The sequence below is a fragment of the Oncorhynchus mykiss genome, chromosome 26 (assembly GCF_013265735.2).
Source record: "Oncorhynchus mykiss isolate Arlee chromosome 26, USDA_OmykA_1.1, whole genome shotgun sequence".
Lineage (NCBI taxonomy): Eukaryota > Metazoa > Chordata > Actinopteri > Salmoniformes > Salmonidae > Oncorhynchus > Oncorhynchus mykiss.
The window spans coordinates 19,437,541-19,581,719 of record NC_048590.1 but is presented as its reverse complement, the minus strand read 5'-3'; the positions used below and the strand labels follow the sequence as shown (position 1 = coordinate 19,581,719).

Below are 144,179 nucleotides of genomic sequence, written 5' to 3'. Positions count from 1 at the left end.
AGTCGTTAAGAAAGAATGAAGAATAGCCCCTGCTGGTTCATATCTAAAACCTTTAGGGTGTTGCTGCTCCACTCTATGGCATGCTAGCATGAGAGAAGCAGCCAAGCTGACTGTGAACTCACTGCTCCACCTTGAGATTAACACCAAATGCTTTATGTGCTGCAGTTCCTCCGGTAAATCGAACATGGCTGTTTTGGATGAACTGAAAAATATGAGACATTTGCGAGGAACATTTCACAATCCATCCTACAGTACTACTGACTGCCACAAGATGGAGATGGTCAGCATTGATTCGAGTGAGCTATCTGAAAGAAATAGCAGCCTACTGTCATCACACAGGTTCAGGAATATGGTACCTCACCTTTTTAGGGAAAGGAAAGGGGGATACCTAGTCAGTTGTACAACTGAATGCCTTCAACTGAAGTGTGTCTTCCGCATTTAGCCCAACCCCTCTGAATCAGAGAGGTGCGGGGGGCTGCCTTAATTGACATCCACGTCTCCGGGGCCCGGGGAACAGTGGGTTAACTGCCTTGCTCTGCTCGTGTATGCATTAGTCTTTACGATAATAACTTGCCACAAACTTACAATTGGAATTATTATTAAGGACAAAAATAAGAGTCAATTACAGGAGAGTAGTCACATTTAATGTGTTTTAAAGGATTTTACCCATGACGTTTCATGTTCAAAAACCCCACCGGGTTAATCAGCACAGCGATATCAAGGAGCCCCTGCATCCAAAACAAATCTGTTGAGCAGGCTATGGTATATATCATAACCGTGTTTTGACAGATACATATGGATTGTGATGTACATATCATGTAACATTTCCCCTTTCCTTTTTCCTGGTCAGTGCAGCTCAACTGTCTACCACTGTACCAAACCACCATGTTTGTATGTCCCATTGGTCTGTCTGTCCATCCATATATGTACTTTCAGGGTTGAGTAAAAGCTTGTACTGAAACCCCATCCTTCTAGACTGTTTTCCCCGTGATGAGTAATTACCTTTCATGCAGTCTGTAAAGATAACGGCTAGAAGAAATTTGGACGATGGGGTTGGGCCGGGGGGGGAAGAGAACAAAAATACACATGTTATATGAATACCTACAGTCGTACATTTGTGGTCCCAATGTATGAGGAGCTAGAGAATGTACAGTTGAAGTCGGACATTTACATACACTTAGGTTGGAGTCATTAAAACTTGGTTTTCAACCAAACTATAGTTGTTAACTTGTTAACAAACTATAGTTTTGGCAAGTCGTTTAGGGCATCTACTTCATGCATGACACAAGTAATTTTTCCAACAATTGTTTACAGACAGATTATTTCACTTGTAATTCACTGTATCACAATTCCAGTGGATCAGACGTTTACATACACTAAGTTGACTGTGCCTTTAAACATCTTGGAAAATTCCAGAAAATGATGTCATAGCTTTAGAAGCTTCTGAGAGACTAATTGACATCATATGAGTCAATTGGAGGTGTATCTGTGGCTTTATTTCAAGGCCTACCTTCAAACTCAGTGCCTCTTTGCTTGACATCATGGGAAAATCGAAAGAAATCAGCCAAGACCTCAGAAAAACTATCACAGACCTCCACAAGTCTGGTTCATCCTTGGGAGCAATTTCCAAACGCCTGAACGTACCACATCCATCTGTACAAACAATTGTACGCAAGTATTAACACCATGGGACCACACAGCCGTTATACCGCTCAGGAAGGAGACATGTTCTGTCTCCTAGAGATGAACGTACTTTGGTGGGAAAAGTGCAAATCAATCCCAAAACAACAGCAAAGGACCTTGTGAAGTTGCTGGAGGAAACGGGTACAAAAGTATCTATATCCACAGTAAAATGATTCCTTTATCGACATAACCTGAATGGACGCTCAGCAAGGAAGAAGCCACTGCTCCAAAACCGCCATAAAAAAAGCCAGACTACAGTTTGCAACTGCACATGGGGACAAAGATCGTACTTTTTGGAGAAATATCCTCTGGTCTGATGAAACAAAAATAGAACTGTTTGGCCGCAATGACCATCGTTATGTTTGGAGGAAAAAGGGGAAGGCTTTCAAGCCGAAGAACACCATCCCAACCGTGAAGCACAGGGGTGGCAGTATCATGTTGTGGGGGTGCTTGTTGCAGGAGGGACTGTTGCACATCACAAAATAGATGGCATCCTGAGGTAGGAAAATTATGTGGATATATTGAAGCAACATCTCAAGACATCAAGTTAAAGCTTTGTCACAAATAGGTCTTCCAAATGGACAATGACCCCAAGCATACTTCCAAAGTTGTGGCAAAATGGCTTAAGGACAACAAAGTCAATGTATTGGAGTGGCCATCACAAATCCCTGACCTCAATCCTATAGAAAATTTGTGGGCAGAACTGATAAGTGTGTGCAAGCAAGGAGGCTTACAAACCTGACTCAGTTACACCAGCTCTGTCAGGAGGAATGGGCCAAAATTCACCCAACTTACTGTGGGGAAGCTTGTGGAAGGCTACCCGAAACGTTTGACCCAAGTGAAACAATTTAAAGGCAATGCTACCAAATACTAATTGAGTGTATGTAACCTTCTGACCCACTGGGAATGTGATGAAAGGAATAAAAGCTGAAATAAATAATTATCTTTACTATTATTCGGACAGTTCACATTCTTAAAATTAAGTGCTGATCTTACCTGACCTAAGACAATTTTGTTACTAGGATTACATGTCAGGAATTGTGAACAACTGAGTTTAAATGTATTTGGCTAAGGTGTATGTAAACTTCCGACTTCAACTGTAGGTCTCTAGCATCCCTCTCTCAACAGTAACAGTCTCTCCATGAATGTTGTCTGACCAAGCTGGTATTTATGGGCTTGGACAAGGTCATATCCTCAGACACATCATCTCTAGGAGGAAGAACCAATCCCCAAATCTGTCCATGTTTAATTTGCTCAGTGACCAGCCCGAGGCTTAGAGGATCACTCCTTTTTAACACGTCTATAGATACTGATGCACCTCTTGATTTAATCTTGAATTTTTTTTCTTCCAGAAAACCCCTCTCTGTTGTCATTCCATACATGTGTGTGCGAGAGTGTATGTGTGGAGGGTGGTCTGTAAAAGACCTTCATTTTTCATTGGGGACAGGCTGCTGATTGGCAGCACTGTGGTTGAGAATTATGGGTAATGATTTTGTGTGATTCATTTAAATGTTTCCTGAAGGTTGTCTAACATTTACCATTTCAGATAAACCTGCTCACTTCCCACTTCTGTCTACATGGGTTTGTATACAATGAGTGTACAAATATTAGGAACACCCTCCTAATATTGAGTTGCACCCCCTCCCCAACTTTTGCCCTCGGGACAGCCTCAATTAGTCGGAGCATGGACTCTACAAGGTGTTGAAAGTGTTCCTAAGGGATGCTGGCCAATGTTGACTCCATATGCTTCCCACAGTTGTGTTGGCTGGATGTCCTTCAGGTGGTGGACCATTCGTGATAGACACGGGAAACTGTTGAGCGTGAAAAACCCAGCAGCGTTGCAGTTCAAAGACAATCAAATATTTTGTCTTGCCCACTCACCCTTTGAATAGCACAAATACACGATCCAATTGTCTCAAGCCTGTCTCCTCCCCTTCATCTACACTGATTGAAGTCGATTTACCAGGTGACCCTGGCTCCCCGATATCGTCTAAGGCAGAAGGTATGGCTATCCATCCGGGCTCTGCCCCTCCGGGTGGAATCGGCCCATTTCCAAAATCTCCAAAAATATGAACCCCTCTGTTGCCCTGTACCCTTAATATACATCCCACCTTTCATGTGTCCAGAGTTAAACCCATGTCTCACAGCCCTTTGTCTCACCGATGACCAACCGGCATACATGTTGAGGTGTCTCCTGAAGGTTCGACCTCGGGGCAGGGGGTTCCAGTACCTGGTTGACTGGGGGGAGGGGGTAAGGCTCGGAGGAGAGGTGCTGGGTCCCCACCATGGACATCCTGGACCAAGGCCTCATCGCGGATTTCCAACGCTGACACCCCTGTCATCCAGGTAGGCGCCCAAGTAGGACGTCAGGTGGTGCCCCTAGAGGGGGGTGGGGTACTGTCACACCCTGATCTGTTTCACCTGTCTTTGTGATTGTCTCCACCCCCTCCAGGTGTCACCCATCTTCCCCATTATCCCCTGTCTATTTATACCTGTGTTCTCTGTTTGTCTGTTGCCAGTTCGCTTTGTTCATAAAACATACCAGCGTTTGCTTCCTTGCTCCTGCCTGTTTTCCTGCTCCTGTTTTCCAGTCCTTCCCGGTATTGACTGTTCTGTCTGCCCTGACTTTGAGACTGCCTGCCGTTTTGTACCTTACCCAACCGCTCTGGATTATTGACCCCTGCCTGCCTTGACCCTGAGACTGCCTGACGTTCTGGACCCTTTACACCCTTTCTGGATTTACTGACCCGTGCCTGCCTTGACCTGTCGCTTGCCTGCTCCTGTGGTTGTAATAAACTCGTGTTACTTCTGCACCGTCTGCATCTGGGTCTTACCTAAACGTAATAGAAACATAACCTTGATGCTTTGCTGCCAGCTTTGAGGTAAACATACACTATCGTTCAAAAGTTTTGAACGATAGTGCAGGTATTTCAGAGAAGTTCTTGTTACCCTTCCTCACTGTGAAGTGAGTATACAGCAGTATATTACTCTCAGTAGTACTAATAGTATACAATACTAATAATATTCAGTAGTGTGTGAGTGATCCAGGTATTTGACTACTATCTTATTTATGCATTATCTCTTTCAAACATTGATTTGAACTTTAAGCATAGCAGTATCGCTGTCCTGTGGAAAATGCCTCTGCAACCCTGCAAGTCTACTTGGATTGAAAGATGTTCTGATGTTGGCTGAAAGTGGATAATGTGATCTATTTCAGTAAGCTATTATCATGTATAGTCTGGTAATACATCAGAAGCTCATTCTTCCATTTTTTGAGACTGTAATTTGCTGCGGTGCTACAACAGCATACAGTAGCATTGATTTGGACTCACCACCATTAGAGAGGCATTCATTCATTCTGTGTGTGGGTGAGGATAAACATAGACCACGTTTCCAAACCAAAGTATTAAAGATGTTTGATCTGCGTAAATGTAACTATTTCTTAACAGGAATACAATGCCATATAACTACGTATTCACGACAAATCGAGCAACACATTTTTTTTTTATCATTTGTCCTTATAACATCATCACATCTGCATACCTTCATGTGTACCTATCCCACAGTCAAATATTATGACGATGGTCCTGTTTGTGTTTTTGGTGTTTTGGCTCTGAATAGAATTATGTACCCGAACTTTAACCCAGAGAGAAGACTTCACTCACAGAGTTGAAATCCTGCCAAACATAGGAAGTCTTGGATGGGGATTGTGAGATTTTCCGGAACAGTATTTATACAAAACACTATAGAACTGTAGAGAGGCTATAGAAGACATGTGAGGGGATTTCTCTTATCAAAGGGAATCTGACAGGCATAGAAATTCGCACACGTAATGGATGGTTTTTGGAGTTCAAGTTTCTCATTCATGAAACGATGCAGACTCGTCACCAAACAATAGGGACGTTTTTAAAAACTGGATGATGTCTGAGAGGAAATGGACTTCTTATCCCTCATGATGTGTGTGTGCATGCACGCGTGTGTGTGCGTGGTAGGTTGGTCCTTATAGGCTGGCATGGTGTGTATGTGTGTTGGTGTGTTTGTGTGAGGATACCCATTATGAGTGGGGGTATGTTTGATGTTTGTGCAGGGGTGGAAGGGAAGGTGTGTTGAGCCTGAGGAACAGAACAGCCTTTAATCGATGAAATCTGTTGCCATTTTCCATGCACACTTTAGAAAAACTCTAGCGTGCATCAAACATACTGTATTGTGCTGTGAAAAATGACTTAGTTGGTAACCGAGGGGCAGTGCGGAAAACATTTTTACTCATTAGTTCATTTGGTTTTTAAATCCGTAATTATATTCTGGAATTTCAATTGAAAAACATAATTTCCTTTTATTATGATGATAACCAAGTGTCTCCCCATTAAATGATAAGTAAGATTCACAGTCATTTTGTATTGTGATGATGTTACCTGCCTCATGTTTGACAACATTTTTACATTCTGTTCAAGGTAACACCTTTTTTTCCCTTTTGTTAATTGCCGTCAAATTTGACAGATGAAATGTAATTAATGACAGTTTGTAAAAAATGCAATGAATTATACTTGTGTCACGGATCCCTCCGGTACTGTTGCTCATTCCATGCACCAGTTTCGGAGGTCTACGTCACCAGCTTCTATGCACTGAACTGTGTCATTACGCACACCTGGTTCCAATTACTCACTGATTGTGTTTATATAAATGTGCCCTTTGTTTCACCATTGGGCTGTCTATTATTGTTCCAATGTCCGTTGTGCCTGTGCTGTGTTGTTTTGGATTTCGTGCCGTTTGGATGGCGCATATATGATTACGTGTCTCGTCCCGTGGTGTATCATTGTGCGCTTGTGTTTTCCGGGCTTGTCCCGTGTATGTATTACGGGTCTCGCCCCTTGTATTTATTCATGGTACTCCTCACTCTTTTGTTTGGGTTTCAACCCTGTGTTTTGTCTACGTATTTGTTTGGTCTTTGTCCCGTCAATAAAAAACCCTATTACGCATTCCTGTACCTGTCTCCCGATCCTTCACACAACGTGACAACTCGTGAGCAAACATTCTATAACTGGTGGGAGTAAAGTTTCATCCTTGGCTTTATACATGTTCAGACAAGACACTCTAGATGGCAGTATACGCTCTTTCAGTTTGTTTGCCAACTTATAGACATTGTAGAAGAAAATTGACTATTTCAAAATGAAAATGGCCTCAAACGGCGCTGCTCATGTGCTCACATACGCCATAATGGGACATATATAAAGATGATATCGCTATCATTCTCTATATTTACCACATACGACAGGGAAATATCTATTTGAATGGCCATCCAACTGTTACTAGTGGGAAACTCATCGATTATAAGCTGTGTCAACCATAAACTAAAAGTACAGCTATCAGACTTGTAAACAAATTATAGTGTTCAAAATCATATCTTTAGTTGCATTTAACTGCCGAAATTGCTATTATCGAGGTAATTTCCTTACTAGGTGACGTCAGACGTCACCATGTGGGAGAAGTTTCCAACTAGTTGGAGGGCCGTTCAAATAAAAATGTTCAACTCTTATGTCGAAAACATAGAGAATGATAGAGATATCATCTTCATTCATGTCCAATTATGGCATCTGTGAGCGCACAGGCACCACCCTTGAGGTAATCTCAATTTTTAAGTCGTCAATTTTCTTCTACTTACTTCTATGAATTAGCAGATACATTGAAAGGGTGCATACTGCCATCTAGAGTGTGTTGTTTGAACAGGTGTAAAGCCAAGGATGGCAATTTAAAGCCTCCTACAGTTATGGAATGTTTGTTCACGTTTATAATTCATTCGCTGATCCCTCCTCATGACCCAGATGGAATCATGTGATCCTTCCTTCACCCACAGGAAGGACTACTACTTTAAAATGGTGGAAGCCCTCAATGGCAATGACCATGCCAGTACAGGTTTTATCCATCTAGACTCCTATATCTAACTCTATGGTGATAAATTCACAATTCGCAAATCACCACGTATGGTTCAAAATTGTAATAAAACAAAAATAATACACTGCATTAATTTACTTACGCTTTTAGTAATATGTCAGAATTATAACCAATTTAAATTCAGTTATATTTGTGTTTGCCATTATGGACAAAAAAAAAAGGGTGTCATGTGCCGCGGATGTTATTGTCGGTGGAGCTTCCACTTACAGGACTCCCAGAGATCCCAGAAATCATTCACTCCACCTCCATCTATTCTCAAATCCATTTCCTATAGGGCCAGTCCCTCTGGGCCATTCTTCATCCCATGTAAATCAGCTTTACCGCTCAGGCTCCCCTGCCCGCAGTGTGCCAAACCCACATAGATCTAAACAGCAGCTATACCATGATTTACCCTCATCTGTCTTCCCCCTACATTATGTGTTCCATTTTTCATTGTAGGATACAGTCGTTTTTTTGTTGTAATAAATGTGTATTACATCACAATGGTATGGGAAACCAAATGGCCCTTCATGCGTCAAATGTTTGCTCAGCCAAAGAGACTTTGGGAAGACTCTTGAACATGTAATGTTATGCAGTGTAGCTGTATGGCTTATGGTGGCCCCACCAGCTGAGGCAGGCAGAGCAAAGCTGTGCATAGAAGCCCATCACAGAGGTTTTGGTATTTCCTTCTCTGTTGGTAACATCCCATTATGTATCTCACACACGTTGGAATTGAGAACAGGTCAACTACCTCAGGTAAACTGGGATCTCCCATGGCCTTAGGCTGATGGAATTGAAGACACAAGCTCCAACTGCAGTTTGCATAGTTACAAGTGATTTTTCATTTTTTACTCCTAAAAGTATTTACCTTGCCTGTTCACAGGGGACTTCCTTGTCATTTATTTTACATTTTTATATGGAGTAATTTCATTACTCAATATTCAAAAAGCCCTCTATTGACATATTACAGTAATAATAATATTAGCATACTGTTCAAATCCCTCAAAGCATAATCCCACTGCTTCATGTCTGACAGAATTCCTAGATATTGCAAACACAACGTAATGCGTGCCCTGAGCATGTAAATAATTACCATGAGCGAAATGATGTCACGTCTACAATTTGCTGTGCATAATATGAATTGTCTCCACTGCAAACTTCAGTGACGCCCAGAGAGAGGGGAGTGCTTAGTTCAGCTGACACATCCAAACAGAGTAGCTGCCCATTCTCACCAATCAGGGCGGAAAATCGGAGACAAGAGCCTTTCCCTGGACTTCCAGTGCTCGACCAGTGCACCACTGACAATGGCAAAATGCCTCCTCTCTGCCTTGGAAGCCTTTCAAAGTGCCCTCGCAGATCAGCAAAACAATCCCTATTGTTACAGATCATTGGGAAACAAATGTCACTTCTTTGAAATGTGTAATTACTCATGCTAGAGGGAGGGCGTGATGAGGTAATTACCATTTTTTATCGTGCCGACATGTAGGTCCTCAGGCAGGCCGGGGACAGTACTCCTAATGGAGAGAGCTCTGTGGGTTCACAGCCCCCAGCCCCACACGCTCAGAGTAGAGTAGGCAACTGAAAGAGGGAAAGAGAGAGAGAGGGAAGGAAGGAAGGAGAGAGAGAGTGTGTGTGTGCGTGCGTGCATGCGCGTGTGTGTGGAGAGTGACACAGACAGACAGACAGACAGACAGACAGACAGACAGACAGACAGACAGACAGACAGACAGACAGACAGACAGACAGACAGACAAAGGAGCAATGTGTGGGAATGAGTTTGCGTAATACACTGTCTCTTCAAGTCCAACTTAATAAGACGTAAAGGCTTTTCCTAGAATATAACGTTCCTGGCGGTTAACCATTTATCATGTTGTGACTCAGGGCGGATAATGTATGAATATTTATGGCATTCTGGGTGGAATTGTCACATTAGTGATTTTGATACTACAAATATCTGAATCATTTGTTTTTCTTAACCAGTTTTTTAATAATGGATAATAACAGAATATCAGAAACCAGTATTGTGTTTACTGCCTGAGGTTAAATCTACCTTCTATAGGATTTGTGGAACTAAATTTGACAGAGAAAATGTTCTACTGGGTCAGCATTTGATGGAGCAGTTGTGTTGTGTTCATACAGAATATTCATTTGATTCATGACACCAACACATGAAACGCACCAGTTGCTGTTTTCCTTGGTTGTGAATTGGCTGCTGTACATCTCAATGAAACAAGGGCTTGACACTCTAACATCAGGGTCAAATGTCTTTGGCACGAAGAAACTCATGAAAAAGTCTTCCCAAAACACATAAATCCATACTTTTCAACTGTTTTCTCAAAAAATAATTTAGAGTGCGCCTTCCAGAAAATGAATTCTTGATTAGTACTAATGTGGTTTTGTTCAACAACATCACTGAGATGATGGAGATCTAATTACCGTAGGCGAATGTCAACAAAACGAGATAGACGACTCAACTTTATGATGCTTTTGGTCATGCAGTGGGCCTGTTGTAACAGGGAACAAATTGTCTGCGGAATTTAATTGATGACTCGTCTGTTTACTTAAATATAGTTTTGCTGCTATTTTAGCCTAGAGTAATCTGATTTATAAGTGAAAATGTCTGTGGAGAAATGAGACGTGACTTGGTTGGACTTTTGAGGGGAGACTTTTCTTTTCCTTTTTCTTTGTATAAATGGACAGCCTACTCAGATGGTTGAGAAACCCATAGCATTACTAATGAAGGTGGTATGAATTATGAATATGAATATGGTATGACCTGGATATGGTTTGACCCTCTTATGAATATGGTTTGACCTGGTTATTGATAACCTCTTTCTACTAGGCCGGATCACTACCCTCTGTAATAATGCAATAGTAGGAGTGATTAATTGTTTGATACCTACACGTTTTTATAACAAGTCAAATTACGCCATCCCTCTGGCACAAAACTTAAACAAACTCTCTCATTCATGACACAAATAATTATACAACACAGGAGAAAGCCAAAGCTATCTCAATGGGTATCCCTTTCAATGTTCAATCTGTTTGATTCATTATCCCTTCAGCCCTGAAGCAATCACACCCAAAAGATGAAAAGGGTGCAGAATAAACTCAACCATTGTGTAGAAAGTATTATGAGTGTGCGCGTGCGCGTGCGCGTGGACGTGGGTGTATTAGGTGGACGTGTCCTGACAGAGAAGGCTAGATGCAACCAGGGGTGTCGTTATTGGCCCATGTGACCTCAGTGTCAGCAGTACTCTCATGGAGTTGAAAGGAACGTATCGGCTTTACAAGACAGTCGAGTGTGTCCCACTGTTGCCTGCCCTGAATACGCCTTTAGGAAGTCTGTAGCATGGATGACGTGCACAAGACTCTCCTTGTCACTGCCAGAGTTGAACTTAACAAGCTCACTGCCCTGAAATGCCTTGATTATACCCAGTGTTTGTTACTTCTGCAATTATCAGTCCATCAAACCCCCTGCAATTACAACTAATCCACCTATTCATTCTGTAATTATAGGATAACTACAAAATAGATGGATAAACCAGACCTATACTTTGGAAATTGAGTTTCTGCTCTTATTTCTAGGAACAATAAAGACAATAACGTATATTACCACTGCTATAGTTTTTTTTTTTTAAGTTTTTTTTTTAAAAGTTTTTTTGTATCTAATGAGCAGTACAGACCTGGCCCTGGGTTGTCCAGTAAAGAACATAGAATGCATCTACAGTATGTTTTGCGCTAAGGGGGACATCATGCAGTCTTCTGGCATGCTCTTGGGGGTGGTTAATGAAGAGCCGCTGTTTCCAATCAGAAATAAATGACTTTTTATTGTTTAGAAAGTCCCAGTGCATGTGTGCAGGTGCCCAGTCTGGGTTGTTATATTATGAAACTGGATCTCAGCAGAAGGCCACACCTAAAACCCGCCAGGTCCTAACCAATCAACACACAGCGCAGCACTCTGCCTCCTGTGGGCTTTGGGGTCAAAGCACTTCATTCTGAAAACCTGTTGAACTTGGAAGGGATTCCTAGTCATTCCACAGTGGAGGAGCTGGAGCTGGCCGGCATGCAGACAGAACCCGTCTTATTTTCACAGACCTACATTTCAAGCTCGGGAGACGGGAGCCACAAATCCCCTTGAATTCAGTAACACACTTTTTATTGTCATTTTAATTTTACAAAGTACGAAGACACTATTTTTAGACAACGGGACATAATATCACTCTCAGCTCATGTAAAAACCTGTTGTTGTGAGTTAAATGGTTGTGCATTTAAATAAACTGCTTCATTCCAAGGTTACAGCCCATAAGTCCAAACGTGCAACAAAAAGCACAGAGTGAAATGGCTCCAGTTGAGCACTGCCATCTAACTCCCATCTAAACTAACCTCCCATCTAAACTATCACCCTACAAGGAGATAAACTTTCATCTTCCTCGCACTAGATCTTTCAGGGAATCCAAAGACACTTATAATTCCCCCCCCCCCCCCCCCCCCCCCCAGTGCTGATCAAATTTGAAATGCCATCCATGATCATACTCTGAAGGGCTGCGTGTTGCTGTAATTTTCTGTCTCGATTGTATAGATTGAGTGTGCGACAGGGCATTTTGCCACTCCTCAGGTCACTTCATCAATGAGGCCCTGTTCCTTTTCTCTGCCTCATTCCTTCATTTCTTGTCTTCAGGATAGTCACTGTGCTTCTTTTAAAGGGATGCTGCAAGATTCTGGCAATTAAGTCTATGCTAGGATACCTGAAGGGTTGGCTCACAAAACGACCTCTAACTTCCTTCATACTGCACGCAGAGACATAAAATGGTTCATCTGACTCTGGGTAAGTAGACAAAAAGTTTCACACGGCATGAAAGTTGTTTTCCAGGAAGTAGCCTTGTAGTTCTATAACTTTTGTAGGCTTTTTGAATGGTATTCAATGGACAAAAACGTAATAAAAGTATACATTTATCCACAAACACAAATGTAATTGTATAAATATCTGAAATGAACGCGTTTTCATGAATTTGATGATCGTCAAACCCATTCAAAAGATTAGAGGAGAGGACCCAGAACTATGACGTAGCAAGACGTCACTTCCACATCGTATTTCCATAATCTCTCAGTATCCCTTTAAGAACACATTTTTGATGCAGGGACATACACACAGGGCCCTGGACATAAGCAACATAGGCGATCGTCTAGGGCCCCCGGCCGCTTTGGGCCCCTGACCCCCCAATTTACTGTTGAGGGTTATAATAGTAGAATATACCAGTTGCTAAAAAATTACTATTGGTAAATTAGTCAACCCAGCTATCTAATGGCCAAATTACCGACCAGGCACGTGCCCAGGCGTCCTGACCTCCAGTGGGCCCCCATCGATTTTGCTTGTCACTCTCACTGAGATATCATATTAACATAGCATAAGTCATGGCAAAATTTGTAGACTTTTGGCAAATTTGCTTTAAAACTGCACATTGGCAAAACGAGTAGAATTGCACGAAATTTGTTATAAAACGGCAATATTTTCTCCCCAAAATGAGAAAGCCAGAAAATCAACAATACAATAATCCAGTGTGTTGCCTTCTTTGAGATGGGGTCAGGAGTTTGTCTCCCTCCATTGTATGACCCTGGAGCCCAAAGACAAGGCCGACTTTCCAGGCACTGGCCTCAGACAATAGGCCCAATAGTGGCGAGCGCTGACAAACAGAACGAGGGCCCCCAATTTTGTATTGGCGATCAAGAGAAGTGAGGGAAGAGAGAGGGATGGGGCAGGAATGGAGATGAGGTCAATGAACTTCACACCTCATAGCTGGACTTTGATACAGACCATCAAAAGCTCTTCAGAAGCCACTAGAAAATGAAATTGCCTGACCATGTCCTCATGTACCTCTCCCTTGCCCAAATGTCTTGACTTAAATCTACTATCTTATAAAAGACTATATGTTTCAATGTTCAGTCTTCAATGTCTTCAGCAACACGCAATTTAACATAAAATGTTACATTCCTGTTACCAAATATCACTTGTGCTTTCTACCCCCTTCTATTTTGTGGTGAGTTTTACAAACAAGCAATACATATTTATATATACATCAAATGCAACCATTCTACCCTCCGTCAGGGAAAGCCACAAATTGGGAATTAACCGTCTCCAAAATCAGGGATGAGATGATCTCTTGGAAAGACTAAAAATACAATATGCCAACATGTCTTCCACTTTGCTGCTTGCTTGCTCTGAAAGGTTGTGTTTATCCTCTCCTGATTTATTTTTACAGGAGATGTTTACCCAGGAACTTTGAGTGAGCTGTAATTTGCGCTGTCCAGAGTAACTTTTGGGAGAGAGGGGAGGCTGTGGCCACTGACCACTAGGCTCCTGCAGTCCTGCTGATAGTACGTGCTGTGCGGTGGGTACCTCAGTGTCCAGGACTCCAGCACCAGAGGGGCCTGAGCTCAGTCACGTCCCCAGGGCCCTGGGCACTGCCCTAGGCAGCAAGTGTTGTGGGCTGTGCCTGTGGGCCCAACAGGCCATGCCATGTGGCACAGATGGCTCCCTCATGGGTGAGAGCTGCATGTTGGCACGTCGTTGCGGAGCATGGCCTAGCCTGGATCTCACAGCCCTCATTATTCAATTTGCTCTGAAGTGACTCACTCAGGGAAACTTCCTCTACCCATTCTCTCTCTCGCTCTGTCTGTCTGTCTGTCTGTCTGTCTGTCTGTGTCCCCTCTCTCTCACTCTGTCTCTCTCGCGGTCCCTTCTTTCTCTGTCCCTTCTTTCTCTGTCCCTTCTTTCTCTCTGTCTCTTTCTCTCTGTCTCTCTGTCTCTCTCTCGCTGTGTATGTGTGCAAGTGTGTGTTTTGAGTTATGTTTCTGTCTCCAGATTTTCTTCAAGGTTAAAACATGATCATGATCCAGACATGCATTAACCAACACTAACGTTCGATTTGGGTAAAATATACACTTTAACAATCTGGGAATGACATCACAATATATGCAACTTCTATTTAATTGAATCTAAGTACCACATGTTTAAACTGTCAATTAGGCTGGGATGAATGTAGTGTGAGCTGATGGTGGTCAAAAGTTTACTGATGTACTGACACGGTTTTCCAGCACACACTGCTTGATACCTGTTGTCTGTCTACTTTGGATACATATTTCATTTTATCTGCTAGCATAGTTTGGAAGGATTAAAAAATGTTGCCTTCCTTTTCTCAATCCTTCTGCTAGATGTAACTGCAAATGTATAACAACATGCAGTTTTAATTTGAAGTTGTATAATATATGGATATTTCTGTTATGCTATTCTGAAACCAGCCAAAACATGCCTGAATGTCTCAAAGTACAGAAGAGTGTGCAAAGCTGTCACGAAGGGAAAGCATGGCTACTTTGAAGAATCTCAAATATAAAATATTTTATTTGTTTAACACTTTTTTGGCTACTACACGATTCCATATATGTTATTTCATAGTTTTTGATGTCTTCACTATTATTCTACAATGTAGAAAATAATAAAAAATAAAGAAAAATCCTTGAATGAGTAGGCGTATCCAAACTTTTGAGTGGTACTGTATGTAGCAATCTTTCATTCATAGGCTAGGTTGTAGCAACCTCATTATGGATATAGGGAAAATTCAAGTATCGTGTAGTAGCCTAAACCTATCCATGTTAAATTGAACTGCATGAATGGAATGTGAATGACAGTCATCCAATATGCTGCAATAGAAATAAAGCCATGCTCATGATATCATCACATGAGATTAAAAACGATCATGCAATTCATATTTTATCCTGATATAGATAAATGATGGCAGGGAGTGAAGCGGATGAGAGTTTGAGTAAATAAGCATTTTCTTTGTTTCAGCCTTTTCGAAGATCTGAGTGACTGCTGGTCCCCAAAACAATGCTTCTCTTATCCTCCTACAAGGCATAAATCCAAACTCATTTTGGTAATCCCTGACAAATATTCTCTTTGGATTTGGATAATATTCATCAAACCTTCCCTGCTGATTTCAACTTCTGATGAATTCCCACGCCCATGTGGCTTTATGTGCAATGGTACATAAAAAAATATATATAAAGACTGACACGAAGGTGTTTAGAAAGTAAAGTATTTTTTTATAGTGCTTATTGTACTGACTCAGAGCTAGACTTAAAGACTTTCACAGGACAGGTCAAAAAGCCTTTTGTTTTGTGTGGATTACTGCACTGTAATGTTTTATGATCTGCATTTCCACAGTGTCCACTTAGGTTGATGGTCTCAGAAAGGGCTGTAAAATGTAGTGACCTAGTGCAGGGAGGAGCAGCATTATCCTCAGTAAAACACGGATTTGCTCTGGGGAATATTTCTCAAATGGCTGACTAGATGGGTTGAGAGGAGAGGAGTATACTACTAATCAGCCTCCATGCCCTCCTCCCTTCACCCCCAAACCAACGTCTCCATTTACATGCCACAAAGGTCTCGCCACACTAATTGTCTTCACAGATCAACAGGGAGCAAGTAAAAAAAAGAACACAACAGAACAAAGTACACCAATTTAGATGGCTAAAGCATCATTTATGGTATTACAAATATAGCAGTGGATCGTGATCTGGCACTCGAGGGTGCTTGTGTGCAGTGCTCTTGACAGTGACGGATAGCAAGCTCTCCCTTTGCTTTTCTTCATCATTCCAACATGCAATCTCTTCTCATCTCTGAGTACATCTACGGAGGCCGAGGACCATACGTCTGGTGTGATGCAACAAAGGCATGAAGTGTTTAAGCAAAGTCTCGCTAAAGCTGTACTCGTGAAGGATAAATGAACAGCCATTTGTTGTTTCGTGCATTTGAACAGAACATGATCATTTTAACAGAGAACCATTCAGATGATTGAGATTTAAAATGAACAGCAAGGACTACATTAGGTCATTGAACTGCCTGGAGAACAAGGAGCCATGCAGTGACAGGTTGAGTTATACTCGGAGAGAGCTACTTGTCCCAAATGCTTCTGTTGTGTAATTGAGGAAAGTACCTGACTGTTTAAAGGGCAGGTCAAAGTATTTAAAAAAAATAAAGTATAGAGTCTACTAAAGATAGTAAGAATGGAATAATGCTGACCATGGGTTTTTGTTTTTCCAGACCTTAGCATCCTTATGCCCTGCTGCCACCTGTCACCTGACGCCTCCATGTCTTTGTCTCATCTAACCTATTGAGCTGGTATCTCAGGCCGCCAGGGCGCCATGTGACAGCAACAAACACACTCTGTCATTCTGCGGGGCCCCCGGCACCCAATGAGGTAATGCTTCTCCATTCACAAATAAAAAAAGGTGCTCAACAAAAAAAACTGGGTCATAAACGTCCATTGTGGGATGGGTAATTGGAGCTGCTCGCATAACCATGTGCCTGCCAACTTCCTTTTCAAAAAAAAAACTCTTCTTGAATGGCTAACTGTAGTTAACACTGGTGGCCCTGGTAATGACAGTGCCTGGCTTAATGTCTTCTCTTATCTGTGGTGACCTCAATGGGACGAGTCCTCTCGTTTTCACATTGCATTGCGCATGAAGGAAAGTTAAACATTTACTTTTGATATCCCATCATGGACTATGGGGTATTTCTTTTGAAGGGGTTCTTATACACTCTTACAACAGTAGTGATAGGGTCTTCATCACATTGTTCAGTTATTATTGTTCATGTGTGGGTTTATGTCATTATTAAAACCCTATTCATACAGGTTGGTCTAATGGTGGAGACTAAGGTGTCCCTTCAAGACTGCTCTTGTCACCTCACCTCACCACGCTCTCCTCTGTAGTCCTTCCACTGCTATAGCTTTTAGCTCGGCAAAGATAGATGAAATCTCCTCACCCGTGCCCATTCTCTGTCAAAACAGTGTGATAGAGAGAGAGCACAGTGCAACAGCCAACTCATTTCCACTCAGACATAGAAATGATTTCCTCCTGCAACATAGTGGCCTATTCAGATTTGGTCTGAACAGGCCACACAATCTGAGGGCCAACTAGAGCTAATATGAGTGACATTTTCCTACCTTCTCTCCTGGAAGAAGAAAGCCATATTGTCAGTATTGTCCTAGTTGGTGCTCACACTGAGCTAGGATTCTGCCTCTTTTGAAGAACGAGGAGTGTGAAATAAGCAGAGTTCTGCCAAGCAGCTTTCAGTGTGTGTGTGTGTGTGTGTGTGTGTGTGTGTGTGTGTGTGTGTGTTAGAGGCCAGAGGAGAGGGAACAGAGAGGCAGGGGTGTATTCAGAGCAGTGAAAGGCCCACCAGCAGGAGGCCACAGCGGGCACCCCCACGGCCCGCTGGGACTCAGACCCAAGCCTGTCAATAGGGTGCTCAGCCTCATGACAATCCTCCCTCAGACTGGCTCCTCATCCCGCTATACCCCATTCAAACCCACACAGCCAACACTCTTCATTTCTCCCTCTACCCATTCTCTCTCTCTCCTCCATTCTCCTGACGCATCTCTTTGTCTACATGAAATCCTTTATGGTGAAACTGCCATGTCCGTTTGCAATATTACAACACCAAAGAAGTTACCGCAAACAACCAAAACACTTTTTTTCCTTCTGACATTATTGAACCAGTGATGGAACAGAAGAACACTGTATCTACTGCTCTTTTTTACCATGTTGCACAGCACGTCCTGACGCTCCTCAGCGCTGCTTTGTCACTGGGGTAGACAGTGGCCGTGTTTCCCCCTACTGTGGATTCCATCTTTAAACTCTCTCACCCTTGTTTCCTTGTGTGTCTTTTGCCATTCAACATTATGATACTAATTGAGTTGTGCACATGCTGGCTTACCCAAAGACCATTGAGGTTTAATTACTGTACAAAATCATTTTTTGTCTTAGATAAGCAAAAAGAGAGACTGTTTGTCACACAAGAAAACTGGTACTCACATTTAATCGGCACAATTTTTCACGATTGCAATGTGTGAGGTGATAGGCACATTCATACATATAGTGCCTTCGGAAAGCATTCAGACCCCTTGACTTATTATTATTCTAAATTGGATAATATATATTTTTTTAAATCCTCAGCTATCTACACACAATTTCACATAATGACAAAGCGAAAACAGGTTTTTCTATTTTTTTTTAGCAAATGTATTAAAATAAAAAAAACAGAAATACCTTATTTACATAAGTATTCAGGCCCTTTGCTATGAGACTTGAAATTGAACTCAGGTGCACCCTATTTCCATTGATCATCCTTTTTTTCTACAACTTGATTGGAGTCCACCTGTGGTAAATTCAATTGATTGGACATGATTTTCAAAGGCACTCACGGTCCCATAGTTGACAGTGAATGTCAGAGCAAAAACCAAGCCATGTGGTCAAATGAATTGTCCATAGAGCTCCGATACAGGAGTTTGTCGAGGCACCAATATGGATAAGGGTACCAAAAAATGTCTGCAGCATTGAAGGTGCCAAAGAACACAGTGGTCTCCATCATTCTTAAATGGAATAAGACTCTTCCTAAAGTTGGCCGCCAACCTAACCTGAGCAATCGGGGGAGAAGGGCCCTGGTCAGGGAGGTGACCAAAAACCCGATGGTCACTCTGACAGAGCTCTAAAAGTTTCTCTGTGGAGATGGCAGAACCTTCCAGAAGGACAACCATTTCTGCAGCACTCCACCAATCAGGCCTTTATGGTAGAGTGGTCAGACAGAAGCCACTCCTCAGTAAAAGGCACATGACAGCCCACTTGGAGTTTGCCAAAAGGCACCTAAAGACTCTCAGACCATGAGAAACAAGATTCTCTGTTCTGATGAAACCAAGATTAAACAATTTGGCCTGAATGCCAAGCGTCAAGTCTGGAGGAAACCTGGCACCATCCTACGGTGAAGCATGGTGGTGGCAGCATGCTGTGGGGATGTTTTTCAGTGGCAGGAACTGGGAGACTAGACAGGATCGAGACAAAGATGAACGGAGCAGAGCGATGGGGCGGCAGGGTAGCCTAGTGGTTAGAGCATTGGACTAGTAACCGGAAGGTTGCAAGTTCAAACCCCCGAGCTGACAAGGTCGTTCTGCCCCTGAACAGGCAGTTAACCCACTGTTCCTAGGCCGTCATTGTAAATAAGAATTTGTTCTTAACTGACTTGCCTAGTTAAATAAAGGTAAAATAAAATAAAATCCTTGATGAATTACAGAGAGATCCTTGATGAAAACCTGCTTCAGAGAGCTCAGGACCTCAGACTGCGGCAAAGGTTCACCTTCCAACAGGACAACAACCCTAAGCACACAGCCAAGACAACGCAGGAGTGGCTTCGGGACAAGTCGGCAGGGTAGCCTAGTGGTTAGAGCGTTAGACTAGTAACCGAAAGGTTGCAAGATTGAATCCCGAGCTGACAAAGTACAAATTCTGCCCCTGAACAAGGCAGTTAACCCACTGTTCCTAGGCTGTCATTGAAAATAATAGTTTGTTCTTAACTGACTTGCCTTGTTAAAAAATTAAAAGCCTCTGAATATCTTTAACTGGCCCAGCGAGAGCCTGCACTTGAACTCGATCAAACATCTCTGGAGAGATCTGAAAATACCTGTGCAGCAACGCTCCCCATCCAACCGGACAGAGATTGAGAGGATCTGCAGAGAAGAATGGGAGAAACTCCCCAAATACAGGTGTGCCAAGCTTGTAGTGTCATACCCAAGAAGACTCAAGGCTGTATTTGCTGTCAAAGGTGCTTCAACAAAATACTGAGTAAAGGGTCTGAATACCTATGTAAATGTGATATTTCGGTTTTCATTTTTTTATTAAAAAACCTGTTTTTAGAAATGGGGTACTGTGTGTATGGGGGTAAAAAACGATTTAATACTGTGGCGTACAGCAGGTCAGCCACCAGGGGGAGACTCGTCGAGGCCTGATGGCAGACGGAGTCTACATTACGAGGCGATGGCTCCCTCTGCTGGACGTGCCAGGTCTCGACGATTGGTGAGTTTGTGGTTGGTGAGTAATCAAGGGCTGATTGCTCACCAGCTGTACGAGTCCCATAAAGCTGCCAGAAGGGCAGCACACAAGGAGAGGGACTGGGGGAAGAAAGGTGACTTCTGTAGAGTTGGAGACGGTGCCTGAGCGAAAAGGAGGAAGTTCAGTTTTTGTGCCCGACAGGATACAGCAAGACCTGGAGTCCAGAAGTCGGTATCCCAGAGAGGGTCTCATGGAGGGAGATCTATCATTTTCTTTTGATTTATAATTAAAATATACACCCTTGAAACCGAGCTAATCCTACTCTGTCTGTGTCTGATCTCTGTAAACGTTTTGAACAAACCCCCTGGTTTCACAAGTGGTGGAGAATACAGGCATTCTGATAACATGGTCAGATCAGGGTTGATGTTTACGCAGCATCAGCATGGACGAGTTGATAGCCCAACAAGCACAACAGTCGGTTCAGCAATGAACGCTGGAGGAACAGCGACTACAACATGTCCGCCTCGTTAAGGAAATCAGGAAGCTACAAGGAGGAGAGTCTCCTGAACCACATCCCAACCAAGACGATGACATCGAAACATACCTCTGTACATTTGAATGGACAGCACTACGGGAAGGATGGCCAAAGCCGAAGTGGGCAAGTCTGCAGGCCCTGTTCCTCTCTGGGAATGCCCCAAAGGCGTATTGGGACCTGAATGACGAACAGACGGCTAACTACGACGGACTCAAACGGAAAATACCATGCTATGGGTACAGCCTGCTATGGGTACAGCCTGGCTCCTCGGGCTCAACTGTTCCACGACTGGAGGTTCGTAGCTGACGCATCCCCCCAAGCCCAGATGAGCGACCTACTGTGCGACATCAGGGCAAAGCACCTAAATGACGTATCCACCCTCTCCAACCTCGACAAAGTGGTCCTTGATTGCTTCTTACGGGCGCTACCCCATGACATGAAGAGGGTAGTGAGTCTATGTACGCCCCAGACCTTGGAGGGCTCCTGGGCACATTGCCTTGAATTTCCCGGCTTGAGAGGCGTCAATGCCATCAGCAAGCCACGGAGGCGAGGTGGGTAAAGCCGTGAACTATGTCACCTCCTGTTGGGCGCACCACAAATCAACTGCACCCATGGTCCCGCTGAAGGTTGACGGACATCACACGGAAGCTCTCTTAGACTCCGGAAGTATGGTTACACTCGTAACCACGAGCCTACTGAACCAGGAGACCGAACGTGGTAGGGAGATGTCCATTTCCTGTGTTCACGGTGACACAAAGCGGTATCCAACCGTATGGCCCAACATCATGATGCCACAAGGGAGCTGCCAGATGAGGGTGGGTGCAGTACCACAGTTGCCGGTACCTCTCCTAGTGGGATGGGATTGTCCGCTGTTCACTGCCCTATGGGGGCACGAGCTAAAGAAAAAGTAACGAGCCGGCCGAAGAAGAGAGCAAGGAAGACCCATCGCCTGTGTGTTCCTCCTCTTTAGCCAGGTGGGCATCCCAAACGAGATCCTGACAGACCAAGGTACTGAGTTTATGTCCCGCCTAATAAAAGATTTGTGTGCTCTCCTGCAGATCAAGCAGATCCGGACCTCTGTCTTTCAGATGGATGGGCTCGTCGAGTGGTTCAATAAAACGCTCAAACAAATGCTGCGGAAGGTCATCGAGCAGGACTGGAAGAACTGGGACCAGATACTGGTCCTGCCTGAGCGAAAAGGAGTGAGTTCAGTTTTTGTGCCTGACAGGATACAGCAAGACCCGGAGCCCAGAAGACGGTATCCCGGAGAGGGTCTCATGGGGGAGACCTATCATTTTCTTTTGATTTATTATTAAAATATACACCCTTGAAACAGAGCTAATCCTACTCTGTCCATGTCTGATCTGTGTAAACGTGTAAACTGCCACAATACGTTTTAGAATAAGGCTGTAACCTAACAAAATATGGAAAAAGGCAAGGGGTCTGAATACTTTCGAAAGGTGCTGTTGGTTTAAATGATAAAATCCTTGCAAGGTTAAACATTTACTTGCAAGGTTAAACTTAATTTTAAAATATGTCTGCCATTGCCATTTCGGTAGCTCCTTTTTGGATATAGATTTATTTTTTAATTTTGCATATCTTTGCATTGAGATTTACTTTTGGATCTAGGACTCTTCTTGGATTTTGGACATGCTTATTTATGTTGGCCATTGGGACTTTAGTTAGGATTATACAGTACCGGTCAAAAGTTTGGACACACCTACTCATTCATGTTATTTTTTATTTGAACTATTTTCTACATTGTTGATTAATAGTGAATACATCAAAACTATGAAATAACACATATGGAATCATGTAGTAACCAAAAAGTGTTAAACAATTCAAAATATATTTTAGATTCTTCAAATTAGCCACACTTTGCCTTGATGACAGCTTTGCACACTTTTGGCATTCGCTCAACAAGCTTCACCTGGAATGCTTTTCCAACAGTCTTGAAGGAGTTCCCACATATGCTGAGCACTTGTTGGCTGCTGTTCCTTCACTCTGCGGTCTAACTCATCCCAGACCATCTGAATTGGGTTGAAGTTGGGTGATTGTGGAAGTCAGGTCATCTGATGCAGCACTCCATCACTCTCCTTCTTGGTCAAATAGCCCTTACACAGCCTGGAGGTGTCTTGGGTCATTGTCCTGTTGAAAAACAAACGAGAGTCTCACTAAGTGCAAAGCAGATGGGACGGCGTATCGCTGTAGAATGATGTGGTAGCCATGCTGTCACATTCGTTATAAGGATCGGACCAAGGCGCAGCGTGGTGTACGTACATTCTAATTTATTTAAAGAATGAACACTGAACAAATAAACAAAATTACAAAACGAAACGTGAAGCTATACAAACGAGTATAGCTCGCCAGAAGCGCTGGACTGTGGAGGCGCACTGGAGACCTGATGCGTGGTGCCGGCCTGAAGACACGCACCTCAGGGCGAGTGCGGGGAGCAGACACAGGACGTACTGGACTCTGGAGGCGCACTGGAGACCTGGTGTGTGGGACCAGTACAGGTGATACAGGGCTGAAAACACGCACCTCAGGGCGAGTGCGGGGAGGAGGCACAGGACTTACTGGACTGTGGAGGCGCACTGGAGTTCTGGTGCGTGGGACCGGTACAGGTGGCACTGGGCTGAAGACACGCACCTCAGGGTTAGTGCGGAGAGGAGACACAGGACGTACTGGATTGTGGAGGTGCACTGGAGATCTGGAGCGTAGAGCTGCCACATTGCCTCCTGGCTGGATGCTCACTTGAGCCCGGCAAGTGCGGGGCGCTGGCACAGGATGCACTGGGCTGTGCAGATGCACCGGAGACACAGTACGCAGAGCTGGCGGCAAATGCGAGGAGCTGGAATAGAGCACACCGGGCTATGAATGCGAACTAGAGACACCGTGAGGATCACTGCGTAACACGGTGTCTGACCAGTCACACGCTCCCCACGGTAAGCACGAGGAGTTGGCTCAGGTCTCCAACCTGACTCAGCCAATCTCCCCGTGTGCCTCTCCCCAAAAATGTATGGGGCTGCCTCTCGTGCTTGTCTCGTTGGTACAACTCCTCGTAATATCGCCATTCCGCTTTCGCTGCCTCTATCTCCTCTTAGGACGGCAATGCTCCACCCAGAATCTCCTCCCAGGTCCATTCCTCCTGAATACGCTGCTTGGTCCATTTTTGGTGGGATCTTCTGTCATGTTCGTTATAAGGATCGGACCAAGGCGTAGCGTGGTATGCGTCCATTCTTATTTATTTAAAGAATGAACACTGAACAAACTAACAAAATAACTAAACGAAGCGTGAAGCTATACAAACGAGTGCTGACAGGCAACTACACGTAGACAAGATCCCACAAACACCAAAGGGAAAATGGCTACAAAAACCCTAGACATACAAAAACCCTAGACAATACAACAAAAATAGAGTACCCACCCTAGTCACACCCTGACCTAACCAAAATATAAAGAAAATAGAGATATCTCATGTCAGGGCGCGAGACATGCTGATTAAGTGTGCCTTGAATTCTAAATAAATCACTGACAGTGTCACCAGCAAAACACCCCCACACCTCCTCTTCCATGCTTCACGGGGGGAACCACACATGCAGTGATCATCCATTCACCTACTCTGTGTCTCACAAAGACACAACGGTTTAAACCAAAAATCTCAAATTTGGACTCATCAGACCAAAGGACAGATTTCCACCGATCTAATGTCCATTGCTCGTGTTTCTTGGCCCAAGCAAGTCTCTTCTTCTCATTGATGTCCTTTAGCAGTGGTTTCTTTGCAGCAATTTGACCATGAAGGCCTGATTCATGCAGTCCCCTCTGAACAGTTGATGTTGAGATGTGTCTATTACTTGAACTCTGTGAAGCATTTATTTGGGTTGCCATCTGAGGTGAAGTTAACTCTAACTTTTCCTCTGCAGCAGAGGTAACTCTGGGTCTTCCTTTCCTGTGGCGGTCCTCATGAGAGCCCAATTCATCATAGCACTTGATGGTTTTTGCGACTACACTTGAAGAAACTTTCAAAGTTCTTGCAATTGACTGACCTTCATGCCTTAAAGTAATGATAGACTGTTGTTTCTCTTTGCTTATTTGAGCTGTTCTTCCCATAATAATGACTTGGTATTTTACCAAATAGGGCTATCTTCTGTATACCAGCGCTACCTTGTCACAACACAACTGATTGGCTCAAACGCATTACATGCATTACAGGTGACTATCTCATGAAGCTGGTTGAGAGAATGTTTTATTTGTTTAACACTTTTTGGGTTACTACACGATTCCATATGTGTTATTTCATAGTTTTCATGTCTTCACAATGTTTCTTCAACGTAGAAAATAGTACAAATAAAGAAAAACCCTGGAATGAGTAGGTGTGTCCAAACTTTCAACTGGTACTTGTAAATTAACTTTATTTTGGGACTATAATAAAAAGATTGAAATCTATTTTGTTACAACATATTCATCTTTGCTAATCAGTGCATGCATGTTTTTCACGGGGGGAACCACACATGCAGTGATCATCCATTCACCTACTCTGTGTGTCACAAAGACACAACGGTTTAAAACAAAAATCTCAAATTTGGACTCATCAGACCAAAGGACAGATTTCCTAATGAGTGCATGCATGTGTTGCGTCTTCATATTACTTTGTCTATTTTGTTTTGGTTGCTCTCATATTGACAAAGTATTTCTTTGAACTATACAACTTTGTAACTTAGTTGGTGATCCATGCTGATTGTTATTAAAGCAGCACTTGTTTATGCTTCAGTAAAACTTCCTGAGCTAAGTGTGTTGAGCTAAGTGTGTGCGTGCGTGTGCCTGCGCACTTGTGTGTGTGGCATTTGAATGAAGGGGATCTCAGCTGAACTGGGCCCAAGGGTATTGGAAGTAGTATTGTGTTTCAGAGCCATGTAAATGCCTCCTTGGTATGTATATTCTGAGTGTGACAGGATTAACAATAAGACTCAGGACATACCTCCCATGCGGATGTCTTGGTCACCTCCATCTGAATGTCTGTCAAACTGGGGAATCAACTGAGGACATTTATCCCCAAACCACCTCACCCTATCCTATGTATTCACTGAGACGTGTAAAGAGAAAATACACTAAACTTCTAATGCACCTCGTTCCATTTTGCCAGGTATGAAAAGTGGACTACTTTAAGAGTGACCTAAAACTGTTAGGCTTACACAGCCTTTGATAAATCGAAATGAAATTAAAGGATGTTAACCATTCCTCGCAATGCATAAAACAGAATTCATATGTACCACAGCGCCTTTGGCAGGATTGCTTGTCATATGAATTACGTTTAAAGATCGACATTATTTCGCAATCTCCTCTTAATAAAACAAGAACAAATAATCCTATGAATTCATAGGGACTGAAGTTAGAGAAGTGGCGGTGGCGTAAAAGAAAGGCCTTGCTCAAACTCATCGTGCCAGTCCAGCCACACACACACTTAAACATGCATTAACAGTTTTTAGCCAAACTGGCTTCTATAAACTAATCGACATAGGTTCTATAATGCATCTCTCATCAGTCACTGAAGTGGTTCATTCAATCTTTTAGAATCCAACCTCAAATCCACAAAACACAGCCTTTCAAAGGCCAAAACCTATACTTTATCTTCATTTTTAGAAAAAAAAATAAACACCCACATTGGCTGCAATTTCTCACTCTAGCTGGAAAGATGGAACCCAAATCCCATTCCTGAAAGCACATGGAGATTGACAAAATAAAGAAAAGGAGAAAAAAAAACAAAGTCCTCAAAGCTCAGTTTATCCAATTTTAACACAGAGTGTTGCCCTATTCAGAAAGCTAATTTGTCAGAAATCATCCGGGGAAGATTGTGAGAGGAGAGGTCTCTCTCCGTTGTCCATGTCGTTATTGATTATACTATTTAACTGTCACCATCACTATCTATCAATGAGGAAAAGATCCAGGTTTGTAAACCAGCAGGGTTTCACTGTAACGTCAATGTATCTGCATGGGTGGAGCCTGGATCGAACAGGTCGGGCTGATTAGATGTGAGTAATGTTTTCAGGACAAGACAGGACACTTCTGCAGGCAGCCCTGCCAGTTGGTCATTCGGTGGTGCTGTAGGTGGGAAGTGAGCCATACAAACAGTCAAAATCAGGGCACGACTCCACCACCAGACCGTGGCTAATGCAAATTAAACAATGTATTAACATTTTGTGCAGTCATGTTTCTGTCCCCCACAGCAGTTGGAAAAATGTTAAGCTGAGCTATGAGGACTTTAAGCCATAGTCCAGTGAGAGGGAGAGTGGTCAGTTCTCTAACAGTGTACGGAGAGATTCATTCTTACTATAGATATTGGGAGTCTGTAGAAGACCCACACCGGATGCACTTGTACTTTAAGTGGCATGCCTTCTTTATTAACCTATTTTACTACATCCCCCCAAAAGAATAACAGTATAGATACAGTATAGATCTCCTCAACACTCCTAAATCTGATCCCCTCCCATCCACTCTCCGCCAGCTTGTGATCAAAGATGGCCTTATCCAACCAGAGGGGAATAGATTACAGATCTAAAAGGTTTATAGGTACGTAGAAGGTCAAATGTACATCTGGACATAAATCCAGAGGAAGACCAGTCGATACATACACTGAAGTGGGACAATGTTGGGTCAGTCAGACTCCACCATATGCTGTGATATGATCTACTGTACAGCTTTACTGTTATGCTGTAGCCTGTAATCAGAGAGGGACCGTTCAATGATCTCTATGCTTGACTGTAGTGAGTAATTGAACAATATGGCATGACTTTTGCTTTATTACAGCCATTATTCATTCCAATTTTTTTAGTGGCTTTTTTTTTTTTAGTAATATGGGTTATTTGAGCGTCATGCATCATTATGGTTCCTATAAAGTTTCTCTATAAATGCATGCACAGGCATTTAGAAAAACACAGGGACTTGTCCTTCAGACAACTGTTGTGATTCATGTTGGATCAATACAGCTGGAGACAGTACATGACTCACTCACAATAAAAATCTTGAACAATCATTAAGTCATGCTGGTGCGTTTTACATTGAGATGGATAAACAAGAACACATGAAAGTAAATTTCTCATTGCTTTGATCATTGGTTTCTATGTGTGCTTGCTGTGTAGTGTATGTTTCTATATGTGTTTTCTATGACAACGTGAAAAATGAGTGAATCAGTGTGTGCGTGCGTGTATGTGAATCTGTTTGCATTAAAGTGTGAGATGAGCGGCAATGCACTTGAGAGGGGTCTGTCTTTGAGCCAGGTGGAGGCCAGGTGGCTTAGCTGGTGTGGCCCACCCCCCTAGGCCTTAGGCCCACCTACAGCGCCAGGTACAGTCTGGGACCTGGTACTGTTCTACTCTTTGTCTGGGTTCTACTTCTAGTGCCTCTTACCAAAGATTCCCAGATGGTTTGGACCAGGGCCAAATGGTACGCTTTCTGATCACATCATTTATAGTACGTTTAAGAGCCCTCGAGGCCAAATGTGTTGGAAAAAAGTGGTTGGCACTTTTCTCACTAAATCATTCAGCTGGATATTATTTGTGACAGTAACTTGTTTTATTGTTTTCATTTGTGTTGATGTTTAAAGGGAAGATTGTAGAAGTCTGTTGCTGTTAAACATTCAAACTTGTTTCATCCTTCCAACTAAAAGTCCCATTTTATTTTGATCCGAATTTGACCGGTCATGTCGGAAAAACATTCGTAAAAGTGACATAAAGAGGAACACTACATGAGCTGGAGTGAAGCCACTGTCCATAGACAGTGGCGTGAAAAAGTATTTGCCCCCTTTAATGATTTTCTCTACTTTTGCATATTTTTGATACTGAATGTTATCAGATCTTCAACCAAAACCGAATATTAGATAAAGGGAACCTGAGTTTACAAATGACAAAAAATAAATATACTTTTTGTTTTATTTATTTAATTAACAAAGTTATGCATTACCCAATTCCCCTATGTGAAAAATGAATTTTTCCCTTACACTCAATAACTGGTTGTGCCACTTTTAGCTGAAATGACTGCAACCAAACGCTTCGTGTAGTTGTTGATCAGTCTCTAAAGTTGCAGTGGAGGAATTCTGGCCCACTCTTCCAAGCAGAACTGCTTTAACTCAGTGACATTTGTGGGTTTTAAAGGAGAATCCTGCCACAACATCTGAATTGGGATTAGGTCTGGACTTTGACTAGGCCATTCCAAAACTTCAAATTTGTTGCTTTTTAGCCATTTTCATGTAGACTTGATTGAGTATTTTGGATCATTGTCTTGCCGCATGACCAAGCTGCGCTTTAGCTTCAGCTCACAGATGGATGGCCTGACATTCTCCTGTAGAATTCTCTGATACAAAGCAGAATCCTGAGGCAGCAAAGCATCCCCAAACCATCACACTAACATTACCATGCTTGACCGTTGGCATGAGGTTCTTACTGTGGAATGCAGTGTTTGGTTTTCTCCAGACATAATGGGACATAATGGGTTCCCATGACCCAGTCTGCCCGAAGCGGTACGACTTTCTTCCCATCTTGACCAAATATGTATGCCAATAAACAATGCACTGCCGCCACCAGGCCGTTCCTCTCGATGTCAAAAATAGAAGTATGATTATATAATTATTTATGTTTGTATAAACTTCTGCATCAAGACCGTTTAGTTGGAATATCATCAACCTATTATGCACCCTGTCTTCTAACCCTCTTTCAGGAAGTAGGCATGTGAAAATGACATGTCTGTATTGTACCTATCTGTAGCGATGCTGGCTGTGGGACTTACTCCCTCATCTTGTAGCTTAAATGTTTCGGTTCAGTCAGCTATGACGTATTTTGCAATGTGACAAACTGCTCAGTGAAACATGTCAGACACACAAAACAGTTAGCACTTCAATTTGTTTGAGGACATAAAAGATGGAGAGAAGAAAAGTGCTGAATCAAAGGAAATGGGCAATTTCTTTCTCCTGACATCTGGCTTAAAAGTGATGAAATATTTTTAAACCTGTAATCGCCTCAAGATCAAAGTAAAACTGGGGAAATCCCACCACACACTCGGTATGTACAAATGTTCTCTCTACTGCTAAGCACAACTCCTTTAATTTGCAGTAATAAACCCTCGGAGACGTTACTATTTTATTTTACTAGGCAAGTCAGTTAAGAACAAATTCTTATTTTCAATGACGGCCTAGGAACTGTTCAGGGACAGAACAACAGATTTGTACCTTGTCAGCTCGGGGGGTTTGAACTTGCAACCTTACTAGTCCAACGCTCTAACCACTAGGCTACCCTGCCGCCCCCATAACCCTGCTGCGTGTTTGGTTGTGATTTCCTGACACAATTTAGGTCAAATAGTTTATTCAGGAAACAACACCTGCCATGTATCACCTTAAAATCATCCTAGCCACACTCAACTCTCCAGATAATCACGTTGATCAGTGGTCTATGAGAGTCTGTGCAATTAAATGAATCATGTTACGCATAACATTGACCATTTTACAGAAAAGGTGAGTCTTGTCTCACCTGAAACATTTGATCTTGAGTTTTGGATTGAGATAACAATCAGGCTGTGGTCTTCAGCAGCCATTTAGACTGGGATAACTGGGATGATCGTAAGGATAAAATGTTAAGCCTGGAGGTCAGTCTTGAAAGGCAATTACCCAGTCCTGTAGACTGTTTGGGCTCTCAATGACTGAGAAAAATAAACAGTGTGAGAGACCCCCCACCGTACCCCTCCTCCCAATGTGTGCTCATGTCACATCTTCTGATTGATGATCCCATAACCCAAGTGTGGTTGCTGGGAGTGTTAAGTACATAGGATCCAATTAGGATATATGCTGAGGTTAACCTATACAGTATATCATTTGACTTCGGCTAATGTCTGTTCTTCAGTGTATCTCCCAAAAAATGAAGACCATGACTGAATCCTAACTTAGAGAGACACTAAAAATGACATACGAACAGTGATTAATCTAAGTCGAACATCACTCCTCAAAAGTACATAAAAAGTAATTGAAAGTATTCCATGCATGCTCGATGGCAAAAAGCATATGGCATCGGTGGTATGTCGTGCAGACAAAACAGGGTTATTTCTGCTCAGTTACGGAAAATCACAAGGGCAAAGGACGAGCACTGACTGAGTGACAGGCAAACATATGGCTGCCACAGGGGCAACCACTAACAGCACCCAAAATAAAATCTAGGAGAAATAGCAGAACTCCCCCCCCCCCCAAAACGCTTGCAGATATGAGCAGCAATGAAATTACAAGGGGATGGGGACTGTAAATGAGGAGCAGATACAGGGAGCAGCATACGGATGCTGGCACAAGAATCTGAACTCAAGCCACGGCTGGAAAAGGGACTACCACACAATAAGCAAACAAACAAATTAAAAACAAACAAAACTAATGGAGGAAAAGAGAATGGCAAAAACTGGTAAAAAAATCTCTAAGGTTACCCTTTGGTTATGACCTCACTGAGTATTTGTGTCATTGGGTAAATAATTTGATTCAAAACAGAATTCACTAATTATCTTTGCCAGCTCGCAGAGCAAATGCTGAGGAAACTGCTGTGGGTTGTTTATGATAGCATACGCTTTGCATATTGAAATGACAGCAAGTGAGAGTTCTCGGTTCACAGTATGTAAGCTAATCATGTCTTTTGTTATCAGATGTCATGTCCTGTTGCGGTTTCTGGGATTTTATATCCATCCCCACGAGAACCACACTGGTTACATGTATTCGTAATGTGATATCTTGTATTCCTCTCCTGAAACAAACAACTTAGCTGTCTGACAGGCTCCAATGAACAGAGAGGCTTGGGTGAACTTCTTAACATTTGGGACATTTTGGACAGTTGGTCAAGCGTACCGTATATAAACTCATCTGTGAACACAGTGGTGTGGTGTGGCCTTGTTCAGTTTGGGGCCATCTGTGGCCACTCTATCCTGCATTGTCAGGACTGAAAAGAGAGAAGAAAGAGAAACATTGGAAAACAAGAACCATCTGGTAAACAACCACATTGTAGTCAAAGCAAAATGTGCTTTCCTGTCCTCCTTGCAAGTTAACAGTTCCATAGGCTGGGCACATCAGGAGGGCTGTGGGTGACTGGCCTGACACCGCCGATGTCAACCGCATTATCTCAGAATGAGGACTTTTGAAATCCTGACAGCACAGACAACCACACTCTTAGAAAAAAGGTGCCATGTAGAGTCCTTTACACAGAGGGTTCTACATGGAACCCAAAATAGTCCTACCTTGAACCAAAAAGTGTTGTACCTGGAACCAAAAAGTGTTGTACCTGGAACCAAAAAGTGTTGTACCTGGAACCAAAACGGGTTTTCCTATGGGGAAAGCCGAAGAACCCTTGTGGACCCTTCACAATCCCGTCAATCCCGTCAATTACTGATTGAAACGTGGATAAGGTGAAGAAAATCATATGTAATTTAGACTTCAGCCCTAACTCCAATATCTGCAACAATATATATTTTTTTCTTATATCATAAACGGGCATATTTTGTTTTGGCTAAGTATACAGTTTTGCTTAATATAAATCATAAAAGATAATAATGCCAATCATCGGTACACAACCTTATGGTAAATACGGTCTATGATACCAAATAACAGGCAGGGAGCTTATGACACTGAAAAGCTATTGACAGAGAGCCGTAGAAGTAAGCTACACCTAAAGATGTCCTCTGTCAGCTCCCAGACATGGCAGGAGCTCAGGGTCACAGATGTGAAAGTTGGTGGAGGGAGAGGTAATGGGTAGCTACAGCTGAGGTGTCAGTGTGCTACAGGTGGGCTGAAAACATCCTACCCATATAGCCCACAGTAATATTATAACACTTGAATAGCCAAATACTCTGATTCTGAATCATTTCACATGGTCTAGTGAGTGAAGCTGGTTGGCCTAGGTGCAGCTGTCTTTTCCCTAATTGAATAGTGGCAAGGCCCACAAAAATGTTTGATACCCCTACCCGAGGTTTAACAAACCAGAACCATGTTTTTCCATATCTCTAAGGTCTTCCATATATGAACTGGATAGATGTGTCAAAATATTTTACTGCAAAAGGGGTTCAATTGATAGATTGTGACACACCCCTTTAACTCAGTGCAGAATAATGCCTGGCTAGAGAGAGGTGGGACACATGCGCTCATGTAACCCAATATTGCAAGCTTTGATAATGCTGAAATGTAGAATACACGTAGTCAATTGTCTGCCTTGCATACAGAAACAAACAACATTAGCATATCTTAAAACATTTTGGAAATATAGACCTGTAAACACACAGATACAATATGTGGAAAAACCAACTATGAATATTTATGATCGTTTTTGGTAGTTGTTCAATAGACAACTTTCCAGGACAAATGTGCTCTCAGTCAGTGCAGTATGGTCCTACCTTACAAAAATACATACAGTTACACTTTTGTTGATGTTGTGGCTATTGTAATCAGCTCGAAGGAAAACAAATGGGCTCAGACATCGAAATACAATTTTTTGGGGTTCAAGGTTCCTAAAAGGATTTTGTATCTTTATCCCCTAGTTTTGCAATTAGGCCAGGGGGCTATCACAGATTAGCTTTATACTTAGCCTCAAATTCAATATGGCTGCCATAATAACATTTGATGGAGGTAAAATCACATGTAAATATGACATTTGTAAATGAGAGGCATTTTTCAGAATTGTGTAAATTTGATTCTGAATCCAATATGGCCAACATGTTTACACTCAAACACCTTTGCCTGCATATAAGTAGCCCTTGTTCTTTTTGTATTGTGTTATTCTGTCTTTAAAATGGTTTCGTAAGGCTCTTGGTATATCTAGGACTATAAGTGGCACTGCCATACCTCTGTTCTGTTTGAATAGCCAAAGCCAACTAGTTTTTCAATGTGTGTTCATGCTTAATCTCAGCATATCAACAACGGGCAATTCCACAAAATACAAGCACACAGTAACGTAACCAAGTTACAGGGAAGAAAACATGGTTGTGAAGTAAAGTCTGTGAAAGGGCTGTCACAAACAGACTTGCCTTTAGATATTTCCAATGCCTAATATGCCTGCGGGTGGAGTTTTTTTAAATGTTGAATGAGGCAAAAAGACATAGCACAGCTCCACACACATATGCATTTGAAGATGATCCCGGGGCTTTGATGGACAGTAAAAGAGTTGCAGAGGATAAAGCATGGCGCACAAAGGCCACTATGTCACAGTCAATCCCCAGCCACGATAAATAATCACATACAGAAAGTTGTACCTCTTGTTTGCCATAAATGGCATACTGTACAGAACCAGTCAAAAGATTGGACGCACCTACTCATTCAAGGGTTTTTCTTTATTTTTTAATATTTTCTACATTGTAGAATAGTAGGGAAGACGTCAAAACCTAAGAAATAACTAACGGAACCATGTAGTAACCAGAAAAGGTTTAAACAAATCAAAATATATGTTACACTTGAGATTCTTCAAAGTAGCCACCCTTTGCCTTGATGACAGCTTGGCAGACTTGAATCTCCGCAATGCCGTCTCCTCCCAAGGAGCCACCATTAGAAGTTACGAGGAGTTGCTTTGTGGTCTTATGGAACGGTTCCAGACCTTGGCCGCCACACATTCCTGGAGTAATTCCGTGGGTTGTCTGTCAGGCAGCCTACGATGATGGTAACCTCCCAGTCCCTCAGTCACTGTTACCCGGCTGTTAGTAGCACAACTTCCCCGGCTACCCCAGTTTCCCGGCAACCCTGCTTACCTCCCCGGGAACGCTTCACTGGAGAGTCAGGAACCTGTCAGGCATTTCTCACGCAGTGTTCTCTCATCATCGAGCTGCAGCCCTCCTCCTTCCCCTCGGATATAGCGTAACTCATCACACTGATGTCTGGAAGGGCTCTCGCCTGGGCTACGAAGTGTGGGAACAACAGTCGGCTGTATGCCTCAGTCTGGAGGAGTTCGTGGCAGAGGTGAAGAAGATTTTGGATTCTCCATTGTCCAGAAAGAGGCTGTCCGGAAGTTACTCCAGCTTCGGCAAGACTCCCGCAGTGTGGCAAACTATGCGGTGGATTTACGCACAATGGCAGGTGAGATTACCTAGAACCCGGAATCGCTGTTCAACACATTCCTAGCAAGGATTATCGGAGGAAGTTAAGGATGAACTGGCAGCCCGTGAACTACCGACGGATCTCGACTCGCTCGTTGCCTTGACCATCCGGATTGATGGGCGGTTACGAGAACGTAGGAAGGAGAGAATATCCAAATCCATTCGCACACCCAAGAATTCCACCTCTTGCCGAGCGGATGCAACTAGGCAGAGCTAGGCTGTCCCCAGCCAAATGTCTACACTGGCTTCACACAAAGAGTTGCCTGTATTGCGGAACTACTGGTAATTTTGTGTCCCCCTGTCCACTAAAAGACCCATGCTCACCGGTAGAGGCGAGTACTCTGGTGGGCCATACAGTTAACTTTTCCTCTCCACTTACTCGCACCCCTTTCCATGCCATCCTGTTGAAGGGGAACCAGTCAAAATATCTCCGGGTGCTCATCGACTCTGGGGCTGATGACAGTTTTATGGATGCTACCCTGGCATCCGAGCTGGGCATCCCCACTCAGTCCCTCTCCATTCCCATGGATGTTAAGAGTGCTGGACTGGCGCGCTATAGGCCGGGTCACCCACAATTCCACACCCATCATCATTGGCACCTGCCTATGTCCAGAGCGCAGCTGCAACATTTCCTGGGATTTGCCAACTTTTATCAACTCTTTATCCGGGGTTACAACACCCTGGCTTCCCCCTGTCTGCACTCACCTCTTCCAAGGTTTTGTTCACGTGATCCCCAGCTGCGGACCGGACGTTCCGGGACCTCAAGCAACGCTTCACCACAGCTCCCATATGGGTTCATCCTGACCCGTCCCGTAAGTTCGTGGTGGACTCCGATGCTTTGGATGTCGGAGTGAGGCATGTCCTATCCCAGCGTTCTGCCCTGGACCTCAAGTTACATTCCTGCGCCTTCTTCTCGCATCGCCTCAACACCATGGAGAGGAATTACGATGTGGGGAACCATGAGTTTCTCGTGGTGAAGATGGCATTGGAGGAGTGGAGACACTGGTTGGAGGGGGCGGATCATCCGTTTATTGTGTGGATTCGTTCATCCGTTCATTGTGACAGATCACAAGAACCTGGAATATCTCTGCAACGCCAAGCTCCTCAATTCCAGGTAAGCTAGGTGGAACCTGCTTTTCACCCAGTTTAACTCCTCCCTCTCCTAACAACCGGGATCAAGAATATCATGTCAGATGTGGTGTCAAGCTGCTATAGCCCCGCGTCTACAACCTTGTACACCGAGACCATCCTTCCCACCTCATGCCTGGCGATGGCACACAGATGGGAAATAAGGAAGCAGGTCTGTGAGGCACAGCGTTCCCAGCCGAACCTGGGGGGGGGGGGGGGGGGGGGGCAGATAGCCAGATGTTTGTTCCTGCTGCTGTCTGCCCCTTGGGAGTGGGCTCACTCCTCCAGGCTTGCCTGCCACCCAAGCTCCTATCGGTCCCTGGTCTTTGTGTGGCAACGCTTTTGGTGGCCTACCATGGTCCCGGACGTCTGCGCATTCGTCGCCGCCTGCACGATCTGTGCGCAGAACAAGACTCCTCGGCAAGCTCCGGCTGTTCTCCTTCAACCACTGCCTTTCCCTCACCGTCCCTGGTCTCACATATCCCTGGACTTCGTCACGTGTCTCCTCCCGTCTGATGAAAACACCGCCATTCTGACAGTAGTGGACCGGTTTTCCAAAGCCGCCAACTTCATTCCTCTCCCCAAGCTACCCTCTGCCAAAGTCACGGCTCAGCTCATGGTCCGTATCCATGGACTCCCAGTGACATGGTCTCCAACTGGGGTCCTCAGTTCTCCTCCCGGTTCTGGAAGGCGTTCTGCACACTCATTGGGTCATCGGCCAGCCTGTCCTCTGCACACCTCAGTCTAACGGCCAGTCGGAGTGAGCCAAACAAGACCTGGAGACGACTCTTCGCTGCCTCTCCGCCAACCCCACCACCTGGAGCCAGCAACACGTGTGGGTTTGAATACACCTGCAATACCCTCCCCTGCTCCGCCACTGGGCTCTCGCCTGTCAAGTGTTCCCTGGGTTATCAGCCCCCACTCTTCCTGGAACAAGAGGAAGAGATCGGCATACCCTCGGCCCAGATATATGTCTAGGATTAAACCTATGTCTCACAGGCCTTTGTCTCCTGTTTTTAGGCCCACCCCTCTTCCCCGTCTTATCGACAGCCAAACGGCGTACACGGTGATGTGCCTCGTGAAGGTTTGACCGCGGGACAGGGGATTCCAGTACCTGGTTGACTGAGAGGGTTATGGCCTGGAGGAGAGGTGCTGGGTCCCCGCTAGGGACATCCCGCTGAGTTTCAACGCCGGCACCAGGGTCAACCAGCTGTGCGCCCAGGTAGGATGCCAGGTGGCGACCCTAGAGGGGGGGGTACTGTCACACCCTGATTTGTTTAACCTGTCTTTGTGCTTGTCTCCACCCCCCTCCGGGTGTCACCCATCTTCCCCATTATCCCCAGTGTACTTATTCCTGTGTTCTGTTTGTCTGTTTCCAGTTAGTTTTGTTTCGTCAAGCCTACCAGCGTTTTCCCCATGCTCCTGTCTTTCTCTAGTTCCAATTTTTTAGCTGTCCCGGTTTTTGACCATTCTGCCCTGAGCCTTACTGCCGTTCTGTACCTTGTCACACCATCCTGGATTACTGACCTCTGTCTGCCCTGACGCTGAGCCTGCCCGCCATTCTGTACCTTTCAGACTCTGGATTACTGACCTCTGCCTGCCCTGACGCTGAGCCTGCCTGCCATTCTGTACCTTTCAGACTCTGCTCTGGACTACTGACCTCTGCCTGCCCTGACACTGAGCCTGCCTGCCATTCTGTACCTTTCAGACTCTGCTCTGGACTACTGACTACCTCGCCCTTGACCTGTCGTTTGCCTGCCCCCCTGTTTCTGTAATGAACTGTTTTTTACTTGGCTACTGTCTGTATCTGGGTTTTCTCCTGAGGCTTGATAAAAAAAAAACAATGGAGAAAATGCCTCCCACAACATTTTAACATGGAAATAGCTGTCATATCATTCAGCCTACAGTAGCACCCAATGTGTAGTGTTCAATGAAGGCTTACATTCCATGAGGCTTTTGAATAAAACATGCTGGGCTTGACCTTTATCCACTTGTCCTTCAGACAAGGAGGTGACTGAAAATGTTGTTGTGATGTTTGATGCAAGAAACCACTTTACAAAATAAAACACATCATTATTCCCATACCATTATTACAGAGAATCAGACAAATTATGCTACCCTGCCTATTGGCTACTTAGCTTATTCAAGCCTGTCTCGCTTTACACCACAGCCCTTTTAAGACAAAAAAATGCTCTTTACCTGACTTGTTTTTCAAAGATGTACATGTTTTGTGCTCTTGTAGGAAGCAATCACTCTGCATGCAGATCTCGCTTTGATCTCAAAACAAGCACATCTACTCATGACCGCTCATGCTGTAAACAGTCCAGTTCAAAGTAAATTTCACAGATCCATAAATAGCAATGGTGTATTTAAGTGATAATGCCCAAGAATCCGGTGTTTGGAGGATATACTGGTATCCTCCAAACACCAGCTTCTCTGGGATTATCACTTTTACACAACGGGTTACCAACATATTCAAATAATGATTTACATATTTTCTTTAAAAAATCATTTTGATGAATTTATTCATACTATTTCATCCTTCCACAAGATATAGTCCCGAAACAAATGTAGGGTTGCTACCCAAGCCGGCTGGCCGTTAGTTCTATTGGTTCGGTTGCCAGAGACGTGACCCAGTCGTTCAGTATTTCTGTTCTGCATCTATGGACGCGACCCGGTCGTTTGTTCTAAATGTTCCATTGTCATACTGGCTGGCAGCGTTCTTATCCCTTGCTTGCTAGCTAGCCAACTACGGCTAACTTACAGTCACGTCAAACAGTGCAGATAGAATAACAAAAGTAACTGCATTCGTTTAAGCTGTTTTCTAGAGACATTTATTTGGCTGCATCCATAACAATGAGCTAATGAGGCACGATTTCACCTGGCATAGAATATTCATTAGGGCACTGTTGTTCAGAGGAGCTAGCCAACAACACAGCTAACACAATAACTTCAAACTGAAGCTGGAAAGACTGCAAACTAGCTGCACTTTGTTTTGTTTGACCTTTTTTCAATTGAGATTTCTTTGTATATCCATAAAAATGATGTCAGCTGATTCATGATTTCGACTGGTTGAGAAACGCTGCCTGCCTCTCTTGTCCCGACTCCCGAACCCTACACGTTCATTACTATGTGACAGTTGGAGATCGAATGGCCAATATACCACAGCTAAAGGCTGTTCTTAAGCACGATGCATCGTGTAGTGCCTGGACACAGCCCTTGGCCGTGGTATAGTGATCATATACCACAAACCCCCAAGGTGCCTTATTGCTATTATAAACTGGTTACCAACATAATTAGAGCAGTAGAAAATAAATGTTTTGTCATACCTGTGGTATACGGTCTGATATACCATGGCTGTCAGCCAATCCGCATTCAGGGCTTGAACCAATCAGTTTAAAATTGCATATAGGCCTACTTCAGCTCTGATTGTTTATACCGCACCGGTCTGTGTAGATTACGGGCTGAGTCGTGGGTGTCAATGCAATAGAATCCTACAACAAAATATCCTGCATAGTTAGTTTTGCATACTTGTATAGTTAGTTTTGCAAGTCTTGCATAGTTCGTTTTGTTTCAGTATGATGCATTGAAAGTGGCTAATAATTGCATTGATTCGATCACAATTGCCACAGTAAACGGAAACGTTGGTAGAGTTAACTAAATTAAAATTCAATCTCGTGATTCTCTCCATTGTCATGTACTTCTAGAAGTAGTGGGTGGAGGAGTCAGGCGCAGAGAGCAGGGTAGTTGATATGTGGAATGTTTATTCCCAAAACAACAGTGTCGGTCAACACCACACACACGGGCGCAATAAGACCCAGTCCAAAACAACAAGACGAAACAGTTCAAGAACAAAATACTTCCACAGAACTCACACACATCATATAACAGAAAACAAGCCCTCACAAAAGCCGGCAGGCCTACCGGGTTTAAATAGCCCAAAACCAAAACCCAAACAAGAAACAGGTGCAACTAATCAGACAAAACTAAATGAAACAGAAAAGGGGATCGGTGGCAGCTAGTAGGCCGGCGACGACGACCGCCGAGCGCCACCCGAACAGGAAGAGGCACCATCTTAGGGGCGGCAGGGTAGCCTAGTGGTTAGAGCATTGGACTAGTAACTGGAAGGTACAAATCTGTCGTTCTGCCGTTCTGCCCCTGAACAGGCAGTTAACCCACTGTTCCTAGGCTGTCAATGACAATAAGAGTTTGTTCTTAACTGACTTGCCTAGTTAAATTAGTGACATCCATGGGTTGATACTCTATTTATTCTGCGCGGCAGTCCCGGGGGAGCTGCGCGGCAGTCTCGGGGCTATATGGAAGGCCAAGAGTTTCAAATCGTCTTAATACTTGTAATTATCATTTTCACTTGCTTTTTTCAAGAGTCAAATGTTATTTTTTGTAAACAGGATTTTTTCACCTGTCCAGTGGGTGTGTTTACAAGTGATTTGAACGCTTGTTCTGGTAATTTTTACATGCGTTCATTACACCTGTTCAGTGTACATTTACAGGTGATTCGAACGTTTGAATATTGTACTTTCAGACAGATTAAATTGTGCCACTGCACACGTTCTGAACGCCTGTGTAGTAACGGGTACATTTCATGCGTCTGAAAGTACCACATTGTAGCCCCTCTCACATACATTTCTGTGAGTTTGACTTTGTTTGACTTCCAGCCTGTTGCGATGAATCGCTTACTCAGGGAGAGAAGAGATGTTTCCAAATATGAATCAAATTGTTAAAATTAGTAAATTACATTTACAGAATGTAAACGCTACGGCAAGGCGTTGGTGATAAAAATGGAGTAAGAATTTAAAACAACTATTTCCACATAGCATTACAACTACAAAGCTGACACTGGCTAGATAGCTTATTTCCATTGAAATAGCATGGCTAGTTAGCTAGCTAGCAATATATTTCTGTTTCGCCTGTAACTAATGGTTGTTACGTTGTGGATCAGAGCAATAGTTATTTGTACTTGAAATTTGGTTGAGACTATCTTTATATTGGAAAATAATTGTTTACTTTGTGTATATTTCTTGTGTAATTCGTTGGCTTGGCTAGTTAGCAAGCTGAGATTTATTTGCTCAACTTGGCTAACCTAGCTGTAACTTACGACACTACGCGGAATGCCTGGATACAGCCCTTAGCCGTGGTGTATTGGCCATCTTTTATTTTATTTTATTTAAACTTCATTTAACTAGGCAAGTCAGTTAAGAACAAATTCTTATTTACAATGACGGCCTACCAAAAGGCCTCCTGTGGGGACGGGGGCCTGGGATTAAAATAAATAAATAAATAAATACAATATGAATATAGGACAAAAACACACTTCACAACAAGAGAAACAACACTACATAAAGAGAGACCTAAGACAACAACATAGCAAGGCAGCAACACATGATAACACAGCATTGTAGAAACACAACATAACAACAACATGGTAGCAACACAACATGGTAGGAGCACAAAACATGCTACAAACATTATTGGGCACAGTCAACAGCACAAAGGTCAAGAAGGTAGCGACAACAATACATCACACAAAGCAGCCACAACTGTCAGTAAGAGTGTCCGTGATTGAGTCTTTGAATGAAGTGATTGAGATAAAACTGTCCAGTTTGAGTGTTTGTTGCAGCTCGTTCCAGTCAATAGCTGCAGGGAACTGAAAAGAGGAGCTGCAGTAGATAGGGCTGCAGTAGATATCTCAGAGAGGGGGTAGTGAGGCCTAAGAGGGTTTTATAAATAAGCATCAACCAGTGGGTCTTGTGACGGGTATACAGAGATGACCAGTTTACAGAGGAGTATAGAGTGCAGTGATGTGTCCTATACTGAGCATTGGTGGCAAATGTGATGGCCGAATGGTAAAGAACATCTAGCTGCTCGACAGCACCCTTACCTGCCGATCTATAAATTATGTCTCCATAATCTAGCATGGGTAGGATGGTCATCTGGATCAGGGTTAGTTTGGCTGCTGGGGTGAAAGAGGGGCGATTACAATAGAGGAAACAAAGTCTAGATTTAACTTTAGCCTGCAGCTTTGATATGTGCTGAGAGAAGGACAGTGCACTGTCTAGCCATACTCCCAAGTACTTGTATGATGTGACTACCTAAAGCTCTAAACCCTCAGAGGTCGTTATAACACCTGTGGGAAGAGGGGCATTCTTCTTACCAAACCACATGATCTTTGTTTTGGAGGTGTTCAGAACAAGGTTAAGGGTAGAGAAAATTTGTTGGACACTAAGAAAGCTATGTTTTAGAACATTTAATACAAACTCTGGGGAGGGACCAGCTGAGTAAAATACTGTATCATCTGTATATAAATGGATGAGAGACCTTTCTACTGCCTGAGCTATGTTGTTGATGTAAATTGAGAAGAGCGTGGGACCTAGGATTGAGCCTTGGGGTACTCCCTTGGTGACAGACAGTGGCAGAGAAAGCAGATTTTCTGACTTTATACACTGCACTCTTTGAGAGAGGTAGACCAAAGACCCAGGCCAAACCAGGCCAAAGACCCCTAAGAGACACCAATACTCCTTATCCGGCCCACAAGAGTGGAATGGTCTACCGTATCAAAAGCTTTGGCCAAGTCAATAAAAATAGCAGCATAATATTGCTTAGAATCAAGGGCAATGGTGACATCATTGAGGACCTTTAAGGTTGCAGTGACACATCCATAACCTGAGCGGAAACCAGATTGCATACCCGAGAGACTACTATAGACATCAATAAAGCCAGTCAGTTGATTATAGACAAGTCTTTCCAACACTTTTGATAAACGGGGCAAAATACTGTATACCACAAATCCCCAAGGTGCCTTATTGCTATTAAAAACTGGTTACCAACAGTAAACAAGTAATATTGACTCATACCCGTGGTATACGGTCTGATATACCCTGCCTTGCTTACTTGCTATCTGTCTCATGTTGTACCGATCATCAACAAGAACAAGAGTGAATTCTGTTGAATTGTCTGGTCTAAATTCTTGTTAGGAAGATGTTGCTGTTCACAGGAATCTCCAAATGCTATGTTGAACGAGCACCACAGATGAAGGAGGGGGAGGAAAACGGACAGCTCCTTTCCACCACACCTTCACCAAGTCATACAATGTTTACTTCAGGAACAACTGTTACATCAGAAATAAATACAGAATTATTTTAGTTTATTCTGTTTCTAATGTTTTTTATGCCTGATGTGAGTAATTTTGTATTGTTTTGAAACATTTATTAAATATATATTCAGTCAAAACTCACTTATTATTTTATGTTTGCTAAAATAATGTATGTTTTGTACGGTTACTTTTTGCATACTGAAAAAGTCTCATTATTTTTGAGCTAGACTATGGTCGGGTAAATGTATACTGTAAAGGTCTACTACCATTTTTAAAATGTTGTAGATGAATGAAATTGGCACATTTTTTAAAATAGTTTGTTGCAACTGTCTGGCGTGGAAGTGGGCAAAATGGAATACATTGGAGGAGGAATGGAGAATTCATGAGAAACTAGAACTTGCACCCTGGTCCTTTCCTCCGCTGGCCCCTTAACAGTTTATAAATTCCTTTTTAGAAAACATTTTAATCCAGCCTTTGTGGTTTGGAAGGTACAGTGACTATTATTGCTTTAATTTATTTATCAAACAAATGGGGTTTTGGAGAAGTAGGTACTTTTCTCAAAACAATCCCATCAAAAGTGTCATCATTTATTTTTTTTTTACATATGGACTTAGAGTTTGATACTTCAGACAAGGAAAAATGATGGATAGCTAATTAAAATTAAGAAAAAGAAATCTGTGCTTTTTTCAATACATAAATGCTTAAATTCTACCAAATAAGTTGTCTTCGGCAATTATCCAAAAACAACTACAAAAACGCCATTACTTACCCAATAGGCTGAACAGCTATAATAAACGTGTGTAAAAATAACAAGTGTTCTAGTCCCCTGTAAATGCACCCTGGACAGGTGTAAAGAACATGTGAACAAAAAATGCCATTTTATACTTGGAAAAAGCAAGTGCAAAATGATCAGAACAAGTGTTCAAATCACGTGTAAACACACACTGGACAAGTGAAAAAATCACGTTTGCAAAAATGACATTTGATAATTACATTTCATACAAAGGTCTGTCAGGTGTGCAATTTCTTATAAGACTTTTAAAGTGGAATGAAAATCTGACCTTGAATTATAGGCTACACAATTCGTATCCAATCAAATGCTTTCTGTATCTTCCTTGGTGTGGAAAGTTGCTTGGACCTGAAATATTCATTTAACATCTCTATATCATTTCCACTGGTCATAGACGTCAGTTCAACGTCTTGTTTTGATTTACATTTGGTTAGTTGTCAACTAAGGTCAAATTCAACGTGTAATCAACAACAAAAAATCATAATGCCATTGGATTTAGCTCTCAAAACTGGGTGAAAAAAAATATGAAATGCACTTATGTTGATGATTTTTTGCAAATCCAATTTGTTTTCCACGATGATTCAACATTATCACATATATTTGTTTGGGTTCAAATTACGTGGAAACAACGTTGATTTAACCAGTTTTTGCCCTGTGGGTTGTGTGGGGAGCACGAATTTGTTCAGCTCAACACTGAGCCAAAGAGAGTTAAGAGCTTTCCTACACAACAGTAGGCTACTTATCTCAGAGAAGATGATGCTCTTTGCTGATTGGCCCCGCTTCGTTTCCACCCGCGGGTGCTACTGCTGCTTTACAGTCTGCAGGAGCTGACTGTCACTGTTCACTATAGAGAGCACAGTCAGCACTCCGGCGATTTGTTACCTGTTTCAGAAAGACGCACGAGTGCGCTTTACCTCTCCAGGCACAGCCAAATGGACCTGGCGGACTTGACGTGATTATATGTAAAAGGCACCTAAAGAAATTAGCAATGTCTTACAGTTGCATTATGCGCTGCCGCAGGTTATTACTTCTGTGTTTGTTGAGGAGGTAACAGAGGAGGTATTGCATGCCAACATGGATTGTCTTTTTCTTTTGATATGGACTTTGCCTATCCCACTTGTCAGCTGCACATCAGTGAAGATTTTATCCACTCTGTGGTTCTGGAACACATTGAAGGCAGGTGACAACTGTATAATCAGATATACGTTTAAATTGCAGTAGGCTGCCTGTTACAGTAAACTGTTGCGCATGTTGTGCCATTAACTTGTTCCTACCTGTCGTTTTGCAGACGCTGCATATCTACTGCTCACATTCCATTTACTCTGTTTCGTCCACTTTTGCCAGTGACACCAGTGGACTGAATCACGGTTCGTATTTTTGCATGGGCCGGTTGTTTACTTCTCTCCATAACAGATAAGAAAATGTTTACTAACAGCATTGTAGTCTGCAACAGTCTGTTATTTTTTACAATCCTTTAGAATGAAACAATAACATAGCTACTGTTCAGAAATAATAAAACGCATTACTTGTATTTGGTGTGTCAGGTTTATCGATGAGTCGCCAGTTAAAGCGCTCATGGTGTCTTGCGCGCATACTGCCTCTCATCTTCTTGGCTGGTAAACTTTAGCCACGCGCGTTATGCCGGTGAAGGAATTCCCTGCAGAAGCGGCAGTTTCCTCATTGAGCAGCCGGATACGGGGCGGGTCAAGTTTAGATGATTTACATTCTTTGTTTTACCAGTGAGAATGGATGTAACTGTAAAAAACTATCTGGATTTGTTTCTGGGCGTTCCTATTAGGCCTACGTGGCGTCTGATACGGTTTCTAAATAATGGGTGTCTCCGTGTTCTTATTGAATAAATGTTTATTATATTGATATAGGCTATGATAATGGAATAACGTTTATGACTTTTGGATCTGAAACATGATTTGATGATGTCTAATACTCCCCTCATAAATCAGTTAAATATTATGACACTGTTTGACCAATTATACTGTGATCAGTATAATTAGACTAGAGGGAATTGAGATTTGTGCAAATGCTTTGTGCAAATAAGATGAACCCATTGGATGTGGGTTTGGTAAGTGACCTTCACTATGGTTCTCCTTCAGATTACGTGTTTGTGACGCCAATTGAGGTGGATGCTCAGGGTGGGTATGTGACCCACGATATGCTGCGGCGAGGCCGGAATAAGAGGTCCCTGCCATCCATGAGGGGCCCTGTACACTACAGACTATCTGCCTTCGGGTGGGACATGCACCTGGACTTACAGCATTCCATGGTAGTGGCAGAGGGCTTCACAGTACAGGTACTGGGGACAGAGGGCATCACCACATTGGCACAGGAGCCAGCCCATCAGGACTGCTTGTATCAGGGATTTATACACAACTTCACAGCTTCCTCTGCAGCCATATCTACATGTTCTGGCTTGGTAAGTGTCCCCTTGAGTCCTTACACTTTATCCTGTGTCAGGAAACCACCTTTATAATATGCAATGTAAGAGACAGTTCTGTTTTTTTTTTAAATTGCTGGCCTTAGTGCCTCTTTCACTATTTCCTCCCTCAGGTTGGACACGCAGATCACATGTCCCACCCTGGACACTAGGCCTCCATAAAACATACCTTTATTTTTGCCAATAGCATCTACCTCCTCTGCTGCCTGCTATTTTGTCCCTTGTTTGCGCTGCTTCCCCATCTCCCTTGTTCAGTGCAATTAAACCCAGGGTGAAGTTTCAGCCGCTTGGCTGGCAGTGCTACTCTTTGTATTGTCCCTTTCATTAGTAGTAGCTTCTCCACAATTAAACAGCAGTGACCCATTCTTTTAAAACTGTGCAAGGGACACAATGTAATTTGGGAGCAGTTGCATTTGAATAGACTGGAAGGACTCTTTGACCTGTTTTCTCCTCCCCATTTTCTTTTTTTCTCTCCAAAGGATGACCCGAGGGCCATCAGAAATTCACTTAGTCCACCGTTACTTAAAATGTGCTTCTACTTTTAGATTTCAGACGGAAAGGAGGGAGAGCCACATTAAAATACCTACTTTTGCAGTAGTACATTAAAACTGGAAAAAAAAGGGGGAAGATCGAAAAAAAATAATGCGCCGGAAAGAAGGTCTGTCTGTTACACTGAAAGAGTGCATAGCCTGGAGGACTTTAACCCCACATGTCATCTCCCCTTCATGAGGAGCTTTGGATTAAGTACAAATGAGGACCCATTCATCCCCGTTGATCCTCAGCAGCTTCTTTTGCCCGGAAACGGAGGATAACTGGCAGCCTGTTTGGGTGAGAGCTTGATTTTGTTTTTGTGCAAGAAGAAGAGTGTTCATTCCGAGTTTGGAGTGGCGCTCCTAGGGAGGATGGTTGCTCTCTCTATGGGCCTATGGAGGCCCTTTCTATGGTAGTGTACAGTAGGTCCCCACTGCTGGCACACAGACAGACAGGCTCAGGGTCGGTCAGTCTGCCCACGCTGGTTCTCTTAACTACTGTTTGACAGCATCATGCCCCTAGCAGATGGAGGGGGATTCTGTTTTTAAATCAAGAACAGGCAGACTCTGTATTAAGACCGGGGATAGGGGATTTGCTTAGTAAATCCTGAATCATTTAACATGGTGTTTTTAATTACATTCCTCATGAGAAGGACATGTACTTCCTTTGTGAGTCGAAAGTATTTTCTCTTTTTCTCTTTTCTGCTGACCTCAAATGACTTAAAGACACCAGATAAAAAATAAAATAAAACTAGTACAGCTATTGCTGGTTGAAACACAGGAGTTTTCTGCCTGCATTCTCTGGTACCAGAGGTCACGGTGGTTGACCTCAGTCACTCTCTCTTTCAGGGTCGTGCTGGTCTCAGTTCCTCTGTAGTGCAAGTTCAAAGCTGCTGTCCCATTCCTCTGTGAATGCAGGGAGAGATAAATTAGAGCTCTGCTGTCCTCCTCAGGCCACCACTCCGTACACTGGGTGACAGAGCCAGCCCTTCTTCACAAGGACCAGTCCCCAAGAGCTGAACTGAACTCAACAAGAACTGTTCCAGCCCACGGCCAGTAGGCTTGGATGCACTCTCTGAGACCTTCCTTAATATGTCATTTATTATCTTATTGGACGGCAGGAGCATTGGTGTGTGGACCAGCTATATTGTTTGGCTGTTGAGCCGTTAGATTGCCCCTTCAGCGGATTCCGTCTCTCTGGCTAAGCGTGTCCGACCATGACAAACTCGACCATGACCTTTCCCAAGCCCCCTCTTCCACGTTAGGATGCGTGTCTCTCTAATCTATACAGTTACAGCCACACCTTTTAAAGTTGAAGTGTTAGCTGAGAAAACGATGAAACACATTTCTGATAAGACTTCAAGTTCGTCTTGGGCGCATATTTTATGTGGTTGAAATAGTCTGCTTGCATAACAGCATCAAAGATAACACATTACACGCGCTGTCACTTTTTCTCAAGAGATACTGAAAGAAAGAAATCCGATTTCTCCACTCCTGTAGCCGAGACAAAACTAACATTTGTTGTATAATTTTACAGCAAGAAATGCATAATTCTGCAAGAGTTCATATTATATTACTCTACGTGTGAGAGGTTATAGGCCTACAGTTGGTGTCCATATTTCAGTTAATATTCCATTTAACCCAAATGATCTTAAATTAGGAATATTCTGTTTATTTACAGATACAGGGATACTCTTGAGCGGGTGCAGCTTATCCCGAGTAAGACTAAAACCGGGCTATGAGCTACCATCCGGAATACTGTGTGCATGTAAATGTGGTCACTGCGAGGCATCTCTCCTTTCAGTGTTTCCTATTGAAGCAGGTCACTTTCGCTTAGGTAACCACATATATTCCGAGAACACGTTTTTGTTGTTGTTCTTTGCTTTAGAAATTAGCCTGAGAGGTCTAGGTGTATTATTTTCCCACAACCCCTGTGGAGTTGTAGACCTGTTCTAATTAGGGGGGTAATTGAGTCTGTTTGGATGTGTACTAGGGGTCTTTTTAATGACCCCCAGGTACTATGGGATGAGTGTGAAAACTCCCCCTTTTCTCTTTCTTTCTCTCATTCCCCAGCGTTTTGCTCTCAGACACCTCAAAGCAAGTTGTTTATTTTGCTTAGTGCCTTAGTGTTGTCGTTGACACCCTAGAGTGTGGAATACCACTCAGGGACAGTTGTGATATCCATTAACAATGAACTGAGGAAAGGAAACGTATCAGCAGACATGCACATTTGTCTGTCTCGACGAGGTGTAAGTCGCAGGACGTTCCGCTGTGTGAAAAAAAAAAGATGGTCATTCCCTTCCCGTGGTGTGGTATTAGTCATATAACTGGTTTATTGGGATTATTATTGGGATTAGTGTAGTCCTACATATATTACAAAACATGATTTATAGGTGATGTGGTGGCCATAAATTATTGTCCTGGAGTGAACTTTTCTTTGGAGAGTATCATATTTAAATGCTGTGCACAGGCCTGAAATAAACAAGATGGCTGCAGATCAGTTCTTTCTCAGCACCACATATGACCTACTGTAAGCCACAACTCTCTCTGCTCAGTGTCCCATGGGCTCCATCTCCCCACAATGGGCTCCATATGGATGCAGGGCATACAGGGAGTAGGGCTGAGCCTGATACATGATGAGGGATTCTCAGGTAGGGCTTTGGGCATTTGTACTTGTCCATTTTCATAAGAGGACTGGACAAATTGGAACGTCTGTTGGGCCTCTGTAGTTACAATCTCTCCCTCGTCCCTCTCATAACTCATAGGCTGTTATGCCACATACGACGTGAGCCGGTCGTGTTGTGAGCGCTGCAGAGGGCGATTCCCTGGTGGTCTCCGTGGTGACAGTGATGTAGTGCCCACCGCTAGATGCCAGTAGGAGAGGGAGCCAGGCCCTCGCCATTCTGCTCTTGTCACAGGCATTGTGCTCGGGTTTTCTCACGCAAGACGAATGAGGAGCGCTGAAGTGGTCGTCACTTCACAAAGCAGAATCCATACATATTCCTCGACGCGTCTGTGTCAGCACAGTAGATGCAGTACAGCTTTTGTTAGACAATATGTTATTTTCCAACAGCGGTTCTGGCTTGTTGTGAGATGAGGATAGTGTTTTGACCGGTATGGCTGCTTTAGTGAACATTTGTCTCTGTGTATAAGACGTGCACAAACATGGTTGCAGAACAAATCAAATCAACGTTTATTGGTTGCGTACACCGATTTTGCAGATGTTATCACAGGTGCAGCTAAATGCTGGTGTTTCTAGCTCCAACAGTGCCGCAATACGATGCAATACAAGACACTACACACATAATCCAAAAAGTAAAAAATAAAGAAATTAAGAAATGTCATAACGAATCCTATTAACAACCCAAATAGCACTGTAACAGTAATTCAAATGTAATAGTAATCCAAATGTAACAGTAATCTAAATGTAACAGTAATCCAAATGTAACAGTAATCCAAATGTAACAGTAATCCAAATGTAACAGTAATCCAAATGCAATCTCTACGTATCTACACTGGATGAATTTACACAAGATATTCTAGGAATTATATGTACAGTTGTAGATATACCAGAGTGAGCTATGTCAAGAATCCAGTATATACAAAAAATATGCGGTGTGTATAAACAGTGTCAATAAAATGAAATGTACGGTATTAAAAATATTAGAATGAGAGAATAAATTATTGAAATACACAGTACAAAACCCAATAGCAAAATGGACAGAATTGCAGGAAATTAGCTTCCGGACCTGAGTCCAGAATCAAAATAATATATATGTATGTGAATGGGGTGTATTGACAGTATATGAATAGAAATGGTGAGTATAGGTGTGTTTAACCTTTATTTTATCAGGGAGTTATACTGAGACCACGGCCTCTTTTACAGAAATGACAGAAAACACACACATCAAATATAAATACAAAATGCAAGCAGAAAGAAAGAGCACATTCGTCCGTAATAAGGTCCCCAATCAGCTGTATAGGATGAGCCATGACTAGAATACAGTATATACATATAAAGTGGGTAAAACAGTATGTACACATGATTAAAGTGACCCGTGTTCAATGACTGTACAAGGGCAACGGTCTCAAAGGTGCAGGGTAGAGTACTGTATGTTAGCCGGCTAGTGACCGTGTCTGTGGTTTAGGGCAGGGTACTGGAAACAATGGTAATAGTAAAGGTGTTAGCTAAATTGAACACAGAACCATATACAGTATATCCCATATTTACTTTAAGATTCTATCAATTTCTCTTTTCCCCCCAATGGGAGTGACTGAGTGCCAGAAATAGTGGACTTCCCAATTTGGCCACATGCAGAGTCATCATCCACTGTCAGAGGAAGTTGCTTGGTCCCAACTGGTCTGACAGGAAAATGAGTTGAACCTTGCCCATTCGATTCAGCTGATAAGGGGGCTGTATAACATCATTAGCCATGGTGTTTCCAGGCCCACCTCTGCTTTATTTGGAGAACAAGGGCTGCTCAGTGGGTGTCTATGCTCTTTAAAGGCAATTAGTGACGCCACACACTCTGTGGAATGCTCTAGGCTAACGCTGAGGCAAACTCAAATCATTATGGGCCAGGTCGAATGATAGACATGGAGACATAGACCGCTCACACAGACGTGGGCTGTATTTTGGACTGATAATGGCCTGTGTCCTTTTACCATAGCTGACAGAAGCTGAGTGATGTGGATGCTCTGGTCTGCATCCACCGACACTGTGGTCACATGTAACGCTGAGCTGGAGTGCAGATGTGTTTTAAGGCTTTATAATCACTGGCTTTGAGTTTCTCACACATCTCTCCCAGTCTTTAACGGCATGTAAGCGCTTACTAACTTAAAAATATAATGTCATGGCTGGGAGCCTTAAAAGCAGCTACAGTTTACACAAAGACAAGCTAATTACATTTTCCCCCGCGACAGACCCTAAGGAACGAGCTATAAATTGTGTCCCGTACTAACACTGAAAACATGCATGGCCGAAATGTGTAAGGTTACAGTTTGTAGTCACAGGCCTCGGAAAACCACATGAAAGCAAAAGCAAAGTCATGTCGTAATAGCTTCCATAGGGAAGTCCTCTGAGACCATCGGTGTGTTAGCTAACTCCCGACATGTAGACTGTTGGGTTCGGAAAACTGTCTACTCAGAGTAACCATGTGTGTGTGGGGGGGTCGTCTGATGTCTGCAGGTCTGAGGAGAAATAGACTGGCGTTGAACAGAGGACATCTCCCTCTAATCTGTGTAACTCTTACAAGTGTACATTTAAGGAGATCACTAGAGGTCTGCCACATCAATATGCCAGCTTTCCCTGAAGTCTGAGGACCTGGTGTCTCTCTACTCCCTGTGAAATTCAATACATCTCAAGTACTTTTCAGATGATATATGTTATCGTGAATAACATCCATTTCATAGCACTATACATAACAAAACATGTATTAAATGTTTTGCCCGAAAAAATACAGTACATTGAGGTATTAGTATCTGATATGACTGATATTTTATGGCTACAAGTATGTTTATGTTTTCTTTGCATGTTGTCCCTTCAGTGTTGTACTTTTACATTTCATCTTACAGTTCTGCTAGTCTTCGCAGGACTCTCACATACATTTCAGGCAGAACAAGAAGAGAGACACACCACATCTCGACAGATGGAATCAATTTCCTCCCATTATCAAGCATACTGCTAACTGCTGGAAGATGTTATTAGATATTTTATAGAAAAGTGTGGTATGTTTCTGAGACAAATGGAATACATGTGTGATAATTGAGTGTGAGGTGGTGGGTGGGGTTGGCAGACAATGGGAAGCGCTAGCTAGCTAACAGTGGATTTGCTCCAGGGTGTTGGTTAACTTTGTTGTGGGTTAAAGGGGGGGGGGGGGGGGGGCGGGGGGGCACATTACAACAGGAAGTGGCTAGCGAGATTCCAGGCTAATATGCTAACAGACTGTACACAGATATAGGTTAGAACCTGGAAGAGGTTCTTTGTCACCTCCATCTTTGTCTCTTTTACAGTTTCAGTCTGTGTGAGTGATTCTGTCGCTGACAGATTTGTTAATGTCACAAGCTTAGTCCAGGGTAGCTGTACAAAACATATGCAAATGTTAAAAATGGAGTCCATGGTAGCTGTACAAAACATATGCAAATGTTAAAAATGGGCTCATCTGGGAGGAACTACTACTACTATCACCACTGCAAAAAATTGCAGAAAATATAATATCTTTATTGATGAAACGCATAGCAGAGATTTATACAAATAGCATCCATATATCCATGCATAGGCCTTTATTGCTTGACAGTGTGCCGTGAGTTAGTTGGTGAGATCCCTAAACTCATCAGTTCAAAGGGCTGGAGCAGGCACCAGACTGACCCGGCTGCCAGATCTTTACAGTGCAGTGGAAAAGTGTAATGAAATGACAGTGAGGGTTGCACTCAAGTCTTGTGGCTATTAAGCCAGTGGAATGTTTCTAAATCCAGTATAGCATTGTGTATCCTCACCATGTTTGTCAGTGTCTTCTTGCTCTCTGTCCTCACACTGTCTACTCCTAGATTATGGCCTGTGTCGGGGGCTAGCTAAGGTTGGTTCACAGTCCTGGCTGCCCAGCTGTGCTGAAGTATGGTTATTCTCTCTCTGTCTGGACACAGTTTTCTAAGGCCTGTGGGGCTCTGCCGAAGTCACGTTAGAGAACAAGGAGGAAAATGTGACACAGGAAGGCAAGGCACACAAGGTACCCCGGTGGCTAGGCCAAAATAGACGTCACTGCATTTAGTGTAAACCCCCTTTGATTGAAACCCATCAGTCGGAAAGAGAAATCACTCTGCCTCAACAAAGCACTGGAGCAACACAGAGAACGAGGCTGACAGACATCGACGGACGCCCGAAGCCATTACTGCCCATTACTATCATGGGAGAAACAGAACCAAGTTTGACAAGAGCCCCTGGGTCACACACAGGGCCTTTTGATCCTCATCGGGGGAGGAATGAGCGATACGAGGTGGTTTGGTGGTTCTGTCAGGTCCTGGGGGAAGAGAGATGGATGGGATTATGGTGGACTTGGCCTCCCCAGAGTGCCCCCGTTGTCCCCCTGTCCTGTCCCAGGAGGTGGGAGTCTGGGAGCGGATGCCTGTGCATGGTGGCAGTCTGCCATGGCCCGCCACTGTTTTCACAACAAGAGCTTCTGCATGGCTCCCCCTTTGTGCGCATATGTTTACTTTGCCACCTGCTAGTCTGGGGAAATGTGGATCAGGAGGGTGAAGGGGGAGGTGGGTGTCACACATAGAGAATGGACAGGGTCATGGGGTGTGAGGGGTTTGGGGGGTGTGGATGACAATGCACAGCTATTTGAGCTGGATTTGGGGAGTAGGGGGTGAGATTAAATGTTATTCCATGGCCAGACGGAATGTGTGAGGTTCAGCACTCTAGTCAACGATCTCGGACATGGTCAGAGAGTGGAATGAACTGCTTAACTTGGTCATCAAATTAGAGAAAGGACAGAGGTTTGGGGAAACCAAAGAAAAAGGAATTCATTTTTCTTCATTCACCTCTCTTCACTCAGTTCTTTCTCTGTCTCATGAAATCACATCATCACATAAACGAATGACTAGGCAATACATAATAATATAGTAGTGCTGACCAAAAGAAAATACATATTTTTTTCCCCTAGTCTGCCAATGCTTACAGAGTCCATTTCACCATTATTCCTCTGTTTGTAACTCACAGTGGATGAGGCCAGGTGGATACATCCTGCTCACCAGCGCTGTCTAACGCTCTCTTTCCCTGCTGACATGAACATCCACAGTAGTGAACTGATTGCCTGTCAGAGGCCAGGGTGTTTATCAGCCTGTCTGTCTGGTCGCTCTGCCAGGCGGAATAAACCAAACCCACAAGCCTCTTCATTCTACAGCAACACGACACATTTCATGGACTGCGATAAATGCACGCTCAGCTATCACAGCACAGCAAACTCTTCTAGAACGTCTTGGATGCAGTTGTGGCTGCCAGATTAATGTTAACTGTGTTCTTGTCTTATATTGCAAACCTTAAACTAAAGTGCTGTTGCAAATTGCACAACTTGAACTCATTCAAAACTACACTGGACAAAAATATAAACGCAACATGTGAAGTGTTGGTCCCATGTTTCATGAGCTGAAATTAAAGTTCCTAGAAATGTTCATATATGCACAAAAACCTTATTTCTCTCAAATGTTGTGCGCAAGTTTGTTAAAACCTCTCTGGGATATGTGGGACGCCCACCTGGCCAAAAGCCAGTGACAATGCAGAGCGCCAAATTCAAATAAATTACTATAAAAATCCAACTTTCATGAAATCACACATGTAAGATACCAAATTAAAGCTACACTTGTTGTGAATCCAGCCAACATGTCAGATTTCCAAAATGCTTTTCGGCAAAAGCAAACGATGCTATTATCTGAGGAGAGCACCTCCGTAAACAAAGAGAGAAAGCATATTTCAACCCTGCAGGCGCGACACAAAACACAAATAAAAATATATATCATGTCTTACCTTTGACGAGCTAATTTTGTTGGCACTCCAATATGTCCCATAAACATCACAAATAGTCCTTTTGTTCGATTAATTCCGTCGATATATATCCAAAATGTCCATTTATTTGACGAGTTGGATCCAGAAAAACACCGGTTCCAACTTGCGCAACGTGACTACAAAATATCTCAAAAGTTACCTGTAAACTTTGCCAAAACATTTCAAACTACTTTTGTAATACAACTTTAGGTATTTTTTGTTGTTGTTGAATTTTACCCCCTTTTCTCCACAATTTCGTGGTTGAAAGCTATGCGTCCTCTGAAACACAACCCACCAAGCCGCACTACTTCTTAACACAGCGCGCATCCAACCCGGAATCCAGCCTCACCAATGTGTCGGAGGAAACACCGTGCACCTGGCGACCTGGTTAGGGTGCACTGCGCCCGGCCCACCACAGGAGTCGCTGGTGCGTGATGAGACAAGGATATCCCTACCGGTCAAACCCTCCCTAACCCGGACAATGCTAGGCCAATTGAGTCTCTGGTGGCACAGCTAGCACTGCGATGCAGTGGTCTAGACCACCCGGGAGGCCCAACTTTAGTTATTTTTTTACGTAAATAATCAATAAAATTGTAGACGGGATGATCTGTGTTCAATACAGGAGAAAAACAAACAGTAGCTAGCTTTCTGGTCACTCGCCTCTATCTAACAGTACACTTGAAGTGCCCCTCGTTCTGAACAGGGCTACTTCTTCATTACACAAAGAAAAAACCTTAACCAATTTCTAAAGACTGTTGACATCCAGTGGAAGCGGTAGGAACTGCAAGTTCAGGTTGCAAGTTCAAATCCCCGACCTGACTAGGTACAAATCTGTCGTTCTGCCCCTGAACATGCAGTTAACCCATTGTTCCTAGGCCGTCATTGAAAATAAGAATTTGTTCTTAACTGACTTGCCTAGTTAAATAAAGGTAAAATAAAATAAAATAAAATAAATTTAAAAAATCTGGATTCCCAATGAAAACCCATTGAAAAGAGAGTGACCTCAATTTTTTTTTATCTGAATGGTTTGTCCTCGGGGTTTCGCCTGCTAAATAAGTTATGTTATACTCAAAGACATGATTCAAACAGTTTTAGAAACTTCAGAGAGTTTTCTATCCAAATCTAGTATATATATATATATATATATATATAAAATATATAAAATATAATATATACTATATACCAATAATATGCATATATTATCTTCTGAGGATGAGTAGCAGGCAGTTGAATTTGGGCATGCATTTCATCCGGATGTGAAAATACTGCCCCCTGACACCAATAAGTTTTAACATCCCTGTCAGTGAGCATTTCTCCTTTGCCAAGATAAGGCTCGGGGTCAGGGCAGGCAGAACGGTCAGAACCGGGGAAACTAGGAAACAGAACTTGAGAAAGCAGGAAGATGGGAAAACACGGGTAAGACCTGACAAGACAACACGAACTGGCAATAGACAAACAAAGAACACAGGAATAAATACACTGGGGATAATGAAGAAGATAGGCAACACCTGGAGGGGGGGTTGAGACAAGCACAAAGACAGGTGAAACAGATCAGGGTGTGACTGTAACCCCCCCCCCCCCCTCCAGGGGCGCCATCTGGTTTCCTACCTGGGCACATAACTGGTTGACCAGGGTGCCGGCGTTGGAACTGAGGCCTGCGTCCAGGATGTCCAATATGGGGACCCAGCACCTCTCCTCCGGGCCATAACCCTCCCAGTCAACCAGCTACTGGAATCCCCTTCCCCGCGGTCGAACCTTCAGGAGGTGCCTCACCGTGTACGCCAGTTGGCCCACGATGAGATAGGGGAGAGGGGTGGGCCTGGGAACAGGACACAAAGGGCTGTGAGACATAGGTTTAATCCTAGACACATGAAAAGTGGGATGAATACGGAGGGTACGGGGAAAAAGAAGATGAACAGCCGAGGGGCTAATGATCTAAAGTTATTTTAATTAAAAAATCTACAGTGGGGAGAACAAGTATTTGATACACTGATACAGAGATCATACGTTTCCTGTAGTTCTTGACCAGGTTTGCACACACTGCAGCAGGGATTCATACAGACCTTCTCCAGATCCTTCAGGTTTCAGGGCTGTCGCTGGGCAATACGGACTTTCAGCTCCCTCCAAAGATTTTCTATTGGGTTCAGGTCTGGAGACTGGCTAGGCCACTCCAGGACCTTGAGTTGCTTCTTACGGAGCCACTCCTTAGTTGCCCTGGCTGTGTGTTTCGGGTCGTTGTCATGCTGGAAGACCCAGCCACGACCCATCTTCAATGCTCTTACTGAGGGAAGGTTGTTGGCCAAGATCTCACGATACATGGCCCCATCCATCCTCCCCTCAATACGGTGCAGTCGTCCTGTCTCTTTTGCAGAAAAGCATCCCCAAAGAATGATGTTTCCACCTCCATGCTTCACGGTTGGGATGGTGTTCTTGGGGTTGTACTCATCCTTCTTCTTCCTCCAAACACGGCGAGTGGAGTTTAGACCAAAAAGCTCTATTTTTGTCTCATCAGACCACATGACCTTCTCCCATTCCTCCTCTGGATTATCCAGATGGTCATTGGCAAACTTCAGATGGGCCTGGACATGCGCTGGCTTGAGCAGGGGGACCTTGCGTGCGCTGCAGGATTTTAATCCATGACGGTGTAGTGTGTTACTAATGGTTTTCTTTGAGACTGTGGTCCCAGCTCTCTTCAGATCATTGACCAGGTCCTGCCGTGTAGTTCTGGGCAGATCCCTCAATTTCCTCATGATCATTGATGCCCTACGAGGTGAGATCTTGCATGGAGCCCCAGACCGAGGGTGATTGACCATCATCTTGAACTTTTTCCATTCTCTAATAATTGCGCCAACTGTTGTTGCCTTCTCACCAAGCTGCTTGCCCATTGTCCTGTAGCCCATCCCAGCCTTGTACAGGTCCACAATTTTATCCCTGATGTCCTTAAACAGCTCTCTGGTCTTGGCCATTGTGGAGAGGTTGGAGTCTGTTTGATTGAGTGTGTGGACAGGTGTCTTTTATACAGGTAACGAGTTCAAACAGGTGCAGTTAATACAGGCAATGAGTGCAAGAGCAGTACTGTGCGTGGAGGGTGTATTCAACCCACACAAGTTGCTGGCTCCAGGTAGTTGGGTTTGGTGGAGACAAGGCAGTGAAGAGTCATCTCCAGTTCTTGATTGGCTCGCTCCAGCTGGCTGTTGGACTGCGGGTGGAAACCGGAGGACAGGCTGGCCCAACGACCCAGTGAGCGTGCAGAACGCCTTCCAGAACCGGGATGAGAACTGAGGGCCCCCACCGGAGACCATACCACCGGGAGTCCATGGGTACAGAAGAAGTGCTGAACCATGAGCTGGGCAATCTCTTTGGCAGAGGGTAGCTTGGGGAGAGTAATGAAGTTGGCGGCTTTGGAAAACCGGTCCACTGTCATGATGGTGGTGTTGCCATTAGACGGGGGAAGACCCTTGACGAAGTCCAGGGATATGTGAGACCAGAGACGGTGAGGGACAGAAAGTGGTTGAAGAAAACCACCCGGAACTTGCCAAGGTGTCTTGTTCTGCGTACATACCGTGCAGGTGGCAACGAACACAGAGACGTTCGGGACCATGGAAGGCCACCAAAAGTGTTGCCACACAAAGGCCAGGGTCTGACGGGATCACGGGTGGCAGGCAAGCCTGGTGGAGTGGGTTCACCACAGGACCGAGGAGTCGACAGTGTCAGGCTGGGAACGCTGTGCCTCACGGACCTGCTTCCCCATTTCCCAGCTGAATAAAGTCGCCAGACACGAGGTGGAAGGATGGTCTCGGGGTCCGAGGGTGTAGCCATGGGGCTATATCGGCCTGACAGCGTATCCAGCTTGATGTTCTTGGATCCTGGTCAGTAGGAGAGGGAGAGGTTTAACCGAGTGAAAAGCAGGGCCCACCCAGCTTGCCTGTAATTGAGATGCATGGCGTTGCGGAGATATTCCAGGTTCTTGTGGTCCGTCCACACAATGAACAGATGTTCTCCCCGCTCCAACCAACGTTTTCACCCCTCCAACGCCATCTTCACGATTCCCCACATCGTAGTTCCTCTCCGTGGCATTGATGCAATGGGAGAAGAAGGCGCAGGGATGTAACTTGAGGTCCAGGGCAGAATGCTGGGACAGGACAGCCCCACTCCTACATCTGAAGCAAAAACAAACCGGTTCAGCATGTTGCGGAGAACGTCATTAACCAGGGCCTGGAACACAGCAGGTAGTAAGTCCAAATGGCATGACCAGATATTCGTAGTGGCCACTGGTCATGTTGAAGGCAGTTGGCCGAGGCGATGAGTGGTAGCGGGTAGCGGTCCTTCACCGTGATGTCATTGAGGCCCTGGTAGTCGATGCATGGGCGCAGGGTTTGCCCTTCTCCACAAAAAAGAGCTGTAGGGTCAGTGCCAGAGCAAGTGAAGTGGCCTGGGCCTTACTGAAAACCTCCCAGAGGTCCTGGTACTTGGGATACGCGAGAATGGCGGAGAGGTCTGGGGCAACTACCGAGCCCACAGAAAGACGTCCCTGGGCAGGCTGCGCTGACGTCAGACAATGGCCGTGGCGCCCATAATGGCACCAGCAGTTCAGTCTATGATGGGATTATGTCTTTGGAGCCAAGAGAATCCCAATACCACAGGAACCTGAGTAGACTTAATCAGCATAAATTGGAATGCCTCGCTGTGGTTCCCTGGTTGATGGGAGTGGTATTGTGAGTGACCCGGCCTATAGAGCGCAGGTCCAGCATTCTAACATCCATGGAATGGAGAGGGGCTGTGTGGGGATGCCCAGCTCGGATGCCAGGTTAGCGTCCAAAAGACTCTCATCGGCCCCAGAGTCGATGAGTACCCGAAGAGATTTCGACTGATTCCCCCACAGCAGGATGGCATGGAAAGGGGAGAGGAAAGTTATCCATATGGTCCACCAGAGTAATTGCCCCTTCTTGATGAGCCTGGGTTTTTAATGTGCAGGTAGCTACGAAATGTCCCGTAGCTCCACAATATAGACAACTCTGGGTGTGGAGTCGCCATAAGTGCTCAGCAAGAGTCAATCTAGCCCTGCCCAGGTGCCTGGACTCCGAAGGAGTCCTCGGCAGCCCTCTGTGATTCCAGAAAGAACTCAGGTGACGTCGGGTTCACTCGTACATGTAGACTTCGGGGTCTCCAGGATTCTTCGGAGGCAAGGTGGGAATCAAGGTCGAACAAGGGCGACAGGGCACAGATTCCCTCTCCCTCCTACTTCCTCGAAGCCTCCCATCGATCCAGGTATAAATACACTGGGGAGAATTAGGAAGATGGGCGACACCTGGAGGGTGGTGGAGACAAGCACAAAGACAGGTGAAACAGATCAGGGTGTGACAATATGAACGGGAACAGTAAAATCGTTTAAATTGTTGTATGTTGCGTTTATATTTATTTTCAGTATAAATAAAACTGTCAGCCTGTGGTGATGTTTGAAATAATATTTTACACCTCCATATAGTGTGATGGTATGAATAAGGAACCTACAGTTGATGTATTATAAATGTTTTATTCATTGGAAAGGTGTTCTGTATCTATATGTCAAACTTTCAAAGATTGATCATATTGCTATGGATTTCCAAATGTAGGACTTGGTGCTGAAGCAGTTGCACATGGCCCATAGACAGAAACCTGACTAGTGAGTAAGTCAAATGCATTTTCAGAGGTGTTACAGTAGCTTGGTGCCTTATGTTCTGTTCTTGATTGACCTTTGCCTAATTTATGAAAGGATATTGTCACTTTTGAGTTGAACCTAAACCCCTTTCTCCCCTACCTATTGCTCCATGCAATCATCAAACTACACACACACACACACACACACACACACACACACACACACACACACACACACACACGCGCGCGCACACGCACACACACACGCACCACAGGGAAGAGTGTTGAAGAAAAGCCTAACTATCTGCCTCGAAGGATGACAAAGAGACAATATTGGATCTTTTCAATCAGTTGTTGGCTTGCTGACAGGGTTCTATAGAGAGGCTATCTCATACATCGTGGCCCTCCTCTAACATGTAAAGGGAAAGTGAATGCCGCTGTGTTCTGCTCTTTTCGCTAATCAAATTGATTCAGTCCCAACCAGTGCTAGCTCCGTCAACAGGACCATGCTGATGCTTGAAGAGTAATGGTCTCCCACCTTAATGAGTTTTTACATGCAGTCTCCGAAAGGTTGTCTCAACACTTTATTGCTTTCTTTGGAGTGTATTGGAATCCTTTAAATGAAGAGCTGATTAATTAAAGAACAGTTTCTGGCAGAGGTCTGTTCAAAAGGAACTTTTTCACTTTGGGTTGTTGTTTCTGTTGACCTGCAAACATTTTAGACACTACTAGTCAGGAACTTCTCTAACAACCTTTTACCAGTTACACTCTGACTGCTCTCACTATCACTCTCACTATCATCTATAAAGCTGTCTTGCATCATGCTACTTTATATGTTTTACACTGTATCTGACAGCTGTATCCATGGCAACTAGCAGTACTTAGGTTGTGCACAGGAGTTTTTCTATGGCCGTGTTTGAGAGGTAAACTACGCTGTAACTGAAAACTGTAATTTATACAGTATTGTGGGTTATTAACAACTGTAAAATATTCAAACATTTTACCTACTTCAAATTATGGTGCATCAAATGATGGTGGGAAAATGTTGTGGACGAGGAAAGAATTGCTGTATTTAGAATGGTACTGTTCCTAGAATACTTGTCATGCCCTGACCTTAGAGAGCTGTTTTATTTTTCTATTTGGTTAGGTCATGGTGTGATTAGGGTGGGCATTCTATGTTTCCTATTTCTTTGTTTTTGGCCGAGTGTGGTTCCCAATCAGAGGCAGCTGTCTATTGTTGTCTCTGATTGGGAATCATACTTAGGTAGCCTTTTTCCCCACCTGTATTTTGTGGGCAGTTATTTTCTGTTTAGTCTCTGTTTCCTGACAGAACTGTTTGCTTTCGTTTTGTTACTTTCTTCGAGTGTTTTTTGATAATGAACACTTTTCACGCTTTGGTCCACTCCTTCCGACGACAGGCGTTACAATACAAGGGCCGGGACAATACAAGTATCGCAATACTAGTTAGTATCGTGGCAAGGAAACAAAACATGAAGCGGATTTAACTTCTTTAGGAAAACAGCCCAAATGTTGGAAACAAACATTATGTTGTCATTGTATTTATTTTCCAAGCTATAGCACACAATATTTTACTTACAGCAGGTTTTTAAAGGACCAAAAAGTTGGATCTGCTTCATGTTTTCACTTTTGGGTACCGTATCTTTTGGAACGCCAAAAACCTTTTGGGGTGTATAGAATTGTTGTTAATGGCTCATTAACATATTTTGAGGCATGCCTTGTAAGAGGCTATATTTGTTGCACCCATGAGTGAGAATGCTGTACAAATTTAACTCCAATGTGGTTATAGTACCCCATCAATTTAAAATGTATAGGGGACAGATTGCAGTGGCAGCAAGTCTTGAACCTTAAATGGTTGAGTGTTTTGCCATGTCCGTTTGGTCTGTTTTGCCCTGTAGTTGCCAGTTTGAAAGCTGTTATTGAGTCCTCTAAGAAAGGCAAGTGATATAAAACACCAAATATGCATAAATACATATTTTTACAGTGAAATACAAACCCCTCCCCTCATTCATTCTGATTACGGTAGCATTGACTTTTGTACAGTATAATACAGTCAATTCTGCAGCATTGTACTGTGTGTCGTTACACATTACTTGCTTTGATACCATATTTATATTACAGTTGGTGTACTGCAATATGAAATACATAATTTTACTTGCCACTGAACTGCCTGTAAGTTACTGTCAAATTCACGGCAACCCCTTTACTGTGTAAAAGTTGGTGCTAGATGGTCTCTGAACCCACTACCCTTCTGGGTTAGGAATCCTGTGTTGAGGAGCAGCTGCCCCAGAATACCTCTGATACCCTGTTCTATCATCCTGACAGACAGTAAGTCACATCCCTGTGGGAGCCTGACCTAAGGAAACGCCTAAGGAGACAGCCTCTTGTCCCATGGTTTCTTGTGTCTGTGTCTGGTTTGAGATGACTCCTCTCTATTTTTAAGTCCCTTCAGCCCTTATCCAAGAACTGCTGACAGACCTCTTACTTACGCCATTCCTTAACACATGCCAATCTACATGACTTGTTACTGACCCGACTCTCACCTTCATCCCCCCATAATGAATGTTTAATGTTGATGAATACATCTAATGCCCAGGGGTATCTGTGCTCTCCAGTCAGGTCTGATCCGGATGTCTGATGAGGAGTACTTCATCGCCCCCTTGCCCCAGCACCTAGCTGCAGAGCACAACTACAGCTCCCCGAGTGGACACCACCCACACGTGGTCTACAAACGCTCGGCTGAACACAAAGTCCATGGTGGCCAGGGATCTATCCACAGCTCGCAACCTGACAACCCATATCTGCAGCACCATCATCAGCATCACCATGACGACCAGCACGGGAAGCTGCAGAGACAACACTTCTGTGGACGCCGCAAGCAATGTATGTAAGGGAACTTCCTTATTATTATGACTGCCTTTGATTGGCTCACATGAGAAACACACATTACAGTCACGTGGGACTGTTTGCACAGGACAGTGATAGTAGAGTTGGTAGAGAGACATGCATTGTGGTTTTATCACAGAAACAGAACGATAACAGTGCAATAACAAATATAAAATAAATGTCAAAATGTCCCACTACTGATTGTTTATGATGTAATGTGTATAATGTACTTAGAAAGAAAAAGCGCTCAGATAGTGTAGGGTATAAAGTAGCTGGTCTTTATTGAAATGAATACACGCAAGCTGCTTGAGGAGTGAAAGACTTTGAATATTTCCTGCTCTTTCAACGCTCTGCCGGCCCCGTGGTCTTATCAGGGAAAGGTCCAGGAAAAAGGAGGAGCTGTCATTTGAGATCATTTTCAAAGCATTTTTCCCCCTGTCTCCTCTTTCTCTCTCTTCATATCTCTATCCCTCCCTACCTGCCCTCTATCCCTCTACCATATCTCTGTAGACACTCCCAAGCCCCCTGCTGAGGATCGTCTCGTCATGCCTGATGAGTTTGAGCTCCCAGGCAGGGCGAAGCGATCACCCATCACATCTAACAAGGTGGGGGGCCTGAATGTGGAAACGCTGGTTGTGGCAGACAGGAAGATGCTGGAGAAACACGGCAGAGAGAATGTCACCACCTACGTCCTCACTGTTATGAACATGGTGAGCAGGGGAGGGACAACAGTCAGTCAGTCAGTCATCAGTCATGTAACATATCCCGAAGTAGGTTTTATCCTAAAGAAAAACCCTGGCCTAATCCTTGACCAACAATGAATGTCATGATTTATGTATTTATTTCACACAAAATGTTAAGCAACGATTCATTTGAACCAAAATGTTATGTTTTAGGTTTTCAGCCTTTTCAAAGACGGCACCATCGGAACTGATATCAACATTGTGGTGGTCAGCCTGCTTCTTCTAGAGCAAGATCCAGTGAGTCACATCGATCTGAGTGCCTGACAATAAAATCGTCAGCCTCCACAATGTCATGAATTCTCCAGTCTCCCTTTATGATCTATTTCCTCTCTGTCTCCTCCCCAGCTCGGCCTGTCCATCAACCACCACGCTGACCAGTCTCTCAACAGTTTCTGCCAGTGGCAGTCGGGCCTGATTGGGAAGCGCCACGACCATGCTGTGCTCCTCACCGGCCTGGACATCTGCTCTTGGAAGAATGAGCCATGTGACACCCTGGGTAAGGTCTCACCCCAGGGGGGATGGTGGGGGTGGGGGGTGAAGCAGGTCAGCCAGGGACCCTGTTGGAGATTAGAGCCCTTAGTCATGGTGCTGCTGGGGGATTAGACAGCACCAGAGGTCATGGGGTCACTTCCAGGGTGGGCGGGATCCTACATGCTCTGCCTGGACTCCCTCCGGCAAGGGATTTCACCTGCACTAAATACACCCTTGTCAAAACTCACAAACACACACTTACAGTATAGCCATGCATACATGAGCGCACGCACTAACACACACACATACATGCACACACCCACACACATCTTACACCCATCCCGTTCTGTCCTTCTCTTCAATAGTGTGAACGATTGGCAGCATTGTCAGATCAGTTAAAACTGAAGCATCAGCCAACTGTAATTAATTAGTCTCAATGGCCCTAAACCACAAGTATGCACTTTGGCACGTACAGTATGAGGAGCAAGCAAGGCCTTGATTTAAATATTATCTTTGTAACACAACCCACAGCCTTCATGCTACTATACAAAGTGTTCATGCTGTCCGTGGACCAATTAAACCGTAAAGGCTGCATTTATTGCCATGTAACAGCAGTCTTGGCTCACTCTAAAATCAGGATTTGAATTTTTGAGGTTGGCGATAGTAAAAAAAAAGAAAGAGTTTGTCTTGTAACACTGCCTACGGCCTTCCTTCTCCCAGAACAGTTATGTTGTCTGGCGGTTTTTGTAGATAGACATAGTAGCTTTGTATGAATACATATTTGAGCCTGATATCTCCCCGACAACACTAACTTTACACCTCTCCTCCTCTCCTTCTCCCTCTTCCTCTGCTTATCTCTGCAGGTTTTGCTCCTATAAGTGGAATGTGTAGTAAATACCGGAGCTGTACGATTAATGAAGACACAGGACTGGGCTTAGCTTTCACCATCGCTCATGAATCAGGCCACAAGTAAGTCCATCAATGCCCTCGCTATTAGCGCTAGCCATTAGCTTTACCTTCACATAGAGCAGAATAGACCCGCATATATTTTAGGCGAACAGGAGAACACCTGGTACAGGCGATGAACTTGTTACTATATAGTTGCGACGTGATGGCTTTAATTTACAGTGCCACATCAAAGAAGGAGGAGTCCATTTAAAGCAAAAAAATATGCAGACCGAAACAATAGCATTGCGCTAGCAAAGCACTTAATTTGCTCCATGACAACATGTGAAACCATATGAAGTGCCACAGGCGATGGGTATGCTCGGTTTGTGTTTACACGTTTCCATCGAGATAAGAGGCTGTTTATATTTGACATTTGAGATTTGAATTATTACGGTAAAGCCCTTTGTCTGCTTGGCACTCTCTCAACACAAACGGGAAAGAAGCTGTTCCTTCAATACGCCGAGCTGGTAACATGTCAGAATTCCTGTAATTTTCAATGGCTTAATCACGTTGGTCAAATTAATAGGAATCATTCCCAGAATTTGCACATTGTTGAGATGAAAACCACTTCCAGGCCAAATACCATTAATCACTGACAAATTGAGGAGATGTCATTTCTAAATAGATGACGTCGTCTTTCACAGACTAGTGAACTTCAGCAATGTACTGTACTGTAGGAGGGTCGACCGAAGCGTTTTTAATGCTGTATCAACACATGCCTGTTTATAACACATATGTTTCTCAACCAAAACGTGAGGCTATGTTAGAAACGTGTGACCCATCACACTCCATGGAGCGGGTTTTATAAAACTAAAATGTTTTAAGGTTACTAGGGTAAGAGTTCCGACCTGACCAGTTGAGTTCTGACCTGAGGTTGGACATTAACAGTCTCTCTTTCTCTTTTTCTCTCTCTCTCTCTCTCTCTCTCTCTCTCTCTCTCTCTCTCTCTCTCTCTCTCTCTCTCTCTCTCTCTCTCTCTCTCTCTCTCTCTGTCTCTCTCTCTCGCTCCGTCTCTCTCTCTCTCTCTCTCGCTCTCTCTCTCGCTCTCTCTCTCTCCTTCTTAATGATCTGTCTCTATGGCAGTTTTGGGATGATCCATGATGGAGAGGGGAATCCTTGTCGGAAAGCAGAAGGAAACATCATGTCTCCAACCCTGGCAGGAAACAACGGGGTCTTCTCCTGGTCTGCCTGCAGTCGCCAATACCTCAGCCGCTTCCTTGGGTAAGCCTTATAAATTATCCTCTGGTATGGCTGCCATGCATGTAATGATGTAGTGTGGTTCTCATGCACCTGTTTGTGTTTATTAGTATTTAATGATAGGTCCCTGTCCTGTTCAGTGTTTCTTGGTTTTACTCCACAGAACAGCTCAAGCGTCGTGTCTGGTGGATGAGCCCAGGCAGATTGGGCAGTATAAATACCCAGAGAAGCTCCCAGGCCAGCTTTATGATGCTGACACACAGTGCAAGTGGCAGTTTGGCTCCAAGGCTAAACTGTGCAACCTGGACTTTGTCAAGGTACCTGACACTGAAAGGCACATTCGTTAGTGGGTCGCACGAAGCTGTTTGACAAGTGTGCTACTGGGATACATAGGTAGGGTTTAACCCAGTATTATCTCATTTGCATGATCTTTGTGGCACAAACCATTATATGTTCAAAACAGCCGTATTTAACCTCCAATTACAGTATTCAAAACGGGTCCAACAGACTTGAACACAACCCTAAGGGAATGGGCCTCTTTAACCTTCCACTATACTACATTCAACAAGACATGCATTGACATGCAAATCCAGCATGAATAAGGAACGGGTCAAGAAAGGGAGGTTGTGTGTGGGAAATCAACATCCACACCAGTCCATCTGTAGGATTAGTGCTCATGGTATAGGCTGAGCCATTGCATAGCCCCCATACAACCTTTTGTGTTCTCCTGAACCCCAGCCCTAAGTTTGAACCCGTCTCCTGAACCTCGACGTAGGTGACTCCACATCCTAATTAACAAGGATTTGGGATGTTTGCCTCCCTGTGTTTCTTCCCCCTGTTGGGATTCTGCAGTCGTTTCGCACGGTGCAGAGGAGAGCTAATTAGCCGCGTGCTCTGCCCTTACGGCTGGCCGTGGCACACTAGCCCAGTCAGTCTGCCGCAGAGCTAGATTAGCACGGGGGGACCAGCTCTCTCATAACCCCGGTCTCACTAGCTGTTTGCCAGATGCAATCGGGCAGCACGCCAGCGTGGCACAGGTCCACTGCCTGGCTCCCAATGCCTCATCTCTCCATACTTACCGCTGCATTGTGGGAAGGAATAAAAGATACATTAATAGCGTGTTTCAGGGAATACAATGATTGGTTTTGACAGTTTTTTTGGAAATGGGGGGGTTATTGTTTGTAACCATGGCAGTGGGGTGTTGGTGTTGTAGTGTTCTGATGAGGGGAGGCAGATGCTGGACTCACTGTTTGGTATGTCTGGTCACTCGGCAGGACATCTGTAAGTCACTGTGGTGCCACAGGACAGGTCACCGGTGTGAGACCAAGTTCATGCCCGCCGCCGAGGGCACCAGCTGTGGGACTGACCTGGTAAGTGTACCATCTGTTTCCATGGCAATGTTCCCCATCGTGAACGGGATGGAAGGAGACAGGGATTTCCATCTATCAGTATCACTCAATGTAACACGCGTTTTAACACACATAGACGTAAAAACACACACAGGGACGCGTACACAAATGCCCAAGGTACAAGCACCAGCACAAAAGACAGGTTCCCTCACAAATCCACATATGCACACACCTGCAGGAGCGTTTTGTGCATTGTTAAATGTCCCCTAAGAACACAAGGCTCCTATTCTTTTTCCGCAGTGAAAGATGATAGTGGGAGAGAGAGAAAGGTGGTGATGTGTGTGAGTGTGTGGTTTGGCTCAGATAGGCCTAGGTCTCCAGGTGTGGTGCTGGGCATTCACCCAAACCAGGAACCTCAGCGTTGGGGCAAGCCAAAGATCCTACCACCGATACTAACTCAACATTTTCATTTTTTTTCTCCCCATCCCGCCCTCATCCTCCCCCTCATCTCTCTCTCTCTCTCTCTCTTTCTCTCTCTCTCTCTCTCTCCCTCTTTCTTTATATGTATCTTTATCCCTCTCTCATTCTCTCTCTATCTCTCTCACTCTCTCTCTCTCGCAATCTCTCTCTCCTCTTTCAACAGTGGTGTCGGCGAGGCCAGTGTGTGAAGTATGGTGACCACGGTCCGAGAGCTGTCAACGGTCAGTGGTCAGGATGGTTTGAGTGGTCGGACTGTTCCAGGACCTGTGGGGGAGGGGTTATGTACCGGGAGCGATCCTGCACCAGCCCCAGGTACAGTACTGTTAGCCATACTAGGGGGTCAGGAGAGGTCATAAGAGTTCACTGCTAATTTAGAATCTCACTCTGGGCTATTTGAATGCATAGCCTACTAAGGGAGAGTGGTATCACTCTGTCACGTGAAATATAGTATTATTTTTAACAAATATATCTACATATATTTCAGGATGTTGTGTAGCCCTGAAAATAATTAGAATTCAGGTAAAAATGACAGTTTTTGAAAACCTAGCTTGTCCCAAAAAAGTGTTATCTTAGCAGAACTACAGGGTAAGTTAAGCCGTCTACAAATTAGCATAGGCTAGGCCCTGTTGTTACCTCATATCCCAGTGATAATGCCTTGCATTACTACGCCTGTGACGGAAATAGAAACATTTGCTCAACTTTCCCTTGGCTCGACTATTGGCTCAACAACTTACCCCATTTTGACAATATTAGCCCACACAGCTACAAGGATGCACTTTCATGCTAGGTTTAGGACCTCATATTCACACTTATAGATACCCCAACTGGTGTACAAAACAGTCTTAAAAATATCTACTTGAAACGTCTAACACACTAAATTAATTTGACTTGGTGAAAATCACGTTTTTTTTTGGACCTAGCTTGCTTACCACTTTTTCCGTGACTCCATGAAATTATGTTTGGTCGAAATATTTATCGATTAATATATTTTGTGTACAAGGATGGCTCAATTTACCCCTTTAGCTCAACTTACCCCACTCTCTCCTACCATAACAAGCCTAGATTTGCACTGGGTGAACTCAACAACTCCAGGTCATACCCCAGAGAGGATTCTTACTGTGATAGTTACTTCTCCCTCTTTTGAGGAACTTTACCTTGTCTGGCAGAGGTAATGCTCCATACAAGACGGCTGGTGGATAGATGAGCTTGAGGCATGATTAGCCACATTTTACCTCAGCCGTAGCTTGTCTTCGCTAAGTCTCTACCAGCACTACCATAGAACACATGAAGAGCTCCACATACAGTGTGTCTGCTCTGTGCAAACAGAACAGGGTTGGATTTGGACAGGTGAACGTGGCCTTCCTCCCAGTCAGCTCCCCCTGACTTACTAACTGAGCACCTGAGAGCGTGGCCTGCCTGGCTGCCTGCCAGTTGGCTGTCAGCCCATTAAACGCTATTATCTGTCAGCCTACAAAAAGACAGCAGGCCAGATTAAAGGGTTCTCTCTCGTGCCAGTTTAACCTGCTCAGCTCACAGCGCTACTCAATGCTCTGCCTCAAGCTACTCGCCCAATCTTATGACTTCCCTGGGCAACACAAACCTATTCTTCTTCAAGCATTCACAGCCGAGGCAGACACTGAACACACACACAGATGTAAATATAGAGATGTAGCACACAAATGCCCCAACACTAGATTCAATTCTCAGACTCATTTTAGCTTATGAGTTAGATCTTCTGTGCACTATATGTCTCTTTGCTAGATTGTTCTCATAATATGTCTGGTTGATGTCAGACTTTGTGTGCTTGTTACATGGTACTCCCACTAGTAGTCACATTGATGTGAAACCTCAAGTAGAGCCAGATTGCATCTGACCTTTGGCTTCTGGATTAATTTGAGATTTACAAGTCCCCCTGAGGGCAGGTTTGGCTTCGGAGGGCTTGGCTGCTTCAGAAAAGGACAAGGAGCTGAAAGAAGGAGGGCCTTTATTGATGGACAGGTGGCTTAGATATCTTAGCATCTGGCTTGTTCTCAGGTTTGTGTCTTGCAGGATGGGATGTAATCATGCCTATTGGATAACATCCAGGCACTCAACCACTTTGATTGCATCAAGGATAGACTTTTAACTCAAACCTTTCGAGTGTGTTGAGAACACTGATTTCTCTGTTCTGTAATTCTGATGAATAAGACGATCTGTTAGCCACACCAATTAGACTATGATCGAGAAATGTAATTTAACAAGACTATGATTTAGAAATGTAATGGCAGATAGGATTTCCAGGACAGTTTAGTGTGTATGTGTGTGTGTGTGTTTGTGTGTGAGTCTGATGGTGTAAGCCCAGGTGTTTCCTCCCAGCAGTTGCAGCAGGTTGATGGAGGATATCTCCTCTCAGCACATGCAGGATAGAGTAACCTTCCCAGGCACAGGTGTCCCTATGCTGTCCCTGTGTGGAAACTATCTGGCTTGGGAAGTCCACCTTACCTTCCTCACTTACATACGTACGTGTCTCTTTTCTTTAATAGCGTAACGTCTCAATGGGTTTTACTGTTACCTCAAATAAATACATGCAGACAAAGCAACAAAAAAAATATCTAAAAATCCCACATGCTATCAGGAGGGAAACCCTCAATTGGATTGGATGTAGTGCCTCAGCAGAGAATTAGAAACTACTTCTCCCTCTCCCCCAACATTCTGTCCAGTCAACAGGCTGTGTAGGAGGACTGCTGTTGGTGAGGTGCTGTCCTCTCTGCTGTACCTGATTGTTCACTTAAACCAGCCTGGACCAGCCTGGGAGAGAGAGAGAGAGCCAGAGGCAGACAGACCCTCATATGATGCACATTATACAGTCAGTGAATAGCATACATGGAGCTATAGAAGTATAATCCACTTTAAGAGTCATGTTGATTTTTTTTTGGGGGGGGGGGGGGGGGGGGGGGCAATAAAGAGGTATTTTTAGTAAGAAGCAGACGCTAAATCTTGGTTGATGTTGCGAATTGGGAATCATGGCGAATCATGACCTATAAATTGTCACGGGTCAGTTTACCTACAGATCCTACAGGATCCTAATTTGATTACGCTGTTTCAGGAAATGTAAAACTTGTATTGTATTTGATGTTTATATTGTAATTTGTAATTTCCATTTAAACTACAGACTGGATTTTTCCTCACGAAAAATGCATCAACCCCTACACAAATGTCAATGAATTATAATCCACATAGTAGTTTACATTTCCTCTTGCGGCAGGATTATTTTCCTGCTATAGCAAACAGGCTCAAATTAAGGTCCTACATCTGTACAGTATGGAGCAATGATATTTATGGTACTTTACTTCTTTGCTGACTACTTTGTGTGTTTCTGACAGTTTGTGGTCCATTACAATATTAGAATCATAAATAACTCCCTTCTGAGCACAGTGTCTTCCATTTCACCACTGGACCGTTGGATCTGTTTGTCCCCTTAAATCACATTTTAGCTCTGATCCGTGAGAACAGGAGAGTGTATTTTAAGCAATCCGTCAGATTATTTTGGCAGCCCCCTCTTGGTATAATCTGTGGTTCTGAAGATGGATTACCCTCAATCTGCCACTTGTTTTGGCTCTCAGACTGTAACATCCCCGTGTAGTTTACAGATTAGGGTCGAATATGTTCTCTCCTCAAAAACAACAGAACATGCAATGTATTATGCAATTATATTCAGCAAACATTATTTGTTTGAAGACAGTTTCAAACGTTTCATAGCTACCTAACATACATACTTTGCAGGGGTTGTAAAATAAAAAGACAATTGTAGCGAGGGGATCCCCTCTGAACACAGCAATCACCTGGCAGATCAAATACATTTACAGTCCTGATAAATATGGCAACATGGTGTTTGATGGTAAGATCCTTCATAAATTGGTGTTTGATGGTAAGATCCTTCATAAATTGGTGTTTGATGGTAAGATCCTTTATAAGTTGGTGTTTGATGGTAAGATCCTTTATAAATTGGTGTTTGATGGTAAGATCCTTTATAAATTGGTGTTTGATGGTAAGATCCTTTATAAATTGGGGTTTGATGGCAAGACCCTTTATAAGCTTGCATGGGATTGGAGATGATCAGATTGCCTGTTTCACGACAGCATCTGACAGGCTCTGAAAGATGCTTTGCAAAGGTTAAAACACAGCAGTTATTGACAGCGTGTGCAGCCTGTGATGCTATCAGATTGCAGAGCCCTGGGTTAACCGCAGCCTGGTATAGGGGAGGCCCAGTAGGCCCTGAGGGGAGAGGTCAGTAGGGCTCATTGGGGGCTCCGCACCGCACAGAGGGGAGTGTGATCCAGCAGGGAGGCCCAGGTCCCAGCGGACTGGAACTGGGGAGGAAGCAGGGCAGCAAAGTAGGAGGTCGAGGGGTGGTCGCTGTGTGAGGGACAGGGAGGAGGATGAGAGAAGGGAGGACAAGGAGGGGGAAGGGAGAGAGCAGGTGATAACTAGCCAGACAGGATGACCTCTAGTCCACTGAAGTTTGGACTCGTTGCTGTCGCCGGGAGATTTATCGTCCCTCTGCGATGCTGGAGGTATAGGATCTGGTGAGAGAGAGAGAGAGAGAGTGAGAAGAAAATAAAAAAAAGGTATAACAAGAAGTTAAACTTGGCTGGCACCTCCCCAGCTATCCCAAAAGTTTTTTTCAATCTACCGAGTAGGGGGTCAGATACTGTACTGCAGGGTCCCCCAACTGCCTGCCCGTGGAATGAATTTGGCCTGTGTGTGATTTTATTTGGCCACCCCAAGTTTTCTGGAAATGTCATATATATATATATTTTTTTAAATTGCAATTGTTTAACCTAATAGACTATAAAAACACCAGCAAATTAGCTCCAAGTGATTTAATTTAAAAAAAAAATCAGTTCAAAAGTATTCCCACGCATAAAATAGAGATATACAGTGCCTTGCGAAAGTATTCGGCCCCCTTGAACTTTGCGACCTTTTGCCACATTTCAGGCTTCAAACATAAATATATAAAACTGTATTTTTTTGTGAAGAATCAACAATAAGTCGGACACAATCATGAAGTGGAACGACATTTATTGGATATTTCAAACTTTTTTAACAAATCAAAAACTGAAAAATTGGGCGTGCAAAATTATTCAGCCCCTTTACTTTCAGTGCAGCAAACTCTCTCCAGAAGTTCAGTGAGGATCTCTGAATGATCGAATGTTGACCTAAATGACTAATGATGATAAATACAATCCACCTGTGTGTAATCAAGTCTCCGTATGAATGCACCTGCACTGTGATAGTCTCAGAGGTCCGTTAAAAGCGTACAGAGCATCATGAAGAACAAGGAACACACCAGGCAGGTCCGAGATACTGTTGTGAAGAAGTTTAAAGCCGGATTTGGATACAAAAACATTTCCCAAGCTTTAAACATCCCAAGGAGCACTGTGCAAGCGATAATATTGAAATGGAAGGAGTATCAGACCACTGCAAATCTACCAAGACCTGGCCGTCCCTCTAAACTTTCAGCTCATACAAGGAGAAGACTGATCAGAGATGCAGCCAAGAGGCCCATGATCACTCTGGATGAACTGCAGAGATCTACAGCTGAGATGGGAGACTCTGTCCATAGGACAACAATCAGTCGTATATTGCACAAATCTGGCCTTTATGGAAGAGTGGCAAGAAGAAAGCCATTTCTTAAAGATATCCATAAAAAGTGTCGTTTAAAGTTTGCCACAAGCCACCTGGGAGACACACCAAACATGTGGAAGAAGGTGCTCTGGTCAGATGAAACCAAAATTGAACTTTTTGGCAACAATGCAAAACGTTATGTTTGGCGTAAAAGCAACACAGCTCATCACCCTGAACACACCATACCCACTGTCAAACATGGTGGTGGCAGCATCATGGTTTGGGCCTGCTTTTCTTCAGCAGGGACAGGGAAGATGGTTAAAATTGATGGGAAGATGGATGGAGCCAAATACAGGACCATTCTGGAAGAAAACCTGATGGAGTCTGCAAAAGACCTGAGACTGGGACGGAGATTTGTCTTCCAACAAGACAATGATCCAAAACATAAAGCAAAATCTACAATGCAATGGTTCAAAAATAAACATATCCAGGTGATAGAATGACCAAGTCAAAGTCCAGACCTGAATCCAATCGAGAACTGAAAACTGCTGTTCACAAATGCTCTCCATCCAACCTCACTGAGCTCGAGCTGTTTTGCAAGGAGGAATGGGAAAAAAATTCAGTCTCTCTATGTGCAAAACTGATAGAGACATACCCCAAGCGACTTACAGCTGTAATCGCAGCAAAAGGTGGCGCTACAAAGTATTAACTTAAGGGGGCTGAATAATTTCTGCACGCCCAATTTTTCAGTTTTTGATTTGTTAAAAAAGTTTGAAATATCCAATAAATGTCGTTCCACTTCATGATTGTGTCCCACTTGTTGTTGATTCTTCACAAAAAAATACAGTTTTATATCTTTATGTTTGAAGCCTGAAATGTGGCAAAAGGTCGCAAAGTTCAAGGGGGCCGAATACTTTCACAAGGCACTGTATGTGATCTCATAAGAATGTATGCAAGGTTTGAAATTATCATGTTTTAGTCAAATATTATATTTGTTTGGGCTTCTTGCGGTCCGTTTGCAGGCTACAAATGATTTGTAATTAAGTTCCTGTCCCCTGACTATCCACTCAAGAAAAAAGGAGCCTGCGGCTGAATGTAGTTAACGATCCTTTACTGCATCTCATCTCCCTGAATTAAACAAGTAGCACCCGAACCCCTGTTAGAACCCCGACAACGTCTGGTTGTCTGCGTCCCTCATAAGCAGTCTAACATATGGGCCTATGTGTCTCCATTCCTAAGCCTTAATAGGATCAGACTGGGAGCTCGGGCCCAGATCTCTGCACACAAAATGAGAGGTGCTCTGAAAAACAGGAGGTTGACACTGACACCTGTAATAGAGCCTGTCATTCTGGGCCTTCCTGGCAGCTCCGGGATGCACCAGAAAGAGGTTTGCCTTCCAGGTTTTCTATGTAACAATCCACTGTTATTAGCACATGATTTTCTCTGTGTAAGCTCTGCTCAGATAAGTGTTGACAGTAAAATATATTACGGAATGTGTGCCCGCTTTGATGCTGAACATCATGCACGTAACGTTTTCGCTGAGTGTGGTTTGATAGGAGTTAGTGGTATGAGATGTTTTTATAAGTCCTGTGTTGCTTTGCTGTTTAGTGTCCGGGCTGATGTTGTTTTGTTCGATTACATATTTGATCTTGGCAATGAAATCCAATAATATTTCCCAGAGTTGGTTGGCATCAGCCAGAGTTGGTTGGCATTTTAATACAGACGGTCTACTAATGCACATACAGTTGAAGTCAGAAGTGTCACGCTCTGACCTTAGAGAGCTTTTTATGTCTCTATTTTGGTTTGGTCAGGGTGTGATTTGGGGTGGGTGATTTGGGGTGGGCATTCTATGTTCCTTTTTCTATGTTTTGTATTTCTTTGTTTTGGCCGGGTATGGTTCTCAATCAGGGACAGCTGACTATCGTTGTCTCTGATTGGGAACCATACTTAGGTAGCTTTTCCCCACCTATGTGTTGTGGGTAGTTATTTTCTGTTTAATGTTTTCTGCACATGACAGGACTGTTTCGTTTATTCTTTTTGTTATAGTGTTCAGTTTAAATAAAAAGCATGAACACTTACCACGCTGTGTCTTTGTACCCATGTGCAGTTGCAAACTGTAGTCTGGCTTTTTTTATGGCAGTTTTGGAGCAGTGGCTTCTTCATTGCTGAGCGGCCTTTCAGGTTATGTCGATATAGGACTTGTTTTTACTGTGGATATATCTTCACAAGGTCCTTTGCTGTTGTTCTGGGATTGATTTGCACTTTTCGCACCAAAGTACGTTCATCAAGAGAGACAGAACACGTCTCCTTCCTGAGCGGTAGGACGGCTGCGTGGTCCCATGTATTGTTTGTACAGATGAACGTGGTACCTTCAGGCATTTGGAAATTGCTCCCAAGATTGAACCAGACCTGTGGAGGTCTACACTTTTTTTTAACGAGGTCTTGGCTGATTTCTTTAGATTTTCCCATGATGTCAAACGAGTTTGAAGGTAGGCCTTGAAATACAGGTACACCTCCAATTGACTCAAATTATGTCAATTAGGCTATCAGGAGCTTCTAAAGCAATGACATTTTTGGAAATTTTTCAAGCTGTTTAAAGCCAGTCAACTTAGTGTATGTAAACTTCTGACCCACTGGAATTGTGATACAGCGAATTTTTAGTGAAATAATCTGTCTGTAAACAATTGTTGGAAAAATTACTTGTGTCATGCTCAAATTAGATGTCCTAACCGACTTGCCAAAACTATAGTTTGTTTATAACAAGACATTTGTGGAGTGGTTGAAAAACGAGTTTTAATGACTCAAAAAAACTTCAACTGTTTGTCTACCCAGGGCTTTTGAAATTAAGACATATTAATCACTTGATTGAATCATGGAAGACTTTCCTTCTCATTTAACAACACACTGTTCCCCATGTGTAAAAACACAAGCACACATACAAACACCAACGCCCACACATTCATTTAGCTGGAAATGAATGCTGGCTCTGCTCCAGCAGGAAGAGCCTAACGGAGATTCATTTGCTTTGAGGTTAGGCAGTGGAATCCTGCCCAAGAAGTGCACTGCTCCACTTTAAAACAGCCTATCAGGCTCACAACAGGGAAACCGGAGGAGGTTGGTGACACCTTAATTGGGGAGGACGGGCTCGTGGTAATGGCTGGAGGGGAATGAGTGGAATGGTATCAAATCCATGATGCCATTCCATTTGCTCCGTTCCAGCCATTATTATGAGCCAACCTCCCCCTCAGCAGCCTCCGCTGTTAGGTTGTTTCTAAGAACAGAGGTCTTTTCTATTAATGTGGCTGAGTGGAGATACTTGTGGCTGCTGTCTTCACAGGGGTGGTTGGGAACCTGGATGAAAACCCAATAACCTGATTTGTAGTGTTGTTTTGAGGCTGCCATTGTATACTTGGTCTTGACTTGATCTTGCTGAGTCTTAAATGTGATTTATTTCATTCTGCTTTGAAACTGTCAATACAGGGCCCTAGAAATGTTGGCTTGAGTCCCTTCTCCCCATGCCTGCCCTAACCTATGTCACATCTGTGTCGGGTCTACATGTGTTAATTTTGTGTTGCTTTAGGCCACAACACAACGGGAAGTTTTGCCAGGGCTCCGCTCGTCTCAACCAGCTCTGTAACACAAAGCCGTGCCAGCCAAGCGGAGTGGACTTCCGTGCCCAGCAGTGTGCTGAGTACAACAGCAAACCCTTCAGGGGATGGTACTACAAATGGAAGCCCTACACCAAGGTGGAAGGTATGGCAGCTATTTGTTCAATTCCCCCTGTAATTAGGAACAGGGTAAATGTTGAATGAGCCAATAGAGTACATCTAGAATGCACCTCATTCAGTCAGCTTTTATAGATTCGCCGTACCCCCGAGAGGGACATTTTACAGATTCGCCGTACCCCCGAGAGGGACATTTTACAGATTCGCCGTACCCCAGAGAGGGACATTTTACAGGAAGTCCAAGAGTACGAAAGCGACTTTATAAACCGAGAGAAGAAAACGCAGTCGAGTTAAATACAGTGTTTGTTAAAAGTGCATTTAATTAACATTGCAGGTGGATCAGATCTTTATGTCCTGTTTATTCTTGTAAAACTCTCAAATGTTGCTATATGTTGGATGACTTTGCAAATCTTTTTGAAATCTTTTGTGATTAACCTTGTTTACTAATTTGAATGCTGAAGCCACAAATGTGCCTCGTGTGCACCATGTCAATGGGTCAGTCTACTCATGCACGAGAGTGCTGTAACTTGTGAGTCTAAACTACATGGGAAACATGTAGCCACCCGCTCTCTCTCAGGGAGAAAGAATATATTATAAAGGAAGCCCTTAAGGCAGGTTTTACCTGTGTCTACCACATACATACTGTATGAGTGAGAGAGAAGGAGGGAGAGAGTGAGAGAGATAAAGAGAGAGAGAGAGAGTTTGCCTGTCACCCCATTACCTTTGCGATACCTCTGATTTATGAAGATGCAAGCAGCAGATCCTGAAAAGCCTCTTGGGGCCTGAGGTGAACGGTCGCCTCCGTTAATTAAAGGCTGATTGTAAGTGTGCTTCCACACCGCTCTCCCTGCTCTCTCTCTCTCCCTGTGGAGGGACTCTCCCTAAGGCCATGCCTGACCTGTCTGACCTGGGCATCTTTTCAGCGGACAAGCCGAGGTACCAGGAGGTAAAGACAGTCTTACCCTGGTCTAACTGGGCTCTAAGCACCAGATCCAATACGCTTTATGAAATCCAAGTGCCTTGGCCTACGGATGTGAATTACTAACATGGAATGTCAAATAGAAATCCATAAGATGCTTCTGGAATGCATTCAGGGGTTCACATCCTCAGCAATGTAAGAGATTGGCATTAAGAAAAGATGGAAGGAATCTGAATAGCCAGAGACAGTCTAAAAACTGACGCTGGTCAGATAACGATGCCCCTGTGTCCCCAGGCTGTCATGCTGTTGGTAACACCCCTGTCATTAGACTGTTACTGTGTGTTGTACAGTAGAACCTGGAACCCATGTCTAGGAGCTGTGTGTGAGGTTTGTGGAGAAGCTGCCCTCTCTGCATTCCCTGTTTCATGGGCCCATTTTGTAACAGCCTTTCAGGTAACCTGTGAGTATGTGAATTGTGCCAGAGGTCTGCTACTCCTTCAGTCCCCAGAGGTTCCGTACATTGCGCTGCAGTGAACATGCACCATTAACACAATAGAACTCTGTATACGTTCTTCACCAGTACTCCATCGATTGGCTCTTATCTTGCCTCATCAATTGGCGAGTGCGGCTCCTTCATTTACCACAGCCCTGTCCTAATCCCCACATTGAAATATGGCGTGTACCAGTGACAAAGAGAGAGGCGATAAGGAGGTTTGTGCTCTCTATACAGTCCTAGAGACTCACACCTGGGAAGGAGGAATTGGTTAATGCACAGGTGCAGGATTACGTCCATGATTTTGTTTATAACACATGTTAAATCTTCTCTATGTCCTCTGTAGCTGAGGATATCTGCAAGCTGTACTGCATCGCTGAGGACTTTGCCTTCTTCTTTGCCATGGCCAGCAAAGTCAAGGACGGGACATCCTGCTCAGACCACAGAGGTGACGTGTGCATCGAAGGAGCCTGTGAGGTAAACGGCAGATTTGCGGAACGTGATGTACTGTACTGCAACACATCAACTACTGTTCCGAGACCGTCATTGAAAAATAAGAATTTGTTCTTTAACAGACTTGCCTAGTTAAATAAAGGTCAAATAAAAAACAAAACTACATCTAAGTCAACTGGATGTGATATAGGACACAGGGTGCCGTCTGTGTTCTCTGAGTTCCTTCTGTTTACTTCCATCCTGCAGCCGGTGGGTTGTGACCAGGTCCTGGGCTCTAAGGCAACTCTGGATGCCTGTGGAGTTTGTAGAGGGGATAACTCCACCTGCAAGTTCTTCAAAGGCCAGTACGTCCTCCAGCACAGAGCTAACGGTACGTCAAGCGAGAAAACTGACGGGTCAATTTGAATCGGTGGGTGAGAGGGGGAGCTCTGTTGTAGAACAGTTCTGGCACAGTGTTATCGGGGCAGAGTTATCTGAACATGACAGGGTGAATTCTCTAGCAGATGCCACTGTTGGGGAGACATTCTCTTCCTCCAGACCTCATACTATACTCTCACAACTGGCTAAAAGCAACCTTTCCAGATCACTGTGTGTGGCCCTTTAAGGGTCCAATAGACAAAGCTTTGTGACTGAACCGAAAAGTGACCGCTTGACAGACCTAGATGTTGGGTCATGGAGCACAGGCTGGGGTTGCTACTAATATAGTGGAAAGTTATTTATGTGGCAGCTTGCATGCGTCGTTACACCAGGGCAGCTGTGTACTGCAGAGAGTTATAATGGTTTATGCTGTCTCAGTGAATTAAGCTTACCGTCTCACCTCTTTACTGAAAACATGGCACCATATGATCATGTTAAAAAAACACTTTGTAATTCAATGCACAACGGTAAGATTAAAACCAGGGAAAGTTTTTCGTTTGAAGGTTTTTTTTGCACTGGTAATCTACTTTTTTTGTGTTTGGTCTTGATGAGAATTCATCCCAATAAAATACTTGAATATACCCATGACAGTCTGTTGCTTGTATAGGATTATTATACAAATTGTGCTCTGTGTTTCCACTGTAATGTGTATTGCCATGTTGAAAAAAATATGAATCTCTAATAAATCAATTTCCTGACTCTCAGATGGTAAATGAGCTCTTTTTCTCCCTGTTCAGAATACTACGCCATGGTGACCATCCCACCTGGAGCACGGAGCATCCATGTTCAGGAGATGGAGATCTCCACCAGCTACCTGGCTGTACGCACCCTGAAGAGGAAGTACTATCTGACAGGGGACTGGACGGTGGACTGGCCTGGAAAGTTCCAGTTCGGTGGGACGGTGTTTGACTATCAGCGCTCTTTCAACCGCCCAGAGAGCCTGTACGCGGCCGGACCCACTAATGAGACCCTGGTCTTTGAAGTAAGCTGCCCCTCCGTCCCCGTCTGCCTTGACGTCCGTTAGCGAATTAGCGGTGACAGGGCCTTGGCACAGCGCTCGGACGCTCACTCAGATGAAAACAAGGCCGGGCTGTAGTGCAGGGTGGGCGGGAAAAAAATAGAAAACTCCCAATAACAACGAGTGGTACATCGGAGTAACGCTACTGTTCAGGATTAATTGTGTCCTGATTCTGATGTCGTCGGGGCTTTCATCTCCAAAATCAAGAGGTCTGGGGTTCAAACAGCTCGCCATGCGCTTTGAACTTCCAGAATCGTGCACTTCATGCAAAAGAAGAAACCAAATCGGCACATTCCGCAAGATTTATCTGAAACTAGGCCGGCGGCTTTAACTTCAATAGAGTAGCGGGTAGAGGTGTCAGGCATCTCAAAGCGCTGGCCAACAGACAGACAGACAGACAGACAGACAGACAGACAGACAGAGAGAGAGAGAGAGAGAGAGAGAGAGAGAGAGAGAGAGAGAGAGAGAGAGAGAGAGAGAGAGAGAGAGAGAGAGAGAGAGAGAGAGAGAGAGAGAGAGAGAGAGAGAGAGAGAGAGAGAGAGAGAGAGAGAGAGAGAGAGAGAGAGAGAGAGAGAGAGAGAGAGAGAGAGAGAGAGAGAGAGAGAGAGAGAGAGAGAGAGAGAGAGAGAGAGAGAGAGAGAGAGAGAGAGAGAGAGAGAGAGAGAGAGAGAGAGAGAGAGAGAGAGAGAGAGAGAGAGAGAGAGAGAGAGAGAGAGAGAGAGAGAGAAAAGGGGGTCCATTAGGCTAAACGGGCTATCATGCTTCCATATTCCATCCAGGTCAAAGCGGACCCCTCACCTTATGTGTCACAGGCCCTAGTATGTGATCCTATGCTGTAGTATTTTCCTTTTAAAACATGCTGTTAATAAAGATGTAGAATTAGCAGCTGGTTGGACACAGACACTGCACAGTTTGCACACGCTCGGCAAATTCTTATGTATTATCTTTGTCTGTCAGAGCAGAGGCCTAAGCTCTGAGGTAAAAGCGAGCCATTACTCGTCGTCGCACATTGCTGCAACTGATGGTCGAAAAGAATAGAAATGAAGATCCTGACAGCTGAATGTCATTGATTGTCCTTGGTGAATAAGTGACTCTCAAGGTTGGTCATGCTTTAGTTTGTATATTTAAGGGTTAGGGTGTTGAGAGGTAGAGGATATATTCCCCAGATAGCTATGTAAACAGTGGCAAGCTTTTTTCACATGCCCTTTGAACTTAGAAACAGAGGGGGAAAACCAGGTGAGTTTAGAAAGTTTGGTTTGTTATCTATCCACCAAAGGCAAGGTGAAAGTCATGTAAAAGCTAGTTTGGACAAAGCCCTCGGCCATCGGGCTACCTGTGAACTGAGAGCTGAAGTTTAAACGGTGCCTATAAATATACGAGAAATGCCATAGTGAAATCTCTGGAATGCCTTTTAGTAATTTTTGTCATTTTGCAGAAAGCGGGGATTTGACCATGTAGTTCCAATGTAGACATGTGTTTTTGTTAGCTTTACATCACCACACACAGTTGAACTGACCTGATTTGATCGACTTTAAAGTGCTTAGTGCTCCATTCTCAGCGTGGTAACAGCATGCTGCTCTCTGCACTGACTTGGTTTTCTCCCATGAAGCCTGAGAGTCATGTGTCCACTAGCAGGGTTAGCAGTAGCAGGTCGCTGATCTGCAAATGAGAGGACATTAATCTCTCTAAGTATGTTCCGTAATTACAAAAAGAAGAGAGAGGAACACAGATTAAAAGATTTAAATAATTCTGCAATTGAACTGTATAGATCTGGAAAGCTTGGGTCAGGGCACTGAGAGAGAGACTTAAATACGTTCCAAATTAGAAACGCAACAGAAGGGGAAGGAGACTGATTTCCACTGAGCCTGGCAGATATTTTATGCTGTCGTGGAAAACTAGAACATTATTGAATGTTCTGAGACCCTGACTCAGCTAGAAACAATTTATGAAAACAAATGTTGAAGAGTGGTGAGGGTAAACTCTGACAGTGTTCATGTATATAGCCTAATCAGACAGGAGAATGGAAGGAGAAAGGCGGAGAGAAACGAGACATAACATATGGTGAGCTCTAGGGATGTTATTTGAAATAGAATAGGGCTTATTCTCTGTATTCACATTCTTGTGGCAAAGTGTTCGGTGGGGTCACGCCAGTCGAGAGCAGAGGATTGTGGACCTGGGCAGCAGGCAGGCAGCAGGTGATGCTGGGGAGTTGTAGCCATGTCTGCCACACTGTAATTCATCATCATTTTCCCCTTAGCCTAATGAGAGCTACAGTGAAATGAATAATATACCCTGGGACAAAGTATTAATGATTATTTTCATAGGCATTAATCTACTCTAATTATGTGAGAATGGAAAATTGAGATGTTGTTAGATTGTTGGTTTTTGTCTGTTTGAAACCACTGTGGCATATCAGAGAGCAGTCAAGCACCGCATTTTTCTACGGCTGGCCATGCTTTCCACCTGGCTACCCCTGCCAACAGTTCTGCACCCCCTACAGCAACTTGCCCAAGCCTCCCCACTTCTCCTTCACCCAGATCCAGATAGCTGATGTTCTGAAGGAGCTGCAAAATCTGGACCCCTAAAATTCAGCTGGGCTAGACAATCTGGACCCTCTCTTTCTAAAATTATCCGCCGCAATCGTTGCAACCCCTATTACTAGCCTGTTCAACCTCTCTTTCGTGTCTTTTGAGATCCCTAAAGATAGGAAAGCTGCCTCTTCGAAGGGGGAGACACTCTAGACCCAAACTGTTACAGACCTACATCTATCATACCCTGCCTTTCTAAAGTCTTTGAATGCCAAGTTAATTAACAAACAGATCACCGACCATTTAGAATCCCACCATACCTTCTCCACTATCCCACCGTACCTCTGGTTTCCGAGCTGGTCATGGGTGCACCTCAGCCACGTTCAAGGTGTGAAATGATATCATAACCGCCATCGATAAAAGATAGTACTGTGCAGCCGTCTTCATCGACCTGGCTAAGGCTTTCGACTCTGTCAATCACTGCACTCTTAACGGCAGACTCAACAGCTTTGGTTTCTCAAATGACTGCCACGCCTGGTTCAGCAACTACTTATCAGATAGAGTTCAGTGTGTCAAATCGGAGGGCCTGTTGTTCGGACCTCTGGCAGTCTCTATGGGGGTGCCACAGGGTTAGATTCTCGGGCCGACTCTTTTCTCTGTATATATCAATGATGTCGCTCTTGCTGCTGATGATTCTCTGATCCACCTCTATGCAGATGACTCCATTCTGTATACTTCTGGCCCTTCTATGCACACTGTTAACAAACCTCCAGACGAGCTTCAATGCCATACAACACAACTTCCGTGGCCTCCAACTGCTATTAAATGCAAGTAAAACTTAATGCATGCTCTTCAACCGATCGCTGTCCGCACCCACCAACCCATCTAGCATCACTACTCTGGATGGTTATGACATAGAATATGTGGACAACTACAAATACCTAGGTGTCTGGTTAGACTGTAAACTGTGAACTCTCCTTCCAGACTCACCCGTCGCACATCTCCAATCCAAAATTAAATCTAGAATCGGCTTCCTATTCCACAACAAAGCCTCCTTCGCTCATGCTGCTAAACATACCCTCGTAAAACTGACTATCCTACCGATCCTTGACTTCGGCGATGTCATTTACAAAATAGCCTCCAACACTCTACTCAGCAAATTAGATGTAGTCTATCACAGTGCGATCCATTTTGTCACCAAAGCCCCATATACTATCCACCACTGCGACCTATATCCTCTTGTTGGCTGGCCCTCGCTTCATATTCATCGCCAAACTCACTGGCTCCAGGTCATCTATAAGTCTTTGCTAGGTAAAACCCTGCCTTATCTCAACTCACTGGTCACCATAGCAACACCCACCCGTAGCACACGCTCCAGCAGGTATATTTCACTGGTCATCCCCAGAGCCAACTCCTCTTTTGGCCGCCTCTCCTTCCAGTTCTCTGCTGCCAATGACTGGAACGAATTCCAAAAATCACTGAAGCTGGAGACTTATATCTCCCTCACTAACTTTAAGCATCAGCTGTCAGAGCAGCTTACCTAGCATTGCACCTGTACACAGCCCATCTGTAAATAGCCCACCCAACTACCTCATCCCCATATTGTTACTTATTTTTTTGCTCCTTTGCACCCCAGTATCTCTACTTACATCATCTTCTGCACATCTATCACTCCAGTGTTAATGCAAAATTATTTCACCACTATGGCCAATTATTGCCTTACCTCCCTAATCCTACTTCATTTGCACACACTGTATATAGATTTTTCTATTGTGTCATTGGCTGTACGTTTGTTTATCCCATGTGCAACTCTGTGTTGTTTGTGTCGCACTGCTTTGCTTTATCTTGGCCAGATCGCAGTTGTAAATGAGAACTTGTTCTCAACTGGCCTACCTGGCTAAATTAAAGTGAAATAAAAAATAACAATAAAAAAACTGTGAATTTGGTTGAGGCTTGGATGTAGGTGGAGGTGGGGAGAGGGCAGTTAGGGCTGTGGACTTTCACAGGCAGGCAGGATCAGGGAGGGCTGTCTCATATTGTGTCTGATGTCAGGTGGCTTTCTGTGCTCCAGATGGACAGGGGAGCCACCGGGGCCACGTTCTGGAACTTGTGTTTGCCGTGCCTGATGTAAATTTGGACCGGCCATGGACATGCTAGCGTGAAGGGTCCAATGGCATAGCTCCAGGGCAACATAGTTAGCCTGGAAGCTCTGGGGGTCAGCTTAACTGTAACGATGTGCGCTGAGAGTCGGGAAGTAAGTTCAGGGAGTGAGTGCTTTAATAAATAAACACAATTTAAAACAAAAACAAGAAACACGAACAACGCACAGAAACAGAACTCGACATTCTATTACTGGGTCACATACAAAACAACATTTGAGACAAATGTTAGCATTTTGATATGAGAAACACTTACTTGTCACAGGTAAATAATTTGCTATTTGCTTGCATATGCCTAAATCTATTAAGTCAGTGTCACTGCTGGTCATTGTCAACAAATCCCTCAGTTTGGTTTGAATATTGTCCCCAAAAAGTTTTGGCCAAGTCTATGGAGAACAAAGCAGCCCTTCATTTTGAGAGCTTTCCACTCCATTAGAAGCAACCCCAGCCTGTGCTCCATGACCCAACATCTAGGTCTGCCAAGTGGTCACTTTTCGGTTCAGTCACAGAGCTTTGTCTATCGGACCCTCACAAGGGCCACACACAGACACACACATACAAAGACACACACACACACACACACACACACACACACACACACACACACACACACACACACACACACACACACAGTTCCACAACGCCATTGTCACCAAGTCACCAGTTTCCTGCCACTTCACTTGTCTTAGTGTTTCATTGTCATTCTCTATGGTCCATTGCTTGGAACCACTTCAGGGTATGCTTAGACTTGTCTGTTTTGGCAGGGGAGGGGAATGACTGCTAACCACACTTGTCAAGGTGCTAAGACGGATCCATTACCTCACTGTCATATCCCCCCTCTCTCCCTCTCCCTCAGATCCTGCTGCAGGGTAAGAACCCGGGTGTGGTGTGGGAGTACACCTTGCCTCGCAGTGAGAGGAAACCCAACTACACATGGGGAGTGGTTCGCTCCGACTGCTCTGCCCCGTGTGCTGGAGGTGAGCCTTGGATGAGAGAAGTGTGTGTGTGTGTGTGTGTGTGTGTGTGTGTGTGTGTGTGTGTGTGTGTGTGTGTGTGTGTGTGCGTGTGGTACATTAGGGTGGCAGGAAGTGCGTTCTGGCTTATCAAAAGCATCTTTGTAAGCGGCAGTGAAAAGGTTGCACGGTCTCCCTTGGTCCTTTTACAGACCTCCCTGAGTACTCTGTCCTATTCACTCATCAATGTATGTCAGCAAATGTGTGTGTGTTGTTATATGTGAGCCTGGATCAGTGGCTCGCTTACTCCATTCACTTTATCCCAGTAGGGAGGGTGACAGCAGACAGAGAGCTCTAGACAAGCTTAGAGCAGAGATCGCTATCTGCACCCTGTCACTATTTCGTTCATACTTTACTTTAGTTGTCAAGCCCTCCCGTGTTGCCCAGACGGGAGAAGAGAGTGGGCTTTGTGTGACCTTTTCAGTGGTTGTAAAACACAAGGAAAACTGATAAGAATGATGTCTTTCTGCCTCGCTCTCTTTCTCTCTCTCTTTTTCTCCCTTTCAGGTCAGATCTCAACAAAGGCCATCTGTTTTCAAGATCAGCGGACCCAAGTCAACTCGACACAGTGCAACCCTCAGACCAGACCAGTGCTCAGCTCTCACCTGTGCAACACGCAGCCCTGCCCAGCCTAGTAATTAACTCTCTCTTTCTCTCTCTTTCTGTCTGTCTGTCTTGTCTGTCTTGTCTGTCTTGTCTGTCTTGTCTGTCTTGTCTGTCTTGTCTGTCCTGTCTCTGTCTGCCTGTCTGCCTGTCTCTATTTCTCTGTCTCTCTCTCCCTCTTTCTGACAGACTCATACCACAACCTCAGCCTACTTTCTGTGCAGTAGTTCCACTGGCGAGCTGCTGTGGCTTGGGTCTGGGATGCTGGTGTGGTCTCTTTACTGTGGGCAGGGACTACTCAGCCTTCTTTCCCTGTCGCGTCCTGCTGGAGAGCCCCGTACGTTCCCTACCCAAGGCTCCGGCTCCCAAACCAAACAGGATTAACATACCCTCCAGACAGGGGCAGGCCCGGCCTGCTATTCCCAGCGCTGGCCCCTGCTCAAAGCCACAGCTTCTAGGCCGCGGAGAGCTGCCCCATCCCCCCACTCATGCTCAGTTTCACTCTGCCTGGCCATCTGAGGACCGCTCGCACCGATAAGGTTCAGCTCAGAGACAGCTCTGAAAGAAGATCACCGCAGCCTCTCGCTTCTCCTCAATGGCCGGTCTTCGCCACCGGAGAGAAAGAAGGAAGATGCTAGAAAAAGCCAGACAGAGATCACAGACGAATTTAGTAGCCCATTATTAACGACTGTCTGCTAAATTGGGATAGTCAACAATTTTCTACAACCACGACAGACCAGTAAAAGTAATTTCCAGACACTTACTGGGCACCAGCAATCCTTTCAGACATTTTGGTTGGTCTCATCCTTCGGGGAATTTATTTCACACACCAGCCATTTTCTTCAGTCACTGGATACTATTCTCAACTTTGCAAATTGGCATATTGAATGGACTTCACTTTGAGCTCTGCTCCAGTGACAATCCATTCAGCTCCTATGGGACTGGCTCAGTCCATTCAGCTCCTATGGGACTGGCTCAGTCCATTCAGCTCCTATGGGACTGGCTCAGTCCATTCAGCTCCTATGGGACTGGCTCAGTCCATTCAGCTCCTATGGGACTGGCTCTGTCCATTCAGCTCCTATGGGACTGGCTCAGTCCATTCAGCTCCTATGGGACTGGCTCAGTCCATTCAGCTCCTATGGGACTGGCTCAGTCCATTCAGCTCCTATGGGACTGGCTCAGTCCATTCAGCTCCTATGGGACTGGCTCAGTCCATTCAGCTCCTATGGGACTGGCTCGATTTACGATGCTCCTGCATCAAAAGGAACAGCCATGAACCCGTCAGTAGAGAGACTCTTTGAGCCCGACACACTGACAAAGAGATGAGAAACGCCTTCTCTCTCTCCACCCGCCTGTCATCCTCTCCTCGTTGTTGTCTGCCTGTGTTGTCTGAAGTCCCACCCCCACATTCACGTTACAGTACAGCGTATATGAGTGATGGTGGCTGAGGTGGAAATCAGGACCATATGACATCCTTAAAGAAACAATAGTAACCCGTGCAGCTTTCCCTGTCCAAACCCGTGCAGCTTTCCCTGTCCTTGACAAATCGTTCAATAACAGTGGGTGATTGTAAAACAACTCTAAGCCTGCTGGGAGTCAGTGAGCGCCTTTGCTGTGTGTGTTGTTGTGTGAGTACGGTACTGTTGCATCTTGCGGATTGCGTTGGTACATCATTCTATTCTACGTCATTATCGCTCAGACATGTTGTAGGCCTAGGGCTAGACCACTTACACCACTCACGTTCTTCTGTGCTCAGGGGACTAACGTCGCCAAAATTGGACAGCAGCACATACCACAGAGATCACCTTCCCTTCTTCTGTGGTATGTGCCGCGGTCCAATTTTTTTGCCACTTCACATTTCCACAGGCGGCTCCGTCACTGTATAGAAGGCTAAGACCCGAGGCTGTGCTGCCCCGCCTGTGAGGGTTAATAACCAGCCAGCTATCAGTTACAACTTAAAACACGCTGCCACTGTTTTTCTGCGAGGCTCCCACCATTTGAGAGGGGGTTTCTTCCCTGTAATCTGGGTCAGACTATATCTGCTATCAGGGGAAAAGTTTAAATGGACCAGACCACTAATGACCCCCCCCCCCCCCCCCCCCCCCCCGTGTGAGCTGGAGAGGAAGTGTGTGCCGTCCAGGTGAATGATATCATCAACATAAATCCAAGAGCAAGAGTCCTGTCCATCAGTACCAGACTCCTGAATCAGTGGACCATGTTTCCCGCTGATTAAGTGTCAGGATTTATGGGATACCTTTTATAAATACTTCCAAACTGTACGGGCATGCTATCAAAAACAGAAAAGGAGGCGCGTAAAAGAGGCCTCTTTCCAGCGACTATCTGCAGTTCTGACAGGTCTGTCCATGTTTTATTATAGAGAGAGAGTCTGGATCCCCACAGGGCCAGATCAGTCTAGCCAGCCAGGAATCCAGCACTGGTCTCGGGCCCCAGCCTCAACCAGACAATGCAGGCTTGCCTGCAAGGGCCACTGGCTTCTGTGCAGTATGGGGCATGGTGAGATCAAACACCACGGGGCCTTCTAGCAGCCAACTTTATCTGCCAGCCCAGGATGTCACCAGAGAGATGAATGTTAATGCCTTAAAGAGTTTTGCAGTTCCCCTGCTGCGTCCGTTTCTAATCTCTCTCTCTCTCTACTTTCTTCTGTCCGTCTCTCTCAATGTTCCTTCTGCTTCCCTTTCTATTTACTTGACTCGATTGTTTATTTAGTTTATAGTTTATTTAATGCTCTGAAGAAGATCCCCGTAGGCAGGCTGCAGCTGTAGAGTTACTTACCTGGCTCTTCCTGGGTAGTTGTGGCACGTGCACTAAACAATGGGAGAAACGGGGAGACATCAGCAGGCAGGCCCAGAGCAGGGAGGAGAAGGAGGAGGGGGAGGAGGAGAAGCTCAGAGAGACTGCTGTTTAGAATGGTGCTTGAAGTTCTAACCTGAGGTGCTTTTGGTTGCTGTGCGAGATCTTTCACTGCTTACGTTACACTTGAACAGATTGTTAGTGCAGTAATTTGTCGATCAGATTATGCATCCGATGAAAAGTCAACGTATGCCAGCGAAATGCAACCCCATACCATGACAGTAAAATGTAACCGCTGCATGAATGTAAAGCCATCCAGTATTTCTCAATATTCCCAACATTTTTCAAGTTAAAATGTATGGCTGGACACATGCGAGTTATTGAAAGATTCCAGAAATACAAATTACAGCTAAGCCAACATTGAAGCACATATTTGTATTTATATTGCAGTGGAAAAAAAGAGAATATAAATCTGAACCGGTGCTTTGCTAGACGGGTCGTGTTTCTCCCCTCAAAATTGCAGTTTAGCCTTCTCTCTTATTTATCAGAGCTGGGTTTGAAGGGAAATGAAAGGTCTGACAGAAGGGCAGTAGGAGTGGCTGGTCGGCACCGGAGCTTCAGAACTCGACTGAGTCAGCTGTCCGTCCTCCTTGCCCCTGGTCATGTGGTTGTCAGAGCAGTCATTTGCGCTAAATCTCCCTTTGCCCCAAAATGCCAAGACACAGTCTATTTTCGAGGCAGGCTGCTTTCATCAGAGGCTGAGAATGATCCAGAGATACCAGAAGACCGCAACTAGTGGAGACACTGAGTGTAGCATCCTGTCCCTCCCTACAGCCAGACTAGGCCAGGGGAGAGGAGAGTTGGGCTAAGGGGTTAACTGAAGGTGAGAGTCGGGTGTATAAGGTTAGCCTCATACTGTATGGAGGAAACCTTGCAGTGTTTAAGTATGTTGTACACAAATCAAACCACAAAAGTATTAATCGCATACTTCGTAAACAACAGGTGTTGACTCACAGTGAAATGCTTACTTACGGGCGGGCCCTTCCCAACAATGCAGAGAGAGATGAAAAAATGTAGAAATAATAGAAAAGTAAAACACGCAATGATAAAAGTAACAATAGTTACACAATTAGTAACAATGACTTGGCTATATACACGGGGTACCAGTATTGAGTTGATGTGTAGGGGGACGAGGTCATTGAGGTAGATATGTACATACGACTAGGAATAAAGGGACAGATAATAAACAGTGGCAGCAGCGTATGTGATGAGTAAAAAAAAAAAAAAAGTCTGTGCAGAAATTGTCAACGCAGGTAATTTGGCTAGCTATTTAGCAGTCTTATGTCTTGGGGGTTAGAAGCTGTTCAGGGTCCTGTTGGTTCCAGACTTGGTGCATCGGTACAGTTTGCCGTGCGGTAGCAGAGAGAACAGTCTATGACTTGGGTGGCAGGAGGTTTTGACCATTTTTAGGGCCTTCCTCTGACACCGCCTGGTATAGAGGTCCGGGGTGGCTGGGAGGTCTGCCCCAGGGATGTAATGTTTATGTTAAGATTCTCGTGTGTGTGCTGCGTGCATAGACTGATGCTGTTACCGCACATCTGCAGTATGTTTGTGTGAGTGTGGGTGCATGTGTATATACCTGTATGTGTGTGCGTGTGTCTCTGTCCTTCCTGTGGGCACAGAGTAGAGAGTGATGGCTGTGTTTAGACCCAAAATAAATGTAGGAAATCTGTGGTTCCTTGCTGTGATTAGGGATCTGCGTCATGTGGTTGACACGCTTATGACAGAGGTTAGGAGCGGAAAGTATACAGCCAAATCATCTGTTTGGATAGGTTCCCTGCTGACTGTGCTGAGTACAGCAGTTATTCTGCAGAGTGTGTGTGTATGTGACTGTGAGATCACGTGCAGGTTTATGAGTCACTCTAAGAGGTTTACCACCATTCTGTTTCTCATAATTCAGTCACTCTTTTTCGAGGAGCGTTTGTTGGTTTGCTACATGAACTGACACGTCTCTCTCTCCATTTCTCTCCTCAGCTGGACGACAGGGAACTGGGGGCCCTGCAGTCAGTCCTGTGGGGGCGGCCAACAGACACGTCACATCCAGTGCTTGCGTAAGGTGACGTACCAGCGAGAGGAGGTGGTGGCTCACTCCCTGTGCCCCGTCATCTCCCCGGCCCAGGTGCTGCCTTGCCACAACCAGGCTTGCCCACCTGAGTGGAGTTCTGGGGTCTGGTCACAGGTAGGCCACACTGCACGACATGCCCACATACTGCCATTACATTTTGAAAAAATGATAATTTGATAATATAGGACTTTGAGATATGTCAGATAACGCTGCAATTAATAAGCAAATGTCTGTGGTGGCCTATTGCATGGAGAAAACACTTCCCCGCCCTCTGCTGGACACAGGGTTAATTGCATACTCACTGGCCTGAGAACAGTACTATATAACAGAACTATTTCAATATTATCATCATTAATCACGCATCATTATTGTGAGTCCCTCAGTTTTAGAGTTGGCTAGGCAAAACTGACATGGCTGGATTTATAGAGGCTATGATACCTAGTCATGATCAGCGACTTTGTTCTCCGTCTGAGCCGGTGGTGACTGGGATCTCCACCTGCTGTTTCTGTAAACGCCTGTCTGTCAGTGATACCGCAGAGACCCTGAGGGACGTTTTCTCTTCACTGCATTGTCTGACGTATATGTTTTTTTTTTTATCAAGCAGTGCACAGTATATGGTACAAATAAAATGACATTCCCTTATGCAATAATTTGAACATACCTGACCTACGCTGTTATGTTCCACTGTTTTTCAGAGTTCTCGGGCCATCTCAAGATGAGTGTGTGTCTCTTTTGTAGCGATTTAGACACAGGTCATTCGGACTGTAGACAGAGTGCACTTCACCGTGCACTGACTACCTCCCTTGTTGACTACATCCTTCACAGGGCTCAGACACAACTCATTCTGAGCTTGCCTCCCAGTCTGAGTTCAGGCTGAGTTTACCAGACCCTCTGTTCCTCTGCTCTCCTCTCAGTGTTCCAAGTCGTGTGGGCGTGGGATGAGGAAGCGCGGCGTGTTCTGCAGGAGCACTGACCCCGGAGCAAAGGCCGTGGTGGTGCCGGACAGTATGTGTAAGCCACACCTCAAACCCAAGGCCCAAGAGACCTGCGTTCTGCGCCGCTGCCCCAAGAATGACCGGCTGCAGTGGTTCACAACACCCTGGGGCGAGGTAGTGACTCACGGAGACAGACAGACAGACGCACATGCTGTACAAACACACCCACACATACTTTTGTATAACCTTGTACACGCCGACGCACAAAGAACCCAATACATGCATTGAAAATGTCTAGACAGAAATGCATTTGTGACACACATACACATCCAGAGTGCTGATGCTGTGTCCCCTCGTCAGAACAAAGCAAATAGCCTCAATGCCAAATGTAAACTTTACAGACATTCAGACATTCACTTTGTAAGTTAAGCACTGTTGCTATGGCGATGCGGGGTGACCTTGTCTTGTTCGCTCCACTGGGGGACCAGCTGTATTTCTCTCTGAGGGTTCTCACGTCGTCTTATTCTCTCTGCTCTCTTTTTGCTAATGGTGCCCCCTCTGGCCGTTCTCTCCGCAGTGCTCCACATCCTGTGGCCCAGGGGTCAGAAGGAGAGAGCTACGTTGTGGGGAGAGGGATTCACAGGGGGGCTACACAGACTTCCCTATGAGAAGGTGCAGGAACCTTCCCAAACCCTCTGGGGATCTCCAGCAGACCTGCAGCAGGGGGCCGTGCCCAGAGCCTCGACTTGTCGCCCCAGGAAGGACAGCCAGTGCTGTGGTCCTGGGCTGGTACTCTTCTCCTTGGCAGCAGGTACGCATATCCACTCTCCATCCACCCTGCCTGTTCTCCCAGACATGATGGGGATTCATGTTGAATGGATATGGATTTAGTGAAGCATCCTCTCGCTCTCTCTCGCTCTGCTGTTAGGCCCAAAGGGGGTGATATTCATGTATATGTATGTAGTATCTACCAAGGCAACCTCTTACAGTCTGACATGTGACTTCCCCTTGATCAGCGGGCCTGTGATGTCTGTATGCACGTAGGCTCTCTCTCTCTCCTCTCCCTAGACATAGCTTGGAGGTAAAGGACATGGTGTATGCATTCGTAATCTACTCTATGCGCAATCCTCAACACCTCTCTCTCGCTCTCTCGCTCTCTCTCTCTCTCAGTGTTCTGTATCCTGTGGGGGAGGGGTACAGTCCCGTTCTATCCAGTGTCTGAGACAGGGACGTCCTGCAGCTGGATGCCTGAACCACCAGAGACCCGTAACATCCCGGGCCTGCAACACACACTTCTGTCCTGCTCCTCCTGCCCACGTTCCTGCTCCTGCGCCAACGTTCAAAGGTGACCTAATTCAGCCACTCGTAGGAACAATTGTAAAGTTCTGTCTGACATTTCTGCTGGTCTCGCGTCTATTAACACTATCCTCCTGATCCTCTCTCCATCAGGCGAGCAGTCTTGTGTCGACTTCTTCAGCTGGTGTCATCTGGTTCCTCAGCACAGTGTGTGCAATCACAAGTTCTACGGACAGCAGTGCTGCAAGTCCTGCAATGGCAAAAAAGCTATAAGATTGGAGGACTCCTTATTCCCATGAGCCTCTAGCTGCAAATTGGAGGGAAATGGCATAATATGCGCTACAACTCTAAAGGACACTGTGGTTCAAAAATACATTTTGGGCCATAATGCATAAGAGAACTGAGGCGCAGTCTTTGTTCCTGGAGTACTTGACTAACAGTGATTAGCGAAATAAAAGAGAATCACCTCCATGTTTGTGGACACGTTGTGCTAACGATGGCAATGCGGGCAAAGACATTCATGCTAAAGCAGCGTCTTCTCATAACTGGAAATACAGTGCAACAAATGATTGCAGGACACTCTCTGTGTAAATGCATGTGTTGTACGCCCAGACGTTGTCAACATCAAAAGAGCTCTAAGAACATCTGCATTTTTAGCTCACAAATGTTTTTTTTTTTTTTATATTTAAAGGTGTCTGGTTTCCGATGACATTTTAAGTTATCATGGCCCACACGTTACTTAGCATTTGTCAAGTGCACCATGGGCTTTGTGTGCTGCATGTGCACCATGATTCCAGCTCTTTTACATGTAGAGGTATGCCTACCGCGAAAGCTCAGCAGATTCAATCGTTAGACTGTACATCGTATATGTAAAACGTTCAAACTTGATCACAACTCTCACATGCACTTGTCAGGCCTGGTCCCTCTTATCTGTCATGGTTCACAATTGGTGCTTTACTGTGTAACGAGATGCAGCACTTCCAGTACATGTGTACATTCCAGACATCTTCATGTCGTGAATACATGCCTATTTGTGTATGACAAAGTAACATTTGCTTACCCATTTTGTAATGTATCCTCCAAGTGTCTTGTGAAAATATTGGTGCAAAGCTGACAGCTGCCGGGATACCGTAGGTTCTTTCCCCCATCCATCATAATGATAAGTAAACATCCTCTGTATATTGGGCCAGCAGCACTGAACCTAGGTCCCTTCACACCGGGTAGATATGATGCCAAATCATTAACTAGCGCTGGGTAGAGCCACAGAGGATCCCCCAGACTACCACCACTCATTAATGAAAATCAATGTCTGCAGGCTAGTAAAGGGAGCTGTGAATGGGGCCGGGTCAGAGAAGATGCTTTCTTTCCTCTGCCTGGCCAGGTGGGAGATGTGGAGAGAAGTGGTGGGCGAGAGTTGGCGGAATAGTTGGGTGGGAGGAGGGGGGTAGCCAGGGTTGAGGTTGTCGACTTTCTCTCGACATACTTTTTTAGAATGCTAATTAGTCACAGAGCCTGGCGTGGTGGGAGCAGACAGGCTTTAGGGGGGAGCAGAGCAGACCAACAAATGCCTCTGAAAAGGACTGCTGCATACCTCCCTCTGTTTACTCTGCCCCTGCTCTCACCATCCAGGCCAGCTCTGTTTGGTTTGTTTGAGAAAATGTCAGCATCCCTCCACTCCCCCTCTCCCTCTCTCGTGACCCCCACCTTCATTTTTAGCATCAGTTAGTGCTATGAAATACTGTAGATCGCAGCTACGTTATGGTAAATCCCATTTGCACTAGTGGCCCTGTGGAAGGCAATGGGATAGCCAATTGTACAGATGGCAAAGGCGACTTACTTCCAGCCAGCAGGGAGAGAAACAGGAAGAGCGTGGCTGGAGTATAGGATGTTGTTTGTTGTCGATCATAAAGATCCTATATCTCCACATGCTCCCCAGAGAGGGATGGCCCCACACAGAGGGAGAGAGGTCTGGTCTGGTCAGGTCAGGGGCACTCATGACCAGGGAGTTGTTTTTCCTCCTCAGCCTTCTCTCCATCAGTGGCTTGGGTTGTAGAGGGAAGGAAAGAGCAAGACTGATATGATTGTGAAGTACATTCCTGAGCGGTGGCAGTGCTGGCCAGGGCTCTCTCTGTCTCTGGTTCTGACCTGCTCACAGCTAACACTGTCATTATCACGGGAGGTTACCGTTCCTTCCAATACCACAGCTTCCTCCTCTGCCTTCACCAGGCCTCAACAGCATCCCTGCAACCTACACTCACAAAAGGGTCAAAGATGGCCTCTTGACTGTTCCCTCTGCTTTTCCTGCTATACTTCCACGGTCACGTTTATGAACTGGTTTCCACCGGGAATGGCACTCTGTATTATAAAACCACTCAATTAGCCTCCGTTCCCGGTGAATTGTGTGTGTGAATTATCCCTGGTTTAATGGTGTTGAACGAATGCTCTCAAAATAGACGTTCAAATGTCATGTTGGACTGTAGGAGGATATTTGATTTTACGTGCGTTTTTCATCAGCCTTGCATAATTCTACATGTGTTCTTCTTATTTTCCATGTCCTGTACAGTTGTTGTATGCTCTATTGTCTTTTCACCTGCAAAAACAGGAAAAGTGTAATTTATTACCGTTTCATTGGATCTGAGAAACTGAACACATTTTGGTTGAGAGGGGAGCTGCTTGTAATATAGAGCATGATCAGTGTAATATTTCTTACTTTTTCTCAATGTTTTATAATAAAACTATGACAAGATTTATTCCCCCTACCTCTCCGATGCTCCTGATACTTTTGTGTCACACTCAGCGGGAGGGATGATTGGGTATAATCAACACGTTTCTCTCAATCCAACCTGAATCATGATGGCAGGAATCCCCCCTCATTTCCACTGCACGCTTACAGTCCTACTGAGAGGCAGGCAGGACAGGGTGAATTATAAACACCTAGCGGATCAGTGCAACCATTTTGTAGATTTTCAGGGGTAGTGATGGAGTTGGAGGTTTTTCGGCTATATTCTTCACTCAGTTCATGGGAGGATGTATGCCTTGTCATGGCCCTGTGAATAACAGGCCCCTCTGTTTCATCCATGATCACCAGCCCGCTCTCTGTCAAATCCATCCTCCCCAAACACTCACAACACCACCCACATACAGACCTGTCACAGCGTTACAGTGCACCCTTTGGTTACTTCTCCTCATTGTGTACTTCAGTTAATTTATTTAGAAATACACCGTAGAGATGATTCATTCCAAAGAACATGGTGCTGTATCTCTTTATATACTCTGTCAGCATCCAAACGGGTCTGAAAAGAACCTGAAAAACGACAGTCTTTTTCTTACTTTCATATTGAGCATTGAGTTAGTTGTCGTGGGTGTTTCTCAAGGCAGTGGAGCACAAGTTGCCATCTGACCAACTCCGGCTAAGTGGTATGTTGGTGGTAACCCCCACACTCCACAATCCTTCAGCCTCATTCAGGCAGTCACCTCTGAGCTCCCTGTGAGGTGAAGCTTTGGAGAGCTGCGTACTTCTGACAGTCACTCTAATCACATTTCAACAGAGCTCTGTCCGTAAGCGTCTCCTTTTCTATGTGAGAGTGATCTCTCTGTGTCTCCCAGCGCCCAGGCTACGGGCAGACTTCAATTGAAGTGAGAACTGTCATATTTCAATGCCACCTCTTCCATCTACAATGTCTGACAGAGTTCACTGAGCACGTACTTGTGTGTGCACATGTACGCACGCACACACACACACACACACACACACACACACACACGCACACACACACACACATACACACATTCTTCTCTTATACACACATTCTCAGACAGGGTGTGTGGATATTGTCTGATATTCCCAGTGGGGTTATTTCAGGGGGATTAGGGCATCAGATGGGTTTAGATCTGTGTGATTGTGCAGGGGCCCAGGCACACGCCTCATTTGTTGCTGTCAGGTGAAGTTGCCCATTTTTTTTCTGTAATTTCAAGATGGCAGGTTCCATCGCCCCATTTGTCACTGGCAAAGATTTCTCGGATTATCGTCTCAAAGGAACTGACAGCTTCTCACCCGCCTTTATGCCGTCATCACATCGACTGAATCAGAAGCCAGCACAGACCCCCCCCCCCCCCCCCCCCCCCAACACCCCTCTAGCCTTTCACCCCCACCCTCCCTAGTACCCTCCAAATCCAGACCTGAGCCCTGACTCCTGAACCTTCACAACTTTGTAGCGGTTGACTCGCAGCATTAACCCTCCTGTCTGAAACGCTACCCGGTTTTGTGGAGTGACACCTATGCTTCACTGCCCTCATAGGGGGATCCAGTGGTATTAGAGTGTCTCGCTGCATTGAGCACAGAAAGACAGGGCTATGAGAGAGCAGCGGAAACCATAGAGCCACCCCATGTAGTGGTAGTCAGTCAGGACTGGCAGATCGGAGTGGATCCAAGAGGCGATCTGTCCACATGGAGTGTACACCTCTATAAAGCCGATACACTCTGTTTCTCATGGTTGTCATAGCGAGATGACATGAGATAATAAGGTTAATGTGACTTGGTTTGTGATTTATGGCGTGGTCTTGTATCAATTAAATTGGTTCTATGGCCATGGTTACAAAACCCAATAGGAGCATGTTACATGACACATTTGTTGCCTTGCCTGTATATGACTTTGGATTACGAGCATACTCTACAATATCACAATGAACATCTGAGCACAAGGTTGAAACAATAATTTCTTCAAATGGCAATTAACCAAGCCATTGCTTATAGTAGATTTACAAACTCAAGGCTGAATGTGCATTGATATCCTGAACAGCGACTATGCAATAGTGTCCTAACAGCATCAACAACTACTGTAACTTGAAGGAGACACTAAGTGGCTCTGGATAAGAGCTTCTGCTAAATGACACAAAAAAAAATGATGTAAATCTAATGTTATTAACCTAGTTTAATTATCTGGATTCGTAGTGAATCCTTCTCTAGATCAGTTATATTTGATTTCTAACAGACATTTGATATCAACATGAAAGCCAGATGTGTCTATGCCTTCTTTCTGTTTGTGTCCACCCGCTGCACATTCCTCAGAGTACTGTCATTTTCTTTCCACTCCAATCCCATTCAAGCTCATCGATTAAAACGGTTATTTATTGTATTTTGTCCTTTGGGCTATGCATATTATTGATCTGTATGTTTGTGGCGGCCCTCTCTCATCTATCTTCCTTTGAGCGACTCGTTCTCATCATTTTCCCCTTGAAATGTTAGAATTGATTACAATCCACATCCCCGTAGACACCAGCTGCGGCCACCGAGCCGAGCAGAGCACTCTCTGACCTTGAGCAGAGGAAACGGCAGCAAAGTAGAAGCAAAGGATTTGGTCTCTCTCTCTCTCACTCTCTCTCTCTCTCTCTCTCTCTCTCTCTCTCTCTCTCTCTCCTTCACTCGTTTTCTCTCTCTCTGGCATTGCCTTCCCTCTCCTGCTCCAAGGCCACACTGCAGAATTTCATGACTCTTAAATTGTCGTAATGTACATTCGGAAGACCTTCCTTTTGACACCTTTGAATTAATCAATGTAATGCTGTGAGCGGATCCATTTCCGCTGTTGTATTTCAAAGTGCTGATGTGTACCCGACTTGTAAGACAGCCCCCCCCCCCCCCCCCCCATCCCTAGAGATGCATGGCTTTGGAGGGCATACATTTATTTTACATAGTAATACAAACGCTGGGGTCACCTACAGTACTGACAACAATGCGTCATTTTGTGGGCACATACGGGTCAGGGCAACCATTTATGATTAAGCACTGGATACATCATTAACGTTGAATCTGACTGTACAGTGAGCAACATTTCCTGTGTAAGGATAAAGAGAAAATGTGGGGACAATGGCACTGACTGCGTTCGGGTGGAGGCCCTCCATTATCAAATATGTCTATTACTTTTCCGTCCACCAGAGGACAATGCTCACCAAAAAACACATTCCCGACAGAGTCCACCACCCCCTCTTCTCAGTAGACCATTTCCTTCGCACAGGGTGACCTGTATTGTCTGAACAATTGATAAATAAGTCAACCAGAGATAAGCTATAAATATTTGAGAAACAAATCACAGATTCTGGTTTTTATTACAGCCATTAAATCAGCTGTCAAAATTTCAAAGATTTCACCAAAGGCATGTTATCTCTGATAGGCTTTACTGTGGATCAGAATTTTCATGGATAACATGCCACCTGTTTGGTATAATATCCATTTGATAATAATAACCTTTGCACACTACTGTACTTTATGCCGCATTAATGTCTGGCCTCTTCTGACAAGCATCTGTATGGAATGTGTTTGTGTGATTCCATTTGATATAAATTCCTAAAACACTGGTTTTAAAAAGCACAAGAGCATTCTTGCGCCAAGTGTTACCCCCCGACGAATAAGGGTAAAACGGGCTTCATTTTGGTGTGCCAGTGATCTAATAGGTAAATGGAGCACTACCATGCCCACTAAGGGGAAACATTAGCACGCAAGACAAGAATCACACAAGGCTGACATTTTTTTTTTGTGCAAACAAAGCAACAAAGTGTTGTTTTGCAGGGCCAAGTTGCTCTCCGGCGTCATAGCAAAACAAGGAGAGAATGTGTATGTAATTGGCCAAGGTTAGAAACCTCAATACATCATAAAGGGTCTAGCATAGCTTCAAACAAGCAAGCAAAATGACTTGGCTTACTAGTCAAACGCTGTTTCAAAGAGAACCAACCTTAAGCTGGCAAAATTGCATGCCCTACTGTATGTGGTGCATGAACCATGCACTGTTCAACTGTACATATCTTTTAGGTTGATGTATTGCACTTGATTAAGCTTTGTCATTATTTTTGCACATTTGAACAAGCCTTTAGCTTTGCATCCTTTCTGAACCTCTGCACTCCTCCATTGGAAAACAATGACTTCTGACAAGCCATTCTTCTAAGTATAGAACAATGTGGAACCTGCTTGATGCGGCTTAGGCAGCATCTAAACTAAACCCTAAACCATTGACAGGAGATGCTTTACAACACTTGGAACAGAACAGGAGCTATTTTTATGAGCAGCCTGTGACTCTCTGCGTCTCTGAAGATCCCTCATGCAGACGTGTGATAGGCAGGTATAACTCAAGACAACTCCCTAAGACAGCAGCAGCAAACCATTACCTGAATCTCTGCGGCATCAGAGCTGTCAGATTTGTCACCGAAATGGGGAAAGTGGGAGACGGCGTCCGTGACGGCGTCCTGCGACAGGCGCTCCTCACAGTCAATTCTTTTCACATCACCTCTGGTAAAGTGAGCATGAAAGCAACGAGGTATTGCAGCGCCGCTATTTGCCGACGTTATTACACACAAAACAACTGTCACCAAAAACTAAGGAAACAATTCTGATGGGGCTGCATGCCTTAGCTTAGCCCCTTTTGCTCGGCAAAACGCAAAGCAAATAAAGCATACACACCTCTCATAACTCCTGAATAAATAAACCATATTTACAAATGGATCCGCTTATTAGACATAGCATCAGCGGGTGCCTCTAGCTCCCTATGGTCTACCATCTCACTGGAGCTGACGGAACAGCTGTCAACAACAGTAACAATTACAATAGATATCAGCATAAATTAAGCCAATCAATCAGCCCACCTGCTCCCCTACTTCTCAGAACAACAAAGAATAAACAATCATTAACTTTCTCGCAAGCCAATGTTGCACGGTTTGTTTTGGGGAGGCTCGGGTTTTCCTATATGAGCACCTTGGGGGGAGGTGGAGGGGGTTGGTGGTGAGTAGGCGTGTCTGACTCCGCTGTGGAGAACCAGTTACCCACTTTAATCTTCCTTCTCAGCAGTCCACCAACCCTCAAGGAGCCATTGATACCTTGTCTGTCCCCTGCGATGGCCTCAATTAGTGGAGAATTAAAGTCCCACTCCCTGGATGGGATTCACAGAGGATGGTGGAGCTTAATTACACAAGTTCCTTGCATGCTGTTGTGGAATGATTGCAAGGCAAGCACCCAAATACAGCTATTTAGAGCTTGAAATCAGCAGGAGATATAGATGAGTTATTCAACTAAATCAATGGTAAAGAACCAAAAGAGTTACTTTGTTGTGTCAATTCTTCCTGCTGCCTCCAACGGGACGAGAGAAAGACAAACTGCCGCAAAAGTGATGCGTGTTTGTACGAGGAGCCCACTGTGAGAACTCCACTGTCATTTGTGACATTTTCATAAGGGGATGAGAATAGCAACTCAATTCATAGATAAGTATAATCACAGATGATATCATGCTCCACAACGTATTTCTATGGCAAACCATTACCCACAGTATTAGGCAGGTACAAAATGACACCATTTTTAATCAGAGATCTCAATACAGGCATTATAAGTGGGTGGAATGTTAATGTATCTGTTCTCTCCATGGAACAAAAACCAAAGCACCATTGAGCTTTTTATAAAGTCCAAAGAGCCACTTGTGCTCTGGGAGATGGAAGTGCTTGCTATTCCGGCAGCATCCTTGATCATTGAATCCCCAAGAGCTTTGGTGGTCACTGCATCCTTCCCCATATGTTATTTATGCCTTCTCCTCGAGAAGGTCAGCCTGGAACACAAAGAGGCGCAAGTCACTGAGAGAGAGCAGATACTAGGGGAAGGTGAATGTTGATTTAGACTGTTCAGACCACAAGGGACGATTCTCATTCATCGCCAATCCCTCGGTTGCCGCAGGTTCCCGATTTATAGCTAAGCTTTAATTCATGCCAAGGACATCTAGTCGCAAGAGATGACTTCCAGACGGCGTGTTAACATAGACGGAGATGTGCACATATGAACTCATACATGCATACTGTACATATCCTCACCGTCATGCACACGCTCCTCTGACAGCATCTGAAGAGAGAGGGAGAAAAAAAAATCCTGTGTGGTTATGCACACGTAAGCATGGCAGTACATCAAAGACGGACTAGACTAGTGCAGGTCGTAATGGCTGAATTGATGGGACCCGGAGTGGAATTGATGGCATTATCTCGCTGTATGCCGTTTCCATTAACTGTGTGCTCAATTGGGCTTCCCCAACACCTAAATCTGACAACAACAGCAGGACTGACAGACTACAGTGATTCAGACAGTGATGCTTCATAGTGCCTTACAAAAGTATTCATACCCCTTGGATTTCTTCCCATTTTATTGTGTTACAAAGTGAGATTCAAATGTATTTAATATAAAAAAAAATGGCTACCATCTACACAAAATACTCTGTACCGTCAAAGTGGAAGAAAAAATGTGTAGTTGTTGCTTAAGTATTCAGCTCCCTGAGTCAATACATGTTAGAAACATCTCTAGCATCGATTACAGCTATGATTCTTCTTGTGTGAGTCTCTAAGAGCTTTCCACACCTGGATTGTGCAACATTAGCCCATTACTCTTTTCATAATTCTTCACCCTCTGTCAAGATGTTGGGGGATCATGGCCTGATTGCCATTTCAAGTCTTGCATAGATTTTCAAGCAGATTTAAGTCAAAACTTTAACTTGTCCACTCAGGAATATTCACTCTGTTCTTGGTAAGCAATTCCGGTGTAGATTTGGCTTTGTGTTGTAGGTTATTGTCCTGCTGAAAGGTGAATTCCTCTCCCAGTGTCTGTTGTAAAGTAGAATGATGCAGGTTTTCCTCTAGAATTTTTCCTATACTTAGCTCCATCCTGTTTTTTGTTATCCTGAAAAACTCCTGTCTTTGCCGATGTCAAGCAAACCCATACCATGATGCAGCCACCACCGTGCTTGAAAATAAGGAGGCAATTACTCAGTGATGTGTTGTGATGGATTTTCCCCAAACGTCTTTGCATTTAGGCCAAAAAGTGTATCCCTATGCTGTGCCCCCCCCCCCTTTCTTTTCACTCTGTCATATAGGTCATTACTGTGTAGTCACTACAATGTTGTTGATCCATCCTCAGTTTTCTCCCATCATCGCTATTTAATTCTGTAACTGTTTTAAAATCACCAATGGCTTCATGGTAACATCCCTGTGAAGTTCCAGTCCTGTCCTGCAGTGCAGTTCAGAAGGATGACTGTATCTTTGATGTGTCTGGGTGGTTTAATATGTAATCCACAGCATAATTATTAACTTGACCGTGCTTAAAGAGATATTCAATGTCTGATTAGTTATTGTTACCCATCTACCAATCACTGCCCTTCTTTAGTTGGTTTTCCAAAAGCTCCCTGGTCTTTGTAGTTAAATACATGCTTGAAATGCAACACTTGACTGAGGTGCCTTATAGATGTTGTATGCATGGGGGACAGGTGAAGGGCTAGCCATTCAAAAATCATGTCAACCCCTACTATTTAATAACAGAGTGAGTCAATGTAATTTATGTGATTTGTTAAGCCAAATTTAACTCCTGAAATGCTACTCCTGATCTAATTTAGCTTGCTTAAACAAAGGGAGTGAATACTTACGCAACAACTATATTTTAGTGGTTGAATTCCTATCAATCTTTAACAAATGTAAAAATAAAAAAATAAATGTTGTGTAGATTGTTAACAAAAAATGACAATCAAATCTATTTTAATCCCACTTCGTAACATAATAAAACGTGAAGAAATCCAAGGGATATGAATAGTTTTGCAAGGCACTGTATCTCTGTGCTAGGGTAAGACAGCAGTGGAGTTGGTACTTTCAGCTAAAGCTGGCAAACGATCTTCCTTCATTAATGCTCCAGAACAATTCTTGCAGGTAGTTTAAGAGTTGTGACACCTTTGAGTTAAAGCGTTGTGTTTTCTGTACACGTTTAACACCCTCTCCCCAGGCGGTGACGCAGCCTGCGTAAAAGCCGTCTGTTGAGGACTCATCAGCTGGTTGGCATTTGATCAATGCAGAGGTCCCTTTGTGCTGGTAACCCATAGATAAAAGACATTGTTATCTGCTGCTGAGGATCAGCTCCAGATAGCCGTGTCTGAGAGGGAGAGCTGGCGGGAGGCTTCAGCAAGTGGAGAGGGAGGCGGGGGGGGGGGGGGGGGGGGGGGGGGGGGGGGGGGGGGGGGGGGGGGGGGGGGGGGGGGGGGGGCGTTGGCGCCGTGGAGGTCAACACCTTGATACAAGCCTTTACAGCTGTCAGAGGGCCCCAGAGAGATAGTGGGAGGGAGAGATGAGGAGAGAAAGAAAGAAAATGGCATCTAAATGACAGGAAAACCACAGCAGGCTAAAGTCTATAGCAGCCGCGTCCACTTAACCAGGCTGAATGCTGGAAATAGGAAAATTATACATATCTCCATATGCGACTCACACCCTGTGTGGTTTGGCCAGTGGGAGGACATTATCGAAACACTAGTGAACCTTGACCGTGCAGGGTTTAAACCACATTGCATGCTGGGAAAGGGAAAATAATACAACACCCTGCATTGTACAGTGTTTAGGTGGCACAGGAGGATGTCAGGGGGGTCATGACGTTCTGTCCTCACCTCCCCAGTACACGCAGCCTGCCCAACCAACCAACCCCCCCCCCCCCCCCCCCCCCCCCCCCCCCCCCCCCCCCCCCCCCCCCCCCCCCCCCCCCCCCCCCCCCCCCCCCCCCCCCCCCCCCCCCCCCCCCCTCCCCGGATACAGATGAGACCAGCCAAGCACTCTGTCCATTATTAATGTTTAATGATGGACAAAGACTCAACAATATTTCACCTCAGGCTGATAATACCGAGGCCTCCATTAATCTGGCCTGGATGAGACATTCTTGCCCTCATTCTGGCATCCAGTCAAGGCAATGTCATCATTTATCATCCGTTCTAAATGAAGGTGGAAAATCCACCCTCCATCCGTACAAGTTACTTTTTCAGTAATGTTGTTGACAACTTTGTCAACATTTTCCTTTGTTTCATGTAGCCACCGATATTCAATTTAACATCGCAGAGGTCATTTCAGAGCAGTACTTTCAAACATTATAATTCATTAAAGGGCCCAATTCCATAGAGAATGGAGTACACAGGACCCGGCACGAGAAGAAAATAGCTCATTCCGATGGGTGCGTGACAAACAGAATAATGACACGATGAGCAGAGTGCTTCATTTGATGTGTATTACTCATTGTGTCAAAGAAAACAGAAGTACAACAAGAAGCTGACAGATAAGCTGTATTGTCCCAAATGAAAACACATGAAACACAGACTCATATGAACACTGCCTACAGCTTGAAAAGAACTGTGTTTTGTTTCTCACAACATTTGACGAGACAGGCGTCAATTTCCAGGAGAAAAACCACACAGAGTGGCGCCTTTATTTATTATGGAGAGAGAAAAATAGGGAAACTAATGTCGCCCTTGCTTTCAGCGGCATGGGTTGAATCTGCACAAAGGTGATTGGACGGAGGGGAGTGAGTCGGTGGATGTGGGTGTGCGTAGCGGCAGCGGCTGAGGAGAGGAGAGAGGGATGAAGGAGCTTTTGACGTGGCGAATGGACCAGGCCACCAGGTGTCGGTGATGTGGAGGAGCCTCTAATTGGAGAGGCTCTCTTTGCATCATGCAGTCCTCCCCAGATACCCCTCCGCATGTCAGTAAGCACTCTTAACGCCACATCCATATGCAGAGCTAGAAAGCAATCTCAGAAAGCTCTTCTCCTTAAATACCAACTATCAGTAGGGGAGATATAAGAAAACACTTTTTTCTCTCCTCTCCTCTACTCTCCTGTCCTCGCTCTATGTAAAGAGGGGGCCTTGAGTGGGAGCCAGTCAGTAGGAAGGCCGGGCTCAAGGCCCCGGTGGGACTGCAGGACTTTTTACCTCCCCTGACCTTTTCCAGACACCCTGGAGACCTCCTTTGTCTCATCCCTACCACCCCCATACCGCCCCCCACTGGCTACACAGCGCAATGTAAAAATAGACCATTAATAAAGGTGTGGAGAATGGAGCGCGTTGCCAGGAGGGATGTGGGATTATCTGGCTAACCAGCTGTGGGAGCTCATAATCAATGTGGCTTGGTGCACTTTGTGAAATGTTAATGGCCAGGCTGCCTGTGCGGAGCAGGAAACTGGAGGTGGCTGACGCTGGGAGATTGACAGGGTTTATAGCCTACCGTGGAGTGCCCATCAGCTACTTGTCCACCATGTCACATGGCCCGTCATGCTGCTGTTTGTCACAGCAGCAGCACCGCCCACAGAGGAGGTAGGAGGACATCCTCCTGTCACCTTGTTGTTTCCAGGAAGAGAAAGCACAGGGCAGAGGAGAAGGCAGCCTCTGGGTTGTGTTAGAAGGAGATGAGTTGTGTATGGATGTGTGGTTTAACTAGGAAAAGGGAGAAGAGTGTATGGATGTGTGGTTTAACTAGGAGAAAGGGAGAAGAGTGTATGGATGTGTGGTTTAACTAGGTGAAAGGGAGAAGAGTGTATAGATGTGTGGTTTAACTAGGTGAAAGGGAGAAGAGTGTATGGATGTGTGGTTTAACTAGGATAAAGGGAGAAGAGTGTATGGATAGTAAACCAAAACCAAACACACATGCACACACACACACACACACACACACACACACACACACACACACACACACGCACAGACACACACGTTCACAAACATACACATACACATACACACATTTGATATCATCTGGGACCACAACCATCTCCTCCCTCTATATGTATCTATTTTTATCCACATCTAATTTGTGTTTGCAGCTGCAAAACCATGTTCTATATTATATCTCCAGGCTTCCCTCAGTGATCACAGCTTTCTTCCCCACAGAGACCTGGGAGGAATCTAACATGGATCCCCAAGTCAAAATATTTGTGACTGCAAATATGATTTCTAATTCCAGAAAGCCCACCATAGTCTCCAGTGTTATGCTATGACATCACAGCTGTCAAACTAATCCCGAATGAACAAACATACAGTATGTGTCAACCACATCCACTGTTCTTATTTTTCCTTCCCAGACACCCTGACAATGCCACAGACCTTTAGAATCTGTCTGTTCTTCACTTCCTCAGTTAGACTGACCTTTCCCCCACACTTCCTCCACTGGTGGAGACAGCAGCAGCTGAGACCAGCTCTAAGACCAGCTCTGGATACTATGCATTACTGGAGGAGAGAGGATTGTGGATCAGGCTCAGTAGTAGCAAGTATAGTGTTATAGCACTATCTAAATGATAACTCAACATTAAAGTAATCAGACCTGCTAATAATGAATAATGATTACACTGGCAAATTCACAAGAGATGTATGTTAACCTCATTAGGTCTGAGTAAAGGAGTAGAGCATTGGCAATAATGATATTAATGGAAGAGCCTGTCAGGGATGACTAGGAGTGGAAGGTAGGAATCAGGTGCAGAGAGCAGAGGGTTCACGGGAAAATGCACTTTATTCCGGCACAAAAGGGTCATGCCCAAAACACAGGGCGGAAAACACTGACCAACCCAAAACACAGGGTAACACGGTCCGGAGCACAATAACACCTCCGATTCAAAACGTGAACACAAAATAATCCCGCAAAAACAAGGGCGGGCTTCACAAGCCTAAATAGGTGAGCAAATCAAGAAAAAACAAATAGGAACAGGTGCAACTCACATTCTAAACTAACAGAAAAGGGAAACGGGATCGGTGGCAGCTAGTAGGCCCGGTGACGACGACCGCCGAGCGCCGCCTGAACAGGCAGGGGAGCCAACTTCGGCGGGAGTCGTGACAGAGCCTTTGAATTCTGGGATTTCAGCAGCGCCAATTCTTAAATCAATATTCTTTTCATGACTTATCTTATGTTCACATCCACTAATAATAATAGCACATCATTACTGTGTGCACTATAAGTGTGCCTGTATTCAGGGCCCTGCAGTCTACTATCTTCATTGCAAATACCTTTGCCTGGTAAAAACCACATGATTTGTCAATGCAACGAAATTGCATTATGTAATGACCATTTTCCTAATTGTGTTGCATTTTACCTCTCCTCCCACACACAGCCTCTCTCCCTCGACCTCTGCTCGTCTGTGGTGGACCATAAGCATCAATTTGCGGGGCTGCCACACAAATGGTTATTACTCAGCGCCTCTGACTCTTTCATATCATCCCTTAACAATTACAGATAACAAGATGAACATTGGAAATGAAAAGACATCAGGGTCCCTTTCGCCAAGTGTGAGTGTGCGTATCGCCACCCTCCATCTCCACATTAACCTTGGCTTTGTGCTCGCTCATCCTCTGGCTGCTTTATTGGGTATTACAATCAAGAGCGGTACGGGCAGCACCAATCACGGGTTGTGTGGTCACTTCAGCCATTTAAAAAAAACTCCTTCCGCTACGCTTAGGAGATTTTCGTTTGCGATCCAGCCACCCTCCTTTGACTTTTAACCTAGCAACATACTGTACCGTAGGGCTGGATATTTGTGTGAGCCTGGTTGTAAATGCTACCTGTCTCTCTTAACGAGAGTGTCCATGTAGATGACCCCAGCACAGAAGCATTATGTGCAGCTGAATATAGTCATCCAGTGTAAAGTGTGTGCAGGCTGATAATAAGATTTTGATAGAGCGCATCAGTGCTATGGCTCTTAAAGTCTGATTTACTGCACACGCAGCAGACTGAGAGGGGATGAAAGAGAGAGAGAGAGCTTGAGTGAGAAACCGGATAGAGAGATGCTAAAAGCTGGCGTTGTGGATGGAATCTGATAACCAGGGGATCCTGTTCCGTCCCTTGTTTTAGACTTACAGGAAAACACAGCACGTTTTGTTGTTTATCATCACTCCCTTCCTTAGAAATCAGACAGATTAGCCTTGACATTTTCACAGATGAGAGGCTAACAAACGGAGCAGACAATTACCATACTAATGCACATCGAAATAGTTCCAAGTGGTCTTTTCATGTGAGCTTTAAGTCCCATTGCTATGACAGTAGTGGGGATAATGCACCTCCGACTTACCTGCAACACGCAGGGATAGGAACAGTGGAACACAGACACAGCCGAGGAGCTGTAGATGAGTCCATCAAGCATGAGGACAAAGAATGTGTACACACATAAAAGATCCCCTAACATTTGATGTTTCCCGAAAACTAGGAGCAGCTAATGGATAAGGGCTGCCAGGTTTTCCATTATAGTCTCAGACTCTGAGATCGAAGGTCTACTTATCATTCTCTCACAAGATGGCAGTGTATCACCTTGGTTCCTCTAAGAGTGAGGTGTGCTATTGTTGTTAGAGCATGCCTCTTTTATGGTCTTTGTGAACACTGTAGATAAAAGAGGTAGCTAGCGATTGATGAACTCTTCCAATCATGAATTATATGTCGTTTGATCATTTCGATTGGTCTTCATAACTAAATGGTAAATAATGGTTGCCCTTCAACAGATACCAGCCTCGTGCAAGTGGCTGTGCCTCTTTCTATGGTGGTGCCTGCATGTGCTTGTGTGCATATGTGCCCATTGTTTGTTATAGTTTTGCGGTGATCATCGCAGCTTGATCCTTTGTGCGGCATATGCATTCGTTTGCTTGTTGTGAAATGGGGACAACATGCAGCAAATCCCTAGCCGTATGCTCTAATGTAGCTAGCATTCTGAAAGAAAGAGGCAGAAAATATTCAAAGGCTCAACACATTTATATATATATATATATATATATATATAAAAAAAGACTAATCCCCAGCCCATTTCTCATTTTCCCGGATAAGTGGGCATTAAAACCCTTTAGTCAAATAAGTCTATTATTTACATCTCTTAAAGATATGCCTGGCCTTTGAATACGTTATTTGGCTTTCCTGTGTGCTCGTAATTCATATTGTTGCCGTCTGATTCTGATATAATGAGGTGCTGTGCATGCGGATATACATCAAGCATGGGAATAAGACATTCTCAGGGGAGAGATCAAATATAAGAGTCTTGGAGAGTCACCAGCTTCACAGAGTGGCTAAATGGGATCTAGCCGTGCTCTGTGAAAAGTATCACAAAACCCCTCATAATGAACTTTCTAGTTTCTTTGCCAGTGCTCAAACACCAAATAAACAGCCTTTCAGAATTAAAGCAAGAGGATCTCACTGACTGGTGCTAGGAGAGATAGTCAGACAGAGAAAAAAACACAGAGTAACTAAGATAGAGAGCGTACCAGCATCAGAGATGAGGTAGATAGAGATGACAGAGGGCCTGTTTTTCATCATGGGATGTGAGATGATCTATTCCCACATATCTGGCTCCAGATGTTTGGCTTCCATTCTGTTTTAATGAGCGTCTGAGCAGCAGCTCACTCTCAGCTCCCTCTAAACAGCACATCACCTCAGCTCTGGTCAGGTGCGATCAATCTGTAACCAGGCCACTCGCAGAAAAAAATATCGACCTTTCCCTGTCACATTTTCCAGATGGATGATGGGTCTTTTTTTTGCGTTAGCCCTTAAATATCTGAACAGAAAGGCCTGGGAATTTAGGACGTATTGTATTGATTAATCATTAAAGGGCCAGAGAGTACCTGGGCCCTCTACCCAATGCAGGGAAACACAGGGATTGAGCTCAAGTCCACAAGTTTCTTCTTTCTTTTCCTCAATGGTTTTGACCTTCAACATACCCCCCATTCCTTTTGGTGTGAAACCTTTTAACCTAAAAGGCTTGTCCTACCTCTCCAGTCCTCAGTGCATTAACTACCAGAGCGCCTCTCTCCTTCTCCTCTCTATATGATGGTTGAATACAAATACAGTTTGAAGCGTGTGTTTCTTGGAGTTTGCTTTAGGCCAGTAGAAGTCAATCGTTAAGCAAGTGTATTACTTTCCTGTTGCAACTTTGGTAGCCCAGCTGGTTAGAGCAGAACACTAAGCTACAAGTGCAAACGCTGTTAGATTTTGCCAAACATTCCATCAATTTCGGTGATAAGTGATATCCTATCCTTTAGTTAACAGCACATCCTCAGACTGTACATTATGTAGTTAAAGTTCACTGCCTAAAAATGCAGTCTTGTAAGCTAATTAGCAAGCTACTTAGCAAGCTGCTACAATACTACCAGATAAAATGTAGCTTAACTTCCTGATTCTATCTCTCATTCCCTCTTTCTTTCTCATGCTTATCCTCTGGTTTAGAGAGTGCTTGTTGCCTTTTTACAGTCCCCACAGTCCGTTGGGCTCGATTATACAATTATAACAGTAGGCTAGTCCAGCAGATTTATTTCAAATTCATGTAAGGGATAGTTGATTGGTCAAGATCTGTGTCTCGCCACTGACACAGTCAATCAGTGAACAGAACCTAGCTGTTTTCAGGAATGTCTAATAAACCACCTAAGTGAGAAGACGCGGGATTAACAATAATGTGCAAATATTGACTCGTGATGCTGAAGAAAAGTGTTGTTTTTTAATTGCATGGTGAAAAATGCTTCACGTTATGGAAGCACAAGGCGATTTTTTAAAAATAAATTAGACTATTGGAATTATCTTGTTCGAATGACTTAATTGTGCTTTTGTCTAATTAGGCCTCAGTTGTTATGCAGAGCGAGTTGTGCTCGTCAGACCATTGCTGCAGACATATATTCACTGATTCCATCCATTGATAAGATTATTCTTTGACGGTTATTTGATAACCTGCACCGGGGCTGCTTCTGAATGCCAGCTCATGTAAGTGGGGTAAACAAGATCTCACGGTTTGACCAATTTGACTTCAGATTCTGATGTTTATCCACGTTTCTTCAAACATCACATTTCAAAGTCATGTTTTTTGACATCCTGGGTTGCTCATCCTGCTCAGCATCGTCCTTCCAAGGGTTGCGTCTTCAATCCCAGCGGTAAACACTTGTTTCATTTTTATTTTGTTTTAACCGTGTCCCAAACCTTAAAGGCGCTACACATAGGATTGCTTTGAATATTTGCATTGTAATTTTGAATATCCATAGTATATCTTCAGTAACAGAGGAAGGATGTTGTTTCACAGTATTACTTAACCGCCAGTGTTGTGATTGGCTGTGATATTTGCCTGTTGATTTCTCCCGCCGGGCCGGCATCTGTTGTCAGTATAGAAAAGCTGTTTTGACTTTGTGGCTATGTTATCTAGTGGAAATGGGGTCAAATGGCCAACGTAGAAATCACTCTCTCATTTCCTGGTTGCTCAAATTCTACACTGTTTGCTCAATTTCAGTTTATGAGAGAAAATAAGCACTGAATAGTGGAGGAGGGAATCATTTTACCATCTACATTGCTGTGAAATATATTTTCAATAACAAAAAATATTGTTTTTAACAGCTGTTTGAAGCTGGTGGACCAAAACCGAAAGTAAATGGTTTAAGTGTGAGTCTCCGCCATGTTACTGGGAAATGGGATGCGGGGGAGGGGCAAGATTTGTTTTGAATGCATACTATTGCTGTTGCAATTCACCTAGCTTCCAAATAGGGGAGAAATTCTATGTGTAGCACATGCATACCTTACCTTAACCATTTGGAATGAATGCATAAACTTGACAGTGTAGTTGTTTTTGTTTTAACCCTATCCAAAAACCTTAACCCTAAACATAAGCATTCAAAATTACACCCCAGGGTGTCAAAAAATACTTAGACATTTGATGTTTGGAGAAACATGGATAAGCATCAGAATCTGAAGTCAAATTGGTAAAACCACGAGATCTTGTTGGCCCACTAAATGATCTGGGATCTTGTCCGGACGACTTAGTATCTTTCTAAAATGAATTAGTATCTCATTTGAATATAGATATATATTTTTTTTTACTACGATACGACGTACTGTCTTGTTTGAACTACTTAGTATCTTGTTTTAATGTATATACATATGCATACAGCACCAGTCAAAAGTTCGGACACACCTACTCATTCCAGGGTTTATCTTTCTTTTTACTATTTGCTACATTGTAGAGTAATAGTGAAGACATCAAAACTATGAAATAACACATATGGAATCATGTAGTAACCAAAAAGCGTTTTAAAAAAAAGTATTTTATATTTGAGATTCTTTAAAGTAGCCACCCTTTGCCTTGATGACAGCTTTGCACATTCTTTGCAATCTCTCAATCAGTTTCATGAGGTAGTCATTTACATAAGTATTCAGATCCTTTACGCAGTACCTTGTTGAAGCACCTTTGGCAATGGTTACAGCCTCGAGTCTTCTTGGGTATGACGCTACGAGCTTGGTACACCTGTATTTGGGGAGTTTCTCCCATTATTTTCTGCAGATCCTCTCAAGCTCTGTCAAGTTGGATGGGGAAGTCGCTGCACAGCTATTTTCAGGTCTCTCCAGAGATGTTTGATCGAGTTCAAGTCCGGGCTCTGCCTGGGCCACTCAAGGACATTCAGAGACTTTCCCCGAAGTCACTCATGCGTTGTCTTGGCTGTGTGCTTAGGGTCATTGTCCTGTTAGAAGGTGAACCTTCACCCCAGTCTGAGGCCCTGAGCACTCTGGAACAGGTTTTCATCAAGGATCTCTCTGTACTTTGCTTAGGTCATCTTTTCTTCGATACTGACTAGTGTCCCAGTCCCTGCAGCTGAAAAACGTCCCCACAGCATGATGCTGCCACCACCATGCTTCACCGAAGGGATGGAGCCAGGTTTCCTCCAGACGTGACGTTTGGCATTTAGGCCAAAGAGTTCAATCTTGGTTTCATCAGACCAGAGAATCTTCTTTCTCATGGTTTGTGTCCTTTAATGAGCCATTTGGCAAAATCCAAGTGGGCTGTTATGTGCCTTTTACTGAGGATTGGCTTCCGCCTGTCCACTCTACCATAAAGGCCTGGCTGGTGGTGCTGCAGAGATGGTTGCCCTTCTGGAAGGTTCTCCCATCTCCGCAGAGGAAGTCTGGAGCTTTGGGTAAGGGTAAGGGTAGTGGTTCAAGTTAGGATTTGGCTTTAGGTTATGGACTTCCCAATGAGCCCGGAGAGCACTGACCAATATGGTGCGTTGGGAATTAATTTAAGGTTAGGGATAGACATAAGTTTAACAGTGTGATAAGGTTAGAGTTAAGGTTAGGTGGTGACTTTGTGGCTGTGCCAGCTAGTGACTACCCTGCAGCTGCCTCTAGTTCATGAGTCATCCCAATAAATGCCAACCTGCTATAAAATCTGCATTGAGGAGAATGCGGACGGAATCAAGGAATACAGACATTAAAATGAAATTCAACAATATTCAAAAACTTATTGAACTTAATAGGAAATACACTAAATGTATCGAACATGTTTGAAAATTAAATAATTTTCAAGTTAAATCATACTGTAAGACATCAACAAAATGCATTAGTGAGTCGTATTGTCCTGCAACTTTCTGAAACGGTATATGTCTACACTTTGTGTAGCTGTTAGCGATGATGCTAACGATAGCCATCGTCTTGTAAAAATGCAAAGGCTTTCCCAAAAACATCCTCAATTAAATTATATCTACAAAGTAGCCTATGCGAACCTGGCAGAATGATGTCATGATTATTTTCATTGCTATGCAATGTCTTCAATCACATGAGCACTACAGAAACATCTCTAACCAAACAATGGTCTCTGGCTTGTGTGCACTTGAAGGGAAGGTTTCTTCGATTTTTACCCGACCTCAAAAGTGGTCTGCTGATGTGGCATTGTTGTGGAGATAAAACATCAAATCGAGTGGTTTTTATATGAAGAAAGGGTTATTTTAAGACAGAAAATTGGGCAAAAAAATGTAACCTGGAGAAAACGTAATTTGGGAAAAATCTAAACAGAAAAGGTATCAGGGAAAAAATGTAACTGCTTGTATAGGGCCCTAGTATTTCTGGTTGATGATTGCAACAGAAAACACAAAGCTTGAACATCATTGTCAGTCACAGCCTATGGGCGCTCATTGGGTCATTTGTTGTCCTAAATCGTCCCACCAGGATTCTAGGAGCTATCATACTCTATTTCTCTGTCATTCCTATCAACCACTTCCCACCATCATGGCAGACATGCAAATGATACTGTCAATATTTCCTACAAATGAATTGTGCACATTTGCCCCGTAGCCAGAGAAATGGGGCTATGACCTCTGCTGTCTGTCAAACTACTCATTGGGTTTTCTTCTGACATTTTGGTAATGTAGCCGGTCCGATTAGTCTCATCGTGCTAAAAACAGATAGGCGAAATTCAATTCAGAGTTCATGTTTCACTTGCAATGGGTTCCAGAATAATTTCATAAACATAATTATCTTTTTTTTTAAACCACTAATATCTTACACACAAAAAATACGCATACACCCTTTATTATGATTATTTTATTTTGCTCCACTTTTTTTGCTGGAGACTGGTGACACTTGACTTTTGTGCGGTAAACAAGAGAAAGCACTGCAGTCTACATGAATCAACCTCCAAACCGTTACAGCACAATAGTATCACATACTGTAAAATTTCACCTCAGCACAAGCGAGGGCTCTGTCGCATGGAATCGTGCGTTGCGCTGTTTGTGCTTTGAACGTGTTAAACAGTGACGACCCTAGGGAAACGCAAATCGTGTATACAGGGCACTCCGCCGTCTGAACAGGCACCGCTGTAACACAATAACAGGCGACATGACAGCCATACCGTCCCTCTGCCCTGCTCTAATTGTGTGCAACATATCTGTGGAGCGGAGGGCCACTAACCCCCACCTCACCCAATCTAAAAAAGCAAGAAAACACAATTTCGCTCTTTATGAGGTGTAAAGAAGCAAGAAACTATAAACATTTTTAATGAATACCCATTAAGCAGAATGGTCTTTGGCCACAAGGTAGTTACAGAAACAGAGATGAATAACATGATCTTATGGTCGTCCAATGATGGCTAATTGAATCAGTGTTTGTGTTAATTTGCCACGGTAGGCTACGCATGTGCACACAAGGAGAAAAAAAAAATCTGAATTAAGTATTAGACTTACAGCAGTGTGATCAAAGTGAGTGACCCATTTTCTCTTGCCTGATTCAATCCCCCCCCAAACCGCCCTCAGGGGAAAACAGCTCCGGAAAGAAATGTCCTTCCTGAGAGAAACTATGACAAGTAAAAGCCATAAACAGTTATCAATATAGTTTGACAAAAAAAAAAACGAGACTGGCACAGGTATAGACATCTCTGCTTCCCTATTGTGGCATTCATCAAACATTAACACTGTAGACTGTTGCCAAAGTGTAGCCCCAAGCCTGCGTTTAGTGAAAACTCATGACGAAAAACCCTGAAATGCATTTGACAACAAGTAAATATTGTATTGAAAGATAAATAAGGTGCATGCACTAAATTATTAATAACAATGTATCTTGTTTAAGATACTGTTTCACCCCAGTATTGTTGTACAACTGAGTAGTTGACCTAGCCCCAGAAGAACCCCACACAATGACACACTGTGAGATCTGAAACCAATGGGAGAGATGGAACAAATGGAAATATCTCGACATTGCTAATACATTTTCACTTTTAATTTCTGTCAAATGTGAGTCACACACCACTCACCAGAGACACTTCTACTATCCCTGGTTGGTCTAAAAGGTACAGTCCATTGCTATTCATGTGGTGCTACACAATACCATTTGCTGCTCTGCATCAAGTGACTCCATTATCCCTCCAGATCCATGCTTGTAATGCAAGTCTTGTGCACTTTCATTATACCCCGCATTTTAATATCTCTGTATCACAGGACATGGGTAGGGGGTAGTGGGTGGATGGTGGGTAGGGGGGTGGCAGTGGGGGATTAGGTCTGCCAATCCAGCTTTTGTGATCTAGTTCCAACTCGCCGCCAACCCCGGGGCACCTAAACCCCCCTCTTCCACTTGGCATCCATTCCCAAATATGCAATAATCTCCATCATTAGACCTGCTACCTTCTGTGAGTACACCAGGAGTACTGAGGCCCAAACCTCACACCACCTACTCCTCATTGCCCACCAGTAGCACAGTCAAATGACCATTGATTTGCCCCACTAGAAGCCCTGTGCTGAGGAAGAGGGCCCAATGCCAATGAACCCACCCAGGCTAGGGCAGGAAGGAGTGAGAAGGGAATGTGAAGGCCATGCTGTGGAGGAGACAGGGTAGCAATCCTCTGTCACATCTGCTGCTCTCTCCATAGGCTGCCAAAAGCCTTCACATCCCAATCCAGATCTTAGACACCCTGGCGCTGGGCTAAGCTTCCAACCGTCCCCATGTTTCCATACTGACACCACATTAAAGGGGATGATAGGTTTTGCTTTTCTCACTCCCTGTGCATCTTCTGCCCCTAAACCCTCATCTAAAAATGATTCTAGATTTCCATCATATCCAACCGCTTCCATGGTATTCAATTTGTGGAATGACTACCCCTATAAGTAGGACTCTAATGCGACATTGGGATAACGGCAATGCTTTGTTTTCTTTTCCTGGAGGCTATATGCATTCATCTGAATGTCTCTGCTTGGGTAAGCCAAGTGAAAACATACCAAACATACCATTGCACCCTCTCAGGCCAACTAATTATGGACTTTGATTGTTCCCATTTTGTTTTAGTCTGTGCACCACCATCGCCAACAGCCGGGCTCCCATAAAGGCCAGTGCCATTGATGGTCTCAGTTTCAGGCCTAATTGAGCCAAATGGGAATGGCTACTGCCAGAGTTCCGTCTCCTCCAGTGTTTACACGCTGAACCACAAGAAATACTCTCATTATTGCCTCCCAGAACCACACTTCCAGTGAAACACGCCACAGACTGGACCCAAAACAGTAAATAGATAAACATATTAAAAAATGGTAACGTTTCAGTAGTCTGTAGACAACAGCTGTGAGTGCAGATTCTTATATTGCTTGGTGCACTAGTCAGCGTCACACTCTGTTGTTTTTCCTCAACACGGCTTTAAAGCCCATCTGTAGAAGCATGTGACTTTAAGCTATTAGAGGAATAGTTGTTACTTGCTTACGTAACAACCCTGTAAATACATAGGCAGTATAATTAGACGGAGTAACAATGGCGCTATCAGGGACAGTTGAAACATTTGAGTGATAGAGTCTGTATAATGCGTTGTGTTTTTCATGCTGTTCAAACGTCCCCAGTGTAGCTTCATTCACGCTTGTAAAATGGCAAGTTACGGAGCTATTACCAAGGAGTCATACCGCAGAGACCCAGGCAATACAATGGCTCCATAGGCAAAGGCAGAAATAAACCCAGCGTGATAAATCCACGGCATCAACAGCATGATATGACAGAGTCTGGCAGTAATTCATTTCTGATATGCAGCTCATTCATTGAGGTGGGATTATCAGGCACAATAAGTGATGCGGATGGAATATAAAACCTTAGTGCTTTTACACTAGTCTGATATGATTACGGTTCTTTAAGCTCTGTGATGAAACTGACACATGATCCTCAGGCCGATCATGTTTACGATAGCGTTTCTATCTCGTAGCTCTGACTCTGGATGAACTAGATGTTTGTTATTAACATAGATATTTAGTGTCTCTACTAATGTCTCCATAAAAAAATGTTCCCATGGAACTGAAGAAGTATCACAGAAGTCCCCATAGCGGAGGAGAAAAAGCACTCAATGTACATATCTCTGTAACTTGATCTGCTTGATAGGCAATGAGTTTGTAACTCTGAAAACGATGTACCTGTAGGGTCAACATTGTTTATGGCAGCATTAAACGTGTAAATAATTATTGCACTTAGTTAAATGATTGTGGAATGAATTAAGTATTAGATGCCGGCTGGCAGGCTAATAAATGATCTCAGTGGAGGGAAGTGATATCTGGCCATGTTTTTTTCTCAGTCTCTCATTATGAACCTTAGACCATGCCAGTAGCAAGCAGCTAACTCTCTCATGCCTCTTTGCTTGCAATCCAGATATTTATTTCGCCATAGGGATACTTTTGTCCACAAGATTAATAATGTTTGACAAGGATCTATTGGAATCAATTCAAATGATCATTCACTGCAGTAAAAAAAAAATAATAATAATACTGTGGATCCCCAAAGACATAGATACACTCCTTTTGTCTGCTTTTCAAGAATAGTGTTGATCCAGAACTTTCTGAAGAACAGTACTGAAGGTTTATTATGAAAAACTCTTTATTTAGTTTTGTTCCAGCATATCTTACTCTCTTCACTTAGATTCTGCAGTCAGTCGAGGCAACATTTAGACATCACAAAGTGGAGCCGACAGAGGCAAGACGGCAAAGTCAATGGGAGCTGTCCAATGCTCTTTCATTCTCTGTGAAGGACACATTTAATCATTTCATGTAAATAGGAGGAGCCACTACTGGTGTATTTCACATCTACAGGCTTGTCTTCTCTGATGGATCAGGTCCGACCGTGTGTTTATCATGGCAATATCATTTCAGCCCATCCCTCCATATTCATTTTATCCAGCTCCACCTGGCAAATCACTCTTTCACGAATGAGAAAGCACGGTAATTAATTCTTAAACAACTCTCTAGACAAATACATGTCATATTAATGATGAGACATCTGACTACAGTTCTGTACAGCCTAACATCCAGGTAGTATAAGATCGGGTTTCCAATATTGTTTTAATAAACAAAGCATCTCAGACCAGATGTAAAGGAACTCTTTAATAGGCATTTTGGAAATTGCAGCTCTAATTACTCAAAGTCCATCAGTTAGCTCTGCAGAAGGCAGCCTCCTACAGATTTTGTTTCTGAGTATTGCCTCTTCCTGCCCCAGGGAGCAATCGCAGCACCAGCTCTATTAGTTCCGACAACACTTAAACTCTTACCAATATGAAACACTCAATAACAAGAGAATCACAGTCTGTTGTTAGCGCTAACTTCTACACTCTATTACTCAGGGTCACTTTTCCAATATCCCTGTTCCAACCCAAGGACACCCTTGTGTAACATTATATTTAACGATACAGAGTAGCATATTTCATTTTATTTTTAAAAGCTTCCGAAAACATGCAAATACAGTTAGGGAAATCAGTTGGAAAATATTGATAAATGGAGGGAGAATATTACTGTGGGCCTCTGTACTTGGAAAAGAGCCACCCATGTTGTACCTTGTTACTTGAACAACGGTCTCTATTTAACAGACACGTACACAGGCAGGCACGAACACGTATGTGTTTTTCCTCTGGTGTGACAATGGAATGACTCTGAGCATACAGATGCCATCAGAATGTGCTTGGCACAGTGGGTCAGATTTCTCTGGGCTCAGGTGCTAATTTATGCTGCCACACCATTTTTCCCCCTGACTTCACTGCCAGACACTGCTCAGCTCTCCAAGGGCCAATCCCGTTTACTGGTAGGACAAAGTATTCGCTCTACAATAAGTTTCCCTTGCCTCCTCCTCCTTGTTGTTTTTCAGACCATGGCAGACAACCACAGGTATTATATAAGTACTTATTGGAGAAAAATGAATTGGAAATTGTTATTAACCATTGAATAAACAGTGTGTTGTGAAATCTGTGAATGTATCGTAATGTTTTTAAAATTGTGTAAACTGCCTTCATTTTGCTGAAGCCCAGGAAGAGTAGCTGCTGCTTTGGCAGGAACTAATGGGGATCCGTAATAAATACAAATAGAAATACAAAGGGGAGTATTTTCGACAGTCAAACCTTAGCCATGTGTCCTCTAGGGATGGAGAATGTGTCTGCTCTGAAGTCAGAGTAAGATAATTCCAGATGATGGTTAGTTACAGCGATGTAATTGTGGTTGAGGGAGTTACTAGGGCAAAGCCTCTCGAGTTGTTGACTGGACAGTCAATGAAACTGGGAACTGGGACTTACATCTATCATTAATGCTCTGGATGTCATTGAAGTCCATCCACATTGTTGTGGAATTACCTTGGAGACACACACACACACACACACACACACACACACACACACACACACACACACACACACACACACACACACACACACACACACACACACACACACACACACACACACACACAATGGCTCTACCTGCCTTTTAAGCTATCCCCTTAATGCGTGCTCCCGTTTGTTGCAGCAAGGAAGAGGGCACTTTAAGGACGCCTTTAAGATGTACATAGCGACTACTGGCGAGTGTGCAGGTAGATCTGTGTTCAAAAGCAATCTCAGGACCCTATGGAGTCTCAGCTCCACTCTCAAAGCCCTGTGACTCTTGGTCCCAGTGACAAACTGCAGCTCACGAGCCATTCTTGGAACCATGAAAGACATAAGCACTTCAAGGAAAATAACAGAAAAAAAGGAATTGGAGATAAGAAATGGCAATTTATTGTATTATACAGTGGGGCAGAAAAATATTTAGTCAGCCACCAATTGTGCAAGTTCTCCCACTTAAAAAGACGAGAGAGGCCTGTAATTTTCATCATAGGTACACTTCAACTGACAGACAAAATTAGAAAAAAAAAATCCTGAAAATCACATTGTAGGAGATTTTTAATGAATTTATTTGCAAATTATCTTGGAAAATAAGTATTTGTTCACCTACAAACAAGCAAGATTTCTGGCTCTCACAGACCTGTAACTTTAAGAGGCTCCTTTGTCCTCCACTCGTTACCTGTATTAATGGCACCTGTTTGAACTTGTTATCAGTATAAAAGACACCTGTCCACAACCTCAAACAGTCACACTCCAAACTCCACTATGGCCAAGACCAAAGAGCTGTCAAAAGACACCAGAAACAAAATTGTAGACCTGCACCAGGCTGGGAAGACTGAATCTGCAATAGGTAAGCAGCTTGGTTTGAAGAAATCAACTGTGAGAGCAATTATTAGGAAATGGAAGACATACAAGACCACTGATAATCTCCCTCGATCTGCGGCTCCAAGCAAGATCTCACTCCGTGGGGTCAAAATGATCACAAGAACGGTGAGCAAAGATCCCAGAACCACACGGGGGGACCTAGTAAATGACCTGCAGAGAGCTGGGACCAAAGTAACAAAGCCTACCATCAGTAACACACTACGCCGCCAGGGACTCAAATCCTGCAGTGCCAGACGTGTCCCCCTGCTTAAGCCAGTACATGTCCAGGCCCATCTGAAGTTTGCTAGAGAGCATTTGGATGATCCAGAAGAATATTGGGAGAATGTCATATGGTCAGATGAAACCAAAATATAACTTTTTGGTAAACACTCAACTCGTCGTGTTTGGAGGACAAAGAATGCTAAGTTGCATCCAACGAACACCATACCTACTGTGAAGCATGGGGGTGGAAACATCATGCTTTGGGGCTGTTTTTCTGCAAAGCGACCAGGACTACTGATCCGTGTAAAGGAAAGAATGAATGGGGCCATGTATCGTGAGATTTTGAGTAAAAACCTCCTTCCACCAGCAAGGGCATTGAAGATGAAATGTGGCTGGGTCTTTCAGCATGACAATGATCCCAAACACACCGCCCGGGCAACGAAGGAAAGTCTGTGTTGCCCAGCAACAGCCCCAAAACATCACTGCTCTAGAGGAGATCTGCATGGAGGAATGGCCCAAAATACCAGCAACGGTGTGTGAAAACCTTGTGAAGACTTACATAAAACGTTTGACCTCTGTCATTGCCAACAAAGGGTATATTAGAAAGTATTGAGATAAACTTTTGTTATTGACCAAATACTTATTTTCCACCATAATTTGCAAATTCATTAAAAATCCTACAATGTGATTTTCTGGATTTTTTTTTCTCATTTTGTCTGTCATAGTTGAAGTGTACCTATGATGAAAATTACAGGCCTCTCTCATCTTTGAAATTGAGAGTACTTGCACAATTGGTGTCTGACTAAATACTTTTTTGCCCCACTGTATATCGAGAGGGAATGAGCTGATGTGGGTCTGAGGGATATCTCTGTTGTTGTCTATCTGAGTTGTGGTTTAATGGCTAGTCAGCTTACTGGTGTGTCTTTGTCAGTACTTTGAAATGCCTTGGCTTGAACCTGTTACTGAACTAACACAACGCTAGGGAATGTAATTCTGGCAATTTTGTTTTATAAAAATCATAAACATGTTAGCATATGATCAATTTCAGAGAAGATTCAACTTTGTGTGCCAGAGATGACATGTGGGTCCAGAATACAAATATGTACAGTAATTGAATGTTTTCGCAATATATTCCATACATTTTTATTTAGAAGACAATGCCCAGTAGGGCATGCCCAGCCTAGTAGGTTAGCAAAGCATTAGTATAAGACCCCAATAGCCTGCTGTCTGGTAACATCAATAACACTTGCAAGGGGGGGGGGATCAGCACTTGAAAGTCAGTCTCAGAAAAGTAATTCCTACATTGAATTATTTTTATTTATACAGGTAAACCCACTGTATCTTTGCAGCCCATTTACTGAGATATCCAGGTGTCAAGGCAAAGCCGAATCGATAAAACACAATTACATCAGGACATAAACTTGAGGAAATCTGAGTGATTCAGAGATGGTCGGCTTAGTCTGGGTTCGAATGCAGATAATGAGCATGAGACAGAAATGTGCCTTGAATGTCATCACACGTCCATGAAGTGCTCACTGAAAGTCTTAGTATCTTTGATGTCCAATACCAGTGAATGATTTACCATTATCCCTTCATTTTATTTTCAATGTAGCTTTTCAATGACCTTGATCCTAGACAATTGATTCTGGGATGATGTAACGGAAAAGGAAAAGGAAAAGTTTGTTATGCCAACAATGCTATAAGCAACTGCAAAGCAATTAACATGCAGACGTAACATGCCCTGTGACCTTTAACATTACATAGACAAAGCTGTCTAAGACATTGTAGTGGCAAAAACAGACGTGGGCACTTAAACTATGTGAACTATGTGAACTGCAAAAGCAAAACCCTGAGCCTGGCTCTGAACTAAAGGGAGGGAATAGGAGCAGACACATCTGACGAGACAAGGGCTGTGACCCATGCATTGCCAAGACCACAGGGCACATACATAGTTGAAATCTAATTGTTTCCAAGAGACATCTACACTGTGCATTACAGATGTGTTGCTCTGCTACAGGGTTTTCTGTATCATATAAATACAGATTATTTGTCATGCAAGTGATCAACCATTGCATACCACAACCTTGAGGGAATGTCACTTTGACTGTGTGTGAGGCTGGGAGGAGGGGGGGTGGGGGGGTTGTGGGTTGTGGGTGGTCACAGGGAACCTTCAGAATCCACATCACCCTCTAAAAAGATTGAGCACCACTGAGCTGAACTGTTGCCAAAACAGAGCACCCTTTGAATAAGGAAAGAGCTAGGGCAGGAAGGAGGGAACATTGCACCAGCCCGAAAAGGTATACAGTATGCGGTCAAGGGGAGCCCAAACAAAGAGCCCTCGTCAGGTAAATCAACTGTGACTTTTATTTCTTTAGGTGACAAAGCTGTGTGGCCTTCTCAGACCGGGCTGCAGTAAGATGTCCTGACAGAGGCTCTGAGAAGGGCACTCAGGGGGCGGGGGAACAGCATTCTGTCAGCTCCCTTGTGTGTGTTTGTGTGTGTGAGTGGGTGGGTGGGTGGGTGTAGCGAGAGAGAAAAAGAGGGCGAGAGGAATAGTAGGAATCGATTATGTATAAAGACGATAGTACGCTACAAATTACATTACAAAATGGGTTAATTTTTCAAAATTTCGATCAAAACTAATTGACCAAGAAAAAATGCGGGTTTGTAACCCAGACGACCAAAACTGGGTTCTAGCCTGAACTGCCAATATTCACCAATCACACTCCTTCTTAAAAGAGACACAAATTAACAGGGCTTCGTTTTCTGCATCTTCATTTCCTGCAGGCATTAGCATCTACAAAATCTTCTATCATCGTTAAATGTTTCCCAAACAACCACGCAAAGAGAGCGTTTGCCATAGTGTTTTGGGAAACACTTAAAGATACGTCACACTAGGAAGGCTCTGGGAAACAAGGCCCACTAGTACTAACGTCTGCTCTCTAGACCAGGTGACTAATTCAGCACTTTTCCTCACAATGGGGTGTAATGTGGACGTCATCAAACACTACATGTGCATCAAGCCCTTATGCACCAGAAAACGCTGACACAAACCTCATTCATACTTCTGTAGACTCATACTGCCTCTGAAGTTTAGTTTGTAGTGTGGGTAAAAGAGTGGAATAACCAGTCTGACTAGGATTGGACATATACTGTAGAGCCAAGGTATCCTAAAGATGATATACTATATCCTCATATTCTACATATATTACTCTCATTACACTTTTCCAGTGTGATTTCAGTACAGCAGCCCTGTGCCCTCCAGTGGAAGTAATTTGCTGTAAATCATGTTTAAACATACTCTTCCTGCCCCCAGGTGGACCATGGTTAGCTTAAGAAATTGGCAATTTGTAGGACGAAAATGTACTTACAGTATAATGATGGCTGAATTAGGTCACTTCTGGACACACTAGTAATGCAGTCATTGGAATCCTTATCTATTTTAGTGTGTTCAGTAGTATGAATTTACTTATTTTTTTGGATGCAATGAGAGCTTTTATGGTCTCTTGCTCTCCAGACCTCCATGTCGGGATATGACAAGATCACTGCTGGCAGGGGTGTCAGGAATCGATTTGCCACCATCAGGGCGTCAAGGGACAAAACCTTTGGAACCCTGTCAGCTAGTATTCAACATTCGTATTTCAACACTCAAAGAAAAGTAGTTCACTATCTATTCTGATGGGAATTGTTTCACATCTATGGAGGTAAATAATACGTTAGAGAACTACAGAGGGCAAGTTTATTTTATTTTTTTTGGGGTAGAAAAAGCAGTACTCAATTGTGCAATGCTGCTTCTCTGAACGTCCACAGGTGTGGAGATGGATAACACTGTCAATCGTAGAACTCTAAATCTCTCTCAAAGTATGTTTACTTATTTCTGTTCCAAATCCGGATGGGGAAAAAAAATCCATCTCCCTATACTGAACCTGTAGATTACTAAAGTCAATAGGAGTGGTATTGGCCACATCTCATCACCAGATGCTGATTTGTTGGAGCATAGCTATAACATTAAAGCAGTCACAATCATTGCAGTCTCATTCTAGGCTGTTGTCACTGAGGTATTGCTATCCACAAGTAGAACACCCGAAGAGCTTAAAGTGATATAAATGTCTCCGAATGACAGCATAAATCTGTATGATGACAAATAACCCCTTTGAAGCCAATGCCGTGTCAAATAGGATACACGTTTTGTATTTTAAAAAGCTAGAGACCCCAGTAATAACACAATGTCAAAGTGACAGTCTTAACTGTGTAGGTACCGCAGGGAAGGCTCCGTTGCGTTTATCTGAATAAGAATGTCATGCCAACTTAAATTTACATTTTGTTGTAAGTAGGCCCCCTGACAAGGAGGGAAAAAAGCAAACAATAAAGTTGCACAAATTAATATTTTTTCCTGTCCAATGTGTGGCACAATTCATCACAATTCAGCGCCCGGGACCAGAGTCATATATAAACTTAGCACGCTGTCTTGTAGCAAAAAATGGAAATGGACTTCTAAGAAATGAGCAATTTCCCTGTGGAAGAATAGAAAATTCAGAGGGCTGTCTCTGGCTGACCTGTCATCAATCACAGCTCGAGTCTTGGGGGCTGGGTAGAGGCAGGGAGACTGGGCGTCCATTGACAGGTGATACCCGCTGCTAATGGCACACAGCAAACACAGTCAAGTGCTGGGAAAAGGCAATAGAACTGTTAATTGCTCTTGCTCGATTCTGGAATGCAGAAAGCAGCTGCCTGGAGGCAGGGCTGCTACAGCCTCTCAGTCTCATTCCCTTAGCCTCAGCAAACACGGATTGCTCACAGATTACTCACTCAAACCAATTTGGTTTAGGCCTCCAATAGTAATTGAGGAAGAGGGCTGTGACATTTGACAGTGTAAGATACTAGAGGTTGAATGGGAATGACTCACTGCACGAGCAATACAATTTCCCCTGCCAATTCTTGTTTGACGGCCATTTAAATGACATAATTGCTTAATTAGAAAGTCATGTTTTATATAAATGAGGAAATTAACACTTTAAATTACCACATTTACCTACCTTTTTATGAAAATGACATATCCCCCCTCCCATGTAAACTCCATGTGAAACTATGTGCTGTCCATAACATTGATCTCATGGATGCTGAAAATCAGTTGCTGTGCCCTTGTTTATGCTATATAACGCTTTTCCTTTCAGTTTCCTGAACTGTGCATGGTGTTCTAGCTCAAAGATAAATCACAGGGACACGTAAAGGTTATAAAAAATGCATTAAACAAAGCAAACCCTCGTGTTTATTGCCATCAAGTACCTGGTTCTCTCTCAACGTTGCTCATTTTAGGTCCTCAAATAAGTGGTCTTGAAAATGTCAGCTTGCCACAACTTCCAAAGTGAACGAGGTTGCATTTGTGTGTGAATGTGTACTGCTCTTCTCTTTTGGAGTATGACAGAGGTAGAAAGATGCTCATTGAGTTATTATGGGTCTGTCTTTGTTAGCCGGGAGTAGTAGAGAGGGTAAGTGTGTGTCGGGGATTGTGGGTCTGGGCTGGGAGGCTTTCCCCATTGTGTGGAAACCTCTCCACCATCTGCTGCCCTGTTCCAAACCCCCTGTTGATCCACCCTGATGAGGGCCAGATGTTCTCCCTGGCTGCTGTGCTCCGTTGTTGCCTAATCCTATCTCACTTTGGCTCACACAACACACTTGGCAAAACAGTGCGTGAATTACAGTAGTGTGTGTATTTGAGAGTGGCTGTGCTTACGGTTGTGCAGGTGCATGCAGCTGTGTGAGTGAGAGAGCATGTAAGAAGGTGAAAGAGGGAGAGAGAACCTGACTCATTTATTTGTTGCCTGAGTCTAGGGATATGCTTGTTCAATATATCCATCTGATATATATTCTGTATATTCTGGCATTTCTGAGTATTCTGCATACTCATATTTGATTTTCAACTCTCTTGGTAGAATCTGTTTCTTCTCTGACAGTTCATTTAAGTTACGGGCATATTGGGATCTTACATACACACAGCCGAATATGAGGCTAGTGAATTTGAGATCTTCAGTTGATTTGATCATTGTTGCTAATGCTATCTTCTTGGCTGACAAGGACATCTGCCCCAGAAATGTCCCCCTAACCTCATGTCAGCAGAAAGTGTCATTACAGTGTCAGTGCTGAACTCTTTAGTCATGTACATACAGTAGGTAGTGCCAACTCTCAGGTGGTTGGTGCATGCCAAGAGTTTGAGTCTTTCTGCATGTTTGTATATTTAATCAGGGCTCCTAGAGAACTGTATTAATAACGCCTGCAATAGATGCCTCACTGTTTTGTACAGAATTGCATCTGTAATAACAAACTATGTGTTCATCAAGGTCAGCTCAGCATCGAGCTGGCCTCACCATGACATCATTAAGGCCCAAATGTACCTGACTGCGAGAGTCCTTATGTCTTCACTAAGTGAACAGGGGGAGAAAAATAGATAAAGTACAAAGATTGCATTCTTTTCACTCATATTCACCATCCGCCAACCCCACTCATGCTGCTAACAGTTCAGGAAAGAGACTGTGATTAACATTTGAGGTGGGAACTCTTCCTTTTGATTCCCTGCAAAGCAGTTTCTCGGCGAGGAGGAATAGGTCAACAACAGCTGCAGGGAATCTTCATTATAAAAAAAAACGTGCTGTTTTAACAAGGTAAAAACACTTTAAGCCTAGCTTGAGGTGAACACTGATGTAATTGTTTTAATAATAATAAGGCCCATAAGATATGGTTCATGAGACAAGGTACATCCACGCAGACATAAGAAACTTGGAAGATTCCACGAGAAAGAAAATGATTTCTGTAACCAGTTCTGATTCCCCTTAAGGCGTCAGGATATGTTCAACCACATTTGGGTATTGTATTATATTGATAATGTGAACTGAAAGAGACATGGATAATGATGGACAGCAGCCTGGCAACTAACAATGATTTGCCTTAAGAGATGTTCATAAAATTCCTTTTGTTATGTCACAAAAACAAACGTTGAATACATATATTAGAGTCAGTCTTACTATGTGTCTATCTAGCTGATATACTAATGTGTGACTGAGTCAGTGAGCTCATTTGAAGAGAGTGTCTGTAGGCCTACCACAAGACAGGATATTAAATAATGTCCTGATCCCTGAAGGGTGGTAGTCATCATTATGTAGAAAAGATGCTACCATCTCAAGTGGGAAAATTATTCTCCAATATGTACCAAATATATCCAATTTTGATGTCTAACATAATGTTGTTTATGACGTTTCATTGTCGAATACAATAGAGAAATGCACAGATTCAGCATGTATTTACGGAAACAAATGTGACAGTAATGCTTTCCTTCAAAACACTTAAGAACAGGATTAAGCATATTTTGAAGCATCTTTTTAAAAATTTCGACAGCGATATATGTATGGTTATTCATCTTGTCCCATGACTCATTAAGTCACATGCATGCTGAAACGCTAAATTGTCACAGGATTAAGTGCAATTCCTGTTCTTTTCTCTCAATCTTCAAACCCTAAAACCCACAACTGACACATTACAAGCTATAATGAGGCAAGAAATGTTTGATGCATCCACCTTGTTAATTCAGAAAATTGTAAGGTTCCAGTTTCGTAATGATAATGTAGACCCTCCAATTGTAAAGTGTCTAAATATAAGATTATAGATGAGGTGAGGGTTTTGCCGTGTGAGCAGAGCCTTTTGGGGGCCTTAAGCTACATTTTGTTGCGGGGCCCCACCACCTCACAGGCAAAACATTTTAGTGGCCCAGTCGACCAAGATAACTACAAGTTTAGATAAATGGTTAAACTATTTTTGATTTATTTATTAGTACTTTTTTCTACCCCTTCTCCCCAATTGATAGTTACAGTCTTGTCCCATCGCTGCAACTCACGTACGGACTCGGAGAGTTGAAGGTCGAGAGCCATACGTCCTCCGAAACACAACCTTGCCAAGCTGCACTGCTTCTTGATACACTGCTCGCTTAACCCGGATGCCAGCTGCACCAATGTGTTGGAGTAAACACCTGGCGACCGAAGTCAGCGCTAGAGCATGATGGAACAAGTATATCCCGGCCGCCCAAACCCTCCTCTAACCTGGACACGCTGGGCCAGTTGTGCGCCACCTCACTGGTCTCCCAGTCGCAGCCGGCTGGGACATAGCCTGGGATCAAACCCGGGTCTATGGTAATGCCTCTAGCACTGCACCACTCAGGAGGCCCGGCTAGACTAATTTACCAATCAAAAAAATTGTTAGCTGACATGGGCTAACTGAGTAACTGTCAGTATCTGACCAAACAAGAAAAACACTGCTGATTTGCAAACAAATTTTGAAAATGAACCTGGTGTATTCTACTGTTCTAACTCTCAACAGATTGAGTTCCAAAAAGTATATATATATATATATATATATATATATATATATATATATATATATATACCTGGGGCCCTAGGAGACCACTTATGTCGCTTATGCTTGGGGCCTGCCCTGGCTGTTAGTACATGCCCAAGGAAATCCGTTGACATCCTCGGCACCCCATGAACGAAAGATGAAACTGCATAAAGATCTACAAATCAATTTTAAAGGGCTTCGCAAAGAATAAGCTAAATCTATATAAAACCATGTAATACTTTGTATGGCGATACAGTACATGGGTCAGATTAATGTATTTAAAAAGCATGCCTTAGAATAAAATGTAATAAATCAAATGTTATTTGTCACGTGCTTCGTAAACAACTGTTGTGGACTAACGGTGAAATGCCTACTTTACTTGAATGAGCACAGACTCGAGAGGACATCTGTCTTAGCAACAGAGCAGGAAGCAGTTTGAGCATCCTCTGTTCCTGTGGGGTCTTAATTTATACGTTTAGTCTTGTTTGCCCCCAACATGCATTCATACCATCTAGTCACCCAGAGAGAGCTTCAATAGAAATGGCTCAAAAAACAAGTTGCCATTTGCCTGGATGGTCTTTGACTTTGCACCTTGAATCCCTGATTTGGAATCTATTGACCACATGAGCCATTCCCATCACAGTGCCAGACGAGGTGTCCAAAGGGAATTTGCCAACCTCCCAGTGCAGTGAAAGGTCACCCAGCAGAGGTATGGCTTTTTAATGCAATGCCCTTTGTGGCAACAACTCAACTGTATTCCCCTCACATGCTTCAGGAGAAAATGCTTTCAAAGCCTGAATAGGGAGAATTCCAATGACACCAATTCCCAGTGCCGTAACGCAGATAAAGAAGCCCAATGGCCCTTTATTGAGATAGTCGCGGCACTGTTGATATTAAATAAACAAAACAATAGGCTTTCACCTCACCACGGGCATGAGGTCTCTTTCTGAAGAGCCATCAGACAGTTTTCAAAGCTGACACCCCGGTTCTAAGGTGATGTTCCCGTCAGATATCCTCAAAGAGGAGAGGAATGAGCCTGTCAAACAGATGGCACCAAGTTCATAATTACTGGTCTGGAATAGGAAAATGTGCAGCCTAGGTTTGTATGACAGTGTAATCTGTCGGTGTGTTTATGTGAGCGTGTGTGCCGTTGTGTAAATGTTTTTTTCCTATTTCCTCAAAGAAGCACGTAATGAGATTCAATTTTAATTGCCAACACTGGTCTTTCTTACCCAGGATTGAATTCTGGCAAAAAGAACTAACGCCAAGGTCGAACATTGTTTTCAGATGTTCCATCCAGTACATGTTGAAACAAACAAACAAATGGATGATAATCAGACTAATCTAGTTACTGTAGATTATATTGTTTTGTGTGTTACATCCAGACAGCTCTGTTTCAATAATTGATTTCAAAGGATGAGGTTATAGCTAACAACCAGTACTAATAGATACATATGTATGATATCATTTTTTAGATTTTTTTTTAAATCTGAAATTGCAAGAACCTCAATGAAAAAAAATGTGTCTTCACAGTAAAGTTTCATACAGGTTGAATAAAATCCTAAATTATTTGATGAATTCTGACATTGCTGTAGCTGCATATGACCAATTTGTATGTTCAAATATTCCTTTAATGTCTGATGCAACCTGTTGCAAGACTACACAATGAGAGAGCTGGTAGATAGGGGAGAGAAAAAAAACACATAATTTATCCCCCTTAGCAATTAAAGCATAATCTTTGTAATTACCATTATTATCATAGCTAAAAAGGAAAGCATTTCTAAAAAGCAGTGTTCACGACACTGCACATTAAGCTGATATTATGTCCAATTTCTTATTAAAATCAGAAAGAGCAATTATGGCAGCTGGCGATGAGTCATTAAGTCTCATATGAAAGAGTCCCCAACATCAAATGTAAAATTCTCCCTTTCTTCGCCAAACTACACGAGCTCGGCACAGCACTGTCACGCTCCACAACTGTTCAACAAAGCAAGCATCAGTCACAGTAAGCCAAGTAAACAAGTCGAAGAATAAAATGAGATGCTTTTTACTGAGACAATGGGTTTCCCGCAAGAGAAAATATGTTGGATGAACACAATGTGACACGACTCCTATAGAAAAACTCATAAGAAAAATGTCAGGCCTCCACCATACTGAAGCGATAAATATGCCGTCTTGATTGCTATGAAAGCTATGTGTATGTTTCTTTGAATCTTTGAAACGGAATGCCACAATTGTATGAATCCCCATAGTTTCCAAGCAGTTGAAGTAAAAAAATATATATATATATGTATCTTAACGGGAAACTACACGTATATTCATTTGCGAGGAAAGGTTGTTTTAACAGCATTGTTTGGGAATTATAGTCTGTGTGATGAAACATTCCTATTGAGAGGCGTCTGAAATACCTCTCTTTAATACTTGTATGTTTTCTGCAACAGGAATTGATGCAATACCACCCTGCCCAATTGAACACCAGCTTCCTCTCCCCATTCAACTAATTATTTTTTTCTCTCCTTGTTTATGTGAGCCTCAGCTCCATGCAGAGCAACAATCTATTTGCCATCTCAGATGGTCATATTCCCTCTCACCTACCAGACTTGCCGCAATTATTGTCTAGCAGCCACTTCTAGAGGAGAAATGGTCCCCTGAGTGCCAATGGCTTTTTTTTTTTTTGCAACCAGCCGCTCCAATGCCTTCCACATACCTACAGGAGATTAGAACTGGCTCCTGGTGGGCCGGCTTAGAAAGAAGAGGTGCAGAGGGACACATGGGTTGGTGGTTGCCTCTCTGTCCCCCAGAAGTAGCAATCAAAAGACAACTGCTGCCCATAGGTGGAGAGAAGTTAAGAACAAGGGTTATTGCTGCTTCTTGTGCTAGTCCTGAGCACTGCACCCGTGTGCTGCTGCGTGGCTTCACTGTCTTTATTACACATCATTTTAATGTAGACTAGAGAGGGAGCTGACATTTTTATTGAATTATTTACAAAAGAAAATAATGACAGCAGGGTCTCCCTGCTAAACAAATAAATAAATCACAGCTTTAATCGAATTCGGGGATGATGTATTGGACAGGGATGTTATTAGGTTAGATGCTAGATGTTAACCCTTGCATTGCCTACATAATCACAGCACGGTCCCGTTCTGACCTTAGTTCTGTTGTTATATCTTTGTTTTAGTATGGTCAGGGCGTGAGTTGGGTGGGCAGTCTATGTTTGTTTTTCTATGTTGGCTTTTGAGTTCGGCCTAGTATGGTTCTCAATCAGAGGCAGCTGTCAATTGTTGTCCCTGATTGAGAATAGGTTAGGTTTCCTGGGTTTCACTTTTGGGTTGTGGGTGTTTGTTTTCCGTGTGAGTGTTTGGTCCACACGGTACTGTTTTCGGTTTTGTATATTCACGTCATCGTTTGTTGTTTTGTTCGAGTGTTCTATTGTCTTTATTAAAAAACATTATGGACACTTACCACGCTGCGCATTGGTCCTCCGATCCTTCTCGCTACTCCTCCTCAGATGAGGAGGACGAGAACCCTGACAAGCACATTATTCTATGCAGACTAGAGCTTAATTTGAGTTTAGTTTGCCTTTACGGTTTACCAACATAACACGGATTCTCTCTGTGGATCCGTGCTGAAATGGAGAACTGGGATGTTGAGTATAATTACATATAGTGATAGTGTTTCAAAGTCAGCCAGAACAGAGCTAGTGTTGCTAGCTAGTGGTTTGCTAGTCCTAGCGATCAATTAAATGGAAGTATTTCTGTCAGTTATTCTGAAGCAACTTTTCAGATTTCAAAAGGTAAAACTGTAAAACCTTTTTTTTTTTTTTATCCTACGGCGATTGCACATGATTCGTCTGAGTCTTTTGATCATGATCAGCCCTAACCACAAAAGAATAAAAGGGCAACACTTGCAGCTAATAAATAGTGTGCTTAAAAACCTACCTGAACTGACATCGAAGAGTGTGTGGTTATCATATCCCTATACACTTTCTTCCTCTCTCCCATCTGCACCGGGCAACTCTCCACAGACGTCCAGAGCCTTTCATTCCTTCAGTCTCCTTATTTAAATTTTAAGACCGTGCCTGTAAATTGTATTACCCACCATTATTAAAGCCACATGAAAAAAAAGAAGAAGAAAAAGTGGGACATTAATTCATTGTCTGAGAGGGCGCGCAATGTGATTAAAAGACAGAGAGACAAAAATAAAATCCACAGCCTCATTGTGCCTGGGCTCCACTATAATTGCCAATCAAAATCCAGCCCTTTGTCACTCTCCCTTTCTCTGCCCCCATCCAGATATGTTGAGCTCATGGTCTGGTTTGCTTACCCTCCACTTGACACTTGCTTCCCCTCCTTTCTGTGCCCCCTGGGGAATTAAAAACCATAGACAGGATGGCCCTCAGGCCCACAGCTCTGAGGTCACACAGATAATACATGTGCTAATCCTCTGTCGAGAAAAGGAGGAGTTTATAGAGTGGGGATGAGAAGAAAATGACGATAACCTTTAGTAAGTACAATGGCCCTCAGATGCATTTTGCTGCAAACTGCTGTCTCACTGTACCAGCCGGTGCTGCTGGCTGAGAATAGGCCACGATTCACGAATGAATAATATTATTCCAGCACAGATCATGTCAGCATACTGGTACGGGCGAGGTTGGAATGTGGGACAAGGGCCACAGACACAAAAAAGGAACCATTACTAAGTGAAGCACAAAATTACCCAGGTTTTAACAGTGATAACTTTTTTTTCATTCTCACAATGAGGAATTATCAGCAAAAAGGGAAGGTGGAGAGAGATGGGGGGAGGGTCTATGTAATAGTGGGAGGATCACCATTGATAAAACCATCGAAACTCAAGGGCTTTGAACTGACAGGCAGCCCGAGAGGAGCTTCTGTAAAGAAGCTGGGGAGAGATAAAGGGACAGTATTCCCCAAACTCGAATAATCCCTCGACAGCAGAACCCCAGAATCCCCTGATGTTCTTAGCCTGATCTAAAATTATTAACTTGCTCACAACTGGTGGGCTGAGGGAGCGATCAGCCGTCTGCAGGATTGGGTCCTTTGCCAATAAAACGATACGCCCTGGACAGTACTACAAGGGGAACTGCTTGCTAAAAGGAGAAGAATATGGAATATATATTCCTGGTTATAGAACGATAAAAACAACCTCCATCACCCTCAGCGCATGACATAATCATCCACTGTGGTGTGGGTTCTGAAGATATCAGATACAGACATTCTTACTCAGTGGCGGTTCCGGTTTGTATGGCTCCCTGGACGGACCCCCCCAGAAAGCACCATTCTGCATTAACTGTCATTTTTTATTCAGACATTTGGAACAACACAAATAAATAATCCTACAATTTTAAAACGATATAAATATAAAAATATATATAAAAATAAGACTCATCAATATCAAAAAGAAGCAACAAAGACAAATAGAAACACATTTCTATTGATTTGGCACTCGAGCATCAATACATTACCCATCCCGCAATACTGTCAACTAAGAGTCAAGACTAAACCAATTCACCTTGGTGGTGTGCAGACTGGTTTTATATTATTCTTAACGATTTCCCACAAACCAGAAAAAAAATTCAACAATTTGTCTGTGAAACTACATATTCACAGTATTATGAATGAATTGTGGTTTATTTGGTAGCATTTCGTAGTGTGACTGATTTTACTCATTGCATTAGTACTGTACAAAGTTAGAGGTGCGCTATTTGATAGATTCCACCGCTCCCCCCACCTCGGGCTTCCAGTGGGGAGACCTGAGGTCAACCTACCCCCGCCCCCTCCCCATCTTGTACTTCTGAGTGGGAGACATTCCCAGGCAGTAGCCTGCCTAGCTCACAAACTAGAATCAGGGCTCCCACTCAGACAAGGTTAACTGACCCACAGTCCCACTAGCTCACAAACTAGAATCAAGGCTCCCACTCAGACAAGGTTAACTGACCCACAGTCCCACACGGTGACATGATATCAATGACGTGACGTACAAATGAGGGACAGAAAACCGATGGGGCAAATGTCACCATTCCTATGTTTTTTGTGTGGGCGCCGAACAAGTGGCTATGCTGTTTATAATGTCATACAAGGACGTCATGTAGTGCATATTGAAATCCACCCTGAAACATACCATACTAACAAACCATACATGTGCCGCCCCCAGCAAGATACCGCCCTGGGTGGCTGCCCAGGTCGCCTATACCTAAATGTGCCACTGTTCCTACTTACTGCCTATGTGGTTATAATTTTAGTCAATGACTACATTTACAGAGCACATGTACTCAGAGGACTATTCACTAGCTAAAAAAACACACCAAATCATCTGTTCTCATTTTATATTCTCATCATGGTTTAGATATGAAACCGAGGTTAAGGTTTCTTAGACCTTGGGTATCAGTCTCCCGGTTTCTCTACCACACACTCTAAAGGAATACTCTACCTGTAGTTTCAGAGTCCTGTGGCCAGAGATCAGAATCAGGTTCAGCCAGGCAGAAAATGGATGCCAGGGTCATACAGGCAGCAGCGAATGAGGAGCAGATGATCATTTTCAAGGGAGCTCCTAAAAATGTACTGCGCTGTGACGTTCACTCGGTCACTTAACTGCTGTGTGTTTACATTTTAGATGGACTCCAAACGGCACTTCAAATGACATTTGAGAGTTAAAATGGCCAATTAAATCCAGGACCATACGTGACATGTCTTCAATTACTGTAGGCCTACTGTGGAGGGCTCAAATATAGCACAACTCCCATTGCTCTTCGATCGTCTAAATTACTTTTGAGGTGTGTGTGTGCGTGCGTGCGTGCACACGTGTTTTGCCTGTGGACCCGCCTGGGCTCACCTCTGCGTTGTAAGCCCCTCCGTTGTGCATATGCATTTGTCAAAAAAGCTCCAGGATTTTCTCATGGGGTCTCCTGGTGAGCCACATCTCCCAGTGACTCCCGATGAACACATTCATTATTTTATGAAAGTAGAACCAAGCTGAGAGAGTAATCAAAAAGAGAGACAGTAAAAAAAAAAAAAAACACCAGCTCACCCTCTCTGCAGAGAGAGAGAGAGAGAGAGAGAGGGGAAAGCGGACACTCACAGGAAAAACAAACACTGTTGGTTAATTTTCAGATCTGGTACTCTTCCAAGCTCATTAAACAAAAGACTGATTTATTAAAAGCTTTTGTATAGTTTGAGCAGCTCTTGTGATACGGTACAATGAATAAGTGATACGTTCTTTGGTAATTTGCAGAACGATACAACTGTATTATTTACACTGCAAACCCAGAAGACCAACACCATGTGGTAACATGAGTAAATGTGACAGGGTTCTGTAGGCAGAATCCACTTAGATTAGAACTATCAAGCTACAACCTTGGAACTGACATTGTGATAACGCGTGTGACAACTGACATATTACAGAGCATACTATTGCAATGGGGCAGGCAGCAGGGCTCACGCTGACCGGCACCACAGAAATGACCAGGCTGGGATCAATTTCCCCAACAGCATGATTGCTGGTCGATTTGGCATTCATCAGTACGGGTAGTACCTTTCACCTAATGTATTTGGTTTTCTATTTCATCAGACTTCTTCAGAGCCATGCTAAAATTGTGACTCCTCTTTCAGTAGGCAGGAGGAAGTCAGAAAAAAAATATGAGAAGGAAGATTGACTAGTAGCGAGCAGAGTAGGGGGGTTGGAGAGAGCAGGAAATAGACGAGGGCACAGTGATCCCTAAGAGGGTAGAGCTCACTGACCTAGCTCAATACCTCTCAAATGTGCTCCTTTCAGACTGGGCCAGGCTGACCTAAAATTACCAGAGTATTGGAATCCTTCTTTGAAGTGGTACTCTGACATGCAATATCACATACAAACAGTATAACCGTATGTGAACATTTGTGATGATGTAAAAAAAAAAAATACAAATACAAAAAATAACTTGTTTTTATTTATTTACAAAATGCCTATACAAAACACAGACATATTACTAGAGCACCCACTATTTTCCTCACCTCCCAGAAACTGTACTTTTGGATACATGCACATAGTGTATTTCTTTTGTTCATTTCCGTCTTCACCATACCTCCTCCAAACACTTGGTGGCGCTATAAAGTTATCCCCTCAGATCAGTGAAATTAAACAAGAACAAAAGAGATTGTGAGATACCGCATTAATGAACAACGTGGGTTTCTGTGATAGGTGTGTGTGAGAATGGGAGCTTGTATTCATTGCATGCTGTATCTTTGATGCAATTCAGATTCAATTCAATTTGAACTTTTGTCTTTAAGCCTACCATACTGCGCTCACTTTGCACTTTCTCTCAGAACAATTGTCTGCCCATTTCCCATCCCACTTTCTTTCCACCAATTTTGTCCCCTACCCCCATGTCTGTCACTGAGATCTCTGTTTAAAGCAATGTTTGTCATGGAGATTGACCTGTCAAACCTGAAACATGGCTGCAGTTACATCAAGATACAGGCAGAAATGCCCTTTGTGGTTTATGAATCATACACTTTATCGAGAGAAAACAGGTTGTTCCCTTAAAACACTCCGTTGAACCCTACGCTTGAGCAGGCAAACTGTTATCTCCTCTCCCCGACATGCACCTCCATCTCCTCCTACTCCTCCTCATCTCTCTCAAGCCGACACAAGCTATATCAAAGGAAGCTAATGAGATCATTTGCGTTGAAATTACACAACAGACTGTTTTGTCAGATAAGTCAAATATAACAAGCAATGAGCTTGCCGTTAGTCAAAGCAGATGAAAAGGAGATCAACCTTTCAATGAAATAAATAACAGAAACTAGAAAGAGCTACAATCTAAATGAAACTCACCAGATAAAATAATGAGAATTATAAAATACAAAATGGGGCTAGATGAATGTTAGTATTGGGCAGGGGGATCTAGTGTGGAGGTGAAATGAAGACAGTGGACTGTCTAACAATGTGGAACGCATTTATAATGTTTCTTTAGAACAGTCTGTTTGCTAAAGCAACAACGGTATTAGCCTGTAAGCAATTAGAAAAGGAAAAGCTGTGTTTAAATGTCTCACCATTTCACAGGCATGCTGTTCACCTTTCCTCTTCTGATTCACAGAGCACAGTGGGGTATAGGTGATAGGGAACAGAACCGAGAGCCGAAATGGACTTAAGCTGTGAGGCCTTTCCAGGTTATCATTTTCATATATTATTAGGTGATTATGGTGTACAATTGCAACATGCTGCGAAAGACCGTGTGTGTTGTATGTCAAGATACTCTGGCAATTGACATTGACATTTATTCATTACAACAAGTTTCATTCGTCTTCAGGCCAGATTCAACATCTTTCTTGAAAGGCCCTTAGCATCTGCTGAATTATGGTATGATCTAGCCTTGAAAAATGAAATAGAATTCTGATGTTGCTCCACTTTGACTCACAGTACCCCCATCAAACAGTATTGCTGAAGTCAACATCCTATCTAATCCTCAAGAAATTGAAATGGCTCACATTTCTTTGGTGAAATCAAATGGCTATAATTGAATACGGCTACAAGTGGCTATGCTGTTTATAATGTCCTACAAGGACGTCATGTAGTGCCTATTGAAATCCACCCTGAAACATACCATATTAAAAAATGCAAAAAAAAACTTCACATAATGATGTTCCTTATAGCATCTGCCTCGCCCTTTTATATTTGTTCAACTTCTTAAACATTAACTCATAGGTATCTCACTTCAAATGTTGGGTAACAGGACAAAACCAAGGACTACAAGATGTGTGGTGTAATGACTCACTAATGCAATACATTATATTTAAACACCTGTGCACTGTGCACAGGTTCCGATATGAAAATATGCTCTGGTTTATTTGAACATCTAATCAAATGGCTACCCAGACTATTTGCATTGCCCCCCACCTACATGTACATATTACCTCAATTACCTTGACTAACCCCCCCCCCCCCCCCCCCCACACGCACATTGACTCTGTACCAGTACATCCCTGTATATAGTCTCGCTATTGTTATTTTACAGCTGATCTTTAATTACTTGTTACTTTTATTTCTTATTCTAATTTTATTTTTTACATAGATTTTTTTTTTAAACTGCATTGTTGGTTAGGGGCTCGTAAGTAAGTATTTCACTGTAAGGTGCAAGGATAGAGGTGTCCTTAATTTCCAAATGCATAAGGAATCCTGTAGAGGCCAGGTACAATCTCATGAACAAAGGTATTGTGGTCTTTAGAACTTTCACTGTTAGAGGTACATTTTATGTCTCAGTGTGTTGGCACACGTGTGCGTGCGTGTGTGCCAGTGTGAGCAAGCTCTGTTTGAATGCTAGTTTTCACGAGGAGAAGGTAGGCACTGCAACACATCACTCGAGGAGGCACTCACATTTTCTTTTATTTCCTTTTGTGGTAACCAGGTGAAGAGTCAGAACTCAGCACTGACTGTGAAAGTTGCTCAAAGTCTTTTTGAAACCAGGGTGAACCCAGTGCTGACACTGATACATAAACGTGGGTGATAGCATGAAAGACTCTGCGGCAAGAGGTTCAGGAATACAAGACTCTCATCTCAGTGTCATAAGCACCCTGCCCCTTTTGAAGAAGAAAGAGAATGAAAGGTCTGAAAGGGAGATGCTCGTCTTGCCTCAATGCTGCTCATACTAATTTCCTGCTTTTCGGAAAACAGCAGGCAAATAGTATCATTATTAGGCAAATGTCATAACAAGTAATAAAGGTTTGTTTGAAAAGCTACTCCCAAGTGTTGATGATTATCATCACAGTGGAAACATGTTTAAACGTTCAATGAATGTTTGGATATTAGAACAGTGAGATTATCAGACAATACAGGAATAATGCACAAGAGGCCATGGTATATCATGAACAGTCTGAAACTTAAATACCCTGACTTTGTGAGATATACATGGCAGAGGCTTAACCAAGCTAGTCGTCTTGATTACTTTCTTATGACATTCTCTCTGGCATCAAAAGTTTAAAATGTGTTGATGGGGACAGAATGCGGTCGGATCATCACATAGTTATATATTACGCAGAATTTCCATGTGGGCGAGGATATTGGAAATGTAATTAAAGCCTACTGGATAAAAACTTGTTTTTAACTAGGACCGAAGAATTTATAACTGACTTTTTCTGACATAACATACGTACAGCAGATCCCCTTATTGTATGGGACACTTTTAAATGTGCCCTAGGAGGCCACGCAGTTCAGTTCTCATCTATAAAACAACAGCAATTTAGGTCAAAAGAGTCCATATTAACAAAGGAAATTGAAGGACTAACAGTACAGATAGAAAGCAATAAAAACAATCTACCATAGAGGCTCAGAGTAAGTTAGGAAAAACAAAAATAAATGTAGGAACTTATTCAAGAAAGATTCAGTGTAATAGATTATAAAAATAAAGAGAACTGGAAGGAATATGGGGAAAAATGCACCAAATTATTTTTTCAATCTTCAACATAGAAATGCTACCATTTTTTTAAAACTAAAACATGATACAAATGATGGAGTTACTCATGATTCACAGAATGATATTTTGAAAGAGGAAGTAAAGTACTTTAA

General features: G+C 43.7%; 1 protein-coding gene across 1 annotated transcript; it reads left to right on the top strand.

Moving 5' to 3' along the window:
* The first annotated feature begins 45,434 nt into the window (after positions 1-45,434).
* Positions 45,435-98,248, top strand: adamts18 (ADAM metallopeptidase with thrombospondin type 1 motif, 18). The gene is made up of 22 exons (XM_036964090.1): positions 45,435-45,509; positions 46,254-46,573; positions 63,934-64,201; positions 64,715-64,914; positions 65,101-65,184; positions 65,293-65,443; positions 66,282-66,387; positions 67,450-67,587; positions 67,727-67,880; positions 68,838-68,933; positions 69,556-69,704; positions 78,580-78,752; positions 80,483-80,613; positions 80,836-80,959; positions 81,744-81,988; positions 87,569-87,689; positions 88,233-88,359; positions 93,174-93,378; positions 94,179-94,373; positions 94,777-95,010; positions 95,370-95,544; positions 95,649-98,248. The coding sequence occupies exons 2-22, from the start codon at positions 46,313-46,315 to the stop codon at positions 95,792-95,794; spliced, it is 3,483 nt and encodes a 1,160-aa protein (XP_036819985.1). The 5' UTR covers positions 45,435-45,509; positions 46,254-46,312; the 3' UTR covers positions 95,795-98,248.
* The last annotated feature ends 45,931 nt before the right edge of the window (positions 98,249-144,179 follow it).

What these genes read in the sequence shown, in the direction of transcription:
- adamts18 (XM_036964090.1), top strand. Translation starts at nt 46,313, where the DNA reads ATGCTGCGGCGAGGCCGGAATAAGAGGTCCCTGCCATCCATGAGGGGC. An exon ending in TCCTCACTGTTATGAACATG is followed by an intron (nt 64,915 to 65,100) that starts GTGAGCAGGGGA and finishes GTTATGTTTTAG; the next exon opens with GTTTTCAGCCTTTTCAAAGA. An exon ending in CGATCCTGCACCAGCCCCAG is followed by an intron (nt 69,705 to 78,579) that starts GTACAGTACTGT and finishes GTGTTGCTTTAG; the next exon opens with GCCACAACACAACGGGAAGT.